Here is a 144,179-nt window from a genome sequence, read left to right on the forward strand (position 1 = left end):
CATGCAGCAATGGAGACTATGATGTCCAATGTTTAGAGACTGAGCAGGCTTTCTGGCCATGCCACTCATCTACGGTGCTCTTAGTTTTATTCACAAAGAACAAGCTCTTATACTTGTACAATTGAGCCGAAAGATTTGTATAGTTTTGTGACCACTTGTCTCCTCCTTGACAGAGTGCTTTTTTCAATTAGCTGTGGATAAGTTAATAAAGCATAAACTGATCTGAAAACATGAAAAACTTCCTCTGGACTGTCCACAGATCATAATATACTGGGTTAAATTAGCTTTTCCCATTTTATCTCACCATGTTTGACAAGATCTTAGTCAACTGACTTAGTTTTATTCTCTTAATTGGTAAATGAGGAAGGGAATAAATCTCCCAACTGGACCTTTGATTATTTATGGGTGACAAGCTGAAACTGAGGCTTGTCTGGGATGAAAGACATGGAGAAACTTCATCTGGGCATGGAGAAGATTTGGTTTCCAGAGAAGTTCTACCTCATCCTATGTCTCTGAAAAGAACAAGCATGAAATACCACTATTAAGTGTAACCTGGTAAAAAGTTTAGTATTAAGGCAAAGTACTTTGACATCACTTTTTTTATAACGCATGTGCAAATTCAGTAGTTAGAGCAAAGGCTTAAGTTCTCCAAATGAACCTTTTCTCAGCAAAGCATCATCAGATGAAGAGAGTTTGTCATGCTAATATCAATGCCCCTTATGGCATAAGGAAGCAAACAGATTGTTTTTTGGGGTTGGGTCCTGTGGGCAGTATTCTGATTTCTACCATTCAGATGATCTGCTCTTCCCCACCACTATGTCCACTGCTGGAAAAAATAGCCAGGCAAATTGAAATAAACTCTAAAATGCCTGACAAAGCCACACCATCCTATAAAAGATTATTTTCTTCCAGAGCTTTGATTCAATAGCTGTCTTCATCGGTCAGCACAGGCTAGATTCATTGCAAAAACAGATTTTAGCAATGGGCTTTTCTGTTTGTCAGAAAATCTTGCTCTGTGTGCTTGGTGGAGGGAATTGCCTTCAATCAGAGTTCATTTTTATCAGGTCTGACTCTTAGGGGAAGGAAAAGGGCACTTTTGCATCTCTCCAGTAGATGAGGGATGGAGGGGGAAACAGATCTCAGACCCTGAGGGAGTCAGCAGCCCCTGTGGCCTCCTTCACAGTCACTTCAGTTGCAGATTGGTCTGCTGAATGTAGGCCCTTGAGCTGCTGCATAGCCATCACTCTGTCCTGATGGATGGAGGCAGAGCCTGACAGGCACTTCTAAGGGAAATAAAAACCCAAAGCTGTGCAGAAAGAGCACAAGGGGCCTTTTCCTTAGAAAAACACTTGCAAAATCTATCACTTAGGGCTTATCAAGGCAAAAGTAATTGGTGACTGGGTCAGTGGCTGTTGCAAAAGCCCTGTTATGGGCTCATGCTACTCATACTAGTTTAGATTTCCTTCACTGAGAAAAATTCCTGGCAGACACGAGTTTTCAGCATCCCACAGAAATGCAATGGCACACACCTTGCACCCATGGGAGCGTTTGGCCACAGGAACCACCTTGCATGTCCCTTCCAAACACTCACGGTGAAACCCAGTTATGAGCTACAAATATCACAGGTCTGTCAGAGGTCTTGACTTTGGGCTTGGGACTTGAGCCAGTTCTGCTGAGTGCCACCTCTTCCATGCAGCTGAGTTCCTCCAAATCACCCCCTTTGGTTTTTTATTCTTCAGTATCTCTCTTCCTGCCAGTGCCCCTGGTTTTCTTTTCCCTCATGGGCAAGCCACAGAGGGTGAATACCACCGCACCATGGCTATTTTTCTGCTGGATTAGTGCATTGAATCGGTTTAACAAACGATAGAGCTGGGTCAGAAGGGAGAAGGAGGGCAGAGGAGCACAGCCTTAGGCAATGTAGAGGGCAGGAATACAGGCATCCCTCTTTTCTTCCCAAGTGAGATCAGTCACTTTAGGTAACTTCATCCAAGGAAACGTTTATCTCTGTTACTTTTCATATTTTAAGTCTTTATGTTGGTCTTTCTCTCTCTGATAATGTTATCTATTTGCTTCACTTTTAATTTACTGTTTTGAGAAAAAAATGAATTTATTTTAATCTCTCTCATTTATACATTTATGAGTTTATTTGTCCTTTGCAGGCAGCCATTCGAAAAGAGCTTAATGAATTTAAAAGCTCTGAAATGGAAGTTCATGAATTAAGTAGGCATCTAACAAGGTAAGCTGAGACTAATTTTTTAAGATTATAAATGAATACTGTTGTTTTCAAAGAAACAACCAGCAGCTGTTTCTCCAATGCACACTGAACACACCATGAGGTCTAGACAACATTTAGAATTACAGGCTGTAAAAGACACACACAGATGAATACATGCTACCCCATTATGTGGCGTTATGCAGGCATGTGCCGTCTGTTTAACGAAGTGTCACCTCCTTTTATTTGTGGAATCATCATGCTCTAGCTGTGTATCTGTTCTTCTGAGATCAAAAGTAAGTAGTGTTGGTGTCTGAAGCAGGACAAAGGACTCTTGTAGAGCACATAGGAAAGTATGAATGAGCACACACTAAACCCTGCTGAGTGTAGAGCTGTTCCACACTGCACACATCCCTCCCACAGATCTCTCAGTCCTGTCCATGTCCAGCCATAGGCAATGCAGTGGGGAAATATCAAGATCCACATTATAAGAGAAGCACTATTTGTTACACTTTGGGCTTTTTTTAGTTATAAAGGTAGAGACTGAATGAAATATCCATGAGCCCAAACCAACCACCTTCCTCTCTGACAGGCTGGGGCTGAGGAACGCTGGGAGGTCAGGGCACATGCCCCACACAGCCTGTGCTGAGTCTGCTCTGGCTTTGGTGCCAAAATGAGCCAACTCCTGGCATTTCAGCTTCAGTCAGGCCTTTGCAAATCAACCTTTTAGACTTTAAAGACAAGTGCTAGGTACTGAAGACAAGGGACAGTGAGATCTGGTGCAAAACCGGATCTGCCCTTGTATTAATGCGTTCATCAGCTCGGTGCTCATGAAAAATGCAGGCAATACTTTTAGGAAAAATACAGAAAAGCTTAAGGCAAAATTAATTTTGTATTAGGCAATTTTTAGGTGTATGAATTAATAATTATATTAAAATTCACCACATGTATTATGCACATATTCCCTGGCAGAAACTATTTCCCTTCTCCTTCCTAGCATGTGCTAGACTGGTTGCACTAAGGTCTGTAGTAATGGAGTGCTGCTAGAGACAAGCTAGCTGCTTCTGAGCCATGAGGTCTGGAAGAAACTTTAGGGTGTACAATTGGCCTAGATCCATTGACCCCAGTGACTGAGCTTTTGAGGGACATTTGGCTCACTCCTCCAGGGTAGAGGTGACAAATGTAGAAAGGATGAAGGGGGTATTGCCACAAGGAGTCGAGCACCATTGAGAGCTCCACTGAATTCCATGAGGCCTTTAGCATCCCACAACATACAGACTTGGTTTAGTTTTCCAGAAGTATCTCCAGCTGCTTGGTTTTCACAGGCTTCTGGGCAATATTTTCCTTGTCTTACAGCGTTGGGCTGAGCAGTGACCCTTTAAGGTGACTCAGTTTGTATCTGAAAGCCACCAACTTGGACTCACTAAGTCTGGGCCAGGCATACACAAAGCCATAACTAATATAACAGAAACTGGAATAAAGGTTTGCCTGAAATTGAGTAGGACTTAGAGGTTAGACAAGTGGCTTTGGGAAATACACACTTGAAGGAAGCATGCTTAAACAAAAGAAAGTAATTCCCTTAAACAAACTTAGATATATCAGCATTATAAAGTCATTAGCAAGGTAATGAGCTATTCATGTCATTAAGCAGTTGCATGAGCTGAGCATAGAATGCGTCACTTTACTAGTGGGACACATTAATTAATTCATAACAGAGTAAAAAATCAAAGCTTAAAAAAATATATTTGCAAATCTGACAAACCCAGGCCTCCTGACATGCGGTGTCCTTGCAGAAAGGGTGGCCATTTTAGCTCCATTTGTCTCTTTAGCCTCCAACATTTAGGAATAATTATACTTAAGCTGTATGTAAATTTTTCTGGCTGAAGAGCACAAGGTTTGTCTGAACCAGGCAATTTTTGTGGAATGGTCTGAAAGATAACTAGATGATCTGCAGTCACCCAATCAGGGATCCCATAGGATGGACCCAAAGAGTATCAATGTCTTTGGTAGATTCTGATGCAAACAGCTTATACCTATAAACTGTGAGTCTGGCAAGGACCAAGGAAGTGTGAGTGTCTGTTCTGGGTCCTCAATGCCAGCATAGCTGATGCCAGTGCTGCAAGAATCGAGCTGCCTAATGGTGTCACTGTAGCAATTAGTTTTCCTATATTTTTTATGTACAATAAACATGTGAGGATATTATCTTACTGTTACTCTCTTTTTCCCTTGGGTTTCAGGTTTCATAGACCGTAGCAGATCAATTCTACCTTACTACTATGCCATCTTCAAAACATAAATAAAAGGAACCATAAGTGCTGGTATTATTCACTTCCCTGTTACGTACAATGTAAATCTTCCAAACTGCCTTTTTAAAAAAAAAAATAATAAGAAGAGTAGAAAAAGAAATATAAAAAAAAAGGAAAATTGTATTTACGTGTGATGAATACTGCGGCATCATCAGACCTGCTGGTTCAAGCTTCAGTAACAGAAAATACCCCTGGTGGGAATCGTGCCAAGACTTGGCATCTATGTATAGGACTTTCCCGGCATGTGGATTTGCCATATATGTTCAGGCCCAGCTGGTGGTGCAACCATTTTGTCTTCAGGCAGCCCTCATCCTGACAAACCTCTGTCATCAACTCCAGAGAGCCCTGAGATGGTGTTCAGGGAATCACTTGGCCTGGACGAAGTCTCCAAAAGATGAGCACCTATGGCGTTAAAGCACTTACACCAAACACTCCTTTCAGGCTGCGAGCACCTTATAAGAATGGTGAAGGAGCGAAACTACTCTATGGGCCAGCTCATCTGTGAATATCATCTGACTAGAAAGGCATTTCTTTCCCTGGAGAAGTTTATGTCCAGTCAGAAGACGTTGTTTGGCTTCCAAGCAGAAAAAGGTATCACCTCTAAAGAACAGGACTCCCTGCTGAAGGCTGCTTCAGTCTCAGCAACTGTTTGTTTTTCATCTCTTTCAAGTATAATTTTCTAAACCCAGTTGTGAACCAATTGGCAGTAAGTGACAAGAATGTTGAGGACAAGCAAGCAAAAACCCATCTCTTCATGGTCACTGCATGGCATTCGCTCCTTTTGTAGTTTGTCTTTACACCCAGGCCTTGTGACTGAGTGAGAGCCGACGTGCACTCAGGCAGCAAGAAAGGCCAGGATTCCCCACCGGCTCTGCAGCGGGACACGTGACAGGAGGAACTGGGGGTTCAATAAGGGATAGCTATCCTCTCTGTATCAGGTGTTTCAAGAACTGATCCTAAACTCATTCTGCTCAAAGCATGACTGATTGTGTTACCTGGCCTAACAAAAGGAGTCTGGTGCATTCTTATGGATGGTGGGACTTGTTACCAGTACCCACAGCTGAGGCATAAGGACAGCAATTCAGAGGTTTCTGAATTTATTGGTTCTAATTTTGGTTTTAATTTATTTTTATTATAGTGGTTTAACACACAAACTGACCAAGTAAAGCTCAGAGAGCTGGTCACTCTGGGCCTGGTTTACTTGCCAACTTAAGCGTGTGCTCTACAGTAAGTAAGCATGCACACAGCCTCACTGCATTCAAGGATATGTCTGACAGGCTTAACTGAAGCTGAACACATTAAAGTGCTTTTCTGAACTTAGGCCATCACCTTCCAGAATCAAGTCCTTAACTAGTATAATGCCAGCAAGCTGGGGTAAACATTGTCAGGATTCCTTTCCAGCTCTTACATGAAACTATTATGCCATTGTTTTGGGACAGTGGCCCAAAGCACTGTAGCAACATTACTGTAAGAAGTTCCGGATTATTACTTCAGGACACCTTTTTTCTTCTGTAATAGCAATTTGCTTTGACAGTTTGAACCAAAAGGCCAAAGTTTTTTACTACAGTATTGTTATTTCTATTATTTTACTGATTTTTTCTTTCTCACTGTCTTCCACATACCTGTCCTCTCTTCTGTGCTCCCTGTCCACCTCCCCAGTGCCATGCTAACATTGCCCTTCACGGATCACGGGCTGAGAAGCCTCTTGCACATGAGCATTTAATGGCCAATGCAACACAGTGCCAACACTCCTGCCTCTTCTCAGGCCTTGTCTCATTCTTCTGGTTGCAGGAGTACAGCAATAGGACCTGTGTAGCCCATGGAGTGGTTCTAGCATCCAGGCTGCCCAACAACCCTGGCAGCAAGGCTAATGCACTCCATCTACGCTTAGTGGTGGTACTCAGTGCCTAGTGGTGGTACTCAATGGTTCACAGATTTGCTCTCTATCTGAGACAAGGGAAAGCTTTTCTTTTTCATCCATGGCCATCCTTGCAATGCTATGGATGATAAGCTATTAAATAAAAATTGGCTGTTGTAGGATAGAAGATCAAAGGAAAGTAAAAACCAGCTGGTTTCTGGTGCCTCATTTTTGAGGCATCATGCCTCAGACACTTCCCAGATTGGGTGATGATTTCTGAAGAAATACACAGTGATCCCTATATCACCAGCTCACGGTTGCTTGAGATACAAGTGCATCAGTGGTGAAAGCCTTTAGTGTGCAGTGTTATCAGCTCAGGGCAGCAAAGGCAGAGCACTTAATGTACTAGCCAGGAATACACTGCTTTGGGGTAATTTTCATTAAAACCTCGGGTTCATGTTTTTAAGTTCATTCACATACACATGCACACAAGACTGCATCACAGCTTTAAAAAAGGGAAAAAAGCCTCTGTGCTTTTGACTACACATACACTGTATTAGGAATGGGCTCTGCAGCACAGCTGTTCTGAAGAGCAACAAGTCCATATGTTCCCATATAGATCTCACACCTGGCCTGGCATCATTAGCTTAGAAGTTCACTGTGAAAGGGAAAGGACACCATTTAAGCAGCAGTGGTGGCAGAAATCCCAGGACTCAGTAGGCTAGTGAGAGGGAAGTTGTCACACTCAGCCTTGCCCCATGATTTATGCTGTCCTCAGGGCAGCCTCACGCAGCCATGCTTTTTTTCTATTCTTTTACGTTTTTTCTTTTTCTTTTTTTTAATAACTATGTTAGCTCCTGGCTGAGCAGACACCAGGACACAAGCAGAAGAACTGCCATATTCTCCCCATTTGCAAATGGAGCTCATTACTGAAAAGCTGGAAGGGGAGGAGAAAGAAGCCATACAAAGTGTTTGGCACTGCCATAAGCATCGCAGAACTGACACTTCATCTGCTTTTAGCTTCATTGGGTCTGGGTAGTTTGTGAAGGTAACCTTTGTCAAGGCATCCTTCAACAGCCTTTCAGGGCCTGACCATGGCAGTGCATCCTCAGTTTGCACACCCACCTCTCTGGCATCAATGGGAATTTGCATACAGACTGGGGAACTGCTAGTCCCTGTTTTTTAAATCTGTTTTTTTGAGCACTTGTCTTCTCATCTGTGAAAGCCATCTCTATCATGGTAAAGTAGCTGTGATTCTGTTGAGGGTAAAGAAAAAAAAAACAAAACAAAGAGTCATGGTATCTCTCCCTTTGACCTGGATGATGTGTAGGATGTAAAGATGATGGCATTCCTGCTAAGACTCTGTTACCACCAGTCATCCTCATTCATATGAGGAGGAGATTAACAGTGATAATAAAGAAATTACATCAGGTTTAGAGAATAGAAAAATCAACATGGAACAAAAATGGCTATTCCTATCATCCATCTCCAAGGCTTATAATGGAGATAATAATCCAGAGCCAAGGAAGAAAAATGTTTTGGTTATAATCCACTGAATCCTGAATTCTTAAAATGTGCAGCTATTGTGACATCTGTTCTATATTCTATGGAAGGATGAAGTAGAAATGGGGAGTATGGGGGCCTGGGGAGATAGTGGGTATTGGAAAAAACAATTCCAAAACATCTAGGCAAAAAAGTTTTGATTGTTTGGATGTGATGGTGAGGAAGCCCAATAAGTGGCATTACCAGGAACCTGGCGACGTAATTCTGACTCAGAGGGAAAGTGAGTGTTGTGGCTTTTGCCCACCCTACACCCCACTGTGTAGGTACTTGCAAGCTGAAGAAGTTCGAGGCTGCAAGTTTGCTGGGATGAGGCTCAGGCCAACTTTTATGTCTAGGCAATTCCTAGTGAGCACTCTGGGCATTATCAGAAGAGAAGGAAGGGGGGAAAAGAACATAATAGACTTTCAGCTATTTTATGTTAACTGAAACCATTCAGTGAGTCCATTACACAAATGTATTTTCTCCTAATCCACGTATAACCTGTCAGCACTTTGCCATCACTGCAGCTACTCACCAAACTCACCCTTCATTACTTCTGTAGTGCCACCTGTGCAGTGCAAACACTATAAACCAAGAGGGGGGGAGCACTTCCAACATGCACTAATAAAAATAGATGGGTGAGGTGGAAACCCACAGTTAGACATACATGGGCTCCCTAACGTGCCTGCAAATAAAATCACTTTGTATAAATAGCCATGGGAGATGACTAGGCTAATAAAAAATCAGGAAAGAGAAAGGGGACAAACTATTTTTCCTAGGTGTTCAGTCTGCTCAAGCTTGGAACAACTTCTGTAAACAAAGAGGAGGTGACGGGCACATTACCTGCCTTCCCGTGTGTCCCAGTTACTCCTGCACCAGTTGCATTTTCCAGTTGATATCCAAGTGTATATATATAGTTTGTCTTTGTATAGGAGTGAGTGTGGTGGCTGTCAATCGTGCTCTTCCAGTATTGTAATTTAACAGATTATGGCTGTATGAAAATGATGTAAATAACTAGAAAAAATTAAACTGGATCTCTAATGTCCTAGTTTTTGTACATACTGAAACTGCATGGTATTTAAATTATTGTTTGTCTCTGATGTATGCAGTTTCTTAAAAAAATTCATTTAAAAAAAAGCATTTTCGTGCCTGTGTATTTTATCACCCTCTATACCAGTGACTGATAGTGTAACACATGGATGCAGTCAAGGATACAGCCCTCCTGCTGCCAGGCAGGCTTGCCCACCTCCGTGGTGAGCAAAGCAGAAGAGTGAGACTTAGCAGAGATGATCAGTGGAATGTACTGAATGGGCCACAAGCGCTATTGCCGAGCTGGATCAACAAAGGTGTGCAAAGGAGGACGATGGTACCTCTGCTGCTAAAGTTGTACCCAACACTGTGCTAATGAAGAGCAAATCCAACAGTCTGCACGAGACACACACACACATCCACAAACACAACCAAACCCCACCTGTCACCACAATGTTGTTGGCACAGGGAATGCTGTGCCAGCTGCCAGCATCAACATGCAGCATTTGCCAGCTCTGCTCTCCCTTCCCTGTTCACAAGCCTTTGTCCAATAGGCAATATCTGGTGGTTAAAGAAAATGCCAAGTAGCACTAGCGAGTGCTGTTGCTGTTCAGCAGAGGAGCCTTTCCTGCACATCTATATTGCCTTTTCATCTTTTTCTTTTTTTTCTCTCTTTCCCCTGAGTAGTTTCAGTAGTTGCACAGCATTTCAGGCTGTGACAAGCTGAAGCCTCTGTGAAGTGAAGAAAAAACCTACCCATGAATAAGTACATACCTTCAAACAGGCTCACTGGCCTCCAGCAGAAAGTATTTAAGGTAACAGCTCTGCTTAGGCTCTTCAGTTTTTGTAACTGATGGTGCAAAAATTCTGACCCTAAAGAAACAACTGACACCCAGCATCCTCACAGTAACTGGCAGATGGGAGCAGTTCCCCTTCCCTGACACACATGTAGGCTTCCAATTACACAAAAATTGAAGATCTATGTATTTTAACTGACCAAATTTTGTTCCTTTCCTTTGTTGATAGGGAGACACAACATCATCAAAACTCTGGTATGGGCCTTTTTTGTTTGTTTTCATTTGGGTAAGTTTTCACTGAACTCCTTAAAATCCTTGTTTGTATGCATTTCCACTCTCACAGCCAACAAGTTTGTAGCTATCCAGTGAGGCTTGGATAAATAAAGTAAACAAAATCATAGGTTTTGACTAAAGATCCCCTTTTCCCGCAACTAGATATGGCTTCCACAGCAGCAGTACAATGTGGTTTGGTTACATACAGCAATTTCTGTGATTTAACAAGAAAAATATTGGTGAGAATACATTGTACAGGGAATATGAGAACACAGCCCAATCTCTTGTGCTGAGACCTCTACGAAAGGGATGGGGTTTTATGTTTTAATGGAAGTTTTTCATAAAACCAGTCTGAGTGAAGAGATGTGTGTGCCTTCAGTGAAGTCTATGTAATTACTAGCAATCAAATTGCAATCCAATGCCATCTTCAGGCAGGAAACAGAGAAGGTTGAAAAACCCAATTCTCCATTTAACAGACACACCTGGCTTGCTACCATGCTCCTCCTGGACAACATAAAGGTTAACAAAAAACAAATAGCAAAGATAACCCCTTCCTCGTATTAAGTACTTAGCCAAGGATTTCAGTGTGAGGCTCAACTATATGCAATTTCAAAACAATCTGTGTCTAGGAGTCCGTAGTAGATAAAAGAGCAAACTTTAGTGGGATTTCACACTAAAAGAAGTGCCAAGCTGGACACCACAATTATTGAGCTGGTTTAGTTCAAGAGGTCAACTGCACGCTGATGACAATTGCTGGAGGCACAGACCCAGGCTTCCCAAACAGTGGACTCTGCTCCAGGCTGGGACTTTAAAGTACCTTGTCTCATGTTCCCCCTGATTGTCACATGCTGGAGACAGTAAAAGCTCCCACTGTGCTCTTCTGCTCTCTTGGTAAGCAGGTCTCCGAGCTGAAGCATTTTGCTCCACTGAGCATACGAGCAACTGAGCAATCACCAAAAATTAACTGAGCGTAAGTTAGCCAGATTCATACTTCCAGTCTTTTGGGAATTTAGTACATTTTCTACATAAACTGATTCCCTCATAAATCCACAGTGAAAGTCTGCAAATGGATCCATTAAGAGACACACAAATGTCTCTTACCAGATTGGTGAAGGAAAAACGGACTTAAACCACAATATCTTCTCTAGAGAACTCCCCTCCTTCAGGATAGCCCACAATAAATAATGCACTCTGCATTAGTCACATTCCTGCTCCCTCTTTATACATAGAACTGAAAAAGCTGCACACAAACTTCAGCTGGACATTACAGAGGAGCAGCATTTGAGGATCCATCCCACATACAATGAGATGTTTAAGTAAAATTGCTGTTGGTCATGGAAACACGAAGATTTTTTACTGTGAGGGTGACCAAGCACTGGCACAGGCTGCCCAAAGAGGTGGTAGAGTCTCCATCCTTGGAGACAGTCTCCATCTTGGAGACATCCTTGGAGCCACACGGACATGGTTCTGGGCAACTGGCTCTAGGCAGTCCTGCTTGGGCAGGGAGGTTAGATCAGACGGAATCCAGAGGTCCCTGCTGGCCTCAGCCTTTCTGTGATTCCGTAAAAGTTGATCTCTCTCTTCTGTGCAACTGCAGGGCCTGCCTATTTATAGAGAAAGGCTTCTTTAAATTAAAAAAGCGTTTGGAGCCTTCAGTCAACTAGTAATTGGAGGAACACTCACTGGCAAGTCTGGAAGCAGTAACACTGACTGGCATTTCTAATCCTGATTCAATTCACCTCTCTTCACAGAATATGAGTTATTGATTCCCCTTCAGGACTGAAATTGCTGAACACCTTCAGTGTCATCGGTGTTTGTTTTTTCAATGACCAAGTAATTCGCTGTGTAAAAGCCTGGATAATGCACCTGTACCTTTGGGGTTGTGTGAATTAGCAGTGCAGCCTGGGGGGGCGGAAATCTTCAAGTAGGCAATCTCTCAGACTACACCTGTGGCCATTATTTGAGAAACTTGTGCGCTGCACGTTACAGTGCTACTGTTCACAGACCGTGCGTGCTCTTTCCTGTGAAGGAGCAAGATTCAGGATGAGAGCGGTTCCAGGCGTGGAGAAAGACATACAGCAATTGACAGGACTTTATTATATGGACTTTACCGTTATTATGTGGTTTCAGATATGTGTATCACATCGTACCCACACTACACAGTGCACAGCCTGGGCACGCCCGGGCTTGCCACGAGTTTTGCCGGCTCCCCGCTTCCCCGCTCCCCTCTCTGATAGGCTGAAGAAGCTGCAGAGAGGAGACAGTTCCCATTCGTCCTTTCCTTCCCCGGTTCCTCCCATGTTCCTCCCTCCCCCTTTACCTGCGTCCCTACCCCGATTTGTTCCCCCGTTTGTCTGTCTCATGCTCCACCCCTTATCCTAGCCATTTCCCCGCCTGAACTCATAAAACCCCGGGCACACCTCAATAAAGTATTCCGTTTGCACCTCTATCTTGTCTTTGGTCCCATTCCCTCTCAGACCATGGCACTTTCCCATCCCCCTTACCCAGCTCTCATGCCTACGCTGGGAAAATAGGCTCCCATCTGAAGTGAACTCACTGGGTTACAATACAGGCACAGCAATGGATTCCAAAGCAGACATGAACATGCTTTTTCTGAACTGGCAAAACTTGGACGTTCCAGAAACGCTAACCACAGCATCTCAGCCTCCGGCATAGGTCACGTTCCCAGGGTTTTAGGGGTAACCTGCGCCGCATCCTAAGCTTCCCCAATCAATGTGCTTGAAGGTAAACCTGATGTAGTCTAAAACAAAAGTTTCTGAAGCATTTCAAGTTTGCCCTATGCCAAGTACAAGGTAAACACACTCTTTCAATTGCAATGAGCGTACTCAGCATACTGAACATCAATTTGAGTCAACTAACAGCTAAGCAACACATTTTTATATACAATTCCCTGGGCTATGCAAGAAGTAGAAACAGAATTTTACCCTTTTACAAGAAAAAGATCAGTTCTCCAGTAAACCTCTATCTATGGCTTCTACTTAAATCATGAATTACATTTCTGTATTAAATTTGTTTTGAAATCTAAGCCAAACAAGAATCAAATTAAAACTTTGAGCCAAGCACTCAACAGAGTTGGCTGGGCTGTAATTCTGAATTTTACTGACTCATCCCAATTGATTTTCTCCACACCTGCACAGATCCACCTCTCTAGAATATCTTCATGAAGAACAAAGACAGAGGTACAGCCACAGAGAGCTGGTTGATAGATAAAAAGAAAATATTTTAAAACACTTCAGAAAAGGACGCCACCCCAATCATTGTGACATCCTGTACCTCAGCCTTGTGAAGCCTTTTACCTGAAAATTTACAGTATTAATGGAGTACAATTACATTTCTAGAAAGGCATGCTTGTCCACCAATCCAGCAGACTAACATTCAGTACATTCACCTTACAAACACCTCCAAATAATAACTAGTTATGTCAAGTATAAGCTGGCATACAGAAACATTTTTAAATTACAAGTAAGTCTATTTACCTTGCTTCAGGAGTTAGATTTACTGCTTCAAGAGTTAGATTTACTTCTTCATGAGCAACAGAGCACGCTGCACAGTCAAAATACTATAGCTGGCTGACCAACAAACACTTTGGACATGATCACACCACCGCTAGATATCTTCATTCCACCAGTATTTATTGAAAAATATTTACATATTGGTGTTGTGACCCACCCCAGAAAGGAGGGGGGGGTGTTTACCCAGGTTCTTATTAATAAATCCCTTGGGGTGGATTAGAGTGAAAACGACACTGAATAACTGGTGTTTGAAAACATATATATGTAGGGTTTATTTTAGAATAATTTGTTTCAAAGGTAAACAGGTATGGTGCCATTTTGGGTGTTACCATCTATATCTATCATCTATAGCAATACAGCAATCATTAAGATAACACTTAAGGAAATGCATAAGGGAGAGAAAGAGAGAGAAGGGGAAAGAAAGGATAAAGGTGGAAAGATATATACAGTCAATGCACACAGGGTCCAGCGATGAAACTTGGTAGTTGTGGTTTCCACATCTATTAGTTGAAGTGGTGGTCTTGATCCACTGGGGGTGGGGGAGGAAGGCCCACACACTCAAAGAAGTTATGAGTTATTATATACTTCCAGAACACCTTGTACCGCCCCGAGGCGGGGAGTTTTACCACAGAATAGCGTCATGGGCTGTGCCACGAGCCTCCAGCGTCTCCTGAGCGTGCGCAGAGCTCCTGTGAGGGGCATGGTAAAAGGGTTTTTCCCACCTTTCAGGATTGGTGCGGGGATGGGCTTTGACGGGCGTGCCACAAGCCTCCAACATCTCTGACAGCCCAGGCCAGACAGGCAGAGTTCATGAGAAGGGCATGGCAGATATGGCACTTCCTGCCTTTTCAGGACTGGACCCCTCAGCAGCACTGGTGGGGAGATGGGCCCTGCTGGGTGAGCAGCGGCCTTTTCCCAGCCTGCAAGTCCCCTGGAGATTCTAGAATGCGCAAATCATTAACCTTTTCAGTCTCTGCCAATTGGTCTCTATGCTTTAATAGCATTTTTACATAGGTTAATGAAGAACATCACACTAGGATGGGGCAAGAGTGGTATAATGTCTTTTCAAATGTCTTTTTTTTTCCCAAGCTGTCACAAGCAAAGAGAGTTCTCAGACTGAGTGTGCTGGAGTCCCACAGTGTGTGCGCCACAGATCAACAGCTTTGCTGACAATGGCATCAGTGTTGTCTTGAGGAATCTACAAAAGATCAGGGCAAGATGCCTTGTCAGAGTACTTCATTTGGACTGTTTTGTTTAAAATAAAGATTTTGAATTTCCAGTTCATATTTTCTCTCTTTAGAAAAAAGAAAACAAAACTAGAATCCCACCTTCCCACCCCACCATCCCACCACCCCTCAGTCCTACACACACCATGTTACCTCCAGGTTTTGGACAAAAAGCTTTTATTTACAAAATGGTAAGGTTACCACCCAGACATCTCACACTTCACACATCCCCGAGTTGACAGCAGGCAGAACTCACACTGGCTATCCATGACCACAAACATATCTCATCTAATTAACCTGGGTTACACTGGAACCCTACAGCCCTGCTGTGATGCTCATTACTATTCAAGGTCAGGAAAGTTCAGGGTCAGGTTCATGACCCTGTCCTCACATCAACAGAAAACACACCTTGAGTCTGTAGACCCACTCAGGCAAGAAGCAAAGAAAAAAAGCAGCCAGAAACCAACCCCTCTAAGGAGCTTCCAGAAAAATTAACCTAACCTCACCTGCACTTACTTTCACAGAAAAACCCTTTAGTATCACAGGGAATATTGTCAGTTCTGTACAAACGTAGATAATACATTCCCCAAGCCTAAAAATAACTTCAGTCTATGAAAGCCTTACTTCCTCATAGAAAAAAATCATTATTCTCATTTCTGTGCATTTTTCCTTCACTTTTGTACTACTCCACTATTCTCAGGAAGGACTGTAATAATATCTCATGGTACATCTGTAATAATATCAATGGTACATCTGCAACAGGCAAATGACTAAGGCTGAAACACACTTTTATAAAAGCACAATAGAGTACTTACATTTTCCAAAAACTGTGTGATCTTTTCTGCAGTATTTAGCGCTATTATCTTCATTTTAAAGGTTAATAATATCTCCAAAGCAACAAAAACGAGAATCTTGCAGGACCCACTAATAACTTTGTCCCAAACCCTACAAGAAAATGAAAACGAATCACTAAACATTATTGCAGTGCTTATCTGCTTATTTATCTGCTGGAACAGCCTTCGTACAATCACCTCTTCCCAGATTATTTTTCTGAGTAACAGCAATGTATTGAATTATTTGGGTTAGGGTAAATAAAAGACATTTTATCAAGTCCTAAATCTGTTCAGAGCAGAGGGATGGCAAGCAGTAATTGGTATGTACTGATATGGTGTGTTGCTGTTTAGAAATTGAACTGTTTACAAGCTCAAGTACAAAAAGCAAATCTTGTTTTAATAGCCTGAACTGTAACAACTACTCTACCGTGTAGGGTAAAGGTTAGAATTTTTCCTAGTGCAAAAAAGAAGAAATTAACTTCATTAGCATGCCTAATATACTCTTTCAAACAGTTAAGTAGTTGAAAATTCAAAGGGATGTAATACTGAACTACTACATCTTAAGCAGCTAAATATTCCAGGTCATTGCTGTATATGATGCAAATATGACCTATCTACAGGATGTAATCCACTATGTTTAAATCAGGCACAAGGAACAACTATTAAGTCTTCCAATCCATCCCACTGCGCAGACCCTCTCAGAATTACCTAAGCACTTCTACCACTTGTATGAAGCTGTATCTGGACCTCAGTTGTAGGAAAACCTAAAGGGCAGGGCTCCAAAGGTTGCATGTACTTCAGTAACAGAACCTGGATGAATACTAAAATGGATCCTTACTACCAAAACTACCAACAATTTGAAATCATCCTTCATCCAGCAGCTCTCTCTCAGGCCCAGCTCAACATACTCGCGACAAAAGATTATCCAAAACCAGTGTGAAACCATCTGTCAGATGGCAGCTTTTATGGGCTTGCATTATTTTTAGTTCTTGAATTTTAAGAGCTGTGTCAGAAAGACTTTCTGAGGATTACAGATCTTGCTCCTTCTGGGCACTTGTTCAAAGTACTTCTCCTTCCAAATAAAATCATGGGGGACAAAGATCACATACCATCCTCTGTAATTTCTGAATACAGTCACACTAATTGAAAAACATCTTCTGCAGCCCACCTATAAATCTGGATCTGTGGATCTGCTTCTTCCAAAGGCAACTCGATTTTTGTATGACCTCTCCTAGACAAAGTTGCCCTTCAGCCCAGAGTGCCAGCAGAGTACAATGCAGGCACAATATGAACTTTGACAGCTGAATTGAAGTGTAGGTATCACACTTTTAAACAGTGAGAGCCAAGCCAAGAGCCATTAAGATGATGAAGGGACTGCAGCACCTCTCCTGTGAGGAAAGGCTGAGATAGCTGGGACTGCTCAGCCTGAAAAAGAGAAGGATCTGGGGAATCTCATCAATGTACATAATTACCTGAAGGGAGAGTGCAAAAAGGATGGAGCCAGGCTCTTTCCAGTTGTGCCCGGTGAAGGGATCTGAGGGAACAGGCACAAACTGAAACACAGGAGGTTCCCTCTGAACATCAGGAAACACTTTTTCAACTGTGAGGGTGACCAAGCACTGGCATAGGTTGCCCAGATAGGAGAAGCTGTCTCTCTCCTTGGAGACATTCAAAAGCTGTCTGGACATGATACTGGGCAATTGGCTCTAGGCAGGCCTGCCTGAGCAGAGGGACTGGTTGGACCAGTGCCCTCCACAGGTCCCTGCCAACCTCAAACTTTCTGTGGCTTTCTGGTGAAAAGCTTTATAACTTGCTGGAAGGCTTGCTGCTGCTACACAGTGCTTATTTTTCACACTGCGACTCAAGTCAACTCTTTATCAGTTTCTTAACCTCCTATTCAAATAAATTTTTGACACTATTTTCACCACCTCTCCATTCATCAAAGAATTTAGACTAGATTTTAACTTACAATGAAGAAAGGAGGAAAAGACTATGTTAAATCCTCAGGACTACTCTTAAAAAAGAAGGAAACAAAACCCCCACATGGACAGATGGGGAGGGGAAAAGGCACAGCCTTCCCCTTTGCAATTTAGTTTTAATTCCCTGTCTTGTTATGACAAAAAACTGAGCATAATTCCCATATTGAGAGGAATAACACATAATCCAAGATCAAAATCTTACTCCTTCCTTTGCAGTTTGAGAATCCCAGGACAATTTATCACTGTAAATATTACACTGATGTTGAAGTCAGGTCTAGGAGCTTTGAGCAAGGCTATGAGAAAACTGAGACGACAGCCCTGTTCCATACTGTACAAGTCATCCCTGTTTATTTCTAAAGCATTTTCCTTACCAAACACATCTGTTTAGAACCCAAGAACAGCTTCCCCATGTGTTTTGTGCGCATCAGAATTATGTAGTTATGAATGACAATTACAAAGAGCAGCAAACCTCAAAAACAGGAAATAATTTTTAAAGTTAATATTAAAGCACATGTTAATTCAAAAACAAACTTACTAATCCTAGTATAAAACACCTAGTCTCCTTTCATTATTTTGCTTCCAACTCTCCTGACTTTAGTCTCCATAACTGCATTAGGTTACATGCTATGCTCAGAAAACACTCTATTGTTTTCCTGCATTCTTTAGTCTGATTCCAGAACAAATCTTTTAACAATGGCAAAACGGATGCAGTACCTAAATCACCAGTGTCTTCACAAATTTTGGAAGATGGTGCATAGAGAAGTGGGTGAGATGTCACCACTAACCAGCTGGTCTGCTGCAATATTTTTCCCTTTAACATTTCCAGCTATTGTTACTCTCAATGCAATGCCACCAGCAACACTGTGTCAAGAGTCAGCACCTTCTCTGTACCAGCAGAGCCAAGAACAACAACATAAACTGTGTCAAAAATGGAAAAGACCCACAGCAGATTAATAGTAGAACAGAAACATCATGCCACTGTGCCTATAGCCCTACTCAGAAATGCTGAAAAAGAAGGTATATGCTAAATTCCCTGTTTGTGTGGCTGTCTTCCTCTATGAAATATAACCATTCGACTAACTACAGGAGCACTCTTGTAGGTATTTGTCTAACAGTGAAACAGTAGTGACAACCACAAGGAAAAATAAGAAGAAACAGGAAGCACTTAAAGCAAAGAGCATGCCCAGGATTATGCAAATAAAACCATTTACTTTTCACTGAGCTTTTTCCATAGACAAGATACCACTTACTCTGTGTGCACCTATGTGTGAACGGACGACATTCTCCAGGCAGCTTCTGAGGTTGCTACACAGCTGCAGTGCAGTAGGACACAAGAAGCATCACAGCATTGCTGCTCTCTCTTTTTCTGAAATATTACCATTAATCTCACAGTTTTTCCCCTAGGCTGCACAGTAAACACACTTAGCCTTTTTCCCTGGTTCTGGTCCTCCAGTTGTTCAGGCCAGAAATATCTAAAAAGAGCCAATGCTTTCTCCTCTGCCTGTACTTCTGGGTGTCCTTCTAATGGTAACCGGGCATGGAAGGACGTGATGAGGCTCACACAAATCTCATCCTGATGTCACGTCATGATCTTGTGCCCACCCATCTACAGAGCTGAGAAGCAGCTCAGTTACTTAGGCAAAGGCAAACCAAATTAAGTTTTTCCACAGTAGTAGCCCACATGCACATTTTTATGCCCTCCCACTCCATAGTAAATTTAAGGCATTTTTCATCATATTTCTGTTGTTTCTACTAACTAATTACTTACATTTTTACAACTAGATGTAAATTATGCAGGACATGGAGATCACAGATGTAAAACTACAGAAGCCATATATTAATACATGAGGCAGTGTCAGCTGGAAAGTCATAAATTTCAGGAGAATGACCGAATACTTTGCCACTACCGAGTTGCCAGAGACTAATAACCTAACACCACCCTGCTAATGCCAAGCCTTCAGTGCAGAATACAAACAACATTACTCAGGGGCATGTTACATGATTGGCACCATTAGGCCATAAAAAAATGCCTGGCTCATTCACAATTACAACTGCAAAGCTGCACCACTACTGTTGTGGCTGGATCATCTGGGATGATAGTGCTGGATTAAACTGGCAGCCAACATGCCATTTTGCCTGTAGAGCTGAAGCCACAAATGGAACACCAAGCTCTAAGAGCAGGGATTTCTAGCTGAGGGCCAACACAGCACCATTGGAAAGCTTTCCAGGCATGGCTTCCCAAACAGATGACCAGATATGCTGCTGCAGAAATCAAGCAAACAGGGTAATGATGAGTATGAAAACAATGGCGTGATCCAGTTCTCTCCCTGTTTCAGAGACAAGTACACCTTTCTGTCCCTCTTAAACCTGTGCTACAGGCTGGTTCATATTCCAGAAAGCACCCTGTCTGTATTCCAGATGGGACAGAGATTCTTTGAAATGGCCAGTTTGCTCCTCTCTTTTATCAATATGGCACCTTTAAGAAGTTTTAAGAAGCTTGCTGAATAATATGTCGAGTGTATTAGGGCACACAAAGACACTGCATAAGCTCAAAGGAAATGTTTCTACCTGAAATCTGTCTATATACATTTTCCAAGCCCATTTCAATTAAACTGATGCATAAATTTTACCTATGGTGTGACTGGAAGTGTGCTATAAAAGAGTATTTCTATTGAATGGCAATGCCCACCAGAAGTTTAAGTTGGTATTGTGCAAAGTCATCCCACCACTATCAGAAAAAATTTCTGCACAGCATATACAAGCCTTGTACACCTCAGAGAAAAAAAAAAAAAAGAAAGAAAACCATGAAATCTAGATTTAGCTGCCTGGCAGAGAAGACTACAATTTATAGAAAGCAATCAACCTCTTCAAGAAATACAGTGCTAAATCATAAGATAAATTAAATCACAAAAGACTGTGTTCACATCATCTCTCACTTGACAAAAAAGTAAGTAAAATTCACAGGAGAACTGGAGTCCTGCTTTCAAATCTCAGCAGTTCCAACACTGCCACTTGGATACATTTCAGATAAGCATTCAGGCTTCTAGATTCTAATCCAAAGCGAATCTCCAAGCATTAATTAAGTTCATTTGTCACATGCTACCCATGAAGTATGTTATTTCCTTAGTGAATAAGGTCATTATGATTACAACTGAATAATTCAGAAACCTAAAAAAGAAAAAGTGCACTTGTATCATGTTCCCACAAGAACTGTTGGCAAAAGGGATTGCTCTGCCTTTAGAAGTATCAACATGAAAATTTGTTTTTACTCCATACTGATACTGAAAGCCAATATTTTGACCTTTTCCATGGGAGGAGGTGGGGGAAGTATTAAAAAAATTCCAGGTAATCAAAATATTCTATTTCAGTAAGGTCAAACAGCATATATGAATGCTAAACATGCACACTGACTAGACAAAATATTTTACATAAATAAACTGATTCAAAATGGTAGAAGTTTGAAACTAAAGGTCCTGACAAGATGAAATATGAAATCAAAATTCTTCATCTAGATTTTTTCTTTTACACTATCAAGATTACAGAGCTCCATAAAATGTTCTATTTTCAACAGAAATTTTAAAAAACTCTTCTTCTTCCAAAAGCAAAACTGCTCTGATGCAAATTCCTCTTTCAGCAACAGTTCTCAGCCATAAGACTAAGTAGCAAAATTGAATCACATAAGCTCTAAATAAAAATATTTCCTAGGAGACATGCAAAGAGGTTTCACACACAGTAGATTGCCAAGGCCATTTCAGATCACAAAAGCCTATGGAAAAGAAGGTCTGAAGAGACTGACAAGTCCTAGCTAGGGCAGTCACTTCTGACTGATGTTAGTTTACATTTTAAGGCATCAAGTTGCACAAAGAGAAAGCACAATAAAACAAGAGCAATCATTACCTGCTGAAAATAACCTAAAAAAGCAAATGTGAAAGAGATGTAGGTAAACCATAGGTGATCAATTGCTTTTAAGGCTGTAACAAACACACTGTGTACTTAAATAATTTCTGTAGCCGTAACAGGAGTAAAAGCTTTCCACCATCACATCACACACAACCAGTACAGAGAGATGACTTTTTTGGGGACTTGTAGGTGCTTAATGAGAAGAACCTGGCATGTAACAATTACAGTGCTGCACCTAAAGGTTCAAAATGTTTTTTTCTCTCAAACATATTCCTTGCCAACAGTAAAACATCCAGAACCTCAAGGGCCATGGTTCACCAAGACCAGAGAGCATGATTTCTAATCCTACAGCTTGTTCTCTAAAACTTTGTTTTTATAAGGGCCAGTAAAATTTTTAAAAGCAGCCATTTCTCACTCTTCTTCATGAAACATGAAGTTCCAGATAAACAAACAACATTGCATTCACTATTTAGATTATGACCAACTTTATCACCATTAAAGCATTTTATACAGAGCAATTTACAAAGCATTTCGTTTCCACAGTAGGTTCCTATACTAACTGAAGCCCTGGAATTGATTTCCTTGAAATAAAAATTCCCTTGAACCTTCTTACTCCTCAGTTTTCAGGCTGCTGAAGATGAAACCATTGGTTTTTTTGTGCCACATCCTGTTCAGCTATTAGCAACTCTTATTAATGCAGAAAGGATGTGTTTCTCTACATCCAGCTTGAATTTCCTGCTTTCCAAGAATTCTCAGGCACCAGAACTAGAGAAATAATACAGGTTTCGTTTCAAAAGCCCTTCAGTGAAATGCTATGCACAAGAATTCTGCCCTATTAAAAGCTCAACAACCTATTTCTAGCTGTAGAATCCTGATGCAATCCATTATTTCATTAACTTTGTAATACTCAACCTGCCCTAGGACTTTTTAAAACAAACGTTGTCATGGTTTAACCCCAGCCAGCAACTGAGCATCACACAGCCAACTCAGTCACTACTCCTGCCATTGGGATGGGAGAAGAATAGGAAGGGTAGAAGTAAGAAACAAACTTCTGGGTTGAGAAAAAAAGAGTTTCATAATTTAAAAGAAATAATAATTTCAAAAAACTGTAAGGAAGAGAAGAAAAAAATAACAGAGAGAGGAAAACAAAACTTGAGACGAGTGATGCAAATGGAAACAGCTGCCCACCACCAACCGATCAACAGGCAGCAAGTCCCCAAGGGAGCACTCTCCTCCGCCAATTTTCACCCCAGCTTTATTGCTGAGCATGACTCCATACGGAATGGGATATCCCTGAGGTCAGCTGGGGTCAGCTGTCCTGGCTGTGTCCCCCTCCTAGCTCCTTAAGCAGCCCCAGCCTCCTTGCTGGTGAGCAGAATGATGCTGTGTTAGTGCCACTCAGAAGTAACTAAAACATCCCTGTGTTATCAACACTGTTTTCGGCACAAATGCAAAACATAGCCCTATATGAGCTACTCTGAAGAAATTTAACTCTATCCCAGCCAAAATTACTACACATTCCCAAAATCTTTTTCATCTAATGATGATGATGTTACAGTCACTCCCTACGAAATTAATTTGGTTAAAAAACCTGAAAACGACTACCATTCGGCCATCTATCACTAAGACAGGACTTTGAGTTTTAAATCCCAGGAGTGTCTAACAGAATCAGCTGGTATACTTAACTCCATTCTTTTTTAATTTCAATGGGTGAAATGATCACACAGATTGATTATCCTGCATCAGTAAAGTTCAGCAGTAAAGTTAACACCATAATCTTACAGATAAAGTACAGAAGGCTCTTTGCGTGCTACTGACGACAAAAAGCTAAAAGTACTATGAAGTTACAAATTGAAAAGAAGAGAACTTGCCTCTGTAAACTGGACTCAGGTAAACATCCTGCAAAACACTTTTTAAACCAAAGATCATAAGGGAGCTTGCTCATTGCAGCACATGCTTTCAGATGCATCAGGAGTCTGTTATCTTCAATGTTCAAATACTGCTCCAGAACTTTTGGCTGAGAAAGAATTGGAAAATTTTAGGTCACTCACATCAGAAAACCTTCATAGTTAATGCACACCGTAAGACATGGAATGTCTTAGAAATTCAATTGGCATAAAACAACATCTTAAAATAATGAACTCGCACTGTTTTAACTGTTCCAAAATATGAGTGTTGCTGACTTTTGCAATTAACTAATTAAGTACTTAACTAAATAAACAAACTCAGCTTCCTTAAATTGCTGACCACTAGCAGAACTTCCAATATATGCAGTATTCCCTAATGCAAGGAGGTGTTTCAGAGCTTAAGGCAATGCAGAGATTAAACATCCACTAATTACTGTTACCTCCACAAGTAAAATTGAGTTTCATTCACCTCAAACCTAATCGCCTTAGCACACATAAAAAAAAATCTACACACAATACAGCAAAACCCAGAAAATCAATTCTGAGAGTAAATCTCTGTGCAACCCATTAAAAGCTGGACATTGATTTATTGCTTAAAAACCCAAAGTATTTAGAAGGATAAACATGTGGATAATTTTCTCATCTTGTTTAAATTTTAATGTAACACAATACACATTTTCATAAATTCAGGAGTACCTTTATGTTTTTTGTCATAATTAAGTAAACAGCTAATGACTTCAGCTGTCAAAGGGAGAAAACACATCCTTTTTCCATATTCTCACCTGCAGAGTCTTGGTACTTGGTACTTGGTAATTGTTTATATTACAAAAAAAAAATTAGGGAGGGAGACACTTAGCACTCTTTATGTAGTGAGAGTACACACTTTCTTTAAAAATACTCCTTTTTCCTTTGAAAGGAATTAAAGAAATCTGTATAGTTTAATGTATCACCCCCAGAAACAGGAGGTAGGTTTAAAAATTATTTCTTGTTCCAAAAGACTAACAAACAAAGGGCAGGCATCATTTTCTGCAAAACAAATTTTCATTCGGTGCTTGCCAGTGCACAGGTGCCACCTCAGTGGATACTGTTAACTAAAGAGCTTTTATCTGTTAAGGCTATTTGAAGAATTACAAAAACTTTTGTGATTTTGATAAGTACGCATTTTCTTTACAATCAAATTTTAATTTTATAAATCAGTAAGACAGAAATTCAAAACTAACATTCTATGACAGCGCTTAAATGATCAGTGCTAAAAGAAAACTATTCCACTTTTTATTATAACTTAATTTTCAACATACTGTTTTTCTGAAAACGTAGTACTCCGGTTCATTTAAAAAGCAAAGACAATTGTGCTTTGTCTATCATACAATGAGCAGCACATGGATGCTAGAGATGCAGCCTAAAAAGTAGCAGACGTACATCAAGATGTTCTTAACTCTGTAATTTAAATTTAATTGTTTAAAATAAAAAAAATTCTTAAGTGACCGATTTATGAGAAATATAAATCACACAGATACAAGCAACCTTTAGACAACCTAAAAAGAAAATATAATTCAACTAGATACAATGCAACCTTCAAGCAAGCTAAAAAGAAAATAAGATGTAACTGAAAATCATCATGCAGCAAACAAAACCAACTGTGCAGGACAGCACAATCAAAACCCAAAAGGCATTCCTCCCATTTTCTCAAAACAGCTGGTGGAACAGAACCCAAGGGTGTCACCTCTGACGCTCCGGTTGTCTCCATGTATTAATGCTTTCCACAACTGCCTCCCCCCACAAAAGGAAAAAAAAAAAAAGTGTTTTTTCCTTACCAGTTGTTGTAACGAATCTTTGTGCTTGCTGTTCAGCTGATTCACAAAGCAACTGACAAGCCAATAGCATTCTACAGGATCCTCCACCATTTCCTCCATTGCTTTAGCAATAACAAGAAACACTTCATCTTCAGGTTCCTGGAAAACAAAGCCAAAAAAAAGTGAACTACACAGAAGTATTGGACTATTCTGATTTAAATTATTCTTATATTCCTTTTCTCTGCTATTTGGGAGAATAAATGGAAGTCGATGTACACAAAGAGCTGTTCTAACATTCATAAATAAGACATCGGGCAGCAGCTGCACTATGCTGACAAATACTAAAGCAGAGCAAATAAGACTTGTTTTAATTTTAAAACCAAAACACACAATAGGAGCTTGGGAAAAACTGTTTCAAAGTTTCACATTTTCTCAGATGAGAAAATACTACCTTCTAACAAGGTAGCGATAATCCCACTTATGTGGACCACATATTTATATGCATAGCAGCAGAATTTTTTCATGCTGTTGATTGCTAAGGGCCAAACGGGCCCTCAAGCACTTCTGTTGTGGATGTTACAGATACTGAAAACAGTGCGGCCATGAGCTGTGCACCTGCCTTCAACACACAGAAAATCATTTGGTTTGAGATAAGCTTCCCAGAGACAAATACCTTTTCCAGGTGATGAGTATCTTACTCCCCACAATCCACGACTAGAAGCATGTGATGGACACACCATCACCTTCTCTCATGAGGATATTCTTTCCCAACAGAATTATCAGCCTAAACCACAGGTAATGGTATGACTGCACACAGGGTAGATGTAGGCGAACTAACGCTAAAACCAGCTAGATCTCATGCCAACAGCTGACTCAAGAACTGTCTAAACTGGGAAGATGCACAAGGAATGGCTCTCTATTTGCCTCATTTCTCAGAGTCTTCCTTAAACAGGCAGTACTGACTACATTAGGAGGCAGGGTAAGAAGCCAGGTATGTGTCCACAGTCTGATGTACTGTAACCCTCAGCAGCAGTAAGCTATAGGATCGCAGGGTTTGATGCATGGAGAGTCTTAAATACTACTGATATATCTCTGCCACACAGACTGCTGCAATGCACACATACCCCTACTTAAACTGCCTGCTTTCAGATTGCACAAAACATTTACCAGACTTCTCTCTGGTACTCAAACATTTCAAAATATTTATATCAATCCAACATCATCTTTATATTCCCCCTGCCTCCACAATAAAACTGAGCTACTATCAAGCAGTAACCTCTTATTTAAGGGGACATTACTGCACAGAAAGCAGACTGGCATAAAGAGAACAAATGCTTTCTGCAGCAAAACAAATCCAAGTTACAGGACTAATAACTAGTGCTCTGCTGAACACCACCTCTATGAAACCCCATCACAGTACTGAGAGCAGCCAGTGCTCTGGGATGCACTGACAAAACATGTGCTCAGAAGGCAATACTGCTCTAGAAGGGAGGAATTTTTCGCCCACTGGGTCACAGGCCAAGATCAAGGAAATTTCTCTACAGGAAGCTTGCAGGGTAGGACAGCCACATTCCTAGACAATGGTAAGGGCACGAAAATGTTCTCCCTCCTTTAACAACAGAATGCTGTATGTAGTCCTCCAGATCAAAATATTACTGAACTTTCTATATTAACTTTAAGCTCCCTTTTTTTATTTTTTTTTAGTTTTTATGTCAAATTTTGTGATGAATAAATTAATAGCAAATAAGGGACAAAATCCACTGCAGAAAGCCCTGCGGTTCCTTTCATCACATCCTCTTTGACAGAGGCTTATACATAAGATCCACACATTGTTTTTCTCATCTCTCTACTGGCTTACCATCGCATCAAGATCCGTTTGTGAGTACACTGTAAACTGCACAAGTACATGCATGACCTGACAGAAGCCCTGATTAGTTCAGACTAACGTAAAAAGGAGGTCAGTACATTAAAGTCTAGATTTAAAAACAAATAATTTAAATATATGATGCAATTTGCATTAAATCATGGCTTGTACGGGCTCTGAATTATCCTTGTTCCAGGACATGTAAGAATCTATGAGCTCCAATAGGATTATGTCATTTTCATTTCAGTGCTATAAAGAAACTGAAGTGCATTAGAGTACAAAATGCTTGAAAGCTAGCAGGCAAAATACACAAAAGGGATTCTAAGGCATAAAATCTTACATAAGTACTTAGGGGAAGAAAAAGAGAAAAGCACTTTGACTAAAATGTCTTATTTTGTACTAGTACTTCTCTGTTTTCCATTCACCTTACTTGTCTATCTACATGCATTTGTGAGGTGACTTGCAGTTCACTGACCAATGCGAAAGCCAAGTTTCGAGGCAATTTTCCTGATTCCAGTTGATGGATGCGCAGGAAAACATCCACCTGTGGGGTAGAATCATTAATAAAGCGAATTACACGAAGAGCATGGTGTATATCCCAGTACTGCTCCTTTCGGCACTTCATCACCAAAGCATGAGATTCATGGTGAGGAGGAATAATTCCTGACAAAAATTTAAAAAAAAAAAATAATTAAAATAAAAAAATACAAGCAATTGTAAAGAGAAACCTTACTTGTTACTTGCTTATACTTATCTAGTTTTTAGTATAGTTATAGTTCTGCATTTGTGCCCACCTTCCACTTACTTTGAAAACAAAGTGGGTGCAGAATGATTTTTATCTACATTAGCTGTTCATTTTCTCAAATTCTACACTTTGTTTGAGATGACAGAGAATATACAGATTCAATTAACCAATGCAAAGATACTGTACAACTCAGTATTAATTACTTTACTCTCTGTATCATAGATTAAATCTCTCTAAAACAACATTCAGAAGCAAAATCAATCACATGGGTTGAATCAGTTATAGATTAAAACTTAAGAATACCACATAGGCACTTTGCAAGGTAACATTTTTTACATTCTTAGCACAACACAAATATTTGTTCTAGTTTTCTAGGAGAAAAAAAAATTAAAAAGAAATAAAAGTAGTAAGGTAGACAAAATTAAACTGCATCTCCAGAAGAGATGCTCAACAGTTCACTAGTGGAGCAGAATATTTCTCAGTGCAGAAACCCATGAGAACAAAGTATTCTTCAAAAATCAGTGTGAAACAAGCTACCTGCTGCTTTTATCTCTCACTTAAAAAAAAAATATTCCTGTCAAGTGTTAAACCATGAAATGACTGAGTTTAGTAACAAGCACATCAGACAGAAAATTATCTTTTCATTTCCAACTGCAAACTTGTCTGCATTTCAAAAGCTGGGACAGAACAAGACATTTTTCATGTTATGCCAAAAGAGAGTCAACATCATGACTTTGTATATACATATTGCCAACTGCTCTCCTCAAATACAGAAGATAACCTTAGGCAGAAAAAAAGGAGCTTAAACAACACAGGGATGTCCAGAAACCATGAGTCACACTTGAACAGGAAATTAATGGAGACACTGCTTGACATACCATGCAACTTGGGACAGCATCAAGTCTTGGTACATGTCTGAGATAAGGAAGCCTGTCCTGTCAGCAAAATTTTCTTAAACTATTAACACTGTTTAGAGGACATGTAACACTTCCCACCAGAAATGGACTGGGCTGTCGTTCCAATTACTTAAGGAGAGATATTTTGCATTCCTTTTCAATACCAGCTTTTCTAACAAGTGTTAACACTGAGATACAGCATAAGAGAAGTCCTTGTTCACCTCTGTTCACCCAAGAAGTATACAGAATGACAGTATGGATGCTTGTAATCAGAATATCTCAAGTTGGAAGGGACCCACAAGCATCAAGTCCAACTCCGGACCCTGCACAGCACCACTCCAAAAAATTACATGTCTGAGAGCACTGTTCAAACGCTTCTTGAACTCTGGGCAGGCTTGGTGCCATGACCACTTCCCTGAGGAGCCTGTTCCAGTGCCCAACCATCCTCTGGGTGAAGAACCAAAATTTTCCAAATATCTAACTTAAACCTCCCCTGACACAGCTTCATGTCGTGAAATGAATCACTCTGAGTTTAAAATACAAAATCTTTCTAAAAATCAATATAATTTTCCATGCAGTTAACTCAGAAGGTGTTTTGTGTTATCATATGATTCACAGATCATCTACCTAAAACAGTCAAAGATTGACCACTAGCTCTGCAGTGAGCCACAATTTTGCAGACTATATTTTGCTATTACAATTTCGGCTGAAGGATCTTTTATTGAGTCACTTGTCTAAACCTTCGACGCCATATTTCCTACAACTAATATTTTAAAGGATGCAGACTACTTCACTAGGGCCCAGGATGCAATCACCTTTTTTATGGCAAAGGCTTTTATCAAGTAGAATTACTCTGTCAGTTCAATGATCAATGCCAAGAACTTCCAAGTTTTATAATTAGATCTTGCACCTTCTGTGCACTGTTCCTTTATTACCTTTGCCAGAAACAGGCTCACAAATCCAAATAATCAGGGATATGAAGCCACAACTTTTAAACTGTAGAAAATTAGAAGCAGGGAAAAAACCAAGAAAAAATTAAAAATCATTTTTAAAACTCACCTAAAACTTTCTAATACACTATTTCAAACTTCAGACACTGTAGTGGAATATGGAAACAAAGAAGATATTTACTTGAACATTGTTCAAGATTATGACACGGCCTAAGATTAATAAACATCCTAAACCAGACAGAAACTGTTTTGGAAAATAACCAATCTGAGGTAGGAATCACCAACCTTACTGACTCTGAATCACACATCAAGAATCTTCATATGAAATATATGTGGGATCTGTATCATGTACTCTGGAGAGCCAAATGACAAAGAATATGCGGGATAGTTCACAGGCAGTAAAAGACGGCAGCTTCCAAGCCAATCTGCAGACTGATGCTGCTGGTCTCCCTGATGAAACATTTTGGCTCTCAGCTCCTTTCCTGCCAGCACAGCTCTGCTAGCACAAGACTGAGCATGGGAGCCACACTCAAGCTTTACAAAAGTGGCACAAGGTTCCCCCCCCAACAGTATGGTAAATCACATTTCTCTTCCGCAGATTCAGTCCGACGATGTACCTTCACACTCAACCTGTCGCTGTTTCTCTATGTGCAGCAACTCTAAGGAAAACAAACTCTCCAGGTACCTTGTAAGGGTCAGAACTCCTGGGCCTTGCACAACCCCTCCTGTCTCCAAGTGACACAAGTAAACCAATACACTTGACCAGTTAGTGCAAAGCCATTAGTACTTTTGAATTAGTCATCGACTAAAGCACTTCAACGAAAATATAATCTATTTATGGGGTTTTATGGTTTCTGGGGATACCATAACTTGTCTTTGGCCTCATAACTTCTTCAATGGCAAATACAATTCAAAACCAGAAGCAAAACCAGAAGAAATCAAGATTTTGTGGAACACAAAGCTTTTCTTTAGAATAAACATGCATTCCATAACTTGCCCAGTTTAAAATTAATCACAGCCTTACCTCAACCTAATTGTATGTTATTTCAGAAACAGCACTGAATATCTTATCAGGTATTGGTGACTTCCTATAACCCACCTTTCAAATCCATTTTATAATTGTAACTGCATAGTGTTACAAAGTTAAATACAGAAACACACTTTTCTAGGTACACTTCAGCAAAGTTCTCAAAAACTATCCATGGAACATTGTTTTATAATTGCCATTGTGCATTCAAGGTGGATACAAAAGTAGGCTAAATATGCAGCAGTAGGCAAGGTAGTACAGAATAATCCATGTCATTACCTCTTTAAAAAAATACACCTTCCTACATTCTATGTTATATTTCATACCTAGAAGCACTTTCCACACCAGTATACGATACATGGATGGGAGTGGAAACCGTTGACTAAATGTGCAAAGCTTCTCAATATCTGTAGAGAAATATAAAGAAAAAAAATTATTATAAATTTAAATATAAATAATTTTGCGTCTCTGATCTACCCAACTATGACAAATCTTCAGCTGCTCATTGAAATTCTCACTTTCATCACATATTATCAGTAAGATCTTTCACCACTTCAGTAGTGAATAGAATGTGCCCTATAAACTGCAACAATTTTGAAAAATATATACATTGGCTTGATCTACAGTAAAACTACTTTAAGTTTCATCAGGAAGAAACTGGATCATTTTTATAGGTATTTTGTAAATCATGCCACTGTCAAAACAATTAAGGGCTTTTTTAAAGGGACAACATTTATCTTTCTGTTCTGTTAGAGATGTGGCACTCCTCAGGGACCAACAGCAATAACAAAATCTTCATTGTTTTGAAGTTATATGGGATAAACAGCATGAAATGATGCGTTCTCCGATTAAAATTGCTTTCATTAAAAAACTTTTAGTTTATTCAGCACAAAGAATGAGAGAAGAAAAAAAAGGAAGCAAACTGACAAGTCTTTGATAGTTTTAAAAACAGATTTTCAGATCTTCAAAAGTCAAAGGTCTGCTAGCAATAACTGAGACATGAAAAACTTAAATGAGTATTAAGCACAGCAGCTTAACATTTTCTATTACTCCCTACCCAGCTCCTTATCACCAAAGTAACAGAGGAAAGAGTGAAATCAACTTGCCCAAACGGTCATCTTTTAACAGAATTTCCAGTGACTTCTTTTCTTCAACTCCACGAAACCCCACTTTTTCATAATACACTGAGCGAAAATTCCTCTGAGAGTCATCAGCCATGACTGATTCCTTTTGGAGAAACAGTAATTCTCTTAAGACTTACAAGAATATTTTCCTTTTATGCTAAACTCAAGTACTTTTGCACACCAATAGAAGTTAACTGCCTATGTCTCTATAGTAGTAATATACCCTACAGAACATTAAATCTTCCAAGATTTTTTCATCACATGCAGCAGAGAAAAATCATTAAAATAATTTAATCTAAACTAGGTCTAAAGAAATCAACTTTCCAAACAAAACACAGGAAGTTTTTATTTTTTAAGTTATTCCCATAGCAAATTATGATACTTTTCAAAAAGTTTAAAAAAAAGTCTGCTGGTCTTTTACATCATACTCCGTATTTCAAAACCAATATAAAAAATACAGTTAAGAGTCTGACAAAATTTTGGGTACAGAAATTCTACTCAAGTACAACTGTTACCTAGGTAAGTAAAATAATTAGGTTTCATGCTCACCAGATGAGGTAGCGAGAAGCAAGGACGAGCCAATTTTGGCCTCAGTGGCACAGGAAAGAATAAAGCTAGGGATGTAGGCTTCTTCTTACGTTGCAGATATGAATTAAATGTTCATGTTGTTACCTGAGGTGTCAGGTGTGCCCCTGGGCAGCTGCTGCAAACAATCCATTTATTAACAGTCCATCAGAAATGACATAGAGGGTGCAAAATACACAGTTTTGGTTATACCCACATAGTGATAAACTGGTTCCAGCCCCCGTAACTAGGACAATGTAGTGGAATCCCTGTAGTGGAAACAATGGTAAATTCCAGTGAGTACTTTGTGTTTCATAACAACTGTAAATGACATTTCAATTCAGTTCAACTTTCTAAATTTCAAATCTCTCTCCTCTGGAGGTTTGCAAATGTTAGAAAGCTCAGTTTCCTAACTCAAAGGACTAAAACCAATATTAACTTTTATGTGCTGTGACAGCAGCAAAACTTGAAGAAAAATAGTTTATTTTGAGTGAGGGGCAATGGGTGAATGATGCACTGTGAAGCTTTTCTAGATAAATTCTTCTTTTCTTTGCAGAACCAAAGTACACATCAGGAGCAAAGCACCCATGGATATAAAAAAAGGCCATAATTTTGCAAAGAATATACATGTTTAAATTTGTATATCCACCAGGCCTATTTGTGTTTCAAACTGTAACTGTTTTTAGAGCTTTGCAGCATCAGGGCCAAGACCAGCCAGAAAAATATAAACCAGGAAACAACTGAATTAATGCTTTCTGAGACAGGTCAAATATTATTTCAAAACCAGAGGAAAAAAAATATTACTTGCAAGACACGCCAGTCCTGCACTAGCCTATGAAAATGACTCTGACGTTCATGTATTGTGCATTTAAGGGTCCGGTGATCACAGTGTTCACTATTTACACTGCAGCCATGTCTAATGGTGACTTATGGTGCTATAGACACTCAATTACTTTTAAAAATGCTTAGATTTTCATTTACATTTTCAAATTTTTAAAATCTGAATTTAACATGTGCTATTTAGAAAAATTAAAAAAAAAAAGCACGTACCGCTTTGTGGAAAGCTGACAAGAGAATCACAGAACAGGAATAATAAATATAATTTGAAAAACAACAGCACTATCTATTAGAAAGGAATGCTATTTTAATAATTTTAAACTACCACTGTAACAGCAATACATTTTATTTACTCAGTGGGAAAAAGCAAGAATATAGTTTCCTCCTCACTCATAATCTAGCATATGCATTTTTCATGTCAGGCGACCAGTGTTCCAACCTTCACATGAATCTACAACATAATGGAAAAGGGAAGGCGGGGGGAACAAACCCCCAGCCAGCTCACTGGAAACGTTCTGTACAAAACCGTGCAATTAACTCGCCCTGTCTTCAACTAAAGCATTTCCGGCCCTAACAGCGGATTTCACGGTACCCCAGCGTTTCACGCCGGGCGATGCAGCAGCGGCGGCAGTGCCGCGCAGACCCCGGGTAAGGAGCCACACGCGATCCAGCGCACTCCGCCCGCCACAGAACACCCTCCCTCGCAGGCCCTGTCGGAGGCTCCCCACACCCGCCCGTACCTCGGGGCTAGACTCCCGGCCTCCGACACATTCCCAAAGGAAAATACGGGCACACTTGGGCACGGGATCAATGCACCCCCCACTTCCCGGGAGACCGAACGGCACCGGGACGCCACTTCCGGCGCCTCGGCAGGCGGGCGCATGCGCAATAGCCGTGCCGGCCCGGCGGCGGGCGTGGCTCCCGGCCGGCGGTGACCGGGGCGATGGGGGGTGTCTTCCTTGTGTGGGGTTGTTGCAGCCTCTCGGGCTCACCCGGTCTCTCACGCACCCTGGCTGTGCTCCCCATCCCCTCTCAGTTCGAGCCTTCTGCCACCCCCATCCATCCCTCAGAGCCGGCTCCCGCTCCGTGCTGCTGCCCGCATGGCGTGGGGTGCGCTGAGGGCTGCACCGCGTTGTTTGCTATAATTGATGTGCTTGGCGTTTTGGCCCCATCCCCAGTGAATCCTGGGGACACTTTACTTAGAGCAGTCCCTAGGACCCGGAGTGCGGTTTCCAAGTCCCAAGATTTACTCTGGTGGATGTGACCAAAGCACCGGGTGCTAAATATCCTGCCCCTCAGAACAGATAAAGGACCACTGTTCAAAGCCTCAAATATCAACCTGTGCTGCTAAAACTGTGAGACATTAAACAAATAATATGATTTTTATTTTGGGTTCGAGCTTTTTTGTAGTTGGTGGTGATGTTTTTATTCAGATCTTTGAGACCTTGCCAGCCTCTAGCTGTGCAATTGCAAGGACTAGGCAGCTGCTTTTAGCAGGAGCTGAGTTTTCAGCTCGTGGCCCCTTCCCAGGAGCAGAAACTTGAACGAGACCATCAAACACCCAAGTTAGCCGCCCCAAGATTTGGAAGTACTAGAACCACAGAATCAGGGAATCAGTTAGTTTGGAAAAGACCCCTGAGATCATTTGAGTCCAAGCTATGACTGAACATCAGCATGTCAACTAGACCAACTAAGTGCTACATCCAGTCTTTCCTTAAACACCTCCAGGGACAGTGATTCCACCATCTCCCTGGGCAGTCCATTCCGATGTTTAACAACCCTTTCCATGAAGAAATTCCTCCTAATGTCCAGCCTGAACCTCCCCTGCCACAGCTATGTCCTCTTGTCCTGTCACTTGTTACCTGGAAGAAGAGGCTGATCCCTACCTGGCTACAACCTCCTTTCAGGTAGACATAGAGAGCAGTAAAGTCATCCCTGAGCCTCCTTTTCTCCAGGCTAAACAACCCCAGCTCCCTCAGCCGCCCCTCATAGGACTTACCCTCCAGACCCTTCACCAGCTTCATTGCCCTTCTCTGGACCTGCTCCAGCACCTCAATGTCCTTTCTGAACTGAGGGGCCCAGAACTGGACACAGCATTAGAGGTGAAGCCCCACCAGTGCCAAGTACAGCAGGAAAGAAGATAAGACAGCTGCTTAGATTACGTGGCCTATTTTCAAATGCACGGAGCATCCTGTTATTTTAATGTTAACCAACACTTTTGGAACTGCCCAGGGGAAAGCTCACTGTTGCAGAATAGGCAGGCTTTTGTCGGACCCAGCTCACACATGAGTGTTTCTTGGTCAGTACAAGGCCTAGAAAATATGTTTGTTGAAGTAATTCCACACAGCAGCAGGTGGCAGGCTGGTTCCAATTTTGGTCTGTTCTAGCTTCTTCAACTCAATACATCTTTTATCGATAGATGGCACTTGTCTCTGGACGAGATCTGTTTGGTGGTGTTGGGACCTAACCAGTATCACAAGGTTTAGGAAACAGCTACTGAAATTAAATCTCTACAGTTTTCAATCATTCATTCAATCATTCATTTCTGATAAAAATGTATTACATTGCTATAGTAATATATACCTGTCATGAAAAACAATAAAACAATAAAACTAATGCGCCCCGCACAGTAAAGTTTCTAAATCCGATATATAGAAAGCTTCTTAATGGTATTATTTATACACAGAGATTTTCTTAATGGTGCCTGTAAACAGTTTGTAACATAATAGGTTATAGTGGGATCAGTTGTATATATATTGTTGAAATAAATATTTAGGTCAAGGGGAAATGAATTAGTTTAATATGAGATTTTTCAAAACAGAAGTGAAATAAAAGGCATAGGTTGAGCATGAACTGTTATTGACTACAATGAGTATTATGTGGTGACACATTCACAGTGAAACAAAGATGACTAACCTATTTTTCAGAAAGACAGCAATGCACAGAGTTGGACATTCTTACTTTAACAGCCTTTTTATCTTTTACCTGCCCTTCTACATCCAACTGGACTAGCTAAGTGACTCTGTATGCTGTAAATCAGTGTTGTAAAGCACACAAGTGACTCATTACTTAAATATTTAATTTAAAACATTTTATATTTTCATAAACCAAATAAAGACCTTATTTTCCTTTGTCAAGGGACATAAAGTATCTTCATTCCTATTGACGGGATCCCTTTCTTGCCACTGTAAATGAAAGCAGAAATTAATCATTAATAGCTGCTAGTGTCAATCAGCCAAGTGGAGGTCTGTGTTTATAATAAAATTGATTAATACATCATTAATCAATAGTACTTTCCTAGGCATTTGTCCAATGATAATCTGAAGAGTGATTTTTATTTTTTTTTTAAACTGCAATAACATCAGAAAAGGTAGCACACATAAAAGATAAAAGGGAAACAGGTTTGGAATTGGCTTGGGATTATCTGAGATAGCAGAGCCAAACTTATTAGTACCCTGCTAGCATACTGCATCTCTGGTTTTTATCCATGACTTTGAGTACTACTGTGTTTGCATTTTGTAGTGATATCTTTATATTGCACTACTGAATTACTCACTGACATACAAAGTCACATTAGAAGGAAGCCAAGCAGTCAGTGCTAATGTCTTTTTTTTACAAAATACAAACTGCACTGTGTCCCTGGTTCTCCATGACGTGCTACTAAAGCTGAAATAATTTTATGGGAGCCATGTGCTGCTCTTGAAAAGTCAGTTTCATCTCTCCTATATGACTGATTTATCAGTGGAATTACAAGAAGGTTATCAGAAGCACACGTTATTATGTGAATTTATCAAAAGAAGTGGAAAATAGAAAGCAATGGAATGCCAATTTTATGCAGCATGGAGGTCCATATTTACATGCCATTATAACATATGATGTAACATTCAAAAAGTAAGTGAAGTTTTCATGTGGGTTTCATTTGCTTTAAACTAACAGAAGATGTACTTAAAAAAAAAAAAGACACTTGTCTAATAATATCTTCACAGTGATTCAGAAGCAGAGTGTACTTTCAGCTTGGTAATGCACCATCCCTTGTTCCTGTTGTAATAGGAAATAATTGACGTTTAGGGAAGGAGTTACAAGTTTGGACATTTCAGCTTTTCTAAGATATCATCTCCTCCTTCTTGACAAGCATGAATAGTTCCAGATGCAGAGTAGGGCTGTGTTAATGGAAAGGACAATTTACTTATACATTCATATAACCTTTTCATTATGAAAATCAGCAGACCTAGAAGAGCTTGGCCCCATTTCCTGGCCAAAACAGCATTGCTCTGCTGTTTACATTCTACCTGAGAGAAGAATGCAAATGTTGTCACTGTTAATGTTCACAGTTTAATTCCTTGTTGAAGTCAGACGGCACAAATATAACACTCTGGGGTAAAAAAGTTATAAAGTTGTTTGGCAGTAGAGGGGAATTCAGCCTTTCATTTTAGCATGGTAGGACAACAGACAGGTCTGTCTCCAAACAGAGCAAACACTGTCTTTGTAATCATGAACACCCATCTCCAAATGACAAGGAAAAGGTTTATGGGGCTGAAAATAGCATAAGGAGCAGCTGAACTTGGAAATCTGAGTTCAAATATGTCCTACCTCTCTGTTTTCTTATCCTGCTAGAGAATGAGAGTACTTCAGAGGTGACATGCTTTTGTCTGCAAAGGTATACAGAAACTGCAAGACAATTATGAAGAAAATAACCAATTGCAGTTGCTTGCTCCATACATAGCAGAAATAGGGGAGTTTTTGAGATTATGTTAGTGATTTTTTTAGGATATATTCTGGATTCTAGTCATAACTTTGATTTGTTGCGTAACCTCAGATCAGCTGTGCCTGCCCTAATTATTCTTCTACCATCTTGATTAGTAGCTGTGTTAAGATCAATGTTTTTGCCTGAAAAAGGGTTGCAAGTTTTTAAATAGCATCAAACATGCTCTGTACTGTCACTGAGCATGGCATTTTTGGGGCAGTACACAATAAATAATAAATAGTCCCAAATAATATTATCGCAGGTATGTTACTCTTTGAGAAATGACAGTGAGATGACAAAGAGACAAAGATTGTTCAGTTTAGGGACTATGGGAAAATTAGATAATACACCTTGAGAAGCCTTATCAAGGGTTCTGGTATATGGATGAGGTATAGTTATTATGATCACTATGCATGGTTAGAGGCAAGGCAAAAATATGCAGCTATCTGTCACAAAGTGAGAAAGCAAGTAGGAATCAGTCTGTGCAATATTTTTCCTTGTATCAGAGCTATAAAGGTGCCTAAATGCCAATTCAAGGTCACAAGCTGGATACGGTAGTTAGATTCTGTGTTCCTCACTCAACCAAGTATCCCTGATTACAGAGGTGGTGGATGCCCCATCCCTGAAAACATTCATGGTCAGGTTGGACAGGGCTCTGAGTAACCTGATCTAGCTGGAGCTCTCCTTGATCGCTGCAGAGAACTTGGTCTAGATGAGTTGTACAGGTCCCTTCCAACCCAAAGTATCCTATGATTCTGTGATTGCAGAGGCAGATCAAGCTTTGCACCCCATTTCTACTCTCCTCAGCCAGGACCTGAGCTGAGAATGGCACTCAGCTTGCTGCTGGCACTTTTGGCCACAGAGACAAGTCTGTATCTCCAACCTGCTCCCTAGGCTCAAAAGCAAGAGCCTAACCCAGTGGCTTCACTGGGACCACTAATGTAAGGGTGAAAGGATCGAATCCAACCACAGCAACCCAGCAGACACAGTACTTGTACCTCCAAAGAATAATTTGTCACTTAATCATTTTCTTTTAGAAAGACTGTCTACCAAGGGGGAGGGGAGCCTTGTGCACAAGCAGGCTTTTGATCTCAGAGGGCTTCGCTAGTGCATTCATTTAAAGGATCGAGCAGCAACTAATTAATGACTCTAAATTGTATCAGTCATGGTTTGGAGGCTTGTTTTAATAGGTGAAGACAAGCTGTTAAGCTGGAGTGATGAACTGATGTTTATTTTGTGACAGGACAAAGAAGTCCCCACCTCCCTCCTGATGCTGATTTTTTTGTCAGCCTCCTAGGTCTGCATTCCTGCAATTGTTACAGATACTGTCAATGTCCTCCTTTCAGGTTGTTGTACAGAATAGTGCAAAGCTGTAAAAACCACAGAACAGTTTACCCCATCAATTTCTGAATGGATCTGGTGCTAATTTTATCAGCTTGGTTTTAAAATCAATGCATGCAGAACACAGTGTCTCTCACCTTTCCCTCCACAGATGGAATTGTGCAAAAATGTATTCACGTAGATATAAAGTTGTTGGTATTGGCTTTGGTGCTGCAGAGGCACTGTTCTAAACAGATGGATTTGAACACGGCCTGTGCAGCCAACTCCAGCTTATTTGGTATTCACAAACCGCAACAGCATATTAGGCATTAATTATATATGACTAATTGTATTAATTATAGTGAATGAGAATTGTATTAGGTTTAAGAACTATTTAAAGGGAACTAGAAATTAAAGCAGCAGGATGTAGTATCTGGCTGTCATGGACTTGCTCTGCACGGCCTTGGGCAGCATGGCTTACCATTCATCTCTAGATTTTCAAAAGACAAGGTGAAGGTAATGGTATGTACCTTCTCTGTAAAGCCAAAGAGATTCCGTTATAAACAGAAATAACAATTGTAATTTCAAATATTCCAGCACTACAGTTTTAAAATCATAAAATCATAGAACAATTTGGGTTGGAAGGGACCAATCATCGAGTTCCAACCCCCTGCCATGGGCACGGACACCTTCCACTAGACCAGGTTCCTCGATGCCCCATCCAACCTGGCCTTGAATACTGCCAGAGACAGGACATCCACGACTTCTCTGGACAACCTGTTCCAGTGCCTCATCACTCTCACAGTAAAGAATATAAAAATCCTTTTTATAAAGCTAAATAGTTCTGATGACTTAGTCCCTAAAAGGAGGAAAATCCTACCAAAATATTCCTTAAAAATAGGTTAGAAGCTACAAGTAAGTAAATATATATATATATATGAAAAAAATATTTTTAAGAGTATTTTCAAGTAAGCTGAAATTCCATAAAGACCTAAGCTGGTACCTGGTCTGGAATAAGACATTTCTGTCATCTTAGACATTTGGAAGGCCCTCTGAGAGTGACATTTTGAGTGATGGGTTCAGACACTGGGAGAGGGCAAACCTAATAATCCAAGTAGGAGACTCAGAGAACGGAAAAATTCATTAGAGAGTCATCTCACTGACTTCACCTCTTCCTCCACCTTCCCAGCTGCAAAATGGGAATAATCACAACAGCTCATTTGGAGTGGATTTGTTAATCTTCATAAGACACTTCATTGATGTGAAGCAGTACAGACAAAGTTTGCCAAATGTGGATGGATAGCTGGGCATTTTGTCAATTCAGCAAGTGACTTGGTCCCCTCTTCTCCTCAGAGGCCCTGGTCCTGCAGTAGGCCTAAACAGGAATTATTCCCAGCTAGCAAGGTCTGTAGCCAAAAGGGCAGAACATCTCCCAGAAAGTTATTTCTGCTGTCATGGAACTGCACACAAAAGGCATAGAAAAGTGAGTGAAAAAATAGTCCATTTGAAGAAAAAATGTCGTGCTGAAAGAACTTGGCACAGTTTATACCTGCATTTCCTCGCACTGTGACACAGACTCATTTCTGTACGCACAAGTTTTGTAATACCAACCTTTACCCCATGGGGCGCTACAGGCTGGGGACAGAGTGGCTGGAGAGCAGCCAGGCAGAAAGGGACCTGGGAGTTTGGATTGACAGGAAGCTGAACATGAGCCAGCAGTGTGCCCAGGTGGCCAAGAAGGCCAATGGCATCCTGGCCTGGATCAGGAACAGTGTGGCCAACAGGTCCAGGGAAGTGATTCTTCCCCTGTACTCAGCACTGGTGAGGCCTCACCTCGAGTGCTGTGTCCAGTTTTGGGCCCCTCAGTTCAGGAAGGATATTGAGGTGCTGGAGCAGGTCCAGAGAAGAGCAACAAGGCTGGTGAAGGGACTCGAGCACAAGTCCTATGAGGAGAGGCTGAGGGAGCTGGGCTTGTTCAGCCTGGAGAAGAGGAAGCTCAGGGGAGACCTCCTCACTCTCTACAACTCCCTGAAAGGAGGTTGTAGCAAGGTGGGGGTTGGTCTCTTCTCTCAGGCAACTATCAGTAAGACAAGAGGGCATGGTCTCAAGCTTTGCCAGGGGAGGTTTAGGTTGGATATTAGGAAGAAATTCTTTACAGAGAGGGTAATGAGGCATTGGAATGGGCTGCCCAGGGAAGTGGTGGATTCTCCATCCCTGGAGGTTTTTAAGATGAGACTGGATGTGGCACTTAGTGCCATGGTCTAGTAACCACGGCGGTAGTGGATCAAGGGTTGGACTTGATGATCTCAGAGGTCTTTTGCAACCCAGATGATTCTATGATTCTATTCTATGATCCTTCCATTCCACTGATCAGTCCCCAACACTGAACTGTATCCACAACAGCAGATCAAGCACCCAGGCCCACCATCTGGCCATAGGCACAGAATGCCAGTGGCCCTATTATTGATTTCATAATCACCCAAAAGAGGGTGGTTTCAAGCGATTTGCTTAGTGGGAATCATGTCTGCTGCATGCTAACTTCCTAACGGTGCCACAGAAAGGATCTAGAAAAATACAAGTTGATCTAAGCCAGAAACCATGCTTGGGATGTTTCTAACAATTTAACAGGATAGAAAGTCAATCTTCCAAGCCCAGGAACATTCTTGTTTCTTCTTAATCTGCTTTTTATGCCAGTTCTGACTTTCACTGTCTTTCTGATTACCTTCCTTCTTGAGATGGAGAGCTTGTCACAGCTCCCCAGCTGTAAGGCTTCTTTTCATAACAGAAACTTCCATAAGGTATCATAACTAGCACCACTGAAAAGGAATGTTAAAATATAAAATCTAGCAATTTAGCACTGGGAAAATAAAGAAGTCCATCAAGCACCATTTCCATTTCCAACAGTCTCTGCCTTCTCAAAGTCTGAAAAGTGGGTCTCAGCTTTTCCAGGTTTGGCTGAAACACCATGTAAAACTTACTTGCACAAGTGACAATGCCTGTTCTCATTACCTGAATGGAATATGATAATCACTGCAAAAGCCTTTAGTTTGTAAGATGTGATTAACTGCAAAAGGCAGAGTTATTAAAACAGATTGGAGCACACTCTGAAAGGGTTATCTAGAATCTGTATATACACCACTTCCATGTCTGGAGGAGGAGGCCTCCAGTTCCTTAAGAAACATTTGCTTACATGTATATCCTTTTGTAAGGACAGAAATTGTTTTCCTCTGCTCATTCATTTTTCTTTTGGTCCTGTTTATTAGTCTGCAGTTACTTTACTTTGATCTGATGAAAAAGGTGCATTTCTGGCAGTCACCAGACCTGGTTTCTATTTACATTCTGCTATTAGAGTGATCTCGCATCAATTGCTGTCGACAATCAGGGAATTGCTCTGCCTGAAAAGTAATCTAGTAAAACCCTCACATGTTTAGTTTTCAGCTAAATCCATGATCACATTAACCAGGTGGCTGCACACATGCTCCCCATGTGCCCATACTCGGGGAAGGCAGGAACAAGCAGTTGAGAACAAGAGAAAGAAGTGTCAGCAGTGCTTGTCAGCAGCCCTGCCTCATCCCTCAGGAACTGCTTCTGGATCTGCAATTATTCATTTTAAAGTAAAGAGATGGTGCACACCAAGGTTCACAGTGCTAAAGTCACTAGCTGGAGCACTCCCAAGTGCAAAGCAGATTAGAAAAGGCAATATATGCAGGACACAAGTGTTAGCTTGTACTAGGATACTGCTGTGAGACCGGTGACAGGTCTGGTGACTCCAAGTGTTGCTGGCTGGGGGCACCCGATGGAAATTTCTTCTTTCCATGCTGAACATGATGACTGCAGAAGTGACCAGCACAGGCACATAGGCCTGAGCAGACTGAGCAAGAGGCACCTGGGTGCAGCAGGGCTGCACCAGCCATTCCCCCCAACCTCCAGCCCCAGGAAAGGCTGCTCTAGGAAGAGCTATGCTGTCTCACCCCCATTTGAGCTGTGCTGGTGCATTACATGTGGCAAATTGTCCTATTGTTTTGGGCTTCACATATGTCAAATCTGAAACATGAGCTTTCCACTGGCATCACAAAAGAGCTCCAAGGCTTTCCACCTCCCAACAGGAGTAAGTAGCAAAGGCATTAAGTGCATCTTCTCTTTGGCACAGCAGCATGTTTTAATAACCCTTGCCCCAGCAAACTCTTCAATCCTGAACAGAACAATGCAATGCATTTAACATTCTTCTTGATTAATATTTATGGCTACAAGCCACCCATTGTTTTTGCTACATAGCTGCTAATCAATAAAGACTCCAGAAAACAGCAGGACAAGCCAGGGTAAACTGTAGAAGCCTTGGTTCTTCAAAAACTAGGGAAAATGGCATGAAGTTTTCCCCTTCACCTACATTTCTGCAGTTTGTTTTAAAAGCAGAACTCTTACGTGGGTTCATAAATCTACACCTAAGTGTCTCACTGTGCTGACACAGGTTTGGAAATGTTTACCTTAGCATTTGGGTAGCCTCATTAGCGTGGAATGTTTATACTCACTCTTGCATTTGCACTTACCTATACAGTTACATATTGTGCACTGAAATGCTGTACTAATAATCCCACTGCATCTCCAACACTATCTCACAGTAATTGCTCCCCTAGGTGCTGTTTTCCAAAGATTTCTATGTTTTGGCCTCTGAGAAGGAAGTAGGCCTTATTTTATGATGAAATTGATGGGAAAGAATATACCATGAAATTTGGCCCTATTTTAATTCAGTGCCTAATTGATTAGCTGGAGGCAGTGATCCAGAAATCTGAGCAAGGGTATACTATATTTACTCACCAGGACAAGACAAACATTAAACAATAATTGCTGGAGACCTGCAGACTGAAGCTTCCTTGTCTTGTACTTTTCTCCTCTTGAGCCTAAGAAAATCATGTGTATTAAAACCAATAAAAAAAATTTTATGTGTATATAAACATCAGTACATCTTTAAAGTATGATAGCTGCGATGGAAGTAATAGAAGTTGCTAACACATTACATTTCTGTGATGAAGTAAATGCTATACCCACTCTGTGAATTTTTATATATAGGAAAAATATACAGTTAACAAGATTGTATGATTTGAGGGGAGTGTGCATTGTAAGTGACAATGATTTCCCATCCCATCATGGATTTGTGCCTCAGATCTGTGCACTTTCGTAGTGCCTGGAAAATGAGTGAGCACTGACAGGAGTAGAATCCAACATCCTTATGTGTGCTCTGCCGTAAAATAGGAAAAGCAACATAGAAAATGCTCTAGCCTTTTTACACATCAATCACAGAGGCAATCAAGCTTTCCTCAGAGCCTAGAATTTACAATTGCTTCATATTATCTTCTGCTTCAAACGCGAGTGAGGTTTTCTTAAGCATCAGAGGGGCTGGACTAACAAGATCCTTACTAGACTTTTGATACTCTGACACACAGGGGAGAAAAGAACAGTGGGTAAGCAGAAAGACTTGACAGCTCCTGGCAGATGGGAGCAAGGATCGCGTAGGCCTGGGGAAGTCACTGGAGGGAGCTCAGGACAGGGAAGGCAAAAACATTCCAGGACACCAGTGGGGAGGTAGGATTTGGATCTGCAGGCTGTGCTGGAGAAAGGAGGAGAGAAAGGATCCAGGAGAAAGAGAAAATTCAGGAGAAAGGATCTCCAGGCTGTGCTCAGTGAGGATGTCCAATGCCCCCATTTTGTTATGCCACTGGACATACATCCTTTGACAACAAAACCAGCTGATTCCTCAGGACACATCCCTCCAATAGGTGTTAGTTTGGTCCTCGCTATAACATAATACCTTCAATGGCATAGTGTTAAACCTTCTTCTTCCTCTCCCTCCATCACAATCCCCACCCCCAAGCACAAAAGCCCATGTATTTCACTCTGATATGCTGAACTTAACAGGCAGGCTAGAAACCAGGCAAAGGTGATGGTTATTACACCCCCTCAAAACAGAAGTGTGGGGAAAAACCACAGACAGCTGAGATCACATCCTTTTACGTCTTTATTTGCCAGTTAAGATCCTTTATTCCATCAATGCAAATACGCAGAACAGCAGGAAACCATGTTTTAAGCAGCACATACCAGTTGGCTGAGAATAAACTAACTACATTCCCCAAGCAATGTAAAAGTAACAATGCACATCATCTTCCAAAAGAAGAAACAAACAGATATTGCAGCCGAGAGGCACAGCAGGCAGCTTCCGTACAAAGTAGTTTGGCTATTTAAAATGCTAGAACCAGTCCTTGCCCATTTCTCCAACCCCATCCCCAAAAGTCCTACTATAATTTAACCACTTTTTTTTTTTTTTGCTATCTACATAATATATAAAATATAAACTCTGTTTACTTATAACACTTACTTTTCTTGATAAATAGCTCTTTAAAATATCTACTGTACATATGTCCATGCGTTGACATTATATATATATAGCATTTATATATATGTATGTATGTCTGAAAAAAACAATAAATATATACTTAATATCGACACAGCAACAAACTGAACATACTCTCATCTTCAAAATCAAATAAAAGCAAACCAGTGGGAGAGGAACAGTGCGTGTTGCTTGTGAAGGACAGCGTAGCAGGGAGTTTGGATTCCTGCCCTGGCTAGGCATTCAGTTGTGGTGTTCACATATCCTGTACTGGACCTGTGTTAAAAGCTACTTCAAGTTGTAGGTTAGCCACCCTGTACGCCACGTGTAACACAGACTGAGCGTGAGCTCAGTGGGAAACAAGGGAGACTCGCCTCCAGGTTTGCAATGGAATGAGAAACAGAGGGGAGAGAAGTGAGTCTGAAGGCTAGTATAAAAAGGAAAGGAAATAATGGACAGCACATAGCTGGAAAGTCATAAATAACCATGGTAAACAAGTCAATAGAGTTAAGTGCTTTTAAAGACGATGTCTGGCACTGCTGCAAAAAGTATCTTGATTATCTGTAGCCAGCTCCATGTAATGAACCAGTTTTCCCACTGCCACAAGAAGACACAAATGAAACCCAGATGGCCAAATTCAGATGTTAGAAATGGGGTCACTGTAAGACACTGTGAAGCTACAGGTTCAGAGCTGAACCTGCCAAGGGCAGCTGAATTCACTGAATGTTCTTAAACCAAATAGATGGAATTTTTTAAGGTATGAACTTAAATAAAAGCCCAACAAAAATCAATCAAAAAACCAAGCAAACAAACCAAAAAAAAAAACCCCAAAGCCAAACCCCAAACTCAATCCCAAACAGTTAATTTCACACATGCCAAAACATAATAAAAGATAGATTTTTAAAACCTTTAATTTCAAAACATCATTCTTTAAAAATAGAACTTAATCCCCCAAAAAAAAATTTAAATAACCTCATACAAACATGTTTTGTGTCACCCTCAATTTTGGATTGACCATAGGCATTCTGTTTATTCATTTAACTCAAAATGCTGAATAAAAGCTATTTCAGTTTGACCTATGTTGATACCCTTCATTTCCCAACCCCAAGGCCTCAATCTGGCAGCTTCGAGAAAGTCATTACTTGTCTGGTCTCTGGCTTCATACACTCATTAAGTCATGAGGTTTTGACATCGGTTCATGAATGCAGCATTATGTGTAGTCCCATTTACTTAAAATTTCTTCTTTTCATGAGCAAATGGAAGTGGGCAGTTAAGGGAAATTATTTTTATTGGACAGACTTCACCCAGTAGCTCAAGAGAGAGGAAATTTTAAAGCAGATAAGACTGCCAAATATTATTCAGTCATACTTCATCTCTAAAATTTACAAACTTTGCTCCCCACAAGTAACAACTTCAACAACAACAAAAACAAACTGCTGTCCTGAATAATCCTGCCATTTCACAACTAGCTCTAGATACCCAAAGAGCACTGCAGAGGTCAAAAGTCCAGTGTTAAGTTTCATACATACTTAACAGTACATCACTGGGCCACTGGAACACCACACCAGTGCTGAGTATCTGCACAAAGCCAAAACTCTGCTGCGTACTTTTAAACCCTTGTAAATACAGAACTTCATAATGTGTGATATTTTATATTGAAGGCCTTAGATAAAAGTCAAATATAAAAATTCCCAGCAACAAGAAATTCTGTCATCACTAATTTCTAAATCTCTGCAAAGGCAAAATCAAGTCACTATGTTTACCTTTACCCATTAAATCAAATATGCCTTTTCTTTTTTTCTTGGTAGCTCAATGAGTCATTTTAAATTGTCTGGGTCTTTTCCACATTTGTATGGACACGGAAACAAACAAGGCAACAGAGAAATTGAATTGTCCTTGTGCTGTGACCACACACAGCAGAAAAGCCTCCTTTTTTGAATGGCTGAACTTCCAGGACAGCTGTTCACTTGTACAGTCACTTTTTTTGAAAACTATTGCAAAGGAGGGAACACTAAGTACAAAGTGGGTAGTGCCTCTGATTGCCCGATGCTGGCTGGGCAGGAATTTCTCATGCTTTCAGCCAAAGCAAAGGGTGAACTCCACAGCAGCCCATCCTGAGCCTAAACTCATCTACGCATGCCCCGATTCTCTGCCACACTGGCTGGCATGGGTAAGTATCATCTCTACTTGGTATTTTCTAACTACACAGCTAAAGTACTACTAATTTAACACATGCACGATACTAGGTATAGGAAATCCCAAGCTCCCGAAGAGTTCTTATGCTTCCATGTAGGGCTTCACTGAGATCAGCACTGATGATGTGCGTGTATCTAGGAGGAGTATGAGACGGATGCTGCTTCCCCAAGGGCAGGGTCCCTTCTTGGGCTCCCAAACACAGAGGTGGAGCAAGGCTGCTGCTGTCACCCTCAGGAGGTACAGCCCTCACCCTCCATGTGACCAGTATATTCTCCCTGTTAGCATAGAGGTACCAGCCTGCAGACACACCTTCCTGTTGCTCCCTGCTGCAGTCACCACTCTCCCTTTGGGCACATTTAAGGTTGTTTGGGCACATTTAAGTTGTGCCCTGCTGTCACACAGAGTAGGGCTGCTCTACCCCTGATGTGAACACCAATGCAATTCCCATGGGAAATAAGACACCATCTCTCAACTGACTGTCACAGCACTGGAACAGAGCCCTGCAGAGCCACAAAGCATTTCACCTGGGCTCACCCTTTGACTCTTTTTGTCTTTGGCAATAGACCATAATGTTCAGGATCCTATGTGCACAGGTTAAAGGCAAAGGAAAGAGCCTCTCCAACAGCAGCCCTGGTAAAGAGGAGTGAACATACCTAGTGTATAAAAAAGTTCGTTTGGGGGCTACTGTGAATTCCAGCAGTAGCCACAGTTTGGCTCTTCAGCCTGCACCAGTTTAGCAGCATTCGTCTCAAAACTTGTGGCACAGCATTAAAGAACAGCTTTAGAAGTGCAATTCCAAATACATGTTTTCTGGGGTGGTACCGCTTTTGAGTTCAATCCAGTACATCTCTGTATCTCCTGCCCAAATTCTTAAATCCAGCACGAACTCCAGAGGCTACTTAGGTCAAATTCAATGTGCTTTCAACTGTAACAAAAGAACAGAGGGCTGGATGCTGCCAAGAAAGATCCCAGACTTTAAAAGAATGATTTATCAGAATAACAATACACATTCAATAAATAAACCAATTCTTTCCTCCTCTAAGCCAGGTGGAAGTTTAGTATGTTTATACTTGACACTACAGCCCCTTCACTTCCTAGAGAATGGAATAACTGCTGTAAAATCCTGAATATATGCAGCTACTGCCGCCATTTCAGTTAGGTAACAACTTCACCTAAATCTAGCATAAGATCTCTGTTGCCATCAGAAGAAGAGGTCCCACCCTGTCCCTGCTCATTCTGGCTGTCTCTCTGGGGCCAGCACTGCAGTCACACAGTGAGTTGTATAGGGTTCAACCCACTTGCAAGCCAGTACTAAAACCAGCATCAGATGGCTGTGTACCCAAAGCATTAAGATTTTCTTTCTGCTAAGCAGCACTAGCTGCATCACTAAGTCTGCACAGAGGATGGATGATGCCTGTCACCTAAACCTTTGGATCCAGGACAGAAAGTTTTGAGCTCAGTAGTTATATCCCTATACACTATGTCTCACCTGAGGACTGTTCATTGCAGGTGCTGCTTCCAACTGGCATCACAAAACTCAGAAAGACAGAGAAAAGAAGAAAACATAGATAGGAAAAATGGTCAACATTTGTAAACCAAAATGAAGTGCAAAGACATGAACAGCAATTCCAGAACAATCGCTAAACCACTGAGAAGCAAGATTCACAAATGTTTTGGTCCATGTTTCGTTCCACTTTTGAATGATGTTTAACTGTACATGGTTAATTATCCACCAGACTTGCATTCATGACTTGAACTAGACCACTATGTTCAGTAAATGGCTTTAGCTTTACTTTATGAAAACTCTCTTGATCCCCTTGGGTCTAATTCCATTTTTAAGGAGAGAGATAGGTGATTTCTTGGTCAAATTCTCTCTTCTTGTTACTCTTTGTACTTTTGAGGGAAGGAACTGGATAGCATGCTATACAATGACAATTACAATGGGAAATTCCTCTTGGCACAGATAGTACCTCAGGAATTCTCAAAGAAATCCATTTTTACGAAAAACAACCAAACTTGTCAAGAAGTGCTTTCAAGAAGGAAAAATGAAAGCTTGCCTGAGGTCTTAGCAGAAACAGTCAGGCCCAGAGAGAGTTGCTGAAACCGGCAGAACAACATAGATAGAAACAATTGTCCCGTAGGGTGTGGTTTTGCAGTATTACATTATTCCTTCATCAGTCACACTGTTACACTTTGGGGACTATTTAATGAAAGGTCACACATACGCTCTTGAAAAATTAATCACACATGAATAATTTCACGCTGGGAGTCACCTAAAAATTTAGAAGCCAAAATTCTATGCAAAGGAGGAGGACGGGCATTTCCAATGGACACTTCCTTCTATATTAATCTTAGGATGAACTGAGTCAGCCTTTGGAGAGCTCTCTCTGTATTGACCACTGTGTCCTTGCTGATCAGGGCAAGACACATGACTTTCTGCTGGTTAAAGTCAGATAAGATAAACCACACTATTGATGCCCTCCTTTTCAAAACCACAAAGCTCTAAAACTGGGCATAGGACAGGCAAGAGCATAGAGCAATCAGAGTCATTTGTAGGAAAAACCCTAGAGAAGTCCTTAGTGCTCATAAAAACAGCAAAACTGTAAGTGGTTTTAAAAAATCTAAATTACTCTGACAGTTCTCCTTCTAAACTATAAGGGCCACACTAATGGGATGGCCTTGAGAAAGAGGAGTCATATTTTGTCTTTTCATTTACTGTTCATCCAAATGCTTTCTTCTTTCCCCTCATCAAAGTTAACAAAACAAACCCTGAAAAGGTTTTTCTCAAGTTTAATGTAATTTAGTGCCATATGCTTGTGTTCTACTTTTTTACTGTCTGAAGACCTAGCACTGTAAACACATCAGCAGTGGAGCAGCTTTATGCAGAAAAACAGTATCCCTGTTTAGTGGGAATAATTTATGTGCCTTTCACTATATTCATTCAAGAAGATATTCTCAAAATAATATATTATTTCAAGACTGCAACTAAAATATTAAAAAGAAGAACAGGACAAACATATCAAAAGAGTTTGTTCACCCCTGCACTGATGACAGGGAATGATTACTACAGTACCAGTAGCTGGCCACTTTAAGGAGATGAGGAGAGTGGGAGTCCTATGTCAATTATTTTCCTTGGAAATGGACGGGAAATTTGTTCATCCCTTTTGTTTTTCAGTCACAATCAGCACTTGATGGAGGCGAGAGCTTCTGGGTTGAGGGATGTGAAATTACTTGGTGTGCATCTCTCAAGTGTGAGTTCACAAAGGTTTAAAAGAACACAGCTCATCTAAACATTGTATGGTTTTGGGTTGTGTTTCTATTGTTTTCCAACTAGAACCAAAATGCATGATGAATTCACTCAAAAGTCAGTCCCAGACACAGGAGACCTTCGTAAGACTAGCCTGAGTTTGGCTGTGTAATAAAACGCGCTATCACTACTGTGTCGTGCCACTTGTCATCTGTTAAAGGTTTTCCACAACCCATTCAATCAGCAAATATGTAATACTGAAGCTTACAGGGAGCTCATAGAAGACCCTCCCTCCCTCCCCAAATACTGGGGCATATGCACTGTGGTTGAGGACTGCTTTGTTTTAAAAGCCACACATTTTCCTACTTAATTGTGCTTTAAAAAAAATCAAACCAAACAAAAACCAACTAGCTAAACCAACATAGAGAAGCTCCTAACAGGTTGTATGAAAAGTGAGCTGCCAAGATTTTCCCTGTCACGCAACACTTTCACACCAAGTCCTGTTATTCTGTGTGTTGGTTAGAGGTGTAGTACTACAGCATGGTGGTGTCAGCTGTCATGGTAGGAACCATTCATGTCAGACACTACAGAAAATTTAACGACATGACAGTACCTTCACAGCCCTCTGGTAGGTAAGGAAAATCTAAAAGGATCTTCCCAACCTTTCACAGTAAACACAATTGGATAATCTAAAGCACCTGCAAGCAGGAGATGAGTCCGTGATATATCTTTCCAATCACCCAGCTAATACTGTTATTAAAACAGTTAAGTTATATCAGCTCTTACGTCTTCTATCTGTTTTGGGCATTTTGAAGGACCATATCACTTTGGCATTTAGCTGCCAACAGATTTAATTGATCCAGACACTGTATTTCCTTCTCTTCAGCTGTTTCTAAGACACCCAAGCCCTTCACAGGGGCTGAATTACCATCTCCTTTGAGAGCTGTCTGGTTCCTATTCTTTCCTAGGAGCCAAGAGGAGCTAGCAGTACAGAGACATCCTGCTCTTCCGCATGGCTTCGCTGATTAAGTATGCTGGGCTCAGTTCTGGCTCCTCAGTCATGATTGAAATGTTCTGCCACTCCCCCAACTGGTTTGACTTTTTAATGGTGTCCACCACACACAGGGCATACAGGCAGTCATCAAAAGTGGCAGCCATCGTAAGGGGCCTCCCGTCCCAGGTCCTCCTGTCGTCCTGGTCCTCAAATGCTTGCCGGACAGCTTGGACCATCTTAATGGTGCCCCGGAGGTAGGGCGATGGGATGTCGCTGAAGGCTTTCTCTGGAAGTAAGGAGTTGCTGACTGGCGTGGAGTCCTTTAGCAGGAGCTCCCGCTGAGGAGAGCTGTTGCTCTGTCCGTAGAGGTCAGTGCCTATTACAATCAGCCGTCCTGCCGAACCCACCACAATAATGTCTTGTTTGAACTCCCCCGGGATGTTGAAGTTGAGCGTCACCGTGCAGCACACGCCTCCTTCCAGGACCATCTGAAAGGTACAGAAGTCATCACTGGTGATCTGCCGTATCCCCTTGATGTGGTCCGTCTGCTTCACGAAGGTCTTGAGCAACCCGTGCACTTTCACGGCCTTCTGGCTGGTGAGGAAGGTCAGGAGGTCGATGATGTAGGTGCCAACCGAGTGCAAGCCCCCACCTCCCATCAGGTCATCACAGCTCCAGTTGTACTTCTTGCCTAGCAGGCTTCCACTGTGAACCTGCACCTCGCACACCAGCAGTTCCCCTACGTAACCCTCCTGGATCAGCTGTTTCATCTTCACAAAAGCAGGCAGGAAGCGTAAAACGTTCCCCATGATGCTCATGAGCTTTGGGTAGTAATGAGCCGCAGTCATCATCCTAAAGGCATCCAGGGGAGTCGCCGTTCGGTCACAGATGACATTTTTTCCAATGCCTGAAAAACAGTTGGGAAAAAAAAAATCATCAACAAAAATATACTGACTGAGTAAACTGAAAGCCTCGAGGCTATTCTTAAAGACTAAGCCAAGGAGAAAGATCCTTGAAAGAAGGAAACATTTCAATATGGTGTTAAAGGCACAAAGACCCATTCTGGCGTGCTTCCAAAATGCATGTTAAGTGTTTCTTGAGCACCACAGTGAAAATGTATTCCTTTTTGTTTTCAAAATGCGCTCATGTCTAAAAACAGCTCGAAGGCGAGGGCCTGGACAGATAACAAAGTAAAGTACCTTCTGGGAGCAGGTATGAAACCAACCACCCTCCCTCAACCATCTCACAGACGTCTCTTCTGTGATAACCTGCCTGTGTGTGGGCTTCCGTCAGCTGAATCTGAGCTTCAGATTCAAATCCCTGAAGCGTATGAGTGACATATTCAGTAACTTAATGTAGGTACACTGAAAAGTCTGACTTCATCTTCTCAGCAGTCTTGTCCCTTCATCTCTCCCGCTCAGACTGTTTTAAGGGGCTCTGAGGAGAGAAGGAGAGGTACTGGGCTTGCTGTTGGATTTAAAAAGTAGAAATTGCTTCTCACTCATAAAATGCCACGCTATTCTGACAATGGCACTCCGTTTTTTTTGAAGCAGCTCTGCTGAAATGTCAGCAGCACATCCACTGTGCCAAGGGAGAGTCACGATTGCTCTAAAACAGGTCAAATGTAGCTGTGACAATCTGTTGCCTCATGGAATTGTCCATATGGACACATTGTTTACTGAAGCTTGTATGACAGTCCTCTTTTATCTGGTCATCAAGGTGTGCAACTAAATGCAGTGCAGGCTAAATAATGCATTTATTATTGATTTCTCCTCCTCAAATAGTTTCACTCTGTACCCATACACATATATAGTGATGGAATCTCCATTTTCCTTTTTAATTGCATACAAAGATTTTTTTACATTTAATGAGCAACATTAGGCGAATTATGGAACACCTTAGAGCACCAAATATGATTTCTGCCTTGAGGACCTTTGGCTATAGCTGGGCCTGGCACTTAGATGAATAAATCTGGCTACTTGCTAAATCACATTGTCTTTTCATTCCTCTTCCCTTCAGATAGGTAAAATATCCCTTTTGCTTTAAAGAGCCGTTGTGGGAATAAAATTGTACATGTTTTGGAGTTGTTTGGATGAAGTCATATAAATACGGACAGATGGCATTGATCTATCTGAGCCCACTTACATGAATATTCAACAGTCTGACTGGAAGAAGAAGGGGGTCACAGTCCAAACATTCAATAACCAGCTTATCCACACTGCCTATTCCCAGTCTTTGTCTGCTGCTGTTTGAGTAGCTGAAACTGGAGGGAGGGCTGTCATCACTGAAGTGGCAGTCACATCTAGTTAACAGACAAGAAGGGAAAACATTTCTGCAACTCGTTCCTACTTACCTTCTACTTAACCACATAAGTAGAGACATACTCATTTTCCTCTTAAATTAGGCAAGAATCCTCTATTTAGTGGCCATGGTCTTCTCTTCTTACTTTTCTCCCTCATCTTTACAGATGGCTATTGGTGACTGAGCTGACATCTTCAACCTAATAACACTTCTCTTCCTGCTCCTGAATAATTTTCTGCTGAATCTGTTTGATACTGGAGAAAGCATTCATCCACCTGCCACTCTGCTAGCTCAGCTGTGCCACTTGATACAGATCACTAATATAATCATCCTTGAGTTACACAGAGTCTTTGCAGAGAGATTTTAGTCTGGCAAATTAGTTATCAAAATAAGGGAAATCATAGTGAGACAAAGCTTCCCTACAGTCAAACCTTCCCAAAATAGCCATTTTCCCCTCAGAGAACCCATATGTACTACATCATTATCTGACCTGCTCACCACTGACCCACAAGCATCCTTTCTGCTCCAGTTCAGCTTGCATCATTCTGCCTCACAGACACCTGCCACATTTTATCTGAGGTCTGTCCAGGCACAGGTATGTCTGTATCTCAATATACTCAGCTCTACACATGTGCTCACTAGGAAAAGGATCTGCTTTCATGAGGAACTGCACCCCAGGGACAATCTTTTTGCTCTGTGTTTACTGCTGTGCATGGTGGAGGTCCGTCCTTCAGTGTGTTGGGTGGGGAATACTTGGGATTGTCAACATCTGAGGATCGGATTATGATTATTAATATGAAAGAGAAGCCTGTGGCTTTTTACATCCCTTACATTCAAGAAAAATTGCTGTTGGAATCAGTGTAACTCAGGGACACAGGCGGAGAAAAGGGAAGAGCCCTAAATATTTGTATGGGGATGGAAAAAAGCTGAAGTTTTACACTTACTCCTTCCACCATTTCAACCTTTTTGGAAAGGTTGAAACCTTCTAATTATAGCAAATCCAAAATGCAAATGTTCTGAGAGCCTTTCTGTCTCTGTGCGTATGCTGATAATACGTGCTGTGCTCTCATCCCTGTCAGGGATTTAAACAGATTTTTGCTTGATGCCCAGAAAGCTTTTATATGCTATTAGAGCTTGTGCAGTTCTTTCAGCATGACACTGCTCGGCACTCGAGTCTGTGCACACTACAGATTTTTGTCTCCTCTGTAGCTGCAAATCTGCAAGCAGCCACGCTAGCTTTCTGGAAGCAGGGAGAGAACATGAAAGCTTTGCTTAATTTAATTTAGACAAATACTCTGGTGTGTTTATGCAACCAGAATGAGAAACAGGCGGATCAAAACAGCAGTTTTCTGCTCTCTTTCCTCTGCTCCCTTCTCAAAAGGAGAAGGAAAAAAGGCACCTTCCCTTTGAGCCATTCTCTAAAGCAGCGTCAGACAGAGCAGAGGGCAATGTGTGAGGAAAACCTCCCTTCCCAACACTGACAGTCTCATGAAAAGGCGTGCTCTGACTGCAGGTGCTGCAGGAGTCTTCTCTGGGAACAGACCTTCTTCTCCTCTAGTCTGAGGTTATGGTCTAATCCTCTCCACTTTTCGACAAGACTCTAAGAAAGGATGAATTGTTACCACTTGTCACTCTGTCAGCGTGTTTTGTTGTTTCACACATCTCTGAAAATCACACCACAACAGACAGCAAAAACTTCATTAATTACATAAGAGCAGGGAAGTACAGTCAGCTTGCTTCAGCAAGAAAGTGCAATATATTCGTCCATGCTGATAAGCAACAGAGTTAAATACATCTCATCCCATGAAAGAATACACACCCCTTTCCACGTGCATCAAGAAATCTGGTACACAGTGCTACAGTTCTCGGTCAGGCAATTTCTGAGCACTGATTTCTTGACTTCTTAGATAAAATTAAGAGAAAAATATTTTAAATTCATGTAATTCTTTCTGAGGGCTCTGCACAGCCTTCACCCCAGTCTCCTTGCTTGGCTGTGCTTCAGAAAGAGAGACAGTGGTGCCAACCAGGTAGTAAGTGACACGGCGTGGGATTTCTCCAACCTGGCACGGCATGGTGGGGGGGCTCACTCCTGGCCAGCCTACCAAAGCTCATAAAGTGCATCCCCCAAGCCAAACCTCAATGACTTTGGTACCAATCTGCATTTATTTTAAGAAGGTTATTTAAGAACAACTGACTTTGTCTGAAGAAGGAGATGCCTAACCACCTCTCGAGAAGCTGTTGAGCAAACAGAAAAAAATTGTCTATGCTGTCATTGGTGCTACCATTTGAACAAAGATTCCTCTAGGAGTTTATGTTGAAAAGTCAAATTGTAACCATGATCTAATGGCTTGTCACCCACCTCACAGTAATTATTTTTGTGAGGAAGTATGTGATTTGTTTGCAAACCTCAGCCTTCATTTAAAAAATATGAAGTCCTTGTGAATTGGAGGTCAGCCCAGAAGTCAGTGGCAAGTAGATACAGTCCAGGGTAGTAGTACTTACATTTTTTTCCATATAAATGCAGGGAAATAGTAAGAAGCTACAGTAAGAATTTAAGTCTTGATTTTGAAATGCCTGGCAGTTGCAGCCCTTCATTTACAGATGACTCCAGCTCCTCAGCTACCAGCAGTCCAAGTTTCTTTGTCCCTGTATCATCCCTGTGCTGCACAGCCTAAAAATGAGCAGAACTCCTGGACTCACAGCACAGGGAAGGTAGAGCAGCTGTAACTAGCACAGGCTTCATCAGTTTTGAAACCTGCAATGTCAGCTTTTTTCCCCCCATCTGCTCTGATTGTTTTTCCATAAAAACCTCCAACTAATTAAGAAAACAAGTGTCCATCACTGAATGAAGTAAGACTAGTCCTCTATCTCTTCAGCTCAAGACATGAGGCCTCAGTACAGTATTTTCTCCTCCTCCTATTCACCAGAAAATCAAAAAGGGCTCTATTTGGAGTCTGGGCAGGCATATAATCAAAACCTTCACTGGCACCAGAAAGATTCATTAGTTAGCAGTCGCTACGTATTGGTCTCTGTCAGGATGAGGGAGAGAAAAAGGAAAAATAAGGTTTTGGTGGACTAAGCTACATTAGTTGGCAGAAAAATAAATTTCTGAGAATAAAGAGGAACTGTCAACATTCAAGGGACAATCTGAGTTTCAGAAAACACAGGAATGGTGGGAGAGCAAGCTTATCAGGTTATTTCAAGTGAGTGATTTATAATACTTATATCTGATTATAGTACCTCTTTCAAACACATTTTTTTTAAAAAAAGCTAATACAAAATTACATTTCAAATGGTGATAATTCGCATCATTAATACCGACACAATAAATAAATAAGGGCGACTTTTTCTTTTCGTATTTGACCATTGTTGCATTGCTGCCTTTGGATCCTATGTGAAATCAGAGGGGAAATCGTCCTTGGTACTCAGTCCTGTTCACAGCTTGAAAAACATATTGCAATGCTATCCTATCTTATTAGTTGCAATCAGATCACGGTTTTCATCCTAATGCGGTTTCACATGGTTTGCAAATGCAAAAAAGTATCATTTAAGACATTACTGAGAAGTATTGCGTTCATATTTTCCCAGCATTATAACACTGAAAAAATAAGCAGAGATATTCAGCTACCTTTATAAATGTGCCCAAGTCAAAAAAACAAAAAATAGCAAGTTTAGTTACTCTGCTGCAAATCAGTCCTTTCAGCCATACTGACAAAAGACCTTTCCCTAGGAGTATATAAAAAATAACAAATGGCCTAAATCAAAACTCATTACCTCTCATGTAAATAGCTGATATTCAGCAGTTTGTTCTTCTGCATATACGTTAACTCTGTGGTTTGGCACAGAATCCATCTCAGAAACTACATAAGGCACCAGAAGCCAGCCCATGATTCCCTGCAGTTAAACTGATGTTTGATATAAGCTGCGTATCAGTAGAACTGTGTATTTTGCACACTCCCATACTGGGCAGGGAGATCTGTTTGCAACACTAATCACATTAGCTAATGGTACTACTACAGCCCCTTTGGATTTTAGAAAATGTTTTTCCATTTCTATCTTGTACAAAATTTACAATTAATTCTGGTGTGTACCTGTGTACCCATATGCAAATCCATACAGAATCATTTTCTTTCCTCAATAATAATGACCTCAGAAATCCTCACAGCTATTTGAACTACTCTCTTCTATCACTTTCTTTTGAATTTGCAGAAGATACAACATTATCTTGTTGTATCTAGCCCATAGTCCTACTTCCCTCCTGGGGCTCCCCAAGGAAACCGAGGCAGCCATAGGGGTGTTTTTGGAGCCACTCCAGATGAGCAAGCAGCAGAAGGGGTCCAGCAGAAAAAAGCAGGAAGGTAGTTGAGTAGATGAAGAAGGAGAGAGGAGAGGCAACAGAAAGGAACTGGAAAGAGCTGGTGCAAAAATGTAGAGAAGCTCCTGCCACTCCAGGAGCTGCAACAGCCCCCTAATGGTATCAGCAACATCCCCAATATTTGGAGGCCCATGCTGAAAGGCTCTCCTTCAGTTCAATTTTTTGTGAGCCCTGCTAGCATCTTTTCTGCAAAAGAAAGTAACAATGGAGGAGAAAGAAACAGATTTGAGAGAAAAGTAGCACCCTTCTGTACCCAGACACTGGACAAGAGGGAGGGAATATTAAGAAAAAGCATCTGTGTTAAAACATGTGTGTGAATTAAGCTGTTGCCCAATAGGCACATTAGGCAATACCAGGACAGGGCTATTCTATGGGGCTGATAATATTTTCTGATGCATTACATGTGGGGATGTGTGAATCACATATTGCAGAGTGATTAAAAGCTTTTGAATCTCTCAGAATATTGTCTAAATAGATATGGATATGTGTATTTCTAGCAGGAAGAGTAGAAAACCTGATAGAAAGTTGCTCTGCTCTGGGAAATGAAAACTGAAGGACTGAGGACTGAAGCCTAGGCCATCTCATAAAAGCAATCACTCAGGTGATTGGAAAACCTTCTCACACAGGATGAGATTTTTTTATTAGTATGCAGAGATGTCTCTGCTATTAGGAGATGCTGCTGCTGTCAGTGTTGTCATACAGTAATGATTACAGTAACAATAAAAACAATGGTTGTATTTATTGTATTCAGTGCATAACGTGTCACTCAGTTCCTTGAGTGGCATGAAAAAAACATTTATTTCAATCAATACATCTGCCAGGGAAAATTGATGGCATGACAATGTTTCTTTGAGGAAATCTTATTTAACAAAACTTTTGACAAGGAAATAAATCTGGATGATGAATGCCTAACAAGATTGGCTTTAGTCACAGCTCTAACATTGGCCAAGACAATCTCTGTTAATCACAGATATGCATAGCTGTTGCAAAAAATCAAGTTACTATAGCATAGTGAGTCATAGCTCACGATCTGATTCATATTAACAGGCCATGTGTGTATTCCTAGTCTGCTGTAAGTGTGAAGGAAAATAACAGTGACTGAAGGAACATGTTTTCCTTCGCAACTGAAACAGACAGCAAATGCACACAGGGACTAATACACTGCCCTGCTGACAAGCGACAGCTCATCTGGCCACAGCAAATCAATGGCTTATACAGATTTTAGAAACCCTACATCTCTTCCTCTGCATCTAAATGTTATGTAGTAAAAGACCACATGTACTCTTACATTCTACAGTCAACTGAGATGAGCTGCACTTCACAAATATTAAATGAAAAATCCTATACAGTAAACATACACATGCTCAAACTGTACATGCCACCTCCAGAGCCAGGCTCTTGGTTCACACAGCTTTTTCTGGCTCTGGTGCATCACACCATGATTCCAGTTTTTAGGCTGGTTTATCCTCACTGACGTAACCTTTTTTTCACACAAATCCTTTGAAAACAAAACTCTAAACATTCAAATACACTGAAAAAAAAAAGCTGTTTGTGAGTGCCTCTGTCTTGGCTGCCCTGTAATCATAGGCTAAACCAAACTTCACTCAAGTGACTACCTGCATGATGAGAAGAAACCCTGCAAAGACACCTTACTGCTGGTGGCATATGAGAACCATCTCCACCGACAGTTTAGGTGTCACTTAGCTGCAGAGACACGTGTAGCTCAGGCAAACAGTGCCAGAACTGCAATCAGGCTAAACAGGTAAGAAGGTTAACCAAGCTGTGAGCTCACAGCAGTGATTTCAGCTGGGTTAGCAGTTTGTAAAACCACTCAAACGGAAAAACAAGGAACCAGTTTGTCTTGGAATAAAAAAAGATGCTGGGTTCTTCGGAGATAGCTCCTGAGGTGTGGTACATAGGCTGGGAAAATACCCCTGCTGACTCCAAAGAGATTATAATGATGCCTGCAGGAAAGTAAGTGCCACCTAAGCAGAGCCAGGAGGGTTCACCAGAATGAGAGAAGACTCTAATGATGATATCAATTTTCATTATGTATTAATATTGTTGCTAACTTCTATTTGCAGGGAGGTAATCGATAGGGTTATGGACTGGGGCCATGTCTGTGCATATGTTACAGTAGGTGTTAAGTGTTGCTGTAGCAGTATTCATGGCATGTGGAATAGATCCAGTCCTTTTGTGCTTGACATTGGACTCACAGTTGCTTCACAGAAAAGTTTTAGGTAGTCCTGCAGTGAGCAGGGAGTTGGACTCGATGATCCTTATGGGTCCCTTTCAACTTGAGATATTCAATGATTCTCTGATATATGACCTCATTTGCAAAGACCGTACGTGCTGACTTGAAGGTAACTTTTCTAGTAAGTCCATATAAAATTTTGATTGCTTATTCTGTTAGTCTGGCTAGTTGGGGCCTTTGATTTGGCAGTGTAAAGTTTCTGCATCACTGAATCCATGGGCAATGTGCTTGAGAGCAAGGAAAGCAATCAAGATTTGTGTTACTCCGTATGCCAGCATTTTGCAAGGCAAAGCAAAATTCTCCAGCCCTTTCCTAACATGAGTTAGAGCTTAATGCTTGGTTTATAGCCCACCTGGCATGTCATTCTCACCTCTTCTCCATAGGCACTTACACAAATAACAGCACTGGAGACTGAAATAAATGAAGCACTTAGTAATTTTTTAACTACTTAAAAATATTTAACTTCTGGGAAATCTAGAGAAGGTGCAAATACACCCTGACAAACCAGCTACTTGCACACCACAAGGAAATGCTTCAGAGGTCTCAGCTTGAGATTATCTGGTCAGGCATCTGAAACATGTTCAGACTTACATTCCCTGATCCCTACTTGGATGCTTTCCATGCTCTCATATGTGCTTGGGAAAAAGTAAATGGGACACACCCATTTTTCCAAATTTCTATTAAATGTTTATATCTTCAAATTCCCATCAAAACAGTATGATCGCATCCCTGCTGAGTACTTCCCCATACAAGAAAAAAAAAAATCAAAATACTAGTTCTGTGTAGACAAATAAACCGAAAAAAGAAAAACAGTCTACTTAGACTCTCTTATTCAAGCAAACATTAATTTCAAGGGGATTTTAATTGCTTTAGAACTAAATAAAAAACTCAGTGAAAATCTGTGTTTGGCCCTTTATTTGTTCCTATTACTCTCATTCCCTTTATTCAACTTCTGGAGCAAAATGCATGCCATCAGTCCAGTATATTATAATACCTTTCTTTTCCTCAGTAAAAAAATCACAGGACGATCACAGTCTAGGGTCAATCTCTATTCCCTGGAGGTATTATTATCTGTATTTAAATATGTTTCTTTTTGTGTTACCTGACAACAACTAAATGCCTAGATATAGTAGAGGCTTTGGGAGGATTAGGAAATCAGGCAGTTCAATTTTCTTTCAGCTTGCTTTTCCATCACGGACTTGTTTACACTTACTGAGCCAGAGAAAATTTATGACTGATAATTAGAGTTAATTTTCTTTATGTTTCTCTTGCCTACCCTTTCTACCCCATTAAAACTAGCAAGTTGTAATCTGATAGTGAATAAAAAACTGACAAAAGATAAACATCAGACTACTGCTGGTGAGTAATTAATGCAGCCATTATTTTGGCTGATTTGTACAGGATTCATGAAGCTTTATAAACATTGAAAAATTACATCTCACCAGTCAAGTGACAGGGAAAGTGACAGGAAATTGAAGTCTTAAAAAAACCCCTACTGACCCTACAAGTAGCAGTGTCAGATCCCTATCTATATCTCACATGGCATCATCCTGCAGAGCAGCAAACCCTGTACTCTCCCTGCACTTTATACTTCAGGATTGTTATTATTCAGCAAACATTCAGCGATGCTATCTGTTTGCAGGAGAAGCACTGCAGTTTCTAGTACAATCCTTTATATGCGATGATTAAATGAAGCATCAGCTTCGCTACCTACTTAACCTTGCAAACGCTTTTCCTAATCTTATTTCTCCGCAATATTTTCAGCTGGGGTATTTCTACTTCCTTTCCTGCCCAGTGAAGTCTGAAGGATCGTAGTGCTGAAGAAAATGTGTGTCAGCCCTGCAGTGCTGGATGAATGGAGAATGCATTTGACCTAATTTTCTGATACAAGTGGTTAAAATAAATTCTAAGATCATTACTCATATTCCCAAATACTGTACTGACTATGGACACCAAAGCACCCAACTGTAGACTGGGATGCACTAACATAACTGGACTCATTTGAAGACTGCTACCACACACACACACTTCTGATTTTAGTATATAAGCACGTAGACAGACACACACGTGCAAAGGAACGTGAAAGAGAGTCCCTTTCACATACACAAACACAAGTACATGGCAGATAGTGGTGAGCAGTGCCATTCCTTTCATTAAGCAGTGAGTGTACGCGCAGTCCAGGTGTCCCCTGTGTGCACCTGTATGTACAGGCTCACACCGTAAATCACATCTTCTCTTTCACATATACACCTGCAAAAGTTGGAAATCTCAATTTATAATTACTAGGCAAACCCTAGTAGAGCCCATAAGGCTGCGCCTAGCAGTGGGACCAGATCTTCCAGCGTGTTGTCCAGGGATACACGAACACCGAGTTGCACAATGCATCTTGGAGAGAACATTCTCTCAGTGGTTTCATGTTCAGTGTGTCATCAGGTCCTCTCTCTGATCACTGAGCGGCATCAGCAGCACAGCTAGAGAGGCTGGCATGAGTGCTCTGCTCTCAGGAAAGGCTGCAGCAGAGAGGAGAAGTTGGGATGCAAAAGGTGTCACGATGAAACAGGGCAGTTGGACCAACCTTCCAACCTCACCTAAGGGGCTCAAGGATGCCTTTTCTATCTGTTCGTTTCTGTTGTGCCATTTCACCAGGATATGGGAGACTACAAAACCACATACACAACAGTGAATCTGCAGGACAGTATTCTTCCACCTGCCTAGGTCATCAAAGTTTGCCTAAGGCTATTTACAGATGAGATCATGGCTTGGATTCTTCATGGCTTCTCATTTCCTTTTCACAATCTAAGTCCTCTGCTCAGACCAGGGATAGTTTTTACTTCTTGCCAAGAACATCAAGGATCAGGACTGCAGAACACAGAGGTGAATAAAATAAGTTAGCTTGGCCCATATAAGAAAAATAAAGCCAGTTGAATTAAAACCCTATCATAATGAAATCCCTTTGTTGGGATGCTGTCAACCCAAAATACGTCCTTATAGAGGACCCCCACTTCTCCAAGTTGATGTTGAGTAGCACAACTCTATCCTAGGCATAATTGGGTCTGGTTCCTTCAGTCCAGCCCCAGTCCCATTTTTAAGTTAATAAGAATTTTCATAACGGAGTTTTCCAGGGAGTTGGCATCAGGTCTTAGCAGGCTTCAAGTAAAATTTACCTTGGCTGTAATCCTATGAATTAAAGTAGTCACACTGGCCATTTGTCTGGCTCTCCGAGCCACACAGTCAATGGAACAAGAGTGAACAGATGACAAGCAAACTGTGGTTTAAACTAACTGTACTTTCGTTAACTTCTCATCCAACAGTACTTCATAATTCTCAGGTTCTTAGAGAAACTTCTAAATAAATTATAACCCCCCCTCAAGGCAGTAGTCTTAGAATCAGTGTACTTTCCTGGGTAGTATTTTATATTCCTGTCAGTGAGAGCTAAGTGCCGCTAAAGAGGAGCCATAAACCCATTCTGAAAAGCAGCAGCAAGCATGAATGAAGTGAATCAGCAATTCTAACTATGTGAGACGCTGACATCGCGCTTCCCTGGCTCCAACTCTTGCTCCATAAGAAAGATGGAAGTTTGATTAATTACTCCCCAGACTGCAGAGCTTACACAAGAGCCAACGACTCAGCAGCAGCCCAACCAGCTGACTCAGATGGCCATAACTCCTCAGGTGCAATCTGCCTGGATGCCAGATTGTCCTGTCTGCAGTCAATCTGCAAACTAATCCTCCCTGAAGGGTTTCTTGGAAAATGCCATTCACAATCATGCTGGCTAAGTGTGCACCGGACAAGACACAGCTACGGCACAGTAGCAGCTGAATTTGTATTTCACTATGCTTTTCCACTTGCTCTAAGGGAGACTTTTACCCACCATTGAAAATTTGCTGGAAAGCAGATCAACACTGAAACGTTTCCCCATTCTGTTCATTAGGCTGGATATAGTCAATTATGGTAGCCCAAACTGCTGTGTTCTTAATCAACCTCAAAACCTGATTTTGATGCATTTATATTGCAAACTCAGGACCCCCTTGTGCTAGATACTCCATAAGCATGCAACGAAAAATGAGCACCTACTCACAACAGGCTTTGTTTTACCATGTACATACTGGATGCCTGGATGGGAAAGACAGGTTAACACAGGTAGTTCCTCTCACTGTGCCCACCTTCTGCTGTGGGAGAAGTGAAGCCCAGGTTACCTTACCTTATGCTGTTCTGAGTTCACTGCAAAGCTATGTTTGGACCTCATCCCTTTGAAGCCCCAGGAGAATCTGAAGTATTATTCCTGGGGTAGAGACTTAAAGAGTAGAGCTCTCCTGCACTTGACCTGTGCCATAGTGGGTGAAGGAAATGTAGTTTTTATCCACCTACACTCTTGCAGGTACATCTGATTCAATGAAGAATAAAATACCTGTAAAATAGGTCAGTAATTCTTAGACAGCACTTGCACTTGTGTTTCCTTTCAGAAACTGCATAATAGAATGATCTCCAAGGAAAAGGAGGGCAAAAAGGACAAGACATTTCAAGGGAATAAGAATTGCTTTATTTCTGAACAACAGTATGCAGCTAGAAGCCCAAAGCCCTCAAACACTGCATTTTTCAGTCACAGATTTGGCTCAGGTTCCTAGGCAAAACAGCCCTAGAAAGGTTTTTTTTTTCAACTCAATTAACACCATTTTCCCCAAATACACACTATTTTCTACATGTAGCCCCTAGAAAAGAAGAATGAGCAAGAACTTGTGAAGAGAAATATAACAGCGGGCACAGACAGCTTTCGCTGTAAGTCCTATTGAGATGCTAACTCTGATTGATCTTCTCACAGAGCACCTCTTCACACAAACATGGCAACTCAGGAGGCCCAGAGTTGGGATGCTAGAAAGCAGCTTAGGCTAATTAAATGCATTTCTTTTTCTGACTGCAGTGTTTTCCTGCCCTGCTGGATACTCAGAGGCCAGCACTGGTTTCTCTGATTAACAGTACCTCATCATGAAATCAAAAGAAAAGCTGCAGGCTAAAGAAAACTGGATTTTTGTTAGCAAGGATTTGCTCGTGGCAAATAATTATAATTGCCAATGTTAAAAGGAGATAGTGAATTAACTACAGCAAACATAAAAAAGAAATTTGGAAAAAAAGCTTTCAATAATTACAGTGCATATGTCAAATGGAAATTATGCCAATTTGCATACATCTGCAGTCACATTGTACAGTATCTCAAGTGGCTTCATAATAACAAGCTTGTATATTTAAAATCATTTAATATAGCCTAGGGTTTTAATAACCCAAAAGACACTTCAGTAAGTACAGACAAAAAGTTAGTCTGCAATTCTTCTTTTTTTTTAAGCCATGTCTACGCAGAGTCCATTATTATTTCATAATGATACATTAAGAAGCGTACCATCCCCATCCCCAAGTACACACATGGTTTTACTGATAAAAAGTATGTTATAGTTTTTTTGGTTCATTTCAATAGGTCATCTTTATTCCAGCATAACCAGCCATAGCAGAAGCCACACCACTACAATTCTGTATGTAAAACATCACATCCCACATCTTACACCAGGATTAATTTCCATGCAGGACAGACAGTTCCTTGGGAGGTCTGTATTATTTGAGATGTGCTTTAGTCTGGATGAAGTTTCCCGTTACAAACCTGAACATGACATTATGTGGATGGATTTGGACAAGAGCTTTGCTGTGGACTCCAGCCAATGATCACATGCTCATGGGCCATCAGAGAGGACTCCGCTTGGCCAGCCACAGAAGGGTGCCACTCAGGACTTCTGTGCTATTTTCCCTTTCATTTATGACTGCAGCCTATTTAAACTTGAACTGGGAATCCCCATATGCCAAACCAAAGTCAAGCTTTTTGACCCATCACTGTCATCACCTACTTCGAATTTAACTTGGAGTTTGTACCTGCACCCAGCACAGAAGACATTGGGAGTCAGATTATCCATTTCCAGGAACAAGGATAAACAACAGGTAACCATGGTATTATTGAAAGCTACCACAAGTCACTTATAAGCCACAGTTCACTCACAGCACTTGACAAAGCCAAGCCAATACCACCTTCCCATTACAAAGACACAGGAAAGAGGAGTCAAGAAGTTTGATGATTTCTCCTGGTACACGTATTATCAAAGTGGCAAAAGCAGGAAACATATCTAACCTCTTCCTCCCTAGTAACCTTGCTGCATTTGCAGGAATTATGCCATTCTTTCAGCTTTTCCATCCTATTTTACCATGATTTACTCTTTTCTTTTTAAAAAAGTGCCATATCTGTACTTTGCAGATTGTTGGAATATCTCAACTTTCTGTGTTAAAAGCCACTGCCATTTAGCTGGAAGTGAAACCTCAGCACTAGGAATGTAGGTCTGACTGCCTAAGGGCAGACATCTTCCAGAGATTTTGTGAGTAGCAAAATCACCAGGCTCTTGTTCTCCTGTATTCACACACTTGACTGTGGGTGCCTTGCAGGCAGGTGGAAATACCAGCTTTAGGCTAGATTAATCCCTGAACATCTTCCTGTATGCCAGCAGGTAGAGAAAAATGAGGAGGGTCCTGAGACAAAAGCACTCCCTAAAATCATGGCAGGAACACCCCCTGGCTGTGGTTATACCCATCAGCAGCAACAGGTCCATGTGGAGAGACTCCAGTCAGTCATGCAAGCCCAGCAGAGGGCTAAACTAAGGGTTAATATTTACCCCACCTACTTAGAAATGAACAGGGTGCCAAATGCAGGAAAGGCCAGTTTCTCCATGGGCAACTCACTGCTGGCTGAGGCTCACCCCTATGACTCAAGGCAAAACAACCACTTGTGATTTCTTGTGAGGTAAACCCGGTCTGAACACAACACAGGGCACTCAGCTGCTCAGGGTAACTGCTGCAGTAATGTGCTCCTCCTCCAAGTCCAAATTCATCTTAATAATGGCCAACTGCATGCTGTTTGGCTTGACAAAAACATGGTGGCCTTGGTGAAATGAGAGGCTCACCCTATCACCAGATGCCATGAAGCATGACTGTCATCACAACCACTCTTGACAAGATCAGTGACTCCCCTGGGGGCTCTCCCAGAAAGACTGACAGGGCAAAAGCAGAGTCCAGCAGCCAGCCTCAAAATCAAGGCACATGCTAGATGTTCACATTACCATAACCTGCATCAGAGGCTGTCCCGACCATGAGCATTTTGGTTTCCCAGGTTTATTCAACCTATAAGCAAACGTTTTACAAGTAGTAGCATGTGCTGAAGAGGTGTTTCTATTGCAGCAGTAAGTACGTGGTACCAAATACTCCATTGCCCCACAAACCAGTATGTTTCTGTCAGGGGCATTACAATAGCTGGCTTTGCCCCTCAGGGCAGAAGTCAAGGGAAGCACTCAAACAAGGCAAAGTTAGTTTTCCATGACAGGGACACCTGAGCTATTTCACCAAACACATCCTCACCTTCCAAGGGCACATCAACACAAAACAGTTAGTACGTGTCCCTTCACTCCCCTTCTCTGAGGAAGCATCTGCGCATAGGTCTCCCATTTTCTTTAAAATGATCTGGGAATGTACGGGCAAGGTCAGATAGACCTTGCAGTCTGTCTGCAGATGGATGAGCCTTTGCCACAGGGAAGTACAGCTGGTGTACCTTGGCACAGCACTACCTGTGTACTGAGCACTCCTTGCATCATCTGCACTGCACTTGGAAGAGACATGACTTAGTGGATCTGAAATGAGAAACTGCCCTGCTGCCAGGGTTGGGGGGGTGCTACAGCAGAGGCTGTAGCAAGCTGCTCACATCTCCAGAAACTCACATTACCAGGAGACAACATACTGCTTGATCTTTAGGGATTTCTTACATGTGCTGCAAAAATCCTGCATGCATTTTGTATGCTGCCTGCATATTTAGATTCCTTAAATGAGTTTTTGTTCACTCCAAAAGTGTTTAGTTTCAAAAATGCTTTTTCTAAACTGTGCAGCTTGTATTTGTCCTTGAGGCCTGTCAGGACATAACATGTGGCAAACACACTGGAACAGCCTCCCTGCTGCAAGCTCCATTTTGCACTATAATAACACATTTAACAGTGGAGTTTTCCAGTTCTCTAGGATGTCATCACAGCAATGCAAATTTCTTTACCTTGGACAAGCCTTAACTTTACCAATATATTATAGGCGTGGCCTTCCTTTAATAAAACCATTTTTAACACTACAATATTCAAGGGTGAACAAAGCACATGCATGTGCTCATGCCAGTGTTTTTAAAATAAAGCAGGTTTCAGTTGGCTCAGTGACACTAAAAGGAAGCTGGGCTTCACAGAAATTTGGATGGTTCCCCTCTGAGTCACATCCAGTCGGGTTATCCTTTGGAAAAAATGTGTGTTGTTTGTTTGCAACAAAACTGGCCCCCTAAGCCTCTAGAGAGTATTTTGTTCTCTAACTCTATGGTTCAAAGCTTCTGTTGTTGTCATCTTTGGTTTGGTTCATTTAAAATTGTCCCCTCCACAGTAAGAATTGACAAAACCACAGAAATCTGGTCACCTGGTCAATATCGTGCCTAGGGAAAGCGATCCAGCTCATCTCCTTGCTTTTTTGCTTCTATTTCAGAAAAGACTAATACATCCCTTCATTTACAGAAAGCAAACATTTCCAGTGTTCATGTTCACTGCATTACTGAAGAGTTTTCACTGCCACACAAACAACCCTGCAAAGCACAAACACATCCAGACAAAATATCAGGTTGCAGCATGCCTTTATTCATCCACGTCTGGTCCCTAGTTGAGTCACTTGCCCAGAAAATCTGAGGGCAGGCAATGAAACATCAGTTTTGGAGAGGGGAAGAAGGCAAGAAAGAAGCTGGCTCTCTGACTTTCAGCATTATTGTAAAAAGCCAGAAAAAAGGTGACAATATTACACAGAATATAGAAAATTAAGAAAGGATCTATGAAGGAAAATAGAAGTTTAATTTAATATCATCTATAACTTAAGCAGGACTTTTTTTTTCTGCCAAAAAGCCTCTGACCATTTCACTAATCACTGAAAAAAGCTAAAAGGATGCAAGCAAAACTTGTCATTCACAGCAAGTACCTACTACAGGCTTAGCTTTCCAGCACATCCTTTCCCCAGTGACAAGAACAGAGCAGCACACCTCCAGCTCTTTTATGGAAGCAACTATTAGTGTGAAAACAGCCCTTCCTCGGAGCAAACAAATGAACTTCATGCACAGTCTGATTAATGACTACTCCCATTCAGATATGTAAACAGCCACACTGCTGCTACCTTAGCTTAACAAAATTTTCAAGTTACGTGATTTTTTTATTCACTTATTTATGCTGTTCTGCCAAAGACATGGCTTTTGGAGGGGATGCCGTTTAGAGCACAGAGCGTGGCTGCAGAAATGAAGACCACAGACCTCTGCTGTCCAGTTCTCCTCTCTCACTGTAAGAAAACACAGTATCTTTCAGCTTTCTTTTCTAACTGTTAGACATACTGGTTTATTCCCTCCAGTTTATATAGTATTTAAGAAGAATGTTACTGCCTTCTCTACAGTGAATATTCCAGAAAATATTGGTGGCTCCTGCCTCAATCTTGCCTCAAAATATCCTAAGTGCACTTACAAAAAAAAAAAATTATTTCTTTATTCACTATGGTTATGGGAAAGATCTCCGCAAAGATTATGTCCTGCTCACCCCTGGCCAGCTTTATTTAGAGAAGCTCTTGTGCACAGCTGGAGGTACTGCAATCTTTGCTCTCCAGAAGTATGACAGGAAAAGCCTTCTGATCAGGTACCTAATAGGTATGAATCGAGTTACTCCTAGCAGATGTTGAGACTTCAGAATACAGAACATCCCTTTGTCCAAGGGGGCAGCTACCGGTACCACCATTCCATAGTGCAAGGAGTTTTGGTCTCAGACCTCTCCCCCTCTATCCCAAGAAAAAGCTGTTCACTGGGGTGTGGAAAAACAGTGGGATATTCAGCTGGTGACACTGGTTAAAGTCTCAACTCCACTGTCCTCTGAGCCAAAACAAGGACATCAAACCAACCTCCAACACTCTTTTGTGAAAGGCCTACGCAGGACACAAATTGACCCCCAGCTGCCGTAACTGGCTGCAAAAGATCTTGGCATGTAGCAGCAGGAAAAGCACGGGGTACGCCTGGACTACAAAAGAGGTGATCACATTAGTAAAGCAGGCACAGGCAGCCTGGCATGGCTTTGCTCTGGGAATGTTTCCACACAGACTGACACTGGAGTCTGAGTGCCAGGTATCTCTGTCGGTCACAAAACACCGACACAACCAGCCTACAAGTGCAGGAGCCCTCAGTGCTGGTTATGAAAGGAAAGGAAAAGCAATGCCATATCCAATTAAAACTGAAACAACTTTGACTGTCTCCTTGAATGACCAGAGATGACTTCCCAACAATTGAGTTCAGCTAAGGCTTCTCAGTCATTAATCTGCAGTCCCTTTAGGGGACTGGACCTGCACTGGAAGCACTTTTTATTTCTCCCAAAGGAATTATGCAATTAAGTCCTGTCTACTGTACTGGGCTTTGTCTCCCTATAAAACATTTCAATAGGATCAGGCAATTTTAGCAAAGGGAGGTTAGGCAGTCCCTATCTCCTCTGTGGCTATTCATTTCCCATTGTAACTCATCTGATATTTCCACTGAAGCTCACAAGGAAGATCACCTCTGCATGACACACTAAAAATGTCCTTGGGAGAGAACATGAGTCCCTAGTGTCAGGGGCAGGGTAGTAGGAGGGGTTGCCTTCCTCCTCCTCGGACAAGACCCCGCTCCAATAACCTCACTAGGGTTTAATTTAATTTTCCACACAAAATCACTCACAGCTTCTTCTCTTCTCTCTGCAAGAACTGCTTGTCCCCATTTGCCCCTCTCTACTGTCACTTCACAGTGGCATCAAAAGTAGTGACAGTAAGGAGAAATCCGACACATACAAATGTGAATTTTGGCTGTGCAGCCAGTCCAGACAGGCTAAAGCCTTCACTCACCACTTCAGTGCATACATATGTATGTGGCTGTATAAAGGGGACACAGCTTTCCCCCTGCATTAGTGAGCAGAGCACAGAGGGACTGCAGCTGACTCTGTGCCACCTGAATGCCTCGGAGAGGCCTAGAGGAGTGTGTGGGAGATTCCTGAAGAAGGCCTAGGTGTGCCTTGCCCACCATGAGAAGGGGCTTCAAACACTGGTTTGTCTTGGAAGCCAGATCCTATTAATGCATACAAGCTCTTTGGCATACAATTAAATATCACTGATGTAATGCCCAGCTTCTAGGCAGATTTTAACTAGATGAAACCCAAATGTCATAATAAATCATTACACTGGGCCATTTTTCATGTTGGACCATTAAGACCACTGAAGTTGGTTGCTCTACTGCAAAAGCTGTATTCCACTTCACTTCCATGACTGACACTGGAGACAGGATGTAGCATCTTGAAACCACAGATCCTAGAAACTGTTTTAACTTACAATTAAATAAATTTTACAGTATCTGATATAAGATTTTGGGGAGTTTTTTTAATTTGTTTTGTTGGGAGGGTTTGTTTGGTTTGAGGTGTTGTGTTGGTTTTTGTTGTTTTTCTTTTTCTTTTTTTTTAAAACTTGCAAATCCTATTCAGAACATTTAGGATAAAATATTTCTATATCTATTATTGAGTTAGATGACAGATTTTAAAGTTTTACTCAAATCCTTAAGGTTTAGCCAGTGAAAATATGAATCACAGACTAAAGAAACTAACACAATAACAGAGGAGAGGGGATAAAGTTCCCATTTCATAACAGCTTGTGAAAAAGCTGCAAACTGGCTTGAGCACGAGAAAGCTTCAGAGGTTCAAGTCTCCGTACTTTTTTTTCCTAAGACAGATTGAGATGGCACTGGCTAGACTCATTTTTAGACTAATTTCATAAGGAAACAAATCTCATGGCATCACACTTTGTGTACATTTGTGCGCAGACAAATGTTTGTCCATCTGACTCCTGATGATTTTTTTACATGTTCAGTAATTCCACACAGGAAAAAAAAGTGCAAATCAGGTTTCATTAGTTCTGCTTTTCACAGAACTGTTTGAATCCAGCTCAAGGATATATCAAAACTGCCCATGACTAAAAAGGCTATGACTTCAGCAGCGCATGTCTTCACCTCTGCAGATGTAATGTGTTACAAACAGAATGAGCCATGATGATAAAGTGGACATCTCAGGACACAAAAAAAGGGAGCAGGGGCACATGACACAACAGGACAGGGACACATGACTGATCTTCCACCCTTTTCTAGATGCAGTTGTTCTGACTAGGAAGGGATTTAAAGTCAGGAAAACAAAAACTATGCTAACACATGGCCTTTCGCTGACCTATCCCGAACAATGCAAGAAGGGCTTAAGAGTATCCCAGCCAGCAAAGCTTGTTAGAGGAAGTCAGTGAGCAGTGTCTAGCTGCAGGGAGCTGGACCATCATCTGGATACAATAGTCAAGCACTGCTTACAGACATGGTGGAAAGCCAAGGCTGGTAAGATGAAAAGAAACAATTGGCAACCTCTGTATGCTGGCACAGGAACCCACACCATTGGCCAGTACAAGACACTGACCCTTGAGTTAAAGAGGAAAAAGGGTCACTAAATATTTAAAGAAGGACTTCAAAAAGAGTCCTAGTTATATAAAACAAAATTAATGTTATTTAACAGCAATTTCTTTTCAGCTTGACCTAAATTATCTTTCAGAAACTCGTCTCCTTATACATCACTGCATTAGGAATACAATACACAATAACACAAAAAATTATGATCAGAAGCCAAATTCTAGGGCTGATTTATGCAATTACGGGGTCATGGCAGGCCACAGAGGGTTTCAATCTGTGGCCAGATGCCAAAATGTGAGATCTCTGAGCATTCAGTCAGAGAAACGGGAGGCTATCTCAGGGCTCAGAGTTCACATTTACCAGCTCTCTGCCCCAGATAAAGACTCAGCACTGTTCTAATAAAACAGAGTGAAACAGGTAAACATAGTGGGGGTACAGGTACACTGTCTGAGATCAGACCAGGTCATAATCTACAAATTTAATGACAAAAGGTGGCTGTTAATGTACATTAGTGTGTGATTTTGACTGAGGTGCAAAGGGGAAGGAGTGAAAAAACGTAGGGCTTTCTTCAACACACACTGGATTGCCAACTCACCTGGTGTGCCATAGGGTTTTGTTTTGTAAGGGGGAGTTCTCTAGGGGAAAATGAAGTGCAAAACACCTAACAGTAAGACACCCGAAAAAGGTCTCACGTGCACTACACACAGCTTCAAAACAACCCCAGCTGTGTGAGTGCCTCAACATCTGCCAGCCTCTTTAAAGGCAGCTCTTGAAACACAAGCGTAATGTGCACCTCGTAGGGAAAAAAGCTCTTCCCTTCTCATCACACAGCACATGGTGGAGATGTGCCACCAGGAACATACTTCAGAGTAAATGAGAAGTGTCACATCTCCTGTTCTCAGTGAGGAAGGCAGGCAGTACAGCTATAGGGATCAAGGACAGCACAGTGTGCAAACTGCCTGGTGGGAAGTGACATGTTTGTATCCCAGCTGAAAGTCAGCGTAGCAGGTTTCTGTGGAAAAGCACTTAAGTCTTAACTTCGTTCCCCAGTTTCTTCAATAAGCATAGGCACAAAGGAGTGGGAAAATATTTTCAGTAGTTTTTATTATCTTGAATCATGTTTTGCTGGGGTTAGAGCTGTGCAAATACAGAAGTCTGAATCCTTGGGTGGCTTCTACAACCGATCAGGAAATTTTTAACAAAATTATTTTTGTGATGAACGTAGAACAGGATAAGGCAAGCAAAAACCCATTCATCGTTCCACACTGGATCTCACACTAAAAGAATCAGAGGTTTTCTCCAGACTGGTAATTTGTTGTCAAATAGTGCCTCAGAGGTGTGAGTGAATATAGCATCTGACTCTGCTGCTAAACCAACGTGAATCTGATCTAGTGAAAAAACAACTCATTATGACTAAGCAGGTCTCACCTGGCATTCAAGGCATCGTGTACTGCAACTTCCTTGAAGCCTTTCCAGGTTGTCAAGTGCCATGAAACACATAGTCAGAACCCATCAGGCAATGCTGTAATGCCTTCATACTGCTCTCAGTGGTGGGCACTGAGCTAAACCACCTGTTGGTATGTCATCATCTCTACCACAATGGGCTGAAAGAGACGAAGCCCAAGAGCCTCACAACTCCCATCGCTGTGCAGAATGTGCTCAGTGGCCCACGTGGCAACTCACCTTCTGCTCACATGGCCAGCTCCAGCCAGGCAGATGCCCAGCTCCCTGATGGCTGGGCCCAATGAACTTGACCATGTTCCCCCAAGAAAGACAGACAACAGTGTCTTTTTCATGAATTGCAGAAGATCAGGACGTGAGATCGCAAAAGGTTTGGAAGCATGTGGCACTTTTGCCTAATAGTCTATTCTATTGATATACAATGACTCCTCCAACCATAAAAACAATTGCTACACTCTTTCTGCCTGAAAGATGACCCAAAGGCCCAAAAAACAGCTAAAGGTTCTGGGCAAAGCAATCAAAAAATGTGCTTAGAGCTCCTCACAGCCTTCCACATACCTGTGCAGAAGAACAGAAAGAAAATGAGAAATGAAAGAAAGTGGTAGCTAGAGTCTGTCTGCACCTTAAACACCCATCAGAGGATCAAGAGACTATGCTGTTGAAATTTACCCTCTTAGTCCCCCAAACCAGCATTCAAATCAAAAAAGAAGAGAAACAGAAGAAAAAAAGAAAAAAAAGGAATTAATCCATACCCAGTACGTGAGGCACAGGATTTGTGATCAGACAGTGCACACACAGAAATACATACATCTGTGAAAGATTCCAAGTGTAGAGAAGCAGAAAATGGAGCCAAGATTGCCAAAAAACCTGCTTATGCTTTTGGTTTTCTAAATTTTATAAAGCTAGCTGTTTAGGAAGAGGATAAAAGTTCTCTTTTTTTTGATTTACCATCAAAAGAAGCCACTGTCACTTCATTTAGGTCACCTCTGCCTACACAGGGTCACATTTCCCTTCTGCATAACTTAGTTACTTATAAAATCTCTGGGCACTTTCATCTTTACCAACCACAACATCCTGTGAAACAGCAGATAATCATTAATGACTTGTACAGTCTGTGAAAAGAGGCACAGAGAGACTACAAGCCCTGGATTCATTTCTGCTCCTTTCTACTATCACGAAGTTAAGAGTCTAGTCTAAAATAATAATCTGGTATTTCTCAACAAACATAAACACATACCACCAGGAGGCCTATTTATCTTACCTAATTTAGGCACACATTTTAGGATGGTGCCTATCTTTCCACCACCTTCAGAACATCTTGGTAACCAGTCAAAACTAGATACATAACTTTTAGACCAGATGTCTAAACAGAGATCATCTAAAGTTAATTGAGACAGACCTCCACTTACAAAGAAGGCAGAAAATCAGTAGCAGGACTGAATAGTTAATTTGCATCTCTCAGAACTCAGGGTAATGGGCAAACTATTGGAATGACCCTTCCTATGCTGCATTATTTCATAATGCCTCATTTGGCACATTTGTGCCTGGTAACAGAGGTCACTTGTAAGAGAAGAACTGTTCCAAGTCACTCATATTGGGCTTGTTTTTAAAAACACAAGTGCTTCACTCAGGCTGAACAGCCAACAAGATGCCTGTGTCCCAAAGCACACAGCATTAGCAACAGTCCCTCAGGCCCTGTGGGAGTCACTGCAGGGCTCAATAGTGCTGGAGTGCTACAAACTGGACAGCTCAGATTTGCAGGGGTTCTGTAGGATGCTCACTTGGACAGCTGGAAGGCAGATGCCTGGCAAGTCTAAGAATAAAGAGAGATTATCAGTTCAAGCTCAAGCCTAAAAAAAGAACTTAAAAATGCTAATCCATGTGAAAAAGCAAAGTCCTGTATCTTTGCCAATGTTTTAATTTGAGTTAGCCAAGCCAAGCTAAAAGCACAACTCAGCAGGCGCAGAAAGATGCTCACTGTAAGTGGAGGCCATGAAACAGGCATCTGGTCTGAGCTACCACATGACTTGCCTCTCTGGCTGGAGACTGTTCAAGAAGAAATCTGAAGGATGGATCAGGCAGAGCACGTAATGGGGATTCATTAATTGGGGAAATGATGTTCTGGCAGAATGAGCTGAAGGCAACGACAGCATCGGAGTGAGGCTCCACTGTTCTCCTCTGCAACGTCCCCACATCTGACTTATTATCAATGGGCAGCTGCTGCAGAAACTGAAGCGATGCTGAAATGACAGCTCTGTTAAAAGGGGCAGATGGTCCTATGAGCAAATGTTTCACCAAGGACTGGGTAGATATCATCAAACACATTTTTCAAAGACTCAGAAATGACAGCTGATGTCCCAAGAGATGAAATTTCAAAGTGTTACTATACTGTGTAGCCAGGGGCCAGGAATATTCTTGAATATGACCTGACTTGAAAATACAGTGAAACTGATCCAAACACATCAGTATGGTTAGAATCCTTACTAGCAGGTTTTATGGCAGTCATGGTTGAAATGTGCCATTTTGGGAAGGCAGCCAAACTGCTTATACATGGAGTACAGCTGCACCATAAAGCCATTCTTGCTTTTTGGATGGATTATCATCCATAATGAAGTGGGAAAAGGGAGAAAAATGAAGGAATGAGATGCCAAAGTAAACCATATTTATCCTAGAAAATGTGTTGCTCTTTTTAAAACACTGGAAATCAGATTCATAAGACAAAGTTTAGTGGACAAACACTGACTGAAAATCAGTTTTCCTGTTCCCTTCATACAAAATGAAATTAAAGTTGATTATATTGTCACTTTGCCCTATGTACAAAGGACTATGAAAGCCAACAAGTAATGCTTCTTTCAGTTTTCTCCCTGCCTGTTAGTAAATCAAACTTGATATACTCATGGATATCCTTGGAGCATGGGTCAACAAGGTAAAACTTCTACTACAAAACAGATCACCAGACTTAAGCTTGACCATATGGGTAAGGATTTTTAGGGTTCTTCAGATCCATTCCTAATCTTAGACTGTGTAAAATATTACCTCAGTCTAGCTACCAGTTATGTCCACAAAGGGGTAATTCCTGTAGTCATTCCATACAATTAAGCCAACCTTTACTCTGCCTTTTTAAGGCACCAACATTTACACTGGAAAAACACAACAAGGCTTTAAAAAAGCCCTTGCCTATATATGCGTGTATGTATGTACACACCTAAGCATCATGAGTTCAGAGACCACAATGCTGCTTACTGCCATGAACAGTCCCTGCAAATTCATGTGATTGTTCCTGGCAACACTACAGCTGGAAATGCTTGCAGGGTTGGGACCATGTGGTAAACCATTTTGTTCACAAAGCATGACGTAGTGCTGTTTTATTTCGACCCACCCTACCTCCGCTTTCTGTAATGTGCCATGCATATTTACAGTACTAAATATCAAATATAAAATAGTAACAGCAGTTTGTAATGGTGATTTCAAACATATTCCCATCTCTGTGCTCAGTGAATATTCAAACTGGCATTTGTGATAGTTTCCGTGTGCGGTGAATTCTGCAGGTCTCCGGTTCCATCTTCCAAGTTCAATCCACTCAAAGTCTACAGGCCTCCCAAGCCCTGGGGGTATTTCTGGTTTCTGCATTTAAAGAAGGACAGAGTGGACACAGAAAAGATACACAGACAGGCAACAGCAATGCTTAAGGGGACAGAGGAGCTGCTTTACCAAGAGAGACTGAAAAGTCCAAGAGTCTTCAACTTAGAAAAAAATCTCATGAGGGATGTGATCAGCATCTACAAAATTATGAAGTCTATGGACAAAGTAGTCATAGCACTGTTTTTATCTAAATTCTGTATTATTAGATATGGGAGGCATTCACTGAAACTAGCAGGAAATCGTTTAAAATTAATGAATGAAGATACATTTCTACTGAGACAGTAGTGAATTTCTGGAATTTGTTGCCACAGTGATGATCTGTAACGTCTGCCACAGGCAGACAGTATCAGCAGGTTCAAAAAGGGATTAGACAAATCCAGGGACAATAATCCATAAACAAACAGTACACGATGCTTCTCCTAACATTCCCAATACAAGAGTAGTGGATGCAGGAGAGTGCAAGGGAGCAGGGGCCGGGCTCCTGTGCTCTTCCTGATCAGCACATCTTTTGAGCACCATTGGAAAAGAATCCAGGGTCAGATACACGCATTGGTGTGACCCGGTGGGTATTTATCTCATCTTTTTATGCCTGATTGTTAGGTTACTGCTAGGTTCAGGGACTTACTTTGGGACTGATTTCCACAGTGTTCACTACCTCACTTGCAGCTCTGAGTGCTCTAACAGTCTCTAGTAATGGGCATCCAAAAAAGGCAGCAGCCAATACTCATAAAGCCTAGTGAACAGGAAGGCTATACACATTTTCTCCCTTTACCCTGTCCCAGGGGAATTAACTCCCTGGCATATAAGCACTCTTTTATACAACCATAAATTTGTAGTTATTTCACTTTCACAGCATTAAGAATCCTGGTGAACTCCATTCACAGATCTCCCTGACAGGCTGACACCTTTCCCTCTTCAAACATGCTTCTACCCTAAGAATCCCAGCTCACCTATTTCTCCAGCAAGGCATGCTTTTATTATTCTGCACAGAGACTGGTTTATAATGCAGTAACCTGATTAAAGTTCAGCACTACCCCTGAGCAGTCCATATGACATCCTGGCTTCACGGGAACACATGTTCTCCATGGCATAGCAAGAAGCATCAGGATGACGTTGGAAATATTAATTACAAACATGTCTGCCAGGCCTAGAGCTCACAAGCTCCAAACAGAAAGAGCAAACATTGAGATGGGACTTCAACAGATGCCACAGGACGTGGAGGGGTAAGTTACCTTGCTGGCTCCATCACTTGTTTTTCTGTTGTAATAATTATCTGGCACGCAAAGCCGTTGTACATGCACTGTATGAATTAGCATTTTCCAACCTATAAAGGAGCTACTTTATGTTTAGTGACCATCTAGTGATGATTGACACCAGTGGCAGAAGAATTTAGTTGGCTCTTCTCACTCTTCTTTTAACTATCTTTCACCTGCATCTAAACTTTTAGTATACTGTATAGGTTAGAGGGACTCCAGTTGACTGTAGAAGACCAAGTTAAATACTGAGGGGGGGACAGAAATCAGTTTTTTGTCTATGTCATGAAACAGGATCTTGAAACTTCAGCTTCATGAGTCATTTAGTCATATGAACATTGATGTGAAATACTATTCATGATGACAAACTTTACTGGCAAATCCGGTAAGATCCTAAGCCTCAGGGAAGAACAAGATGGACTTCTAAGTCACCAGTGAAAAGTGCATGACCTACGAAACTTGAAAAGTCTGATTCATTCGAGTCTGGGGTATCTTAAACCTCCATGGATTATTGGTTTGCAGTTCTGTTTCATGTGTTATGGTAAAAACGAATAAAGAAACCTCTCATTATTTTGGGGAATAGAGGAAGTTATTTAAAGTGGTGCCGGCAGCTGTTGTGTGGGAACATTCCTAAAATCAGGACAGTCCTGCCCTGAAGTCAGGATACATAGCTAAAACACCCTTGATGCAGCTCAAGTCCAATTGCAAGGCCAGTAAGATTTTTCATAAAGCAACTGATGTTTCATGAAGTTCGGCACTTGCAGTACCAAAACCATGGTCGAATCCATTTCTCTACTGTCTCCTTGGCCACATCACTGTACCTTGCCTGGTATCACACTGGCGAAGGTGACAAGAATTAAGCCATTCCCTTCAAGACCAAGTTAAAATACATACAATATTTGTTATTAGCCCCTTAGGATCCCCCAGCTCTTTAGGCATCAGGAAAACACTAATGCCTTCCTTAGGATTACTCCTGACTTGCACAAAAGTGTCAAGGCCTACTCTAGCTTCATACTGTCATTAAAAAGTTAGCCAACTATTACAAGAGAATAAAATGAAGAGAGGGGACAGGGCATATTTTTACTATAAGGCAGAAAAACATCAGGGTTTCCACACACCACCACACCTGGTGTGTCTACACAGCAAGGCAAAGTGTAATTGGACTTCAGAGAGCCACCTCCACACAGACTTTGAACTTGCCAGTTGAAGAAGTTATAGCAGGTTTCATCACAGGGTACAAGCCTACTTAGGGGTCTGGGCATTTATCTACTACCTGCTACCCTGAACTGAATAAGCCCACTCTACTATGTCTTTATTGGTGTTACTACCTGCCCTGACTACATCAGGGTTAGCACAGATGCACGCACCAGTCACGCAGCCATCAGCCCATCCTGTCTAGGGAACCAGCATTGCATGTGCCCATGGCTTGCCTAAAAAATCCTGCCCCAACTGGCAGCTTCCTCCACCAGCAGGCCCCTGGCAGGACTCCTGCTTTTAGAAATTCTGTCATATGGAAAGTTTCCACATCTGCCTGAAGAAGTGGTGACTCACTATTGTCTTCATCGTTGATAGCTGAAACCTTCTGTGCTATGCTTGGGAGGGGGAGAAAAAGAAAACAAGAAAGACTAAACAAAATTCCCTCCCATCTTCGTTCCTCCGACTTGCTGTTTCTGCATCTCAGCACATTGCATGTATTATCAGCCTGTCTTCCAAAAGTTTAAACTGGGTTTTCACACAGCAACATTGGCAAGAAAACCATCTTAAAAACAAGAAAGAAATATGACAAATAAAACTGTGAGCCAGCTGCCACGGGGGCTACTTTCTTGCTCCACGTTTACAGGGTGCACTGAGTTCACACTGGACTCCCATGTGCTCACACAGTGCACATATAATAATTGGTAACCCAAAAACACCAGCCCAGAGCAAGGCTTTTAACTTGTTTCTTCCAACTTGAGTCAATTGCATGGAGACCATGCCCCTTTGGTAACCAGATGAGAAACTTCTCCATTCCTTTTGGGTGTATACAAAGCCACCACCGTGTAAAGGTTGTTACCAACCACTTTTCCCACCTCACAGCTCCTCCAGTCACTCACTTCTGTTCCCAGAATACATCTTCCAGACAGAATCAAAAGTGATTTACATCTCAGCAGGAAGCCTGCATCCTTCCAGGCACTACTGGCTCTGTTCCCTTTGTTTAAACAAAAGATTTTCCCCAAAAGCTGCAAGGAGAAAGGGGCTCTTTAGCTGTTTTCTTCTGCGGTTTGCTCACAGCAGTCTCTTGCTGGAAGCATGCAGGGCTCGCACTGATGCTGCTCTAGTTGGAAATACAGGCAAAAGATATTTCCTGATGATTTAGCACATACTGTCTGCATAGATGTGAGGTGATAAGTAGTTTAGTAGTGCTTTGCTCTGCTGAATGCGCTGCCCCAAAAATGCTCTAATGATAAAGCTATGCCCCAACAATGGCTGGAAAGTTTCCTGGTATTTCTTTCTTCCAGCATCAGGATATATGTTTCTGTGCTAAAATTTAAGCAATTTTGTTTAACTTAAAATTTCCTCCTGGCCTGTCTTTGCACCCAATAAGGTCATAAGCTCTCAGAGGAAGGGAGATATATATTTACACCCTTCAAATACCCTTGTACTGGTCTTGAAAGGTCCCTCAGATGCTACAGGAAAATAAATAACAAACTTGTTTAGATCACTGACCTGAATCTGGCCTGCTCTGTGGCAAATCTCCCTACTCCTTACAGCCAGGGGAGGCAAAAGAATTAATGTCACTCAAGGCTAAAACGCTTTACAAAATAAACCGTAATCCAGGGCTGACCGCATCATATGCTTCCACATCCTGCCAGTCCCTGCATCCTACAAAAGCTTCCTAAGAACAAACAAACACCAACAGACACAGGGCTAACTGTGAGAGTCCTAAATACTTGAGTTCCCTGAGCTTATGCCAGATGCTGTCTCCTTTTATAAGGGATATCTATTGGAAACAGAGAAGGGATGTACCGGGGAATGCCACATGCTAAAATGCAAGAGCTGTAAGCGCAGCCCAATTTAGCTTAACAGGATAGAAGAAATTAACACCATTCTCCCTCCTCAAATCCCTTCTGAACACAGATCAGATAGGAGCGTACAGCAGCCATTGGTTACAGCGTTACCTGGGTCAGAGGGCAGGGCACGGGCAAGGAAACAATAAAAATTTCTTCCCTGTGAGACAGAGCTGAACACATCAATGCTGAATTTACACTAACCTTAATTTTCTTGTGTAGTTACTACAGCAGAATATTTCTTGGCAATTCACAAGAATCTCTTCCAGTCTCTCTGCACCTGATGCCTCACACACAGACCTTTTCAGGTAGCACAAAGACTGCTTACTGCTAGAGAGTGAGTAACCTGAAGGCTGAGAAGGATGACATTCTTACTGCAATACCCAGAAACACACAAATAGTGGTAAGGCTTCTGCAAGCAAGATGTGGGAACTGCAAGCAGACACTGCTGTTTGCTTTCTCCCAATTTGTTTCCTGCTGGATCTCAGAGAGATCAAATCACTATGCCTAGTAACAGTTCTACAGTCTTTTTGTTTCAGAGGAAGAATATATTAGTTTTGCTGTGCCAAATTCTGGTTTGGAAAATTACCATTTACCTACAAACTTCCCCATAATGACAGCAAGCATGCAACTCCCTCCCTTTGCTCAGTTAGCTTGGGCAGCACTTCTTTGTGCTGCTTGACAAGAGGCACCTTTCAGCACTGAAAAGCCAGCATTTCAGAAACTGGTGATTGAGCCCCCACTGTCTGTGGGAAAAAAAAATTATCATAGACCAGAAACGTCCTCATAAATCACAATATATGCTTTACAAAATATGTATTTGCCAGATCCAAATGAATTATGAGAGGGATTCAAACTGAATGCAATTCACCAGAATTTTATCTGCAGGATGCATTTGGTCCTTGCTAGAAAGGACAAGAGGAAATGGCCTCAAGTTGCACCAGGGTAGGTTTAGACTGGAAGATAGGATAAAATTTCATCACCAATAGGTGAAGTACTGGGACAGGCGGCCCAGGGAAATGCTTGAGTAACCACCCTGGCAGGTATTTAAAAGGTGTGCACACGTGGCACTTAGGGACACAGTTTAGTTGGTGGACTTGGCAGTGCTGAGATAATGGTTAGACTCAATGATCTTAAACATCTTTTCCAACCTAAATGATTCTACAATTCTGAAGACTTGAGCAGCACCTGCCAGTCATCTTTCCTACAAATATTTGTCCTTACATCTGCAAGCTAAGGTGCAAAACTTCAGAAGCAGTCTTCCATTTCTCTATATACAGACTACCTGAACATGTAATTAGAAGAGTACAACCCTCTGGTATAGAGAAAAGCCTTTGGGCAGTGGTGTTCTCCAATTCTTCTGATTAGAAAACTTGCATTTGATGGTAGATCTTACTCTACCCAGTTCACTATCCCAAACTTAGCTCATCAGCTAGACTCACAGCACCCCTCCTCCCAGGCACAAGTTGTTTGGGGCCCTCTGCCTTCATTTGGAATCCACTGCCTAAGAGGACTGCAAGGCATGCTGGAGTGAAAAGGTGCTCCCTTTGAAGTTTCCAGGTGGATTGAGAGCTGTATTTTTTCCACCAAGTTTTCTTCTTGAAAGTCTTCTTCGGACTTCTTTAGGGCTTTTTTTAGAGGAAGATTTAATTCTCTCAAAATACCAGCCAAAAATCTTGTAGTTAAGTGCTATTTAGAAAACTGTGGAAAGGCAGATATAAAGAGAGGTCTTGGCATTCCTATTAAGAAAGCATATGACAAGGAAACATGCTCTCTGGTCACCTGGCATCCTTTTTTTTTTTTCCCTAGTGGCTCAAACACCAGTATTTCTGTGAAAAGGCAGTAGAGTAGAAAAGCATTCCGGATATCAACAGGCAAACAAGCATGCTGATTAGTTTAGCCTGATGATTTTGTGCCAGAATTGGAAGTCCTTTTTAACTGTCTCCTTTTACGAGTGAAAAACTGTCCTTGCAACCTTCCTTGATTAGAAGTCCAGTGTGGAGCAAGGCATTCCTCCCCAGGCTTTGGGCATTAGTGCTGTGCGCCTTGCAGAGCTCTATCTCTCCAGATTATCAGCTCCTCTGGCCATCTGGCAAATTACAGGCCTGAACAGTGATGTTCTTTCTGTATTTCTACATCCAAAAACTGGAATGGAACTATCCCTTCAGTTTGACGTGATGTCAATATACAGTGATTACTGTTTGCCTTCCGAGATTAAACTGCACTAAAAGAACAAGTAGCAAGACTCCACTGTGGTTGGTAACATCAGAAGAATTAAGGTAGGGGAATGAGCAGTTATAACCCTGGAAGGGTTAGGTGTTAGGAGATTTGCTCATTGGCATGACACTTTATTAGTTCTTTTGATCTAATGAATGCTACTGACTTTTGTACAGGGCCCAAACACTTGATTGTATCTTATTTTATTCTATCTGTAATACTATTTATCCAATGTCTTTTTTAAGTGAAAGGGAGACTATAATGTTAGAATTCAACACTTTCAGGAGTGACCACCAATTTTTGATATTCTGAATCTAAGAGACGACCACAGAAGCCTGCAGCAAAGTTGCTTCAGGAGTTCTGAGTGATAAGACTGCGCATGCTCAGCAATCATCAAAATCAGGCCCAAAGGATGCCTTTCCTCTTCCTCTTCACCATTCCCTTCAAAGGGAATGCTACTGCCAGTGGAGCTTAGCATGTAAAAGTGGATATTACCAGAAATGCCACAAAGCTGCCTGGGGGCTGCAACTTCCTCCAAGTGAAAGGTACTCAGATGTCCCATTGATGGGCAGCATTTTCTAAGTCTACAGATCAAACAGACAGACAAACAGACAGAATCATCTGTGCGAGGCCAGTCTGTACATAACAAATTAGTGACCTCCAAACTTACACTTTAACTCAGGACCACACCTCCCTTTTTTACTAATGACAACAAAGCCACCCTGTATTACAGGGTGTAATGCAATTGTATGTACAATACAGCATATCCTCTCTCATTCTCCAGGGTCCTAAACGATTCAACCACTTCAGTTTGTAAGTGCAGAGACACTTTCTATGACTATATTTAGTTTTAGAGAGGGTCTGGAAAAGTGATGTCACCATTGGAATGAGGAAGTATTTATCCCTCTACTGGAAACACATGATGATGATGTAAAGGTACTGTTTGGAGAGCTCTATTTATATGGTTGTTTCCTGAATCTTAACGTGACTCAGAGAATCTCAGGATGTAAAATGGTGCCACCGCCATAGTCGGTGGGAGTCGCTGCCAAAGTTTTGCAGAAGTTTGACTAACAGCAGGTCACTGTGGCTCTGTAAAGCAGGGCTGAGCAAAGGATGATGAAATTTAATGACTTGATCAGTTTGTTACCAATGGATTTAAAACTGCATTATTAGTGGTAGCCCAGTGATAGAATTACACGGGAAGTAGCCAACTGCAGTATAATAAATATGCAAGGGCAGTTAGTGTAGAGTGAAATTTGATTTCAGTAATTGCTGCCTGTTGTAATTATTCTGCTTTTACGGATCAGTAACTGCTTTCCCAAACCCAATTACTACTGCTTCTTGACAGGTTGGGAATTTCTGTGATAACCAGTTGTTTAGAAATACTTTCTGTAAGGTTTACAAAGGCAGAGGAGATCCAGCTGCTGAACAAGCTCTCAGGAGCAAATCTTGTGAACTCAGCCTGAATGTTTCCCAAAAGGAAAACTTTTTGCTCACACAAGAACAGGTTTCCAGTAAAGGGTATGGCATTCAATCATTTCCCTTTCTTTTTACCTTTAAAAAACAAACTAAAACACAACTCTCTGTAGTCTAAGAGAAAATAGCCAGAAGCCCTGTGACTACAATCTATCTGATACGTAGCAGGCTGAGGAAGAACAGGGCAAAGGTTATCAGAAGGAGGAAGGAAAATAAGAATCAAAATGTCATACCTACAAGTGCCGGTGATCACACCGAAATTACACCAAGCCCTTTAGAAACAGCAGTAAGCATTAGCCTTGCTCATTTGGTAGCACCTAACAGATCTTGACTTCCCTGCTTGCAAAGACAAGGCAAAATCCAGCCTAAACTGCAGGATCAGCTAAGATGAGAGGCTCCTTGTGCAGAATATCCTTGTGCATGATCCTCTTTCTGCTCCAGCCTTGTTTCTGGTACTTAACCATACCCATAACAACTGGACTGTACTATATATTGCATTACTCTGTGTACTAGAATAGGAAACAAGCAGAGCACAAACTGTTATCACATCAAAATGGCAGTAGCTTTACACTTGCTTTGCATGATACAGACAAACAGAATAGTGAATTCAAGCCACGTTATAGTTTATGTTTGACTAAACAGATATTCACTTCTTGGAAAGTTTAATAATTAATGATAGCACAGGGTAATGAAACAGTTACATTGCACTACATTGCTTGGTTCTTAAGGGCAGAAATTCCCATTGATTACAGTTGAAATCTTTCACAGAATTAGAAAAAAAAATTGCACTCTTCCCTAATGGAGCAGTAGTGCTGGCACTGAGCAATTAATCATAGTATAAGGTTTTGTCTGGTTACTCACACACAATGTTAATTCAATTGTTGGTACCAACATTAGAGTGCTAGTATAACCATTGATTGCTTATATTCTGTATCACACAAACAATATAAAGTATTCATCATATAGCATTCAACATCATTAATGTGACCTTATAATACTACAACAGTACTAATACAATTGCTCAGGTTGTCTCTCAGGACACGTAAAAGCCATAATTTTATGACTCTGTCCAAATCTGATTTCTCCTGCTTTACTTGTGCTCTCAACATCCTCCCCTTCTGTGGTCCTGTTACATACAATACTCTCATCAGCTTTTTTTTGCCTCCTCTGCATTTTATATCTGGCTAATTTTATCTGATATTTCAACTGTATCTGAACTGTTGATGCTCAAAAATGTACAACTATTTCCAGGCTTCTCACTTTCAGCCCTCAAGTAAATGTTTGGCCTGTCTTTTGGACAGCATAACCACAACATCTAGCCTTCAGCTCAAGCACAACATAGTAAAAGGGATTGTTTCACTTTGAATCAAATTTCACCTCCTCTTGCTTTTCATCTTGAGGACAACACAGCTCATCAGTGCACCATTAGCTGTCATCTTGGATATCCCAAGACCATTTAGGTCTACAAATCCGGAGTAGACTGGAGGTCTTGCTGAGATAGAGCTTATCCTAATAACATCTCCCGATTACCTCAACTCCACAGGAGGACACTTTTCTTCTGGACCAGAAACATGCCTCTGCAGTTTCACTTGAAAAAGGTTAAGCAAAATAGAAAAATGGGTTGTTCCCAAGCAGAGCTACCTGCAAGCAGTGTAGTTAGTAACAGAAAACTCACTTTAAATTTCCCATCTCATTTTAGCCTATGTTAACGCAGGGGGGTGGACAGCGTATCCTGAATATATTTTTTACATGGTGTTTGTACAGTTCTTCCTTTCTCAAGCGTCCAGTACCAAACATCTCAGTGACTCCAACATTATTTTCTTCAGTCCCAATAAAGAGAATCTTGTTCTCTTCCACCCAAAGGGCTTTGGCAAAGATCACAGTTCAAGCCTGTCACTATCAGCAGCTCTTTCTGAGACACATTCTTGCATCAAACTTATCTTTGGTTTCAAGCCTTCCATCTCTTACTCTCATCCTTATCATTCCTCATTTGCTACTGAGGCATCAATTCCTGCATCTGATCACCCTGTGAAGCCTTCCACTATCACCCAACTATCATATTTTCCAACAAGTGTTTCCATGCTTCATCCTGCCTTTTCTGCTGCTACTGCTTGCCTCCTCCTTTTATTCATGTCAACTTTTCAGTGCCACCTACATCAGAACTGACATCTGGCTTGGGAAAAACATTATGCCCTTGTCTTCTCCGCACTCCCCTATGCGCCATCTATATCCATCTGTTATATATTGATTTCTGTTAAGATGGAAAGCTCATTAGACAGAATCAGCTTTCTGCTCTGTGCTGGTACAGTGCCTAGCACAGTACAGTCCTGCTTGTGTGCCAGATATGGTCTATGGTATTATAACACGTAACACAACAACATGTGTTGTATATATGTTCCATTAATTAATGGTAATACAGTGCAGAACTAATGTTTATCTCAACACTGAAGAGAAACTTTCAGGCAAGAGGCTTCTGTAGGGGAAAAGGGGAAGTATATACATTTTATTTTACACAAATAAATATACTGTACAAGCTAAAAGCAACTATATATATATAATATTACACACTTCTATCAGTCCCTTTAAGCTTCTCCCTTAATTCAGTCCAGGAAAAGCCCTTCAGGCTGATAGGTAACCAATCTTTCTCTCGTGGGAGTGTTCAGGGAAAAGGGTTCACTCCTCCGCCAACCTCCAGCTGTTTTCTGAAGTCCTTTCTTCCTTACGAAGTCCAAGAAGATAGCTCTGAGTCCGTCCTCCTTGGTTCCGTATCAGTCTCTGCTGTGTGATTCTCTCATACCTCAGTTCCGTGCTGTTCAGCTTATCACACATATGCGTCTTGGAATCTTCATGCCTCCTCCGAGTTTTCAGCTGTCCTCCGTTTAAATCACGGCAAGAACATCCTCCAGGCCTTTCTCTGGTCCATCTCCAGTTTCACCTGGGGTTATCTCCCTGGCACCGGGCTGCATTTAGCCCGTCCACTTTGGCTCCAATGCAGAGCCTCCCCTCCACTTAACAGTGAGAGGGAAAAGAAGCAGCTCCCTCTGCAATCTAGCTGCAAAGGGGGAGCGGGGAGAGAGGGCTTGGCTCCTCTCTCCCTCTTACCTTCAGGTGCTGTGAGTCCCTTCCCTCACAGCACACACTCACTCCAGTGCTGCCTCCAACCCTGGCTTAGCCAGGGCTGTGGGCCGCAGGACCCCCCCTCCCTCCGGAGGGGAAAAAAAGGGGGCCCTGCCACCCCTGGGCCTTCTCACACCCACGCACTCACACAGCAGCAGATACAGCAGCAGCCAGCCAGACTGATTGCCAACAACTTCCACCGGTTGTGTATATATGATTATTCACAGAAGCGAACAAAACGAGCAGTGACTGGCCCTCCAGGGGAGACTGCTCTGGCGCCCAATCACTTCTAGGCCCCCTGGCTCCTGGGGGGGGGGCAATTTTCAAACCATGACACCCGTGTACCAAAACAGCCAACAGGTATAAGCGAGCAAACAAAACATACCACTACTTCTGCTATTTGAATGTAAATCTGAAATTTTAAAGTAAGATAAATATTTTAGAGTAGAAGTATTCTAATCTAGTTTAGTAGCCACCCACAGAATCAGGAAACAATTAGTCTAAACTCTTAAATAATTCTTAAAACATTTCCCAAGTATTCACAGATTCCTCTGTTGTGGAAAGAGTTTTATCTGTATCATGCTTTATTTTAGCATAGCTTATTCCACTCGTCTTAAAGCAAGAAACTACACTGGTGTAAACCACACTATACAGCTGCAGCAGCAGTGCTTCTGATAGTATAATTATTTCAGGTTTCATAACCACTCAACAAGTAGAAGCCAAGCCTGAGTTTAGCCTATTAAGTCAATGTCATATACAATACTACCATATGAAATCACCACTCTGCATGTGAATAATCAAGAAAAAGTCTACATGGGGATTCCCACCTGTATTCTACCTGAAGTTTTGTCCCCATTTTAAAGGTGAGCATTTATAACACATTCTGGAGTCACAGAATGGTTTAAGTTGGAAGGGACCTTAAAGACCATCTAGTTCAACCCCCCTGCCACTAGCAAGGGCACCTCTCACTAGACCAGGTTGCTCAAAGCCCCATCCAACCTGGCCTTGAACACTCCCAGGGATGGGACATCCACCACTTCTCTGAGCAACCTGTTACAGTGCCTCACCACCCTCACAGTAAAGAATTTCTTCCCAATATCTAACCTAAACCCAACCTCTTTCAGTTTAAAGCCATTCCCCCCATCCTATCACTTGTCAAAAGTCCCCCCTCCAAACCATGGGAGGCAATGGAGACAGCACCTTACCAGTGCTCTCCAAGATTATGTCTACACTGCAAGCCACAATATGACAGCCACACATGTTGACGTGCTTGAGTGAGTTTTACTCCAGCAGCAATAGCAATGAAATCACAGCAGCATGGACTCTCACAGACTAAAGGATACCTGGTGACTTTGCACAGGGTGTGCTGATGTCTGTACTCCTGCAGCTTCACTGTTGCTGACTGTCAGCCTGGCTAGGTTAGGCCATGCAGGGCACCAACTAAACATGTTTGTAATTGGGGACAGTTTTGAGTGCCAGGGAAGAAAAAATGTGACGCTCACCCTGGTTTTGTTCTTGAGCTCGCACCTTCTTGACTTGAGAGCCTGGGCCTTCTGCTGCTATGGTCCAGAATGTTTGAGATGTGAGAGCCATTTCTCCTGCCTGAAGAAAGTCCTTCTCTTCTGTGTGTGTTGAAAGGATGGAACACATTCAAATGTGGTCAAATCTACAGTACAAGAAGGTCCTAAAACAAGTCAATGGCAAGAGTCAAAAGCATATCCAGTCATCAATGAGAACTTTTTGCTTGTTCAGACATATAAACCAAGCACAGATTAACCAGCTCTGTCTGACTGTGCAAGATATTTTTAATCCAGCCTTTTAGGTGAATTGGCAGCATTGGCAAAAGCCTGAATGGCAAAAAGTGTCAGAAGGGAGTTTTGCTGCAGTGTCTGCTTGAACTACATCAGCTCTCAGTTACACTTTTCCGGCATGCACCAGTGAAGTGGAAAGAGCTTTAGCATGGTTCACTGCCCAGGATGCAAAATTAAACTAAAGAACAGAAAGTCTGATGAAGTTTAGAATGTCTGTCTCACTCGGCTTCTGTAACACTCAAAAAAACCTCAAAACACAAAAACAACAACAGCAAAAAACCCAACCCACAACACAAAGGTTTGTGGGCTTGAAAGCTTGGGCTTTTTCCCCAGCTTCATCAGATATTAGATATTGTGCTTTTCTATACACCTTAGATCACCTTTAAGCACCATAACTGCACACTGCCAATAAAACAAAGCATTTGCAGTAAAGCAGTTTAAATTTACTCAAAAGGTGCATGCAATTCTTAAAAGGGCAGTGGTCTTCCTTTTTGTATACACATACACATGCTTATTTGTTTTTTCTAAAGAAAGATCACAAAGTTACCACTTTATTATAAAAATGTTTTTTCTTAGACAAATTAGCCATATTGTAGTTTAGAATCACTCCTCTGATTCAGCATAAAGCCCTTAGGAACCTATATCTGAAATGAAACTGCCAATATACATATTATTAAGCATCTAATTCCTTGCATTCAGGAAAGAATAAGCATTTATTTGCTGAAGTTCATTAGAACTTAGGGAACACCAGGAGTGTGACAGAAGCCTATCCACTGTTTGGAGACAAGCTGGATTGCATAATGCCACTTGAACTAAGCAATAGCAGGAAGGACAATAAATGCTGAAATGATCTAAAATTGAACTAAAAAAAATATTGGGCTCTGCCAGAGTCTTTCATGTGTCTCCTGGAAGGCAAAGACAGCAGCAGAAGTGGGAAGGCTTCATTCATTCAACAAGCATCAAATGACAACCTTGTCCCTATACTAAAAGTTCAGCCAGTTGACAGAGTTAAGCTTGCAGTGCTCACCAAAAAAAAAGAGATTCCCTATAAATTGGAACATATGATCAGATGGCAGTAGAACAATCCCCTTCAGAGATATTATGAGCTTGATTCTTAAAACCCCAGAGGTCAATTCACTACAGTCCCCTAAGTCCAAAACAGCTTTAAAATATTTATATACCTACTACAGGAGCATTTTAAAGTAACTTTACAATAGGAGGAACTGCAGTAGCATAAATGAGATTCATACCCTCATATTCTAACAGTGAAATCATTGGGCAAAAACAGCTAATAAGAAGTTTAAGAACAAAACATCCGCCCTCAATACTGGTACTGGTGGAGACTTTAGCTTCAAATAGTGATCACAAACTTCAATTTATATCATTTGATAGGGTTTGTGTACCCCAGGAGAGGCCCAACAAAAGGCAATGATAACATGTCTGTCTGCCTCTGACAAGAAAAACATCTGGAGCTCTCCACAAGAAAGCATCCATGGGCATCAAAAGGTAGCCTAGGGTTTCATAAAATGCAAAGGGCTTAAACTTGCAAACCTAAATTGCCAAAGCCAAAGGTACAGCCATACCATTTTATCAAATGCATATAAAACCCAGATTACCGTGATTATCTCCACTTTTGTAGCATTTTCACAGAAGTTTTTTGACAAGTCACTTGCCTACAAAGAACCATCAAATACAGATTCAAAACTCTGTTGTCTTTTTCTCACAGTTTTTGTCTAGCTGGGTTATTTCTCTGCTTGCCATTGCACAGTTTGTTATTAGTGTTTCTTCCTTAGGTTTACATACAGCTAATTGTGATTATTTCACAGCAATCATCATGAACAGCAGCAGGATCCTGTCATCCAAAGTCTCTGCCATGCACATCTGTACCTCTGACAAGCACACTGTCGGGACTCCTTCTGAAAGGCCAAACACTTTTTCAGCTGAATTTGCAGTGGTGCTTACTCCCAGTCTGCAAGTCAGGAGTAAATCTCAGACTACATACCCTGAGAAATAAATCCATATAAATGCCAAAATCGCTTACAACAGAGCAATAGTCACTGTTTCAGCCCATGCTGTAGGTAACACGTCTTCCAAGCTCCAGAGGCACAGAGGATAGGACTATCAGAGGATTTGGAAGTAAAATAATTCTGCTATCCCACCACTACTACCTTCAGCTTGTAATTCAATCCAGTGCACACAGCAAATCCAGCAGTATTTTACAATAATACCCTAATTAGCACAGTAACACCCTCTCCATTGCCCTTGCCTACACAGGTCCCAGCACATTTTAATTACACTGTAACCGAAGCAGACATGACTAAACACCTAAATGTGGATGTCCCATCATTGAAGAGTTCAAGGCCAGGTAGGACTGCGCTTTAAGCAAACTAATATAGTGGAATGTCCCCCTGCCATGGCAGGAGTGTTGGAGTAGGTGATCTTTAAAGGTTCATTCCAACACAAACCATTCTGTGATTCTACAAAATAGGAGCAGTTTCCCACATATTGATGAATACATGGCACAGTCCTACTGCAGACAGAGCAAATCGATATGTCTATCATATACAAGGTGAAAACAGGAAAACCTAGCAAGCTGTCAGGTAAATTTGAGAACTTGTAATTATTATAAGGTTTTAAATTCTGTGCTCATTACTTTAAATGCTAGATTTGTTTTCTAGTCTGACATTTTCATGCTTGGGTCCACATCAATCCTCAAGTTTTAAAAAAAAAAAAAAAAACAACAAAAAACCATTGTGATTAATCCCAGAACAAAAGGTCACTTTTTACCACCTCACTTCCATCCCAAAACTCTGCTAGTTTGCTCCAAGGCAAGAGGCTTCTGAAAATTAGGCTATTTTTTGTGGTTCATCAAGTCCATTGTTTCCAAAAGTAAATAGCCATTATGCTTAATGATTCAGTAATCACTCCCCTTCCTTAAATCAAGGGCTTTGAAGGTGATAGGGGAAAGGCTGCTTGGTTCAGATAGCCTCAGTGGGAAAGAGCAGCCAGCTTTTGTGCTGTTGTGTTTGCAGGAAGACTTGCACTTGTTTTTATTATAGATAGGTTTTGTTTTGTTTCCCAAAGAAAGGAATTATAGGAATTCAATAGAGAATAAAGAATTACCATGACACCCTACAACAAAGTAGGAAGGTTGCAACACAACTTTCACTGGCTGTTAAAATGTGATAAATGGCAGCCTGATGATTGCAAAAGAAACCAGAGCTCAGGAACACGAGTAGAGTTTAAGGAGATGTGCCCTGGGAGGGCTTCCAGATATTAAAATCTCTTGCTCTAGCTCTAGCTCCCTTCACATCAAATTTTCGCAAGAGGGGTCCCAGCTGCAGGCAAAAAGCTGCATTTAGCAGTGCAGACTCACCTTTCCCTGCCCCTGGTTTGACACATTGTGTGTGCAGGAAAATAATTCATATTGGCCATGTGGTAAAGAGAGCTTTGTAACTTGTAAAGTCACTTGTAAAACCAGCTCTTGAGAGATTATATACTGCATCTGACTTAAAAATGCAGATTATTTTTCCTCCCCTCAGTGCCTTTGAGTCACTCAAAGATGATGTTAAATCCAGCAGATTTAACATCAGGAAAACTCAGCATTAGGTTCTCCACTCCCACTGAGGTTAGGGTCAGTGGAGTTGAGCACTGCTGACTGCTTCTGAAAATCTCATCCAAAGGACCCAGTCCAAAGCAGGCTAATTCCCTGGACACCTAACTCAGATTTCTACAGACTATGGCTTCAGCCCAGGCTACATTAGCATCCTGCAGAGCAGTGTTTTTTAACAATTTACCATCCAACAGCTCTCAACAGTTCTCAGCATCTCTTACTGAGCCACAGTAAAACACGTTGTTATTTAACATTATTTTCATAGTGCCTATTATACATTTGGGACTTGATTTTTTTCAGAGGAGCAGCAACTAAACCAAGCTGTTGCTTACTGTGGACTACTTAAAAGACCAGTGTTGTCACTTTAAAGGAGCAAGCACCAAACACATAAGTTCATGCGCTCTCACAGGCTTTGTGTAAGTACAGCTCAATTTGTCCACAGAATAGAGGCAATTCATTTAATAAAAAGTAGGCACCCATCACACCAGTCACCAAGAGCCTTATGCATGGCACATTTCTGTCACAGTTTAGCAAGTGACTCTTATTCAGGAGCTACAGTCTATGGGAAAATATTGTACATATTAGTTAAACTACAAATAAATGCCTGGAAGAACTATCAGATGACCAACAACTTCATTACACTTCTTGATGCTGGTGGAATGTGTTGCAGACAAGAATAACCAAAGCTTGGTTGGTGCTAGTGCAATCCTGCTCTACTAAAAAAGTAAGGGTTTTTCCATCATAACAAGGATTAAGATTTAAAATTGTCCCAAGGAGACAATGAAGAACTTCAATAAAATGGCTTTGACTATAAGAATTTTTTTTTCTGAATTCAAAACTAGTTATTATTCAGTAGTGTTCAGAGTTCAGCACCATTTGTCGCACAATTCAAGGTCTAGTTTCAAAAGCTGTCAGGTCTGACTAACCCAAGGGAGACATAGCTTTGCTGATAGGTGCCAGAAAGGCATTAAGCTGACATATTTACAAAGACTATGAATTATACATGAGTTTCTGTATGAACCAGACAGGTTTAATGTGCCATACATTCTTCATGTACTACATTTGGGTCTCATAATACAATTGCATTTTACCATTCTGTGAATTTAAAGCTGATGGAAGCATGAGACTGACATCCCCAGAGACTTACATCTGCTCCTGAACAAAACAGCAGCTACAGTTTCTTCCATAGCATTCACATCACTGCATCCAATCCTGAAGGCTTGAAATACCCAAAAGTATGGAGGCTTCAACTTCCATACTCATGCAGCCCTCAGCCAGCCCTCGGAGAGGAAGACTGAGAGCACTGACACAGGATGGGTACCTAACTTGATTACATTATGAGACTGGTGCCCCACAGCACGTTACAGAAACAAGAGACACTGACCCATGAAACTCAGCAGAGCAACCAAGGGGGGGTTCTTTTGAGGGAATCTCTCCCACCATGAGGTATCACCTCAGCTACAACCTTACATATATTTTGTAATGTGCTGATACAACCTGGGGAGTACACCTACACATCCCCAGGGTCCAATACTACCACACTAAAGTTTAACATGATCCCATCTACTCTAGCTGTACTTCTATAACACACATAACATGTTCACTAGCAAGTCCTCTATGTTCAGTAGGCTGTATCCACCTCTGGGTTTCCTGACATAGCAAAACCCTCGAGCTTCTAAATGCAGAGCTGACATGCCCTCTCAGTGCACCTAGTATTTAAGTAAGCCTTCCAAAAGGCCACTATCTCCCTCACAAGACTGTTCTGCCTTGACGCTGTGAAATTTCATCTTCAGCTCAGGGATACAGAACAAATGTTCCTGTAAAGCATATGCTTTTTTTTTTTTTTTTTAACTGGCTGCATCTGATCATCACCCTTTTCTGCCAGCTCTCAAATGCTGCTAGAACATTACTCAATTGAATGGCAAGAGCTGCTGGCAGGCTTGCAACAAATAGACTAAGCTGAAGAGACGAAAAAGAAAAATCACAGCTACTGTCTACCTATCTGACATGGCTGTGATCAACAAGCATGTCAGATCCGGCATCATCGTGCAGGCTGCCTTCATACAGTGCAGTGTGAACACACACCACATCCTGCACACCACTTGTAACAGTACAGAGTGAAAATACAGTCCCTTGTTAGCAGTCATTCCAAAAAGTCTGGGAAAACACACTACAATTTCCTTGTGCATACTTCTCTGATCCATACTCCAAAACAGTGACTGCTTACATAATCAGCATTGATTTTGCAGGCCTTAAATGGTTTGGATCCTCTCATGGGTCATCTGATCACACACTAGAAGATGAACTGCAACCACAGCATCATGAAAGCAGCTTTTTTTGCTTTTTTTACTACACCTCTGGGATATGGCTTAAATTGGAAACCAATCTGGAGGTTTATCCAGCTTGAAGGTTTCCTGTCACAGTGGTCTAACCCCCAACCCACTTTAATGGCATCTGAATGCAGTTCAAAAGATTACACAAGGCATTAGTAAACTGAGATAATTGCATTAATCGCACTGAAAGACAGATATGACACATTAATGTAGAAATCTCTAATACACATAGATGTGAATTGAAAGAATGAGACATCAAGGATTGACGGGAACTCATTAAGGTATTAAAAACTGGAGTTACATGGAAATTATGCAATTGAATTAATAAAGGACAATATAGCCTGACTACAAAGGTACCTCTTCCAGCAGGGAGATGGAATATCTCTCAGGGAAAATATTTAAGAAAAAATATGCTTTGGAGAAAACTCTGTTCTGTCCAGGAGACTGGTTAGGTGACCTCAACAACTTTGTCTGTCTCAAATGGCTATGAACATATGACACAGTAAGAGAGCTTGTCTGTCAGAGACAAACTCAAACCTGAACAGTTGTTTTCATGATGAATCCACAGCAGCTTATTGCAAGGATGTAATATGACCTGTTCTTCCAGTATGCCATGATTATGCCAGTTCTCTCTGTGTACACTTATTTCTTCCTAATGAACTGTGACTATTACAAGAAAGGGCAGTCCTGGGACTAAGAACATCATCACACATCTGTACCAGCTAAAATACCCACTGCTACACATGTAACACTAAATAAAACTCAGCAGAATACATTCAAGTGACAACATTAATCTGGTCTCTGTCTGATCACACTATTTTAGTAGGTTTTGCTGATGGTACATGAACTTACAACTGTTCTAGCTCAGTGCTTAGATGGTAAAGTAAGCAGTGGAGGATGGGAGAGGAAGTAAATGTAATTTTATCATTGTTGCTGGATTAAAATCAGAGAGGAGAGCAGCTACCAAAGAAGTAGTCAGATGTGAAGCTTGCAAGACTGACAAACACAGCATGAAGGAAATGGCGCATCTCACACAAGCATCATAGCTATGGGAGCAAACAAGGGCAGTCCCCTCTGCTCTCTGGTTAGGTTATGGTCAGCTGAACTGAAACATCTCACAACAGATCCAGCGTCATAAGCCTGTTAATGGATTTGCTGAATTCCTGCTGGGAGAGGTATGCTTTCTACAGGGTTATGATTCAGAAACACACTGAAGGAGGGCACATTCACCAGCTTCTAATGAAAATTACTGTTATTTTTGTTTTCTGCAAGTGAGATGCAGGAGGAACAAGGATGAGATGATGTGAGCCCGTGGGGGTGACACACAGGTACTCTGGTGCCTAGGCAGTCTTTGCCTTTTGCACAGCTTTTGTGTACCTCAGGCTTCTGATCCCCATTGACCGCTGTCTGACAAACACGGCATTAACAAGTCATAAGTGAACTCATATGGGCTTCCCGTAACTGCTCCTAAGTCACAGTGCAAATCAGCCTAATGGTATCAGCAGCCTTCTCTGCTCTTTCCACTCCACTCTGCAAAGAGTAGACCCTTCCCAGAGGGCCAGTCAACCAGGTGAAGGAAGCAAGCACATTTCTGCAGGTCCCAGTCTGCTTAAGGAGGTAAGAGGCTCAGTTAGCTCATGAATAATGCACCATCTGTTTATGCAACTCCAGGGACACACTTCAAATCAGCTTGTGGTCTCTGGAATTACTTTCACTATACTTGGCCAGTCTCTTTAGTAGGAAAATCAAAAACCTGCTTTCAAAATTTTTTCTGCTCACTTGAAGCTTTCACTCCTCTCTGCTATACATAATCCAGAAGAAAGGAGACATGATTTTCTGGTCACTCCAGTTTCACGCTGGTACTACTTGACTGACTTCAGTAGATTTACTCCTCATGTATACTGCTGTGACACAGTGAGGTTCAAAGATGCCTTAACAGCATACAGGGATGTACCAGCAATTCAGAAATGAGTCAGGAGGAAATCAAGCTGCATGTAGTATTATCAATGCCTTCTAAGCAGATGGTTAAGCATGAAGTATCACAATAAGGGCTAAAACAGTCTTCTCTTGCATGGTGTAGAAATAGAATCTGAAATAATGAACAAGCAGCACAAGAGGGAGAGGTCGAACTCATAGGGGGTGAAATTACACGATATTCCTCCACCCTGAAAAAAAGTCTTTTTAAATACTGGCTCTCAGCCCAGAGGTTTGACCCCAGGGGATATGATGTCAGTAAGCCAATGCAATTGCAGAAGCAAACCTTGAAATGTAATGTTAACTCCTCCTTGTAAATCTCATCTAATCCAAAATACTTCACTTGAGAAAAACTTTGCATAAAAAGAAGCCAGGAGGAGAAAAACATAGCTCAACTAAACAACGTCATGCAAACTGTAGACATACCCATGTTTGGAAAAAGCTAAGCTGTTCACTTGGCCAAGTCAAGCAAGTCATAGTGACAGCTCCCTTAGCTCTCCCTTTCAAGCCCAGTGCTTAAAAATGTGCCAGTGTAGGCTGCAAACAGGGTGAGAGATGAACAACAATTAGCTACAACTTACAAGCAAAACATTCTGAACAATTTTTAATCCAAGGACCACTAAGATTTTCTCAAGGAGAAACAAAACAAAACAAAAAAACCCACCAAACAAACAAACAACTCACCCAGCCCCCATCCCAAAAATTAAAAAAAAAAAAAAAAGGAGCTGTCTTTTATCTTGGTCCTGCATTTGTGTCATCTGCAACCATATAAGCATTAAGTTAAGCCTGAAATACTAATTTATTGCATTTTTCCCCCTTGCAAATTGATTGCCTGCAGTTGCAGAAAGGTATGTATCTGCAGACTCTTATCTCACAGACCTCAGATTGAGTAGTACTGCTGCACTGTTCCCTTAACTCTTCTTAAGACGAAGCATCATTCACATCCTCACAGCTGTGTTTCTGTTGCTGTTTTTTGGTTGAAGCCATACCCTTTAATTCTCAAGGCAGAAATACTGCCTCAGGAAAGGAGAAAGCAGAGAATTTCTGTCATGCATTCCCACTCTGGAGACTGATAATAAACAAGAGCTTCAAAAAGGATTCATTACGCCCTAATATCCTCCTTCCTCTGCTGTCCTCCCCCTGTAGATACCAGCCCTGCTCACAAAGCCAAAGAATAATCTAAAACCTTGTCTGACCCAGAAGAAACAGCACGAAATAGATAAAAGTACCACTTACTTTGCTCTCCTTCTCCACCTGGGCCTGGCAGAGCCACAGATTATGCTGAAGACACCCACAAGCAATTTGTTGCCTAAAAGCCACTGGCTGGGGGCTCCTGTGGCAGTCCAGAGTATACTCAAGTACTGCATGCACTAGGAAAGTGTTTCAACAACAAAGGCGGCTGCAGGGATGCGGTTAACAGCATCACTAGGGTATTTAATTACATTCAAACACAACAGCAAATAAGTTTGAGCCCACCTGGCCTTAATGCTTGCTGCACAACTGAAATACACTGCAGGTGAACCACTGCCAGACCAGGCAGCATCATAGCACAAGTCAGGCTAATGCTAAGAGGAGCTGGGTGGCCTCAGCAAAACAAGGCAGATGGCAGGGTTGTGACACAGAGTAGCAACCAAGAGCAAACCTTGATGGAGCTTTGACCACTGCCATTCCCTTCCCAGAGCATGGGAGAAAAGCTTTGTCCTAGAGGCCCTCCTCACAAAAAACCAAAAAAACCCACAAAACAAAACAAACAAACAAACAAAAAAATGCCCCAAACAAAGTCCAGATTTTTAAACAGACCTTCTTACCCATTTTTCTACACAGAGGTTGAATTCAGGCTAGGTAAAACTGGCTGTCTGCCTACAGCATTTTTCAGAAACCAAGCTGGGAAGAAGACAGCTCATATGTACGGAGGCTATGCCACACACACACCACAGGTCACTTCAAACAGACTTTACTATGTTTGGGAAAAACTTCTAAGTTAACAAGGCTCTTATCAAATGTCTCAGGGCTTATTGATGCTGAAACACCTATTCATCACCTCTGTTTAATAAACAAACCCCTCTAAGGGTGCTTAACTTCTCTCTGCCTTCCTGTTCTTCTAAAGGAAGGCTAACTTTCCATCCTTCACCACCACAGTGATTTTACCAGTAAGCTATTACATTTGGTGCCCAAAGCATTTTCTGCCTGACCCAAATAATCCCTGGTAACTGAGTGTGGAGTCAGTGGTGCCAGACGGGTTGCTTTATTTCTCCACTCAGTAATCTTGATCTTTGAAGTTCACCTCCACAGGGACAGAGCCTTTACAGAGTCTTTCTCTGGAAAGTTCAAGACAGCTTGAAGAAAAGATAGTAAAAGTAACACACTGCATTGTTTAACCCTTTTCATCACCAAAGCACACAGCTAGCATTCCAGGAAGGGTTCATTAATTCACTTAGTGTTGGAGATGTGACAGTTCCCATTGAAGTCAATGATGTCTTCCTCCCTCCCAACATCCCTCCTAGTTCACCCTTTCCCACTGCAACTCAAACCTCACTTCGGGTCCTGCCAGAGCCCTCTCCTCCCAGCTGCATCTCACTGCCAGGGATGCCCCCAGAGCACATCCTAGGGCAAACTGGTACATGGTCCTTTCCAGGGAAGCAGCCCACAGCCCAGCAGCAGGAAGGAGATGGGGAACACAGCCTGTGGCTGGCAAGAGGGAGTAAAGACAAGGGATTTTGAAAGTCACAGCCACAACCACCACCTACACCCACTTTCCCCTTCATTTTTTGCAAGCCTGGTCCCAGAAGCACAGCCTAATACATTAAATACTTGCTCCCTCATGCTCTGGCTCTCTCCCATTCCCTCCCCTGCCAGCCTTTTTATTGGGCTGGCTTCTTCAGGCCAAATTTGTCAGCATGACGGGTGCCTTTCCATTTTCTGTTTTCATCTATTTTTCCCGTTTCTAACACAGGAGGCGTCTCGCACCGAGTCCTGAGAGCAGCCCCTCCCCTCTTATCATTTGACTGAAACACATCCTCCTCTTCCAGGCATGTATTACGTGATGTTTTGGAGCAGTATGTTTTCAAAGACAAGAAATGCCAAAGAATGCTGCTACGCCTTTTCAGCACTTCACACAAAGCTGGGCATGGCTTGCCACATTGCTGTGACATTCAGGGAACCTGCAGCAAGTGTCTGTCTCTTGTGAAAGGGGCAGAAGGAAGACTTAAGTGGTTTATACCTCTAATCCAGGACTTCAACCTCAACAGCCTATGCTGCTCCCCACTCCTCCGTAAGTCTCCATTTTTTTGCCCCTGTTTCCAAACAAAGGTAACAAGCTAAACACAAGCCACCAAATGTAAGCAAGTCAGCCATGCAGAAAGAAATACAATATTCTCTGATCTGACTAAAGTTTACTGTCTTGCAGACAGTAGTGGCAGCAATGCCCCAATTATGGCCCACTGCACATTTTCATCACAAATTTCATTCTGTTTATCCCATTCCCAGTATTCACAGCGTTTTACTGCTCTGAGATTAAACCTGGCAAAAAGGCATCAGCCATAAAACAAGCACTACACTAAAACAAAAGAAGTATTTGTTTAAAAAAAAACCAAAAAACCACAACTTGGTCTGGCCCCTTCTTTCAACATCACAGAAATGCCAAGACAATGCAAGCAAGTGGATTTGGCTTTCCATTTCTTGCCATGCTGCTTTCAGTAGAAGGTTTTTTGGAGTTTTAGACAACACTGAGATTAGCTCAGTTGGTTACACCAAGGTTGTGAGTCTGATTCCTGTATGGGCATTTAAATAATAGCTGGACTTAATAATCCTTATGGGTCCCTTCCAACTTAGAATATTCGGGGAAAACAACTGTGAGACAGAAAACAACTTCAAACAGATGACTTTTTGCCAACAGCAGATCAGAAGGCTTTCAAGTCTTTAGGTTTCCGGCATGTGGAAGTACAACGACGATCACGCCTGACACGCTCCTAATACTGACCAACATCTTGTGGGCCAAAGCTGGAAGACCAAAAATTTCAACAGACAGTGATGTGAATCTTTGTTTAGGGGTCCTACCCTGCCCAGGCAGATAATCCCCTTCCCACACTTTAACCCAAAACACTCCCTGCTGTACTGGGGCAGGCCATAAGAACAACAGCAGCCAATATGTCTGAGGTGAGGACTGGCAGGACCTCACCACACACCCACTTCCCTTCTTCTCCTCCCCTAATCCAAACCGCGTCTCACTTTCTGGAAGAGATGTGCAACCTCTGATCACTCAGTGCTGTTGATATGGCTCAAATCAATGGGTTCCAACACCTGCAGCTATCAGAGGTGTTGAGAGTTTTCTCATCATTGTAAAACTTCTCATGGGAGATGTAAAAAGCACAGGAGAAAAGGATTTTCAGAGCTGCGTAAAAGGCTACAGGACCTGTGAAACTGGGAACCCATCCCCAGCTGCTCAAAGTGTTCTTCACCTTCTCCACCTCTATATAATTTAATCCCAAGGAGGAGTAAAGACTGATTGCATCCATATTTTTGTGGGAAAGACTCTGAGTTATATGAGCACGGGGAAATACTGACATGAAAACAAAAGATGACATTCTGCTAGGAAATTTAGAGGTAAATCTCAGATTGCTCTACACAGCCCTGTTTCTCTCGCTTGTATGTCTGAAAAGCAACAGGCCATTTGAAAGCACTTTAATCCTACTAGAATGAACATTTGTCTATAAATACCTTGTTTTGACTTAGAACCCCAAATTTCCACTGTCTTGCACTCCGTGAAGCAATTTACAATTGCTTGAGCTTTCAAAAGAAGAAACAAGATCCAAGACTGACAATTCATGGCATTTTGAATGATATATTCTCAGATTTCTCTATTTAAAGCACGTAAGGCATACTGTTCCGCTCATCATCCATGGCATTTTAATTAATATCCTAACTACTGTCCACATCAATCCATCTCTCAGAGTCTTTTAATTACAGGTTTAGAGACTGGGACAGCACAGCTGCATTAAATCAGAACTCGTGGTACACAGTTCTCCAACCAAAGCCTCAAAGTCTATCCTGGTCTGAAGCTAATTTTCTGATTTCTCTTCCTCTCTGGCCATATTTTTTATTTTTTCCCTCAGTCAAGAAACTACACCCAATAGTTGTTACAAGAAAATTGAAGCAGCACAATTACCCACACTAGTTTCCCTAATATTAGTTTCAGGCCCTAACAGGTTTTACAGTGCCAAGTGAGCCTGGGAATAAAAGAATAAATAGTGAGAAAAAAACAGAGAGACTGACAAGGTAATCTAATCACTAGAGATGTGTATTCTGTGAACAATACTAAATTAAAAATTAATATATTTTTATTTACTGGCATGACTGGAAAGATACCCTCAGTTTTTCCTGCATTAACAGTTGCAGGAACTTTACAAGCCTATTGCCCCAGCACAAGCCCATCTGAAGTTTAGTCTAGAGATTTCTGATCCACAGACAAAGAATATATATTTACACTCATTACAATCACAAGAGTATAATCCATATGATCTGCTTGCTTCCTCCAGACTTCCCAGCTGTAAGCACCACATAATCCACATGGAACTCAGGCTAGTGTACTAAGACCAGACAGAGTTATAAAAACCTAGATGCTTCCATCATCCTGGTCCAGAGCTGCAGTGCAAACATTTGACACTTGCAACCAAGATACTTTATCAGCCTGGATATTATCTGCTAGGAGGACTCCAAAAGCACTCAGTCCTCTCAAACAGAGGGACCTGTCAGTGCCTTGGTAAAATAAATACTCTTTAGGAGTAAAAAAAACAGTTTCCCATACTTCTGTGATGTTAATTCTTCGGTGCATCCTTTCTAGTAAAGAGAGATGTGAGAGTAATTCCTCCCCAAAAGAAGCAAAAGCCTCAAAATCCGGTCCTTGTTCATTACACCAAAGAGCTCACAAGACCAATTAATATCACACTTGCTGCATTACATTTAAGACTCCTCAAGGGAACCTTAAATGATTTGCCAAAACCCAAGTCAGTGGTTAGAGCATCATCCCAAAATTTTCTTTTGAGCACCAAGGAAAAGAAATGTTTCCAAATGCTCTGCCTATTTATTTACCAACTTGGTGAAATGCACTAAAACGCAGATGTACCCAGAGAGGGGAAAACATCATTCATGGCTCTGTACAGCGCAATTCCATCTAGTGCAAATTCCCTCTAAGCACAACATCAAGATGGTACATGCAGCTCCAGCAACTACCAGCACCATACTCTCTTTCACCCAGCACTATCAGATGATTCTGCCTGATGCAAGAGGCCATAGGCAAGCACTCTACAGGCTGAAAAAAATGCCCAGACATGAAATTACCTATCTTCTTTGATACTTAATTTGAGCACCTTCTAACAGCAGCTGCAAATCTGAACTTGCTCACACCAGCTTACACTGGTGCTCAAGGTTGTACTTGCAACCAACATTACACATGTATGCTATTGCCTGTCTTCCAAAACAGCAGTTGTCCCAATCAGCCCTGAAAGGCCCTGCCCGTTTGCTAAAGAAACGGGTTTCCCAGTGTCTAGAGGGCCATAAAGAATACTAAAGAGAAACCCCACACTTCATTAAAAATAAATACACAAGTCTCCCAGCTGCTGAGCCATCACTGCTCAGAGCAAGCCATCTTATTAAGATTTTTTTTTTGGTGGCATCTGTTAAAAAAAGCTCCAACACTGGAAAGATGATTACTGACGTTAATAACACGCAAAATATTCAGTGCCAGATACAATCATCAAACTCAACATAGATCACTCAATCCCAGGCACGAATCTTTCCTGGTGAAGGGAGTCCCTCCACTAGTCCTTGCAATTCCTTTACAAGCTGCTGCATACACATTAAAAAGTGACACCAACAAGAGGAGAGGTAGAGCTTATTTTCAATGTCAATCAGGTTTCCCTGCACTGTCCCCACTCCTCTCTTCCCACTCTGGTTTTAGATCACCTGCACAACCATTCAGGGAAAAGCCCCAACCAGAGTGACAGCGACTGGTCCTCTCTGAGCAGCTCAGATGCACCTCTCATGATCATCATCCACTCAACAGCATTCAGCCACAGCAAATCCCACAGTGAGAGAGAAGAGCAGGTATCAAAGGGCTCAGCTTCTGTCCCTGCCACCAGTTTCCCACAAAACCTTCAGCAAGTCTCTTAAACCCTCTGTGCTTCCTCACCCTCAGTTTGTAGTTTTGGGAATCCTGAAAGATGAATCGAGCTTCAGGAAGGCAGGTAAATGCAATCTAATTAGACATCAACAACCTAAATTACAAAGAATGAAAGCTGAGGACAGAAATCCTCAAGCTTATTCTCATCGTGCCACTCTTGCTTAGAGGAAATAGGAATCTCATCAAACACACACCAAGGGTAGAGTGGAACAATTTTATTCCCACCTGACATGTAAAGGGTCAGGTCCCTCTGCACACAGATGGCTGCAGCTGCCAAAACATCTGTGCACATCAGGCCTTGTGAAGGATCACCTTCACCAATGTGAACAAATCTGCAATTTCAAACAACCACCACCACATTACCATCACAATTAAATTTATATGAAGAGCTGCAAGACAGCACTATAATCAAAGGCATAAATAAATCTGCTAGCTAGCATCAAATCTCTGAAGCAAACATATCAGCATTTATGAGACAGAAGTGAGATGGCTTGTGAACACAGACTTTCCTCATTTTAGGCATACAGTGCATCAAAGTATTTTCTCCTAATGGGTAGGTGGTGGAGTCCAGTAAAAATTATATCCAGAATTACATTTCAGGTTCATGGTTCTTTCAAGCTATGCCAAAAGTCATAGACCATGTCCACATACGCTCTGGCTAGTTTAGCAAAGGTGTCACCCCTGCAAACCAGGCATCTCATGACACAGATTTTGAAACAGAATTATTCAGTAACATGAATAATGCCTGTTAACCAAGGATTTAAAATTCAGGACACCTTCTCCTGTATTTGGATAACACTGTATCTACAAACTAGCCTCAGAGAGTAATGCTTAGCACTCTGCCTGAGAAATAAGTCTTTATGTCTTTATCAATGCATCTCATACTGTTTAACCACAAAGCATCTTTCCCAGCACGAAACTGTCAAGTACCTTAAAGGGAAGTAGCAAGTCACAAGAGTTCTGCAAGCTCTGTCATGCTCATTTAGTGATACATTTTTGTAGGCTATGGCTAAGGTTTCTAAGCATCTGTACTCCCAATATTTTCCATCTTATTTTTTATTCCTGCAGACATGCTGCCATAACATGTTATAGAAGTACAACTATATCAAGCTTCAACCTGCACCTCAGGAAGTCTTCCATCATCCCCATATCATCACTGGCGAATCAGAGCTCAAATCAGTCCAGCAGTTTAACTACCTAGGTAGCCTCATCTCCTCGGACGATAAGATTGACAGAGAGATAGACAACAGGTTAGCAAAGGCATATAGTGCTTTCGGTAAACTCCATAAAAGAGTTTGGCGAAATAAACACCTAAAGAAAAGCACAAAGATCAGTGTTTACAGAGCCATTGTGCTGTCTACTCTTTTATATGGATCCAAATCATGGGTCATCTACCACCACCACCTGTGACTCCTAGAACGCTTCCATCAATGCTGTCTCTGTACAATCCTAAATATCCACTGGTCAGATTATGTGACTAATACATCTGTTCTAGAACAGGCAGCAGTTACAAGTATTGAGGCCATGCTGCTGAGAACACAGCTGTGCTGAGCAGGGTACGTCTCAAGGATGAAGGACCACCACCTCCCTAAGATCTTGCTTTATTATGGTGAACTTGCCACCGGCTGCCGCAAGAGAGGAGCCCCAAAGAGGAGATACAAGGACTCCCTGAAACATCATCTCAGCTTTGGCCATATTGATCTTCAACACTGGTCTACTCTGGCCTCCAATCGGGAGGTCTGGAGACACACCATCTATAACGCTGCTGCTTCTCTTGAGAACGCACACAGGGTCACTCTCGAGGAGAAAAGACAACGCAGAAAGAATCACGTCTTGCCGATACCATCCAAGGAGTCTTTCTGCTGTGCCTTTTGCAACCGGATTTGTCTACCGCACATTGGCCTCTTTGCTTGTAGCAAATGTGGGTAGAGTCCTTCCCAAATCTTTGTTTGTGAAGCCTAGCCATGATGATGATATCGAGCTACATAATTTCACAGATGTAGCTATAGCTTCGGATTTTTTTATGAAGTGGTACAAAAGCAATTTGCAAGCAAATTCCTATTTACATGAATTACTGTGCCTGACAGATATTCTCTGTAAAGAATCAGTGATTTTTGTCTTCAAGGAGACTACTGAAGTAAGCAAAGGTTTGCAGAACTGTGTCCCAAGACTCCCACTAATCATTCCCTAAATTGACAGAGATGCTTTTGCTGAGAGGACAAAGATTTGCAAGGCCAGGCTCCTCTCCCAGAGGCGCAGTTAGTTTTTCTTTTGGGCCACAATGTGTTTTCAGTAGTATCATCATAAATTTCAACTATTTCCTTTGATCCAGTAGAGCTTTATTTGCATTTACAGTGGTGCAAGCAGAATCAGAATCCAAGCTTTTACATACAACTTTTCAGGCACATTTCTGGAATTCATTTTAGCACATACAAGCTATGTTTCGGATGTTCTCCCAGTTATTCTCTCTCTCCTTTCATATCCCCACATGAAACAGTAATAGTTGCATTGTCTTTTATGGGCTGAGGAAGTGAAGGAAGGGGAGGGACTTCCAGGAATTTTTAATTTATGTATTTTTCACCGTAATGCTGTTTTTTATTTTTTTATACATACACGAAACTATATGTATGGACACTAAGAAAAAGAATTTGGAGGGCTCAGCCTAGCCCTTGGTTCCACATTTTTAAGCAACAGCACTCCAGTACAGCACGGATAATTACTATTTTATAGTTCTCTCTCCTTGCTTGACTCTATTTGAATTTTGAAAAGCTCTCTATATTAAGGCTTCTCATTAGCCATGTGAAGCCCAGTACCCTAGAAACAGTATTTAATTCAACCATGACCTCCCTTCTGGGCATTTCCTGGCAAAAAATGGCCAGATGGAAGAGCTGAAGACTGCCAAACATTCACTGCAAGGAAATGCCAAAGCAAGGGTCTTTATTGCTGATAAAAGCCATGGAAACATCAGAATGTAAAACACAGTTGCTACCTTTTTTTCACCTCCATCTGCTTCACTAAAGCTGTGATTGCTGTTGTGATGGAATTGAAGGCACTGATTTTCACCCTGAGATTAAACTCTAGCACAGTAGCAAATGATAAAAGCAATTTTACTCCCTGTGTTACATCATTATGTTTATTCTTACATTACTATCAAGCAAGTTCCTCACACAGTGCTTTCATTTTCAGTGCCCTTCACCATGCTCATACTTAGAAGTTAGACCTGATAAAAAGTAGCTTTCCTCACTAGCCCTGGCTGGACTTAAACAAAGGATGCTATGATCGCTTTCCAAAGGAGAAAAGGAGGAAAACTCTTGCCCTCCACAATTCCCCACGACTCCTACTATTTTGTGAGTCAAACCTGTGTATTAATAAGATCTGGTGTTTATGCTATCCTGGATGCCAGTTCCACCATCTGGAAGTTCTCTATAAGGCATCCACAGTGCTCAAGGACAATTCTGCTTACACTTGCCAGGTGTATGAGTCTTGTCTGCCACAGGTGGTCAGCACTGGCTGTGCACTGCACCAAGGCTCATCCTCCTCTGCTCTTCACCACCACAGTTTTAGCGCAGCCAGCTCCTGAAGAAGTCTTCAGACCTTTTGGAGACTTTTGCTGAAAGGCCTCCAAACTCATGGTGCCTCAAAAGGATTCCTCATAGTGCCCACAACAATTAACCACCTAAATGAGTATATCATGCACCTTTATGCAGAGCACAGCTGTACCAACACATCTAGAGCTGGACTACACCAGCAACACAGATACATTTATACCAGCTGAACACTCTAAAGAGATATGCAACTGACAACTTATGCCTGTAAAGGAGCAGGAATAACCTGTACCAAATAGAGATGCCATTGTGCTGGCAGAACAGCGTTCATGCCAGAAGTCACACCAGCTGGACTTCTAATGGCCACACAGCAATTATTGCATTAAAGAAATCATACCCCTTGCTGTCATAATTATACTGGTACAAAAATCTATGCACAGACCAGGCCTTAAATCAATTTAGGAAACCTACACAAGGGATTGTTTCTCTTTAATAAGATAGCCATTTAAATAAGTTTGTTTAAATCAAGACTTAGGACCTGACATTTTTTATTTTTGTAAGGAGTGTGGTTTTGTTACCTGCATTCATGCTGACCTTGCAAATTAAGTCACTGACTTTGACAGCTCAGTCTTACGAATTCAAAGTTTGTTACGTGAATAATAAACAAAAAGCAGTAGGGTAAAGGCTTCTGCTTCAGTGGTTTGAGGAAACCAGAACAATTCTAAGCAACTCCAGATAACATTGTGGCAAACATATATTAACACTGAAGGGTGCTGTTGCATTGCAGTGGCCTGTGAAAAACACCCATCTTGGCCATCCTAGAAATTTACCTCCATTTTCATCCTCAGTGCTTTGCCACCACTGTTGCAATAAGCAAAATTTACTCCACGTACAAAGAAAAGGACACAATTTACCTGGTTCTCAAACAAAAGCTGACAGAACAACGTATTTAAATGTCTTGCAGAGTTTTTACCCTGTCTCCATCAGGGGCTGTGTTCAACTATCCGTATCAGGAGTCACACAGCAAACCTCTGTCATATACTGTCAATCTCAGGCATGAGAGGACTTTAAAAAGAAAAAGAAAAAAAGAAACAGAAGAGAGACAGAAAAGAGGCAACAGTGGAAAGCTTGAAAATCTAGTCATTTTACTTGTCCAACACATTTTCCCTTCTCTGCATTTATCTACATATTCTTCCCTAATTTATTATTTAATATTCTTCCAAAATTTGGAACAACAGAAGCAGGATGCAATTCCCTTCTTTACCTACACCACTGAGCACTCAGCAACACAAGTCCCTAAAAACAAACAACAAGACAGAAAGTCACAGAGGAAAGGTCTGTTCAAGATGGATCAGACAGCTCAGTAACACAGCAGGTGTCACAGTGGCCACTGCTTGTCAAGAATGAAGGCACAAAGCTATGCAAGAAAGAATACTAATAAAACATCTGTCTTCTGCTGTTTCCCATGTTATAAGAGTGCAATAATTTACTCCAGAAGTTAAATAATTAAAATACCTAGCCTGGGCACAGCTCTAACAGTATAAACACACATTTTAGCTAGACCTCTCATTTTCTCATAGAATAAAGCTATGCTACACATTTTCTCTTTGTGTAACAGTACTATAGCACTGTTGAGCCATTCTATAAAAAAAAATAGTTGCACAAGATGTTATCTATGTGATATCCATTCTACCAACTGTACCAGCAAGAGAAATACAAAAGGTGATCCTCACTAGCACCCCTGACTCATGTATTAAAAGAAAGTTAGATTTCTTTTCAAAGTATCATCTCTGACTATGGGCTCTGCCTAACAAAGCATGACAGATCAAATCAAACACTGGCAGAGGTCAGCACTTCTCTCATTTCCTTCACTACCACTGTGCCAAAGGTCCAAGCCCCTGGTAGCCAAGCAGATGGATGGAGGCTGTCTGTGCTCCAGCATCACATTTTGTCATTTAATTCACAGGGAGAAGTGGGCCTGCTGAGGGCATGGGCAGCCATTTTTTTCAGCCAACTCACCTACAGGACACATCCTCTGACAGAGGATAGTAACTTCCTAAACTTGAGAGATGCTGCTTTCCACATCTCTACAGCCTCCACTTGACTGAGCACAAGACTAGACCTGCAGCCATCCTGAGGAGGTTCAGAGTGTCCCACTTCAACTGCCCACACTGCTCTGGAGACAGCATTTTGGGATCCCAGAGGCCAAGCACATTGTTTAAAAACAATACAGAGGAAACTGCAGCAACACAAACTGACCTGACTGGACACAGGATCACAGTGGTGATCTTCATGCCTAACACTGTTTGATACAACCACTCCAATTGCAACTAATTGTTCCTTAACATAGGGAAATTTGGGTACGTCATCATGGCATAAGCTCAGTGCCCCAGTATCCTAAGTCTGGTCCATACTAGGCTCCCACCATGCCCTACCACTGCAATAGCAGAACTGGTGGTTACTTTCAGACAGAAGAGGAAAGCTGGGAAAAATTAAAACACATCTTTGATTTGAAGGCCAGAAAGGTCTGTTGATTTTTTTATCATTATTTGTTTGTTTTTAAACTTGAACAGTGGTCTTTAACTGTCTTAGAGAGCACATCCACTATATCCCTCTGTAAGTTTTACAGGAATAATACCAGAATTAAAGGTCTGCAGAAATGAAAGAAAAAGGTCAATGGAAGAGCTAGGTGCCATTTTCTGTGGTACCGTCATCACTCAAGTAGGAAGACAAAATGCAGCTGATTGCCAGCAGAGTCTTTGAACTGACTTTCTAATAAATGTAAAAAAAAGGCATCATAGCCTTTGCTAGCTCTGCTGATTAAAGACAGACAGCACTTCATCTGACTTCTTTTGCAATAAGATGACCATAATTCACATTTAATATGCTGCAAAGTCATCTGCCTTCCAAGTGAAGGAGCATGTTCTGCTGAAAGTCACTGCTGTTAGGTCAAATTTAAACTCAATATTACAGGACAGAAATTACATTGTTATTAATAATATATAATCATGATAATGTTTTCCTTTAATAGAGCATCTCTTCCCAGAGGATTCTAATGTTTTATAAACTCTGGACCAAGTTTTACCCACTGCTACAACCCTAACCTCTGCCTGATTTCCATGGGCGCAGAGGTATGTAGAAATTAATTAGAGATTGCATCAGATCTGTGAATTACTTCACTGCAGCTTGATGTTCCTCCCACTTCAGGGGTAGATCCAGCAATAACATTGCCAGTACTTTAATAAGAAGTTCTCACAAACATATTCTGGACAGCAGGCCTATAATGCATGCCTGTGTGTTGCCAGTGCTTCCTGGGAAGGGGTGGGAAGGTAAGCATCTGAGCAGTACTATTTATGTTCATCTCTAAATAAAGATGCTCCCTCATGACCGTGATCAAGTATAGAATAAACACCAATGAGCAAAAAAATTTAAGTGCTCCGTAAGAGGAGCAACTTCTGGAGGGCTGCAAAAGTTGTACTCTGTATAGTCCTCAGGCAGAACAGACTCCTACCATGCACTACCACAACACAAACATTTTAAAAAGTAGTATTATCTAGACATGGCTGCAAACACGTGCAGTGAATATTCAGCACACAGCTCAGTGTTCCTGCCCTTAACTTAGGATGAAAGAGTAAGTAAAACCACTGTAAACAGAATTAAGGGTAACATCTCCAGATACGCTTTAGAAACATCTGGTACTTGACTCTTCCCTAAAGCACTTCCCCAGAAACACTTATCTGAACCTCAGGAATAAGTTCTCTTTAGCCAAGTTGATCTGACCCAAGAACCAACAGGACCAGACATGTAGAAATATCTGTACCTTCAAGATGAAATGCCACCAAGGCCTTCTCAGCACCACATGCAGTAAATCACTTCACCTGATGTGGCAGCTGTTTAGTCACACAGGGCAACAGTTTCAGTCAGGATCTGAAGAATGTCATACTTAATTGACTAAGGGGGGAGGGATTACACTGGGAACAGTCCTATGTTGACAGTTTTGAACTGGATGGAGGGTCATATCATATTGTCTGTACTAGCAACCCTTCTGATACTGAGCACAAGTAGGCATTCTGGTGACATATTTTGACCCTGTATGCAAACACATCTCCCATGTCTGATCAGGCTTGGGATATGACCGAATTGCCAATGCACGCAGGCAGGGGAAAAGTGGACCACTTCTAGCGAACATGCCAAATTTTTCAGTTCACTGAGAAGGGAAAACACCCATTTTTAACAGTAGGACTGTTCTCTATGCTTACCTAAACATTCAGCCGTTGATCTTTCTTGACCACCAAACAAGCAAGTCAGTCAGGACATGAGTTTTGTATTATTCTACAGGGAACAAATACAAAGCAATAAAAAAAAAAAAAAGAGCTCCTAAGTGAGCAGGACAGACTAGAGACAGGAAAGGGACAATCAGAGCCATTTTGTATATGCAAACAAGGAATTTGTTTCCTTTCATACAGAAGTGACAGAGGCCATCAGCGTATTTCACATAAAATGGCACTGGTTTTATTCGTGCTTTTGGTCATTGTTCAAACCAGCCTGATTTCCAACTCTCTCTTGAACTCAGTCTGTTCCAGAGACTTGCCCAACACTGGTCTCACTCCTAACAAAGCTACCATACAGAGTCAGACCCAGCTCAGGAACCTGTTTCTAGCAGATATGAGCAGCAGAGGCTTAGAGGAAAAGTTAACAGGGCAGGCTTATAGTTTTATTTCTCCCATTTTCTCCCCTCAACAGCTGCCAGGAAGCCACAGTTTGGGGACTTCCTCAGCTGGGGCATGTATTCACACATCTGTTTCAACAGCGGTTGTTGGGCCACCTTGCCAAAAACACTTTTCAAGCAGCAATACATCCACATGTCAGGCATATCAGTGAAAACAAAACAACCAAGTCCTTCCCACTGAGTGGCCCGAGTTAAACACAGCTGCAGAGACACCTGTTTCACTCCACCTTTACCTCCAGAGTCCGCATCAGAAATAGGCCAGAGTGGACTTAACATGCTGCAAATTCACAGTGTAAACACAGCGCTAGATGGGTGATGGAAACACCACCAACTGCTTCCTCGGGCTTTTACTTTTTAGTAATTGAAACCTCACCAAATGAGCGCACAGCTTTGGGCAACAAGACAATTTAAATTAAAACACAGGTACAAAAGACAAGTTGGTCCCTGTCTCTTCCCAGGCAAGATAAGCATCCTGTCATAGGGAAGCCAGACGTGCATGTATTAACAAGTAACTCGAGTCTTCCTCAACCTTTTCTACTGCAATGCAGGGCATCACGTATAGACCTCCTGAAGCCTCTATCTATGGGTAAAACATCTGGAATCACCATTTATGTCCCATCACTAGCTGGTACATAATATTTCTCACGTGAAATTTCAAGAGTAAGTAATGCTTTTCCATCTTCCGCTTTGCTCAGTCTATACAACATTGTCCCTGCTTACCAGAGGCTTCTGAACCCCCCACTTGATGAACTGCACTCCCTCCTTCAAACCAAAAAATAAAGCAAAATAAACACTCCCGGGCACAGCAGTTACCAAGCCATAAACCACAAGCAGGATCAGGAGATGGAGCTGCCAGCAGGGAGATATTCCTCTCAACAGTTTGGGAACCACTGCTCTAGGTCCCTGTTTGCACCTCTATGCAAGAACTTTCTAAGTTACAGATACAATACATATATTAAAAAAAAATTACCTCTGAAATAAGTGGGAGAAGAGTTATTTATTTTCTAAGATATATTTCTGTAAATAATCCCTTAAGTAATACACTAAAAAAAAATTATCACATGTTGCACATTATCACCTTGTAACCTGTTCAATCCCTGTTTAATGACCATGCCATGCATTTTTACACAAACTTTGTTATCCCTGCAAGATAAAAATAATGACCACTGAGGAAGGGAATAAAACTCTATTGACTAGAGGTGAAAGAGAATCGAGAATGGTGCTGTACCAATAAACAGTGAGGAAATACCTTTTTTTCTGCTCCAGTCTGTTGCTAACAAATTACATCAGCGAGTTATCAGTAACATCTCAGCTACACAGATTCATAAAATCATTCATAAATTCAGCTCATGTCTGGGAACAGATTTTTTTTTCTTTTTTAGCCGCAAATATTCAGAGAAGGACAAAACATATTATTACTTTATTATGCTAGCCGTGTGTGTCTGGCCCTCTGAGAAAAAGCACACCAATTGTATTTCTTTATTATTTCAGAAATTTTGTTCTACCAGATGCCTTTGTTCTGCCTGAAACCTCATGGGACTCTACCTCTGAGAGCACAGGCAAGCTGGGTCACTTCCATGAGCAACACCTGCAGGAAAGAGTGTCACAGGAAAACTGACACAATTGTCACTAAATTATTGTATGTCAAACATGAAACCTTGTTACCGTCCTTTACATAAGTTTTTTGGTATATGTATTTCTACACTACAAATTCATCTGCACATCATTCTGGTAAGCAAGTCAGGCTTCTGATGCAAGTGCTGTATCTTCAGGAAAAAGTCTAAAGTACAATATAAAAGAAAAGCAAATGTTCTGACTCAAAGATAAGCATTTCCGAGTACAGAAAGTAACACTGAGCAAAGCTTCCAGACAAATGCCTACACTGTACTTGAGGCAGGATTTTTTCTTTAGGCACTGCCTTAATTTCCCTAATTGCTTAATTTTAAAGGTTGAAAACACTAGCTGGCTGCGATATTAGCAGCATTTGAATAGTGACTAATTCTAATGAGTATGCTAGTAGCAATGTAACACTACGACACGCTACACACACTTATGAGGCCGAAAGCGATAGCAATCAGCCTACATAGCTGTAGCCCCAGAGCCAAACCAGCCACCCTGGCTCGTTAACCTCCACGCTCTCTGCAGCGACGACGACTCGCAGCATTTTCCTCTCATTCTCACCCCTTCCCACCTATAATTCTAGGGACAAAATAAGACTTCTCTAATCCGAAGGGTGCTCCCACTAAAACCCATGATAGAGCCAGCGTCCGAGGAGCATGGATCACGAAGCTGGCTGGAAGAGTAAAGCCAGGACTTGCGCTCACACAAGAGAAAGCGAGATGCGGCCCGCTTTGGCACGCCTGAAACCAGAGACGCTCACCACAGTGCATGCCTACTTTTTCAGTCCCTCCTTCCCTTTGTACGTGAGCTTCGTTAAGCCTCGGCTGTAACAGCGTTTCCTCTGCTGTCACCGCTTCCTGCCTCCCCCCTGGTTGCCAGCTGGGGTCCCGGGGCCGGGGGCAGCGCCGGCACTCCCGACCCCCCCAGCAGCGCGGGTGTCCCCACGGCGGGAGCGATGCTCGGCTCCCCGCTCCTCTGCCAGGGGCGGATGGAAACCGCCGGCCAAACGCGGGCGGGATGGTTATTTTCTCCCTTTTTTACCGCGACTTTCTCCACGACACGGATGACACCTGCTCCCTCCTCCCGCTGCCCTGGGTGTCAGGCCCGGCCCTGCTCTGGCTTGCCCGAGCATCCTGGAAGGGCGGGTGCCCGCTGCCAGGGACCACGTCGGCGGGGACCGGGGATGCGGGATGTCACACCGAGCTGCCGCAGCGCCATCGCCCGCGCCCCGCCGGTCCTCGGCCTGTCCCTCTCCAGAGACACGGGGAAGGAAGAAGGGAAAGGAGAGCAAAGCAAAGGGAAAACTCCCCGCTGAGGTGGGGCGCAATTCCATTCAGCCCGAGGCGAGCGCGAACCCCGAGCCCGAGGCGGGGTCGCCCCTCCGGTCCCCCCGCACTCACCCAGGGTCTTGACGGCGACCTGCCGGGTGAGCGGCGGCGGCAGGTTGACGCAGACCAAGTCGACGTCCTGGTGCAGCAGCACCTCGTCGATGCGGCTGGTGTAGAAGGGGACGCTCATCTCCTTGGCCAGCTCCTCCGCCTCCTCGGGCGTGCGGCCCCACAGCGCCTTCACGGCGAAGCCCTCCGCCTTCAGCAGCGGCACGATCACCCGCGCCGTCAGCCCGGTGCCGAACACCCCCACCCCGGGCAGCATGGCGGCGGCGAGGCGGGCGGCACGGCACGGCGAGGCCAGCCGCTCTCTCCTTCTCTCAGCAGGGAGAGGGAGGCAGCCCCCGCTGGATATCGCCGCTGCCGCCGCCGGGGCCAGGACCGGCCGCCCCCCGCCTCAGCAGCGCCTCGGCCGCCGGCTGCCCCGCCATGCCCGCACCATCACACACACGCCCCCGCGGAGGCGCCGGCGCTGCCCTCCCCTCAGCGGACGCGGGGGCGACCGCCCTTCCCCGGCCGGCGGCGCGGGCTCAGCGCCTCTCCTCTGCCATGTTCGCCGGCGCCCGCTCACCGCCGGGAGGGCGGTGCGTCGCTGTCACCTCCCGAGTGTTCCTGCACCGCCCGCACCGCCCCCGCCGCACCATTGGCGGCCGCTCGCCCCGGCACCGCCCCGACGGCGGCACCGGCGCCGCGGGGCGCCCCCTGGGAGCCGCCGGCCCGCCCGCCCCGCAGCACTGGGGTGCAGGAGGGGCGCGGTGCAGGTGCGGTCCCAAGGCACCGTGGGGTTGGCCGTCCGCCTGGCGGGTGGGTGTCGGGGCACCTCCGGAGGCATATCCCGCCCCGCCTCTTCACCCACGGCAGAACCGCTGAAGGGCCGTGGTGATGGGGAGTCAGGGAGTCACGCCCCGGTAAAGGCACGGGAGAGCTGGGAGAGCCACGGCGGCAGACCGGCGTAAGCTGATCGTGTGCGTCGCCCCGCGGTCCGTCTCCCTCTGAGACGGTTCTCCGGAGCGGAGATGTCCCAGAGCACGAGGGGAGCTGCACCGAACCCTGGCACCTGCCGGGCGCGGGGTCGGACTCCGGCTCCTACCATGCCCATGCCACTCGCCTGGGACTCCCAGCCGATATGTCCACCACCCATCCCATCCCAGACTGTTGATCATTCATTTCCCTCACAAATATCACGCCTCTGCAGCTTTACATTGGTTCTTTTTTTTTTCTTTCTTTTTTTTTTTTTTCCCCAGCAAAGCATCAGTATGAGAATCCCCTTCTCCATGGGTCTACTTACACAGTCCAAAAAACCATGGATTTGCTAAGGCGGCTTAGGAAGCTTTAGCTACTGCTGCCCAGCCCATGGCGTTTGTCCACGGTCTCTGGAAGCCTGGCAGAAGCCCAGACAGAGCACCAAACAGCCCAGGCACAGAAAGTTACATTTACTGTGGGCAGGAATCCTGCCTCCTTTGCAGACCTGGTGCTGTGCTCTAGGTCTGTCTCAGGAACGCCTGGTTTGCTGAAGGCATGTCAGGGATTTCATCAGCAGGTGCGGAGCATGCAACTTACAGAATCAGAATGGCTTTTGTTGGAAAGGATCTTAAAGATCATCTAGCTCCAACCCCCCCTACCGTCAGCAGGGACACCTTCCACTAGACCAGTTTGCTCAAAGCCCCATTCAACCTAGCCTTGAACACTTCCAGGGATGGGACATCCACGGCTTCTCTGGGCAACCTATTCCAGTGCCTTACCACGCTCACAGTAAAGAATTTCTTCCTAATATCTAATCTAAGCCCACCTATCACCATATGCCCTTGTAAAAACTCCCTTTCCAGAAGAGCAAACCTTCCAGAACCACTGCAGTGCCCCGTGCCAGATCCTGCTCATCCCACCTTTTCCCTGTCTGGGCTGAATGCTGGTCCTCCAGAGCTGCGCTCCTGCCAACCTGGAGGCTGCCAGATGGGCCCAAGAGTGGCCCATTGGTCCCACACAGGTCTGTGCAGAGCTGGTTCCCACAGAGGTGAATCTCTGCACTGGCTTTGTGCACAGATCAGCTGGTCTGAGAGCACAGTATCTCCTGTGAGTGCCACACGGTCACACCACAGCCTAACTCACTCTTTGGTAGAAAAATTATGAAACTTCCTGCTTCTGATTAAAAGGTAAGGATAAAGACGATTTTCCACATTTTGTCTTTTTTACCAGCTCCTAAGAGAAAGGAAGACAAGGGTAAGGAAGGAAAGGGAGGAAGGAATGAGAAGAGAATGAAGGGAAAAGAAAAGACAAAAGAAATTAAAAACCTTTCCTTTATGAGACTCCTGGAAATGTGCCAAGGACAATGTTGCAAAAGTAATCCACCAGTGTTCAAAAAATTAGGCTTGGAAGCCAGCAGTCTTTTCCCATACTCTGTAAAGAGGTGGAGTGGTTTTTTTTTCTTGCCACCATCTCACAGCAAACACTTCTTCATTACAAAAAGCAGAGTCACTGAAAGGATTGCTGTGAGTTAAACATGATTTGCTTTCCATGTGCTATTAATGCTGAAGTGAAGGAGATGGATGCTCTTTGGCTTCTGACAATTGAAACACAATCCAGATCCATTTGTCAAAGAACTGCAGGAGTATTACCTTTCTTTAAAATACAAAGATTGCTTTGGAACTCTCTATCAGACATTCAAACCTGTTCATACAGGGTGTTCCCAGGACAAGCAATTTGGAATATCTGTCTTGTCTTATTTGCTTGTCTGTGCATAATAAAAAACCCCAAGAAAGTAGCCAGGTTACATGAACAGGGTAAATATGTTTGAATAGGTTAAAGAAAAATAGATGCTATGTAACTATTTAGTCATTATATAGCTTTCGTTACTTTTAGTAGGCACAAGCCACTTTATGAAGATCTGTGTAAGGTCACTGTTTAGAGAAATACTCAGGCATTCAAACTGGGAATTAAGGACTAGGGAATGAAATTATGCATTCTGCTATGTCCATTGTTTCCCTAAAAAGAATTTTTCGTTGCATTACTTTTAATTTTTTTTTTTTCCCCAGTTAGGTTTCCAGAGTTAAATTTGGCAAATGGCACCTGGCCCTCAACATTGCAGTAGCCAAGTCAACCTCTGAGCAAGCCTGAATTACTGCATCTGCAGAAGCTCTGTGTTCCCCCTCATTTGCTGCTGGGACTTTGGGGGCCACACCCCATACTGCTGTACTGGAACGAGGTCAAATCTTTCTCAGTTAATTGTGTGAAATAGGGTCACCATGTTGCACCTACCTATCTTCATGAGCACCCAGAAGGACTGAGGGAAGCCAGTGAAGGACCATTTGGGAATCCAGGCTATGTCCTCACCATGATGTAGGTGACTGCAAACATGAATGAAAGCAGAATCTTTGCTCAAATACACATCACTAGTGCTTCCAGTTATCAGTTACTTCTAATTTGAAGTAGTAGCATATCTAGGCAAGATTTTTTTGTGCAAAACAAAAAAGATTAAGACAACAAAGAAGTCCCTCACTTTGAAGGATGTGTCTAACCAGGACCAAGGTTCTTTGAGTGTATTGAACTATGAAGCCTCAGGTACTCTGTATATTAGACCTCTACACTTCTAAGCCTGTCAGTCTTGTCAAGAGAGCCAGCATTTTGTTGTGAAGGTTGCTAAAGCTTCCTTCAATGAAGACACGCACACAGAGATTTCTCTCACAGAGACAGTAATTTTGTTCTTTCTTGATTTTTTTTTTTCAAGAACAAAGTTGCACATAGGAAAAAAACCAAAGAAACCCATGAAAGTCTCATACATCCTTTTTCTGTATCTAAATTCTGTAAAAAAACTGGCAGGAAACTAATAAAAGTGTTGCAGTCACAATTCTGATCCTTTTATATATTTCAGTTGAGTTTTGTGGCTCCAGATCATTATACTGTACAAGGTACATATTAAATATATTACCAACTTTATGTGAGAAATCCCAACTCAATAGCACTTCTACAGAATTCTGATACAGTTGTTTGCAAAGATTTGAAACTGTCTTCTCAGTTGAATTTCATCTATTGCATGAAATTCTTTCTGTACAACTGTATTGGTTTCTTCTTAAATAAGTGTTGAAAATATTGTTGTCAGAAATCCTTGAGTTCTTAATGTTATTTAATTATTTTTAATAATTAATAATGTAAAATATATTTTCTTTAAATTAATTTTATTTAATTACTTTAAAAGCTTTTATTTATCTTTTGTATTTAGTTTTATTATTATTAAGGTAGCTATTGAGTTGAAAGTACTAGATATAAAAGGCATAAAAGAATCAATCAAGCATATATGACATGAAAATATGCATCATCTGTTGGCATAAGTAAAATGCAGAAAGTTGGTGGTTTCCCAGAGACAGATAGCACTTAGTCAATAAACATTCTCAATTTACTTTCTGAATCTGTTTGAAGGCATCTTCCCACTTATTGCAAGAGCTTTCTCTTGTACAGCCTGCTCAACTCAACACAAAGATCCACCTGATAAGAGTAGCAGGGTCTCACACTGTTTCTTTCTTACTTCTCTGTACTTAAAAGAAAATCTGGTCTTTTTCAGATTTTTTAAACATTTATCCAGTCAGACTCCACAGCTGAGTTCCTCAAACCTCTCATACGTCTGTCTGAACAACAAGGGAAAGAGCTGAATAATATATAGCTTCAGTGAAATCCTGAAATGAAGCTTGCTGTCTCTTCAGATACTTCTCAATTTCCAGAATTTTAAGATTAATTAGCTCATTTCCTTTTACATAGATCAGTGTCTTTAAACATGAAACAGCTGTGGATTTTCATTAACCAGTCAATTTCTTCTGGGGTATGAGGTTAGTGAACACCACTACTGGGCTTCTTCTGTAACTTTGAGCCTTGAAATTATTTGCATGGAAATAATAGTGCTTCAGAGATGAGGAAAAAGTGGTGAATCAGACCTGTCTGGTTCTCCCACTCAGCTGTACTGACTCATCCTTAGCTTTAATGTGTAGCACGAGAAAGGATGTGTGAGCTGAGTTGCTCAAGTCCTTTTTTACATCTTATGACACATAACTGGCAGTTTCTCAGGCTGTCAGGAATTTGTTCTTGAGAAGAGCTGGTTTGTTTAAGCGTCTCTTTGAATGCATTTCCACTGAGACAATCCACAGAAGTTCTTGCTCTGAGATCTGAAGGCAGGAATTGCATTGCCTTTTGTGGTATTAAATGGTCCAACATGCAACAGAGGGAACTAGAGTAGACCATATGGCTAGCAAAGGGGTCATAATATATTCAGCCCTCCTCTATTCTGATCAGTGGGAATTGTGACCATGCTTGGGGTCTCTGAGCCTGCTCAGTATGATTTCAACATTTTTCCTTCACAGTTTCCAGAGCCTTTGTTTAGAAGATACAAATGCCAAGTGTGGATGAGCTGTGTGGAAGATACTGAGGCTTCAAGAAACTACATCATTAACAAGATACTTCTGAAGGCATTGCTGCTCTTTTCACTAAGGTACAGATGAGGACCTAAATAATTACAATTTCCACTCTTTGACAATCTATGACATCCTATGAAGACAAGTGCATGTATTCTCACTTTACATGTGGAGAAATTAAGGCTCAGAGAAAATGAGTGCAGTGTTCTCCGTTGTTCTCTGTTGGGTCTTTTTGGGTGTTTGAGGGCAACTAGGCACGCAAAACAGGACACTCAGCTGGCGTACACTTATAGTCTGGCTGGCTTTCTTAAGCTCCTGTTGGCCACAGTTTTAATAACATGAAAAAGCAGATAGAGAACCTGTTAGCAACGATGTACATGGGATCACCTAATAAAAGTAGGGAATAGGCGTACAGCATGGGTGCAACCAGGACTCATGATGGTGTAATATGTACCTAAAGCTCACATCAGTCATTCCCTCCTGACAGAAACAGTATGCAGCAGACAGCAAACATGCAAGCACTGGATCGTCAGATGTTGCATGCTCCGCACCTGCTGATGAAATCCCTGACATGCCTTCAGCACACCAGGCGTTCCTGAGACAGACCTAGAGCACAGCACCAGGTCTGCAAAGGAGGCAGGATTCCCGCCCACAGTAAATGTAACTTTCTGTGCCTGGGCTGTTTGGTGCTCTGTCTGGGCTTCTGCCAGGCTTCCAGAGACCGTGGACAAATGCCATGGGCTGGGCAGCAGTAGCTAAAGCTTCCTAAGCCGCCTTAGCAAATCCATGGTTTTTGAACTATGTAAGTAGACCCATGGAGAAGGGGATTCTCATACTGATGCTTTGCTGGGGAAAAAAACCAACAGCATGAATGAGCCATATAGAAATTCTTAATTCTGAAAAATGGATTTGAGCCCAAGTGTTAGTTTGTGTCATATCACACTTGTTAAGTGCTGTGCAAATAGCTGTAATATGCTGCCGAAGTGCTTATTATTTTAGCAATATTACACTGCACATTGCTTGCAGGGCAGCTGAGATGTGTTACTTTGGGATGAAAATAGAAAAGAATCATCACTTTATTAGTCATGCAGGAGTTCATGAGAGCAAGCACGTGTGATTTCTAGACTTCTAAGCCTGCCCATTAAGGGTGGAATTTGCAAGGGTTTAGTTTGGTAGAAAAACTCCTTTTGTCATGGAATCATAGGATCATAGAATCCTATGATTGGGTTGGAAAGGACCTTAAAGATCATTTAGTTCCAACCCCCCTGCCATGGCCAGGGATACCATCCACTAGATCAGGTTGCTCAGGACCCCATCTAACCTGGCCTTGAACACTTCCCAGGGTTAGGGCAGCCAGTAACTTCTCTGAGCAACATGTGCTGCACCATCATCTGAGTAAAGAATTTATTCCTAATATCTGATCTAAACCTGCTGTCTTTCAATTTAAAACCATTGCCCCTTGTCCTATCACTATTTGCCCGTATAAAAAATCCCTCTCCCTCCTTTTCATAAACCCCCTTAAGATACTGGAAGGCCACAATGAAGTCTCCTGGAGCTTCCTCTTCTCCAGGCTGAAGAACCCCAGCTCTCTCAAGGTGACTTCCTAGTAGGAGAAGTGCTCCAGTCAGTCCTCTGATTATCTTCATGGCCCTCCTTTGGACCCATTCCAGCAGATCCACATCTTTCTTGTGTTGAGGACCCCAGAGCTGGATGCAGCAGTCCAGGTCCAACATGTGAGTCCAGGTGAGGTCTCACAAGGGCAAAGTAGAGGGAGAGAATCACCTCTCTTGACCTCTTGGCCATTTCTCTTTTAATGTAGCCTGGGATGTAATTGGGTTCCTGGGCTGCAAGCGCACACTGTTGGCTCACGTTCAGCTTTTCATTAATGAGAACCTTCAAGGTGTTCTCTTCAGGGCTTCTCTCAATGATTTCTTCTCCGAATCTGTACTCATGTCTTGGATTGTCCCAGTCCAGGTGCAGCATCTTGCACTTGGACTTGTTGAACTTCACAAGGTTCTTGTGGGCCTCTCAAGCTTGTCCAGATCCCTCTGGATGGCATCCTGTCCTTCTGTTGTGTCATTGTCACTGCTCAGCTTCATGTCATCTGCAAACTTGCTGGGAGCGCACTCCATCCCACTGTCTGTGTCATTGATGAAGACACTGAAGAGCATCGGTCCCAAAACAGAGCCCCCAGGGACACCACTCATCACTGGCCTCCACCTGGATATAGAGCCATTGACCACAACTCTCTGGCTGTCCCCATCCAGACAATTTTGGACAATACTCTCAGGCACATGGTGTGACTCTTGGGGATGGTCCTGTGCAGGGCCAGGTGTTGGACTCCATGATCCTTGTGCGTCCCTTCCAACTCATCATATTCTGTGATTCTGTGATAATTCCTTATCCACTGAAGAGTCCCTCCATCAAATCCATGCCTCTCCAATTTGGAGATTAGGATGTCACGTGGGACCATGTTGAAGGCCTTATAGAACTCTAGATAGATGACAATTGTAGGTCTTCCCTTGTTGATAGTTGCTGTCGCTCTATCATAGATTGGTCAGGCACAATTTGCCTTTAGTAAAGCTGAGCTAGCTGCCTCGGATCACCTCCTTGTCTTTTATGTGCCCTAGCTTAACTTTAGGAGGATGTGGTCCATGATCTTCCAAAGCACAAAGGGAAGGCTCCCCAGTCTGTAGTTTTCCAGATCTTCCTTTCTCACCTTTATAAAAATGGGACCGATGTTTTCCTTTATCCAGGAACTTCACCTGACTGCCATGATTTTTCAGATATGGTGGAGAGTGGCTTGGCAACAACAGCAAGCCACTTCCCTAAGGTCTCTAGAATGCCTGTCATCCCACAGGCTATTCCGCTTTGTCAAGTGATCCCAAACCTGCTCTTTGCTTTTAGTGGGAGGATTTCACTCCCCCCACACCCACCCTGAGGATCAGGGACTTGAGAGGAGTGGGAAGCCTGACTGCCAGTGGAGACAGATGAAGAACTCTTTGAGTACCTCAGCCTTCGCCATATCAGTTGACACCGGTTCACCCTTCTTTCTTATAAGGGGGGGTACATTCTCCTTCACTTTTTTTTCTGACCTAAGTGCTTACAGAATCCCTTCTTGTTATTCTTCACATCCCTTGCCAAGTCCTGTTCCAGCTTTGCCTTGGCTTTCCTAATACCATCCCTGCACATGCAAACCCTATACTCTCCCCAAGTCACCTGTCCCTGCTTCCATTGGCTGTGCATTTCTTTCTTACTCCTCAGTTTGACAAGCAGATCCTTGCTCAGCCATGATGTTTTATGGCCTGCCTTGCTTGATTTCCTACACACCAGGATAGAGAGCTCTTGTGCTCTAGGGAAAGTGGCCTGGGAATATAACTCAAGGCTGCTCCACACTGGAGTCAACCACCTCCCTCCTCAACTGTCCTCTCTCTGAAAGCAGCTGGGATTTTAACATGACTTGAAAGAAATCTTAATGGAGACAGTTATGGAATAGATGTTAGAGGAAAATACATCTATTGCATGAATAAGTTTTAATTGTCAGATGTGTTAAATACTGTAGACTTGGACAGCCTTTCAGGGTACTGAAATCAGTTTATTTTCACAATGGAAAACCTGCTGCTGTTTAACAAAGGCTCAGTGATTCAGGCAGAGTAGGCAGGAATTTCTGTCTACCTGTTGAAACAAGCCCATGTCCTGTGTACACTAAAAAGATATTGAATCCCAGGAGTGTCTGTTTCTTAGGAATAGATAACCCAGCTAACTGCCTCTGGAGAGTGCTCTCTTCTAATGCAGGCTTGTGTCCTGATGCTGGTCTTTATACATATATTTTTTTCATTATATTCAGTGCAGAAACTTGCACTTTTCCTATAATCTGTTCAAAGATCCAGATTTGTTAGTTTCCTGGACACACTGAAATTCCAGCCTTCTCTTTCCCTGCTAGGCTACTGAAGGGAAACATACTGAGGCAGTGGTATTTACTGCATTACCTACTGAGCACCCTGCTGGCCTGAAGTACAATCCTATGATCCTAAGCAGCCTAAGAAGTTTTCATTTCAATTTTCAATTAATGGCACATGCAATTGGAGCTCTGGATTGGTACTGTGAATATTTTTAATCTGAACAAATAAATGCAAGTTAGTGAGTCTTTCATTTTTATGCATTGAGAGGTAAAAAAAAAGAGAAAACCCATTATTTAGGTCTACACTAGCACCACAGCACAAGCTGGGTGAGTGCAGTTTGCTTTCAGACATCTTCAGACGTTGGCCTGCCTCTGCACAGCTATTGCTCCCTTAAAATCATGCTCTTTAACACTGTTAAATCTCAGGTCTTAAGAGTTGCCAGATGTACTGATGCGATCATGTGGAAGTCTGGCCTGCATTACCTGCTCTGTGACCTTGCTTCATTAAATCAATAACGGTGAATCGTGTGTTCTTTATTTGCACAAAGGGTGAATTCAGTCCAGTCCAGTTTCTAGGCTACTGGCTCTTTGCAATTTCTGCTTTATCTGCAATGGTAAATCCATTATTTTTTGTTATTTCTGGAGATTCTTACTTCAATCCAGGCAAGTATTGAACCTGTGCAATGTTTATAGTGAAGAAGGTGAGTGTTGTCATCCTCAGGAAGGCAATAGTGTCTCCTGGTCAGAGCAGGGAGGCCAGTCCATTCCTAGTGTCCCTTGGGTCCCCATTCACACAGGATGGGGGTCCCCATTCACAAGTGCTTCAGAGGATTGGAAACTTGCAGCACTGGTGTCCTTATAACAAAGAAACTACCAGATGTTTTCTTAATTCTCTCTCTCCTAAGAGCTAAAGGTGTTTCTCGGCTTTTTTGAAGCTGGAGGCTTCCTTTTCAAAATCAGGCTTAATGGCTTCTTCTTCCTCTTCTTCCTTTTCCTGTATCTGCCATCATTCAGAACAGGTCCTGCCCTGGTGTGCCCAAAGGAACATGGTAAAAGTCAACGATTTCTGGTATCCAGGCCTGAAGCATCACCATCAAAATGAATAGGAGGGAGTGGCTCTCTCAGGAAATCTGCAAACTGAGGCAGGCAAACAGGCACCAATTTAAATGAGGTTATATTTTTGAGATGATCTTTGAAATCATAACTGCTAGAGACTGACTCCCAACTCAAAATAAACAGACGATATCCGCACCAGATATTGTGTGGATTCCTTTTTATTTTTTTCCTTTTTTCCCTTTTAATTCCTTTTTAATTCATAAAATAATTTAATATTTAAGCAAGGCTTAATCTTTCTCTTGAAATTAAAATAGGTCTTTCAAAGGAACTTTATTTAAGAGGAGAATGTTTATTCAAAAATATTTTAATAGCTCAGATACTATATATATTATCAGGCTTCAGGCATTAATCACTAGGAATAAAATGGATACTTAGCATTTTAGTAACTGGTGCAGCAACTGTGGTTTATTAAATAAACCCTCATGAAAGGACTCCCTGATTTCTCATCAGAGTGAGGCTACAGCAGGGAGCTTCCAGTTGCCACACATTTTACCTATAACGCACAGGATAATGTTCCAGCTGTGTACATGCCTTTCTGATGCTTAAGAACCCATCACCTTTCAGCGTAGGACACATGACCAAAAGTGGCTGAATGAGGATTGTTCAGTAATAGGAGAATGGTTTTTTTAATATTAATAAGGCTACACAATAGCGCTCAGCGCTCCTAATATTAGAAAATCATAGCGACAAAGAAAGTAGGGCAGCTTTATTAAGGACAGTATGGAATCACAAATCTAATGCAGTACACATTGGGCTGTGTCCCACATATACCCTATGTGGGACACTGTCAAATGTATGCCTGTGCTCCTGTTATTCTAACAAAAGACAAAGGAGGGTGTTGAATACAGCAATGCAATCAGTGGCAGTGTTCAGGTTAACATCTCTGTCAGATGCATAATTGTTATAATTTACCATGAAAAGCTAGGGTGGCTTTGATCACATTTGCAAACCATTTTACAAATCCAGGTTAGGGCGTTTACCCTCAGACTTTAGACTTAAGCAGATTTGATTACACAGAGAAATAGTTTTCAATGTAGTGAACTTTGTAATTGGGCAAGGCTCAGAGGCAAGTCAAAAATAAGCAAGAAGCACTTGCCATGAAATGATGCACATCTTGAGAGGAGAGATGCTTGCATTTTCTTTCATTCATTTCACACTTAAAAAAATGCAGGCATTTCAGATCCCAGTTGAGAGAAGGAGAATCTCTTGATTTCAGTGTTGGAATTTGGTGTTCTCATCCTTGGAATTTGGTGTTCTCATCCTTGCATTGTTTTTATCACTTCAGATATGTGAACAAAGAATTGTTGTGCTCTTTATCTGGCATAGAAAATGGCCCAGAATTAAGTTGTGACTCATTTTCATGACAATTAAGGAGGAGGAAATATCAACTCCTTTCTCACAGAAAATGCCCTAAGCCTAGATTCAAAGCAGTCTCACGTGGGTGCAAATCCTGCTCTTCTCTGCATTGAACTCCCCAAATGAGCACAGTCACAAGGCTTTACAATTCTGCAGTTATGCCTTGCAGTCAAGGCAGACCAACCTGCCTTGCGTCAGTTCCCCCCCATCGGATTTGCAGCGGAGATAGCCAGTAGCTAACAAGTTTTAGCAGCACCCAATGTCATCTCCTCTTTCTCTTTATCCCCTGGCAGCACAGTGGTATTTGATCTGAATATTGATGGCTGCCAGAGTGCTACACTCAGCAAATTTATTTTGGGAAAAAAAAAACAAAACACAAAACCAAAACAAAACAACAGGATCCAAATGCAATGGCAAACAGTCTTGGAATAATTCAGAGACAACAGTTGGCATCAGGGAATTTGGCAACCTGCATGTACAGTGATGTGGCAGAAGGACTGGGCTGCCCTTGGAAATGCCCCAGAGCTCAAGTCCTTCCTGTTCCTGGGAGAAGGTGTAATTGGTGGTTTGGTGGGATTTGGAAACTCTCCCACAAGCATCCAGGGGAGTTATGCTGCATTTGTCTGGTCTGGTTTAGTATAAAATGTGGTTAGGACCTGTGTTGCTGGAGCAACTCAGAGTCAGACAGAAAGGAGGGAAGAAGCGGACGAGCCCCACGTATAAAGCACCACAGGAAATAGCATCTCTTTTCCTGGGCTGAAGCAATGCATCAAGGCTGCTTCACTTTTCATCTCCTGACTTCCCAGGATGCCAGACCCAAGTTCTCTGCTTTTCTTCTTTCAGACACATTAGGTCCCAGTTTCCTGCACGCCCTAGAAGTCTCACCTAATGTGACTTGCCGCTCCACGAAAATCTCAGGCTCCTCCAAGCATCTCTGGTCAGACCTATCTGGTGGTTTCAGAGGTATCTCTTCATCACCAAAGATCTGCGGGGATCATAAATGGGACAAGGGTAGAGAGATGCATGTTTGGACAGGTGAAAGGCCAGGTGGCAAACACAAGAGCCTTGCTCCTCAGACAGGCAATAGAGAGAAATGTGAGACAAGTCCATTTGCTGGAAGCCATTTGCAAGGGAGAGCTGGAACTGAACAGAGGTGAACCGAAAGGGCTGCCAGCAGTGACAGAGTTAGCAGGGTGCCTCCTTCCTCCTCTCTTTTGACCGCAGAGGCAAAAACTCACTACCTCCTGTTGTGAAAAATAAGCTGGGTGGAGTGATTCATATGCGTGGGATTTTAGCAAACTATTTTAATTGTCACTTAAAGGAGAAAGCAAGTGACCTTGGCTAAAGTTATCAGGTTTTATTCCTGTTTTGCATTTGTATTTAATCATTTTTCCCAAGAGCAGTTGATGCTTAGTAGTTGGTAACCACTGAGATTTCTCTTCTGAAGTCTTCTGCTATATTTCATACTTTCTTGTTTTACTAACTCAGAATGTGATATGTATATGTTCAAATACTTAATGAATCTAAATTTTTATTCAAATGCCTAATGTTTACCTTTTATTATATTAGGAAAGGGCAAATTATATTTTGTACTTACTAGGTAATTCAATTTTTTTTCTTAGGAGTTATGTTGAATTGCCTTGGGATAGAAATTATGCTGTAATAACATACAAAAAGGTGGCATTGATTTCCATGATCAAATAAAGCAATATCAAAATGATTCGGATATGAAAGAAGAAGAAGGTGTCAAAACAAGTTTTTTATTTAATATTGACTGTATTATTGTACAAAGAAAACTGATGCTCATGAAATAATTGTTAACCAGTGCTTAAACAGCCTGGATTGAGCAGATCTTAGTCCTGATGTCTCAGTTGATTCATAGACTGGTGGGTAGGAAAAAGAAATTTACAGCTTTTTTAACCTGTAAATAATTTCTCAGTTCTAATGAACAACTGGTTGACCAAGCTAAAATGAAGACACTGAAACGAAGGAAATACACTTTCTTCACTTGCAATAAAGGCTCCAAGTGAAAAAACTTGTTTATCACTTCAATAAGCGGTTGTCTCAGGAGTTTACATAATGCCTTGGCTCCCCATTTCAGTGCTCTGCCTTTCTTTAGAACCTTGTTAGCAAACATATTACTAAAACACTGAGCTTTTAACTTGAGCAAGGACTGGACCTCAGGTCTCCCCACCTCCTCACAAGCAAGAGCATTCTCTTGTCAGCTGCAAGATCATAGCTGTCTTAGGAAAGATAAAAATACTCCATAGAAAGTGGGAGGGCTCTACTGGGAGGGAGAGGCTGAGAGCTGCTGAGACCCTGAATGTAAGGACAACCTCCCAGAAAGTCAGAGGTAGGATTTCACATTCCCTCAGGGCAGATGGTTTTGAATTTGATTCTTCTACAATTTGAACTAATGCCTTAATTACAGAGTTCATGCATAAGAGGGAAAATACCATCACCTTCAGATTTGCTGTCAAGGAGGCGAGATGAACTTTGACTTTCAACGCAGAACAGGTTGGGAAGCACCAGTTTGGGCACCATGGTGACAAAGCCATGCGTTGAAAGTGATGCTCCTCAAATCCAGAGCATTTTACATCTTTTGGGTAACAAATCAAAAGACTATTCTGTGCAGACTCCACAGCAGCTGTTCTTTGCAGCCAAATGCAGTTAGGGATGCTCAGTACTTGTACTTTCCACATTCTGTCTGTTCGTGCTGCCTTTGGCAATAATTTAAGTTTGTTTTTTAATTGTGGCACTTCCCACAGATCACCTTCTGATATCTTACAGTTAGTAGCTTCTAAACTGGAGGTTAAAAAGCTTTGACCCTGGGGACTCAACAACTGGAAAGCTAACTGTGCAGAAAGGTTGGGAGCACAGAAGGATAAAACTGGATTTTGTGACTGCCAGAAATATTAAACGCTCCTAAATCTAGCATAGAGTATTTTCTCATGTCACAATCAGCACATCCCAAAACAGAAACTGGATCTTCCAAGTTCCAGCCCAAAACCTCTCCTCTGGGCCGTGGTTACTGCATCTGCATTAATTTTGCATTCTCACACCTGGTAGAAAAGCAGTTTTAAAGTCTTAAATTCCCAGTTAAACATTCATTAACACCAAGAAGCTTCAAAGGCAACCTTAACGCTGCTGACTGCCTCCCAAGTTTACTCCTCCTGAATTAGATTTGTCTCACAGACAGCATATGTTGATCATTTGCCGGAAAGAGGTTTCTCTGGTTTTTTGTAACACGTTGATTAGAACCACCCTGTTTCCACCAGGGGAAGTAGATGATTCATGCCACGAGACCTTCTCTTCCACATAGTTCATACACATTGGCTACCTGCCTCTGCTGGAGGGAACTAAAATTCATTCTGGCGAGCCGGTCCAACCTACTGGGAGATCCCTCTGAGGTCAAGGAGATTTCCAGGGCTGTCAGTCAGGCCATGTTCAGTGCTTGACACTGTGAAGTCCTCCTAAATTAGACCTCAGCACTGGATAAAGTGAGACACATGATTGCGGATTTGGACTATGCAAACCAAGATGCTGAGGACTAGAATTCCAGAAACCAAGTCTTCTGGTCTGTTATCGTATGACGATTGAGCCCCACTGCCCCTGGAAAACATTTTCAGTCTTTCTACTGTGCTTGCTTTCTTTATTAAATACAGAAGTTGCCGCATGCTCATAAACCTCCAGGGGAGGAGGAGTACCACTGAGTTTTAAAGAGCTTTAAAAGCATAAAATGGCCTAATTTCCTCTCATGACTCTCAAAACTCTCTCCTAATTTCCCATCAAGCAGATGCCACATTAATCAAATTGCAGCTTGCATGGCAAAGCTGCGATCCTGCCAGTTTCTTGACTGTAACTTTTTAGTGCTCCTTCAACTGACTTCTGAAAGGCTGGTTCAAAGGCGTGATTTTTTTACACTCATATTCGAGGTTGAGAGAACTTTGCCTTGCCCCATATACTGGTATAGAAAAATCTTCTCAGTAGGACAAGAGATATAAGCCATATACAGGCATTAAATTTAATCACACAAGCCTGATAGATTGTCTGAGACAAAACAGAAATTACTGGTGCAGGAATGCCTGCTCAATATGTGGAAGAGATTTTTATGCTCTTCACAGAAGACACCATGGAAGGGGAATGGCAAAAGAGAACAGAGAAGCAGAATTTGTTGCCTTACAAAAGGAAGATGATGATGTTCAAAAGAAATGTCAAGTTAGACAGAAAAAGAAGGGAACTTGAAAAAAACTCTGTTTAGAAGAGGTCCCTGAAAAAGACAGCATAAAACAAGCACTGAACTGTACAGTTACTTGGATGACTGGCTTGGCATTTGCTCACTTTTTGTTTGTAGGGAGCAAAACTTAGAACAGTTTTTGTCAGAAACAAAGTGTTTGGAGCATCTTGTCTCTCTCCAGGAATTTACTGTTGCTTCAGAATTTCACATGTAGCTCTTCCAGTTACCCAAATAGTAATGGAAAAATGCTAAAAGAGTCTGCCCCCCCTTCCCACTTTTTAATTGCTCCCTGGAAACTTTTCACACTATCCATCACACAAATCCTGTCAAACCTCCCTTCCAAACAAAGCTTCCCTGCAATTCCCTGAGGAAAGAGGCGAGCATGTTTGCTGCCAGTGAGATGGACTGTAGAGTATTTTGGTAACCTCCCCTCCCTGAAGTATCCATCCCTCTTCCTTTGATCTGCAATGAGCTCCCCTCAGCAGCTATATGCAAAGAAGCTGGAGGTAAACTCGCACTTGGTAATCACTGTCCTCCCTTCCCCCTGAAATCAAAACCAACTCTTTGCCATAACAGAGGCTCCTGAGAGGCACTGAGGGGACTGAAGTTCATGGCTTTCATGAGCAGGCTGGGCAGCGATGCCTGAGGGCTGTCAAGAGCTGCATCACCTGCCATGGGGTAACCGTGAGCCCACACAACCATGGCCTTTCCAAGCTTTCTGCCCACCCTTCTGAGGAAAACCTCCTCTTGTTGGTCATCTGGCAGACTAGCCGGTGTTTCTGCAAGGGAGCCATATCTGGAAATTTTGGGCTTCCCTGGAAGGTAGAAGCTGCTCAGGCATTCACTGGATGCTCAGTAAGCACAGCCTTTCCCTTGCGTGGGCGCGGCATCGCCATGTGGCCGTGCCATAGGTCCAAGGCTCGCTGGTGGCAGTGCACATTCCCAGCACACAAACACCATCTGTACGACACATGCTCATGGCTTTCCAGAACTGTGGGGGCTACCGAGGAGGCATTGTCTCACACATGTGGCTGTCTTTGTACCCAAAATCTTCTAGGGAGAAACATGACAGCCCTCAGCATGAGAGGTTTGTCTGTAGAAGGGCTTGTCCATCCCTACTGAATGACCCCTCTGCACAACACCCTATCCATAACTTCATCTGGTGTGTAGGCTGCACTCCAGCAGGCTGCATATGATGCCTCTTTACAGCCAAGCTAGTGGGAGCTCTGTTGATCTTTACTTAACTCTTCTTCACCTATTTGTTACATATGTATTAGTGCCTTTTCATTCCACAGAAATAATTTTTAAGTGCCCATAGAGCACATCATGACAAATGATGCTTTTCGTCAGCAGGTTTCAAAGCACTTAATAAAGGAGTCTGGAATTTTTATCTCTGATTCACATATGGGGACACTGATGCACAGGAAAGTGGACAGTCTACGCTCAGCCTCAGCTCAGCAATGAATCCAGGGATAGAAACAATTTCTACTCCATTCAAGTCCAATATTGCATAAACAGGGGTCCCTGGGTTTGATTATTGGGGTTTTAAGGTCCTATTTAACACTTACTTTCGTATACTTAGTGTATCTTATACCTTTTGTCTCTCTAGTTGCAGAAGCCCTGTGTTGTGCTCTTCACTCCTTCCTCCATGGCAAAACAGACGGGAGCCAGCTGACAGCAATTCACTGCTTCTTTCTAGCACACATGTGATTTCTGATCAAAAGCCAGCAGCTTGGTTGGCAGGAAAAGACTGAAAAATATCACTGCAATTAGTGTGGAGAAACTTGAAGCTACAACATTATCAGCAGTTCTACAGAATGAAGCATAAGAGTGCAAAAAGACTAAGTGATGCTTTGCAAGCCATATGGGTGGTTTTTTCAGGGAACACTGGCTAATTTTTAGTAGATGGGCTGGATGAGCAAATTCTTGAGTTTTTATGGCAGGATATGGAATGACAGAAAGTCTGTGGGATGGGCATCTCTGGTGAAAAGAGGAAAGGTGTTTCAGAAGGTGGGTATCAGAACCACAGTGCGTTTAATACTGCTGGTTTAATGCAGAAAAAAACTCTTTAATGGCAGCCTGCCTGGATTGGGGTTGCAGACTCTCACTCAAATTCAGAAGCAGAAGAGTGAGATCAATACAGAGCAGAGTACCAATTTTCAAGGGCATCCTTCATTTGTCCTCTAAAATTTCTTTTGTCTGTGTCACAGCTCAACAGATAGCACTGAAATTTCCCTTATAAGTTATGAAGTGGATTGCAGATAGCTGGAGAAGTGACATCATGTACATTAGAAATCTGTGTTAATCATACATACAAAAACAACTTCCAAGTCTAAATATGTATGATTCCTAGATCAGAGATTTACTTAAGAAACAAACATGATTTGTTAAGTAAATGCTTTTTTAATTCTCCTCAGTGATATGTTACCTTAAAATATAATGCATATCCTTGTATGTATATATAATATGGTCACATTAGGGAAAATACAAACAAACTGCATTAAAAATGCTAAGATAAGTGTCTTCTTCTGAGAGCCAGGCAGCGGCAGCTCCAGCATCTCTTCATTCCCCTTCTCCCCAAACCCCCCAGCAAACACAGAAAAAGCAAAGACTCAGTATGAACATAGGCTTTCACAATTTTAGCTGGTTGAGTTTAGCTTATTCCTTTTTCAGGGCAAGTCTCAAATGCAGGGCCAGCCAGGGTGGGGTTTATCATCTTGCTCCCTTACCTCCCTCCCTTCCATTTTTATGAAATTGCATTTTTGCTCTTTCACTGGAGAGAAACGCTTCAACCAACAAGTGGAGCTGGCAGCGGCTGGTCCACAAGCAAGGCAGGAAGCACAGCTGCACCAAGAACAGGTGCTGCACACTGGCAGTCACTGAGGTCCACTTGCTGTTTCATCACGGGGTGAGTCTCCCATAGCAGCTGTAGCCACAATCTGGAGGGTGTGACACAGCCAGCCCCAGACTCAGCAAGCCATCAGCCCCTGCTCCTGGGGGGTGGCTGCAGTTTGTGTGGGTTTTTTTTTTTTTTTTTTTGCATCTTCTGTAATGGAGCACTTTGGAGGAGCAAAGTGTGATTACCTTGAACTGCACAAGTATTCGTGGTGATGGCAAAAATGATGAGGGATAATGGCTGGGAGTGTTTTGCAACCTGTTCACTGCCAGAAGCACTGCAGGAAATTCACTTTGCTTCAGGACTGGTTCCTTTAGGGTTCTTTAACTAGCCTACCAGAGAGATTTCTCCTAAGCACTGGCCTCCTCTAAAGAACCATCTTTCTCTTCCTCTCACCTAATAAGCACATCAGGTCACTCTGGCAGAGGAAATACACTCCCAGGTACTATTTTCCCAAGAGAAATGAGGAACTTCCCAACCATGGACGGGTCACACGATAGAAAGCTTCAGGAAGGTGGTAATGCCAATTGATGTGTATTCATGTAATTAATATTAGTTAATTACTCTGTGAGAGCAGCCTGTTGTCAGCTGTACCTCCTCCCTGTGAGGGGCTGAATCCACAGTGTTTACTCTGAGTAGGGATGAAAAAATCAATTGTCCTGAGCAGAGGTGGCCGAGGTGACCACGGTGACATCAGAGGCTGTGGTACACCCCAAGAAGCAGCACAGTGCAGCCAGCCAGGGGTACCCATCCACTTGGTTCCCACATTTCTCTTCCCTGGGAATGCTTTAGGGCTGACATTTCATCTGGGGGAGTAACTGCCCATACTTGAGGGTTTTCAGCCAATGTGTGGCCCACGAGACGTGCATTCAAGGAGCGAGCCTTGCCTCAGCAACTCCTCCTCCCCATCACTCAGTGCCCTGCACCAAACCCAGGTGTTTGACCACAAGCTCACCTGGCCACCTCCCACGTTTTTGTGAAAGGATGTCCTTTGCCTGGTCGTTTACTTGGGAGGCCTCCAGCTGTGCACAACCTTACAGAGATGTGTAGTCCCAGTTAAGCATCTGACCAAAGTCACCAAACTACAGACACAAGAGGATAAATAAGAAAAGCATAAGTGTTCAAAGAGCACGAGACCGATTTTTCTGCAAGCTACCACTTTGTGGCTTCTTTGGGACAAAGGCCTGTCTACATAAAGAAGGGCAACAATTGATTAAAAACGGGGGAAGGGACTGAAGAGAAATGAGTTACAATCTCCATTTCTAATTCTCAGTTCCCATGCAGGGGGAACTTCGGGGGACTAGGAAACTTTCCTGATGGAGGAGAAAAGGGACATTGACTCCAAGATCTCAAGATCCCAGCCTGCTCCAGTTTGCACTCCTTCACTTGGGGTGCTTGGGTGAAGGGTGCCTTGGACCACTTTGTCTTCAAGGAGAGGATTCCACAAGTCCGTTTCCTTTAAAAAACAATTTTGAGCAAATTAGAGAATATCAATTTACCCCAGCATGTTGATTAAACTAAGCCTGAATCAGTATTGCCTCCAGAAGTGCCTAAAGGAAAGCTTATTGCTTCCATTTGCTCTCCTTCCAAAAATTTCAGAGCAACTTCAGAAGAAATTAACACAAAAATGCCTTCTCCTTGTGTTGGGAATGTTCCTATGTCAGGATATACTTAGATTTCTGAGAGGTCTTTTGACAAGCTCTGTAAATAGATTTGCTACTGACCACAGTCATGTCTCTCTGTTGAAAAATGAGAAACGAAAGAGTGGAAGGACAGAAACTCTTGTGGGTGAGTTAGCACAGCATGTCTCAGGTCAGTAACACTTGGCTCTGCCACTTCTCAGGGTAATTTCTGAAACTTTCTTCCAGGGCATCTTTACAACACTTCAGATATTTCACTCTTCCTTTTTTTTAGTTAACCATCTGTCTTATTTTTTTGCCCTTGGCCCTAAGGGTGCTGCACCTATTTCCCCTCAGATTCCATAGAAACAGGGGCATGCCTCATCTTCACATTTTCTAGATGAAGTAGGAGTGCAGCACCCAACACTAGGCAGGACATGGCAATACAAAATTCACTGTACCTTTGGGCAATGCCACAACTGAATTTAAATGTTCATCTGCATATGAAATAAATGTTTGATAAAGAATGAGAGACTAATGAAGACAGCATGACTCTTGAGTATGCACAAATCTTGCACGGTGTTGCCATCTTGGATTTTAAACATGCCATTTAAAGATATTGTATTGGGTTTGTGTGGCAAGGTTTTGGTAGCTGAGAGACTACAGGGATGGCTTCTGTGATAAGCTGCCAGAAGCTTCTCCCATGTCCAATAGAGACAATGCCAGTCAGTTCCAAGACAGACCTACCACTGGTTAAAGTTGAGCCCATCGGCAACAGCAGTAGCACCTCTGGGATAAGGTATTTAAGAAGGGTAAAGAAGTTACTGCACAAGAGCAACTCCAGCTGGAGAGAGGAGTGAGAATATGTGAGAGAAACAGCCCTGCAGACACTCTCAGTAAAGAAGGAGAGGAGGGAGGTGCTGCAGATGCCAGAGCAGAAATTCCCCTGCAGCCTGTGGTGAAGACCATGGTGAGGCAGGATGTACCCCTGCACCCTCTGCAGCCCATCAACATTCATGGTGGAGCAGAGGTCCACCTGCAGCCTATGGAGGACCAGGTGGATGCACCTGAAGATGGCTGGGACCCCGTACAAACCCATGCTGGAGCAGGCTCCCAGCAGGACCTGTGGAGCTGTGGAGAGAGGAGCCCACACTGGAGCAGGTTTACTGGCAGGAATTGTGTCCCTGTGGGGGACCCACTCTGTAGCAGTTTGTTCCTGAAGGATTGCACCCCATGGAAGGGACCCACATGAGAGCAGTTCGTGAAGAACTGCAGACCATGTGAAGGACTTGCCTCGCAGAAATTCATGGAGGTCTGTCTCCTGTGGGAGGGACCCCAGGCTGGAGCAGGGGATGAGCATGAGGAGACCTACCCTTGAAGAGCAAGGAGTGGTAGACACATGTGATAAACTGACCTCAACCACCATTCCAAATCACCCTGTGCCACTGCGGGGAGGAGGTGGAGAAAACTGGGAGTGAAGTTGAGCCCTGGAAGAAAGGACGAGTGGGGAGAAGGTGTTTTTAAGATTTGGTTTTACTTCTCATTATTCTACTCTGATTTGATTGGTAATAGATCACATTCATTTTCCCCATGTCAAATCTGTTTTGCTCATAACATTAATTGGTGAGTGATCTCTCCCTGTCCTTATCTTCTTTCATTATATTTTCTCTCCCCTGTCCAGCTGAGGAGAGGAGTGGTAAGAGTGGCTTCAGTGGGCACCTGCCATACAGCCAGGTTTGAATGAGGTCATTTGCAGTGACCCAGCTAAACAAGATGCAATTAATAGTAGGCTGACCTCTCTTACCCTTCCTCCCCCCAAACATCCTCTTCTGTACACTTACTGCTCCTGGGAAAAAAAAAAAAAAGAAAAACTTGAAATTAGCACTAATTAGGTCTCACTGAACACGGTTATTTAAATAGTTAACTCTTCTCTTTCCTGCTGTTTGTTAAACATATGCACCACACCCTGTTTATGGTTGTTAAGGGAGGATTTGAATGCATTTAACATCTTCTTTTAGTGTCTTTTGGTGCATTGTTATAGAAACGGCTAAAGCAAGCAGAGTGTCTGTAGGTGACATCAGACAGTTAATGCTTACATGCAAGGAATACTCTTGAGGGAAGACCTGACTCTGAAGGGCATCTTGTGGGATATATTCTATAAATCAAGCATGTCTAACAAAATCTATAGATCTTTTCTGCCTCTGTGCAACATACCACCCTCTGTAGAAGTTGGTACTCTGATCATTGACAGTTAAGAGGAACAGGAATAATTGCATACTGCTGCCATCTCTGTCACAGTGCCTTTTAGCACTGGGAATATTTGCTTGCTTGATAGTATGGGAATGAGATACACAGAAGCAAATGTTATTTGTTATTTGGTTTTTATCACTGTTATATCAGTTTTTATCACTGTTATTTGGTATTTGTCACTGACAAATACAGAAAACATACATAAGCAAACAAAATGCTTTAAAAAGTGTAAATAAAACTCCTGTGCAATCATGGTACTGTCTCTTGCTGTGCACAAGCATGAGTGTATGTGTTGATTGCACACCTGGCTGTGAGAAGGATGTAGCTGAACCCGGGTCCCTGTGTTGATCAGGGACTCTCTGTGCTGCCCGAGACACTGGCTGCTAAACTACCTACTGTCCTTCACATAAACAAATGAATTTACATAAAAAATAAATTTATATAGATGATATTTATAGGAGTAAGTTGAACAGAGTGTCCTTATTTTTTTTTGGCAGGGATGAGACAATAGTGGCATATGGAGGAGAAAACCTGGCGACAGGCCGTAAGCTGATGTAAATGCTGCAGGGCTGCCAGGTGAGGTAGTGTCTGGGAACTGAAGATCTGGCTGAGTACAGGACAAACAATGAAGAGTGGAGCATCTAGCATGCTGTTAAACAGCAGGGATATGTAACTACAGAGAACCAGAATGACCATTCTCCCAACAGCTTTATGGATTAGAATATTTTCAGATGATTTTAGGACTGTCACTCTGTGTCTGTTGTCATGATTTTTGGGTTCTCACTCCCATTACAAAAAATTTTCCCTACCTCCTAGTTTAGGCTTCATTTTTAACAGAAATAGAACTTGAGTAAGTGGACCAACCTTCCTCTCATCTCAGAATATTTTAGGTCTTGTCACGACACCTCAGACCAGCAGGAACCTCAGCGTAGGGAAATTTCAGTACAGAATTTAAAAGCGTTTACTTTGATCCTGCTGCTTTTCATCTATTTTCTCTCCTCCTGGTGTGTATTTTTCTGCCCTGCTGACTGTGGTGCTGCATACTAATGGAGCAATACTTGGCCCGTCCCCAGAGGAAGTTGCACACAGGTTTATTGAGGAACAGAGGGGTCAGAAGGAATTTCAGTGCATCCAATAACTCTCCTACTGATGGGATGCCTTCAGGTAACAGCACATAATTTGATCCCAGCCATTTCCTATTGTTATACCACTGCTGAAAGAGCACTGCCTCTAAAGAAATGCATTCAACATCCTCTCCCTCATTATACATACACCTCAACAGCTTACAAAACTATAAAGTTTATGTATTTCTTAAAAGTGCTTAGAGAAGAAGGCCTGTCCTGCCAAATCCCCTCTGCTTGTGAGTCAGGGTGACAACCTGCTGTTGTTGTTTCTTCCTGTAAATAGGTGAGAAAGACTGGGCTGATCTTCCAATACAGGTAAGTGATTTCCTCCAGGGGGTGTAAGAAGAGTGGTAAAAGGGTTTTATTTTTCATTCTTCACGCGATTATTATCAGATCCTTAGCAGCACTAGCCAGGGATTGCACAGAACACACGGTGAAAAAAGCCTTTTGCCTCAGGATCATTTCCTTTCATTCCTCAGGCCAGCGCAAAGAAGCGACACTCCTTTTCGGCTGAGAGAACCGAGCATTTGTGTTCCAGTATTTGGCGTTCCAGGTCACATAACTACAAGTGGACAAACCCTAAATTAGAAGCGGGTTGATTATTGTTTATCCTTGTCTCCATCTCTCGGGCTGGGGTGCCTTTCTCCCCCGGCTGACAGCTGGCCGGGAGGAGCGGCAGCCGCATCGGAGCACCGCTGCCGCCCTCTCTCGGCTCTCCACGCCGGAGAGCCTTCCAAAACCTCTGCATTCTCAGCACAGGCAGCCACTGAATAAAAAATAAACAAGGAAAAAAACCCAAACAAACACGAGAAGGAAACCAAGAAAGAAAGAGGGAAAAAAACCAAACCCACACCAACGGAAAAAACGAAAAGGACAAAAAGGGGAAAAAAGGAAAAAAGGGGAAATGAAGGATAAAAGCGGGGGGGGGAAATAAAAAAGGAACAAAAGAGAGAAAGGGAAAAAAAGAAACAGGAAAAAGAAGAAGAAAAAGGACAAAAAGAAAAAAAGAGAAAGGAAAAAAGTAAAAGGAAAAAATATAAGAAATTAAAAAAAAAAAGGAAGGAAAAAGATGAGGAAAAAAGGAAAAGAGAGGGGAAGACAGTGATCTTCACTATGGGGGTAGTCAAGCTCCCAGGGAAGCGGTCATAGTTCCAAAGCTTATGGAGTTCAATAAGCATTTGGATAATGCTCTTAGATATATGTTTTCACTTTTAGGTTGCCCTGTGTGGAGTCAGGAGTAGGACTCGATCCTCATGGCTCACTTCCAACTCAGGATATTCTAAGTATGCCTCCCAGTATTAGTACTAAAACTCAATTCCACTTAGTTATGGTACTTGCAGGACAGGATCTCAAATATGATAGCAATATATTAGAAAACGCTAACATTTAATTAAATGAAAGAACAGGATCAGACTTTTGTTGTACCCTTTTTTTTCTCATTAAGTATTTTCTAAAAGAGTATTAACTTAAAACAAGGACAGACTGTATTAACTATCAGCAATAAAACAGTATCAATTCCAACCACCAGTTCTTGCTTCTGGGGCAGGGAACATGTTATGCCACACACTGTGTAAGACAGCAATGTAAAACAGAGACAGGGAAGGGATACAGAAAACGTTATCTCTATTTCACAGTTCAGAGGAGAAGTACAGAAAAACTAAAGGGAACACCCAAAGTCACTTGTGCACTGGACTGAGCTGGGGACAGGGCACAAAACCATAAGCGCTTTGATCTGTTCCAGCGTGGCAGCATTTGAAGGAAGCAGGAAAACAGATGTAGGCAGCCTCTGTGCCATTATAAACACAACATTTTCCCAGTTTTACTTGTAGGGATTCTTGAGGAACAAAGACTTTCTCCCTCCTGTCATGAGTGCCTGGAGGTTCTCCTGACCTTTTTTCCCCCTCCCATTTTTCCAGGTGATTAAACTGTGCAGTCAGAAAGCGTAACTATAATGCCAAGAAGCCAGCAATTTTAACACCACAAAGGGATAATTGTGTAATACTTCAGGCCATATTAGTTTCACCACAGAACCAACCCTCAGCCTGTGATGACGAAGTGCCAACAGCTCCCAGCACAATGACTGACAGAACTGGGACATGGCAAATTGCACTTTCGAAGCCTGAAGCAGAACAAGAGTTAGGGGATTCGCTCTGCATTATAAACAGCCTCATACCATATTCTTAGAACAAGGGATAAAGTAGGACAGCACATGACTACTTCCTTTCTAAACCGTTTCAGTTGAAACATTTTCCATCCTTTTATCGTTCTCCTTCACTAGTTTGTAAAAGTCAGTTGTCTG

The 144,179-nt window shown here is 42.1% G+C and overlaps 3 protein-coding genes across 10 annotated transcripts in view; 1 reads left to right on the plus strand and 2 right to left on the minus strand.

Annotated features, from left to right (window-relative positions):
• PHACTR1 (phosphatase and actin regulator 1) overlaps positions 1-9,055 on the plus strand; it is a 312,791-nt gene extending 303,736 nt beyond the window's left edge. The window contains exons 15-16 of the mRNA XM_017808609.1: positions 2,160-2,236; positions 4,450-9,055. Coding sequence (XP_017664098.1) covers positions 2,160-2,236; positions 4,450-4,465 — 93 coding nt within the window. The 3' untranslated portion in view covers positions 4,466-9,055. The remainder of the gene's footprint in view (positions 1-2,159; positions 2,237-4,449) is intronic.
• A 4,598-nt stretch (positions 9,056-13,653) lies between these two features.
• TBC1D7 (TBC1 domain family member 7) lies at positions 13,654-34,053 on the minus strand. 7 transcript variants are annotated; one of them, XM_017808621.1, is made up of 10 exons: positions 33,936-34,053; positions 32,576-32,627; positions 32,344-32,494; positions 31,777-31,897; positions 30,997-31,077; positions 27,483-27,715; positions 25,210-25,347; positions 23,360-23,505; positions 15,592-15,721; positions 13,654-14,748 (listed from the first exon to the last, which is right to left on the minus strand). In XM_017808621.1, exons 4-10 carry the CDS (start codon positions 31,886-31,888, stop codon positions 14,662-14,664), a joined length of 927 nt encoding a protein of 308 aa, XP_017664110.1. In that variant the 5' UTR covers positions 31,889-31,897; positions 32,344-32,494; positions 32,576-32,627; positions 33,936-34,053; the 3' UTR covers positions 13,654-14,661. The 7 variants fall into 7 exon arrangements, with proteins under 7 accessions (XP_017664110.1, XP_017664111.1, XP_017664109.1 ...); XM_017808622.1 differs by having other exon boundaries at positions 32,344-32,497; XM_017808620.1 differs by having other exon boundaries at positions 32,344-32,383; positions 32,467-32,627.
• An 11,194-nt stretch (positions 34,054-45,247) lies between these two features.
• Positions 45,248-118,257, minus strand: GFOD1 (glucose-fructose oxidoreductase domain containing 1). Of its 2 annotated transcripts, none has more exons than XM_017808607.1 (2): positions 118,001-118,257; positions 45,248-52,988 (listed from the first exon to the last, which is right to left on the minus strand). In XM_017808607.1, exons 1-2 carry the CDS (start codon positions 118,251-118,253, stop codon positions 52,069-52,071), a joined length of 1,173 nt encoding a protein of 390 aa, XP_017664096.1. In that variant the 5' UTR covers positions 118,254-118,257; the 3' UTR covers positions 45,248-52,068. The 2 variants fall into 2 exon arrangements, with proteins under 2 accessions (XP_017664096.1, XP_017664097.1); XM_017808608.1 differs by lacking the exon at positions 118,001-118,257 and adding an exon at positions 86,915-87,006.
• Positions 118,258-144,179: the final 25,922 nt, after the last annotated feature.

This window comes from Lepidothrix coronata, unplaced genomic scaffold (assembly GCF_001604755.1).
Source record: "Lepidothrix coronata isolate B3197 unplaced genomic scaffold, Lepidothrix_coronata-1.0 Scaffold23, whole genome shotgun sequence".
NCBI classification, from domain to species: Eukaryota; Metazoa; Chordata; class Aves; order Passeriformes; family Pipridae; genus Lepidothrix; species Lepidothrix coronata.

Coding starts and splice junctions, on each gene's coding strand:
- TBC1D7 (XM_017808619.1), bottom strand. CDS start 31,888: ATGGCTGATGACTCTCAGAGGAATTTTCGCTCAGTGTATTATGAAAAA. Junction 31,078..31,776: donor GTTAAAAGATGACCGTTTGG/GCAAGTTGATTT, acceptor ATTTCTCTACAG/ATATTGAGAAGCTTTGCACA. Junction 14,749..15,591: donor TCACACAGTTTTTGGAAAAT/GTAAGTACTCTA, acceptor GATCTTTTGTAG/ATTCCTCAAGACAACACTGA.
- GFOD1 (XM_017808607.1), bottom strand. CDS start 118,253: ATGCTGCCCGGGGTGGGGGTGTTCGGCACCGGGCTGACGGCGCGGGTG. Junction 52,989..118,000: donor GGTCGCCGTCAAGACCCTGG/GTGAGTGCGGGG, acceptor ACTGTTTTTCAG/GCATTGGAAAAAATGTCATC.